At 54.8% G+C, this 136,551-nt stretch overlaps 39 protein-coding genes across 39 annotated transcripts in view; 22 read left to right on the top strand and 17 right to left on the bottom strand.

The window, feature by feature from the left end:
* Positions 1-11,524: 11,524 nt before the first annotated feature.
* On the bottom strand, positions 11,525-12,699 carry DCS_05933 (isopenicillin N synthetase; the record flags this gene model as incomplete). The annotated part of the gene is made up of 3 exons (XM_040803232.1): positions 11,525-11,886; positions 11,963-12,260; positions 12,373-12,699. The coding sequence occupies 3 exons, from the start codon at positions 12,697-12,699 to the stop codon at positions 11,525-11,527; spliced, it is 987 nt and encodes a 328-aa protein (XP_040653336.1).
* A 798-nt stretch (positions 12,700-13,497) lies between these two features.
* DCS_05932 (uncharacterized protein) lies at positions 13,498-13,827 on the top strand (the record flags this gene model as incomplete). The annotated part of the gene is made up of 1 exon (XM_040803231.1): positions 13,498-13,827. The coding sequence occupies one exon, from the start codon at positions 13,498-13,500 to the stop codon at positions 13,825-13,827; it is 330 nt and encodes a 109-aa protein (XP_040653335.1).
* Positions 13,828-14,242: 415 nt separating this feature from the next.
* Positions 14,243-15,562, bottom strand: DCS_05931 (uncharacterized protein; the record flags this gene model as incomplete). Its single annotated transcript, XM_040803230.1, has 1 exon — positions 14,243-15,562. The coding sequence occupies one exon, from the start codon at positions 15,560-15,562 to the stop codon at positions 14,243-14,245; it is 1,320 nt and encodes a 439-aa protein (XP_040653334.1).
* A 3,488-nt stretch (positions 15,563-19,050) lies between these two features.
* Positions 19,051-26,951, bottom strand: DCS_05930 (polyketide synthase; the record flags this gene model as incomplete). The annotated part of the gene is made up of 2 exons (XM_040803229.1): positions 19,051-26,232; positions 26,292-26,951. The coding sequence occupies 2 exons, from the start codon at positions 26,949-26,951 to the stop codon at positions 19,051-19,053; spliced, it is 7,842 nt and encodes a 2,613-aa protein (XP_040653333.1).
* Positions 26,952-27,943: 992 nt separating this feature from the next.
* Positions 27,944-29,482, top strand: DCS_05929 (uncharacterized protein; the record flags this gene model as incomplete). Its single annotated transcript, XM_040803228.1, has 2 exons — positions 27,944-28,496; positions 28,623-29,482. 2 exons carry the CDS (start codon positions 27,944-27,946, stop codon positions 29,480-29,482), a joined length of 1,413 nt encoding a protein of 470 aa, XP_040653332.1.
* Positions 29,483-31,084: 1,602 nt separating this feature from the next.
* Positions 31,085-31,931, bottom strand: DCS_05928 (uncharacterized protein; the record flags this gene model as incomplete). The annotated part of the gene is made up of 4 exons (XM_040803227.1): positions 31,085-31,162; positions 31,224-31,584; positions 31,641-31,698; positions 31,757-31,931. The coding sequence occupies 4 exons, from the start codon at positions 31,929-31,931 to the stop codon at positions 31,085-31,087; spliced, it is 672 nt and encodes a 223-aa protein (XP_040653331.1).
* A 329-nt stretch (positions 31,932-32,260) lies between these two features.
* Positions 32,261-35,363, bottom strand: DCS_05927 (uncharacterized protein; the record flags this gene model as incomplete). Its single annotated transcript, XM_040803226.1, has 6 exons — positions 32,261-32,428; positions 32,494-32,976; positions 33,077-33,584; positions 33,687-34,364; positions 34,404-34,804; positions 34,848-35,363. 6 exons carry the CDS (start codon positions 35,361-35,363, stop codon positions 32,261-32,263), a joined length of 2,754 nt encoding a protein of 917 aa, XP_040653330.1.
* A 1,244-nt stretch (positions 35,364-36,607) lies between these two features.
* DCS_05926 (uncharacterized protein) lies at positions 36,608-37,933 on the top strand (the record flags this gene model as incomplete). Its single annotated transcript, XM_040803225.1, has 3 exons — positions 36,608-37,148; positions 37,274-37,488; positions 37,658-37,933. The coding sequence occupies 3 exons, from the start codon at positions 36,608-36,610 to the stop codon at positions 37,931-37,933; spliced, it is 1,032 nt and encodes a 343-aa protein (XP_040653329.1).
* A 328-nt stretch (positions 37,934-38,261) lies between these two features.
* Positions 38,262-38,816, top strand: DCS_05925 (uncharacterized protein; the record flags this gene model as incomplete). The annotated part of the gene is made up of 1 exon (XM_040803224.1): positions 38,262-38,816. The coding sequence occupies one exon, from the start codon at positions 38,262-38,264 to the stop codon at positions 38,814-38,816; it is 555 nt and encodes a 184-aa protein (XP_040653328.1).
* Positions 38,817-39,200: 384 nt separating this feature from the next.
* Positions 39,201-39,977, top strand: DCS_05924 (uncharacterized protein; the record flags this gene model as incomplete). Its single annotated transcript, XM_040803223.1, has 1 exon — positions 39,201-39,977. The coding sequence occupies one exon, from the start codon at positions 39,201-39,203 to the stop codon at positions 39,975-39,977; it is 777 nt and encodes a 258-aa protein (XP_040653327.1).
* A 1,169-nt stretch (positions 39,978-41,146) lies between these two features.
* DCS_05923 (uncharacterized protein) lies at positions 41,147-42,756 on the bottom strand (the record flags this gene model as incomplete). The annotated part of the gene is made up of 3 exons (XM_040803222.1): positions 41,147-41,226; positions 41,287-41,930; positions 41,999-42,756. The coding sequence occupies 3 exons, from the start codon at positions 42,754-42,756 to the stop codon at positions 41,147-41,149; spliced, it is 1,482 nt and encodes a 493-aa protein (XP_040653326.1).
* Positions 42,757-45,954: 3,198 nt separating this feature from the next.
* Positions 45,955-48,448, top strand: DCS_05922 (uncharacterized protein; the record flags this gene model as incomplete). Its single annotated transcript, XM_040803221.1, has 5 exons — positions 45,955-46,291; positions 46,363-46,668; positions 46,713-47,893; positions 47,966-48,091; positions 48,137-48,448. The coding sequence occupies 5 exons, from the start codon at positions 45,955-45,957 to the stop codon at positions 48,446-48,448; spliced, it is 2,262 nt and encodes a 753-aa protein (XP_040653325.1).
* A 1,483-nt stretch (positions 48,449-49,931) lies between these two features.
* On the top strand, positions 49,932-50,648 carry DCS_05921 (uncharacterized protein; the record flags this gene model as incomplete). The annotated part of the gene is made up of 1 exon (XM_040803220.1): positions 49,932-50,648. The coding sequence occupies one exon, from the start codon at positions 49,932-49,934 to the stop codon at positions 50,646-50,648; it is 717 nt and encodes a 238-aa protein (XP_040653324.1).
* Positions 50,649-51,272: 624 nt separating this feature from the next.
* Positions 51,273-52,575, bottom strand: DCS_05920 (uncharacterized protein; the record flags this gene model as incomplete). Its single annotated transcript, XM_040803219.1, has 2 exons — positions 51,273-51,452; positions 51,514-52,575. The coding sequence occupies 2 exons, from the start codon at positions 52,573-52,575 to the stop codon at positions 51,273-51,275; spliced, it is 1,242 nt and encodes a 413-aa protein (XP_040653323.1).
* A 2,562-nt stretch (positions 52,576-55,137) lies between these two features.
* On the bottom strand, positions 55,138-56,698 carry DCS_05919 (uncharacterized protein; the record flags this gene model as incomplete). Its single annotated transcript, XM_040803218.1, has 3 exons — positions 55,138-55,485; positions 55,584-56,183; positions 56,378-56,698. The coding sequence occupies 3 exons, from the start codon at positions 56,696-56,698 to the stop codon at positions 55,138-55,140; spliced, it is 1,269 nt and encodes a 422-aa protein (XP_040653322.1).
* Positions 56,699-56,741: 43 nt separating this feature from the next.
* DCS_05918 (uncharacterized protein) lies at positions 56,742-57,164 on the bottom strand (the record flags this gene model as incomplete). Its single annotated transcript, XM_040803217.1, has 1 exon — positions 56,742-57,164. One exon carries the CDS (start codon positions 57,162-57,164, stop codon positions 56,742-56,744), a length of 423 nt encoding a protein of 140 aa, XP_040653321.1.
* A 1,614-nt stretch (positions 57,165-58,778) lies between these two features.
* Positions 58,779-59,591, bottom strand: DCS_05917 (uncharacterized protein; the record flags this gene model as incomplete). Its single annotated transcript, XM_040803216.1, has 1 exon — positions 58,779-59,591. The coding sequence occupies one exon, from the start codon at positions 59,589-59,591 to the stop codon at positions 58,779-58,781; it is 813 nt and encodes a 270-aa protein (XP_040653320.1).
* A 1,018-nt stretch (positions 59,592-60,609) lies between these two features.
* On the top strand, positions 60,610-61,860 carry DCS_05916 (Protein DSF2; the record flags this gene model as incomplete). The annotated part of the gene is made up of 1 exon (XM_040803215.1): positions 60,610-61,860. One exon carries the CDS (start codon positions 60,610-60,612, stop codon positions 61,858-61,860), a length of 1,251 nt encoding a protein of 416 aa, XP_040653319.1.
* A 2,795-nt stretch (positions 61,861-64,655) lies between these two features.
* DCS_05915 (uncharacterized protein) lies at positions 64,656-65,672 on the top strand (the record flags this gene model as incomplete). The annotated part of the gene is made up of 1 exon (XM_040803214.1): positions 64,656-65,672. The coding sequence occupies one exon, from the start codon at positions 64,656-64,658 to the stop codon at positions 65,670-65,672; it is 1,017 nt and encodes a 338-aa protein (XP_040653318.1).
* Positions 65,673-69,700: 4,028 nt separating this feature from the next.
* DCS_05914 (uncharacterized protein) lies at positions 69,701-70,882 on the top strand (the record flags this gene model as incomplete). The annotated part of the gene is made up of 1 exon (XM_040803213.1): positions 69,701-70,882. The coding sequence occupies one exon, from the start codon at positions 69,701-69,703 to the stop codon at positions 70,880-70,882; it is 1,182 nt and encodes a 393-aa protein (XP_040653317.1).
* A 2,143-nt stretch (positions 70,883-73,025) lies between these two features.
* Positions 73,026-73,484, bottom strand: DCS_05913 (uncharacterized protein; the record flags this gene model as incomplete). The annotated part of the gene is made up of 1 exon (XM_040803212.1): positions 73,026-73,484. The coding sequence occupies one exon, from the start codon at positions 73,482-73,484 to the stop codon at positions 73,026-73,028; it is 459 nt and encodes a 152-aa protein (XP_040653316.1).
* Positions 73,485-73,770: 286 nt separating this feature from the next.
* DCS_05912 (uncharacterized protein) lies at positions 73,771-75,191 on the top strand (the record flags this gene model as incomplete). Its single annotated transcript, XM_040803211.1, has 2 exons — positions 73,771-74,364; positions 74,418-75,191. 2 exons carry the CDS (start codon positions 73,771-73,773, stop codon positions 75,189-75,191), a joined length of 1,368 nt encoding a protein of 455 aa, XP_040653315.1.
* Positions 75,192-75,348: 157 nt separating this feature from the next.
* On the bottom strand, positions 75,349-77,009 carry DCS_05911 (uncharacterized protein; the record flags this gene model as incomplete). The annotated part of the gene is made up of 4 exons (XM_040803210.1): positions 75,349-75,688; positions 75,771-76,449; positions 76,524-76,659; positions 76,716-77,009. 4 exons carry the CDS (start codon positions 77,007-77,009, stop codon positions 75,349-75,351), a joined length of 1,449 nt encoding a protein of 482 aa, XP_040653314.1.
* A 29-nt stretch (positions 77,010-77,038) lies between these two features.
* On the top strand, positions 77,039-77,542 carry DCS_05910 (uncharacterized protein; the record flags this gene model as incomplete). Its single annotated transcript, XM_040803209.1, has 1 exon — positions 77,039-77,542. The coding sequence occupies one exon, from the start codon at positions 77,039-77,041 to the stop codon at positions 77,540-77,542; it is 504 nt and encodes a 167-aa protein (XP_040653313.1).
* Positions 77,543-79,197: 1,655 nt separating this feature from the next.
* On the top strand, positions 79,198-80,479 carry DCS_05909 (uncharacterized protein; the record flags this gene model as incomplete). Its single annotated transcript, XM_040803208.1, has 3 exons — positions 79,198-79,347; positions 79,423-79,647; positions 79,733-80,479. 3 exons carry the CDS (start codon positions 79,198-79,200, stop codon positions 80,477-80,479), a joined length of 1,122 nt encoding a protein of 373 aa, XP_040653312.1.
* An 817-nt stretch (positions 80,480-81,296) lies between these two features.
* On the top strand, positions 81,297-83,463 carry DCS_05908 (uncharacterized protein; the record flags this gene model as incomplete). The annotated part of the gene is made up of 3 exons (XM_040803207.1): positions 81,297-81,330; positions 81,396-81,819; positions 81,876-83,463. The coding sequence occupies 3 exons, from the start codon at positions 81,297-81,299 to the stop codon at positions 83,461-83,463; spliced, it is 2,046 nt and encodes a 681-aa protein (XP_040653311.1).
* Positions 83,464-83,803: 340 nt separating this feature from the next.
* On the bottom strand, positions 83,804-85,105 carry DCS_05907 (uncharacterized protein; the record flags this gene model as incomplete). The annotated part of the gene is made up of 1 exon (XM_040803206.1): positions 83,804-85,105. The coding sequence occupies one exon, from the start codon at positions 85,103-85,105 to the stop codon at positions 83,804-83,806; it is 1,302 nt and encodes a 433-aa protein (XP_040653310.1).
* A 7,571-nt stretch (positions 85,106-92,676) lies between these two features.
* On the top strand, positions 92,677-103,503 carry DCS_05906 (uncharacterized protein; the record flags this gene model as incomplete). Its single annotated transcript, XM_040803205.1, has 25 exons — positions 92,677-93,895; positions 93,968-94,281; positions 94,329-94,390; positions 94,452-94,472; positions 94,575-95,019; positions 95,067-95,128; positions 95,190-95,251; positions 95,324-95,760; positions 95,808-95,869; positions 95,931-96,118; positions 96,272-96,475; positions 96,518-96,928; positions 96,977-97,048; positions 97,190-97,393; positions 97,436-97,507; positions 97,649-97,846; positions 97,895-98,305; positions 98,354-98,764; positions 98,813-99,229; positions 99,272-99,688; positions 99,731-100,147; positions 100,190-100,606; positions 100,661-102,331; positions 102,381-102,410; positions 102,458-103,503. The coding sequence occupies 25 exons, from the start codon at positions 92,677-92,679 to the stop codon at positions 103,501-103,503; spliced, it is 9,270 nt and encodes a 3,089-aa protein (XP_040653309.1).
* Positions 103,504-103,851: 348 nt separating this feature from the next.
* DCS_05905 (uncharacterized protein) lies at positions 103,852-104,346 on the bottom strand (the record flags this gene model as incomplete). Its single annotated transcript, XM_040803204.1, has 1 exon — positions 103,852-104,346. One exon carries the CDS (start codon positions 104,344-104,346, stop codon positions 103,852-103,854), a length of 495 nt encoding a protein of 164 aa, XP_040653308.1.
* A 1,165-nt stretch (positions 104,347-105,511) lies between these two features.
* On the bottom strand, positions 105,512-106,657 carry DCS_05904 (uncharacterized protein; the record flags this gene model as incomplete). Its single annotated transcript, XM_040803203.1, has 2 exons — positions 105,512-106,457; positions 106,518-106,657. 2 exons carry the CDS (start codon positions 106,655-106,657, stop codon positions 105,512-105,514), a joined length of 1,086 nt encoding a protein of 361 aa, XP_040653307.1.
* Positions 106,658-112,682: 6,025 nt separating this feature from the next.
* DCS_05903 (uncharacterized protein) lies at positions 112,683-113,793 on the top strand (the record flags this gene model as incomplete). Its single annotated transcript, XM_040803202.1, has 2 exons — positions 112,683-113,122; positions 113,190-113,793. 2 exons carry the CDS (start codon positions 112,683-112,685, stop codon positions 113,791-113,793), a joined length of 1,044 nt encoding a protein of 347 aa, XP_040653306.1.
* Positions 113,794-114,122: 329 nt separating this feature from the next.
* Positions 114,123-114,937, bottom strand: DCS_05902 (uncharacterized protein; the record flags this gene model as incomplete). The annotated part of the gene is made up of 2 exons (XM_040803201.1): positions 114,123-114,768; positions 114,852-114,937. The coding sequence occupies 2 exons, from the start codon at positions 114,935-114,937 to the stop codon at positions 114,123-114,125; spliced, it is 732 nt and encodes a 243-aa protein (XP_040653305.1).
* A 4,936-nt stretch (positions 114,938-119,873) lies between these two features.
* DCS_05901 (uncharacterized protein) lies at positions 119,874-121,772 on the bottom strand (the record flags this gene model as incomplete). Its single annotated transcript, XM_040803200.1, has 1 exon — positions 119,874-121,772. One exon carries the CDS (start codon positions 121,770-121,772, stop codon positions 119,874-119,876), a length of 1,899 nt encoding a protein of 632 aa, XP_040653304.1.
* Positions 121,773-127,305: 5,533 nt separating this feature from the next.
* DCS_05900 (uncharacterized protein) lies at positions 127,306-127,887 on the top strand (the record flags this gene model as incomplete). Its single annotated transcript, XM_040803199.1, has 1 exon — positions 127,306-127,887. One exon carries the CDS (start codon positions 127,306-127,308, stop codon positions 127,885-127,887), a length of 582 nt encoding a protein of 193 aa, XP_040653303.1.
* A 1,148-nt stretch (positions 127,888-129,035) lies between these two features.
* DCS_05899 (uncharacterized protein) lies at positions 129,036-131,228 on the top strand (the record flags this gene model as incomplete). Its single annotated transcript, XM_040803198.1, has 3 exons — positions 129,036-129,178; positions 129,223-129,391; positions 129,432-131,228. The coding sequence occupies 3 exons, from the start codon at positions 129,036-129,038 to the stop codon at positions 131,226-131,228; spliced, it is 2,109 nt and encodes a 702-aa protein (XP_040653302.1).
* A 69-nt stretch (positions 131,229-131,297) lies between these two features.
* DCS_05898 (uncharacterized protein) lies at positions 131,298-131,483 on the top strand (the record flags this gene model as incomplete). Its single annotated transcript, XM_040803197.1, has 1 exon — positions 131,298-131,483. One exon carries the CDS (start codon positions 131,298-131,300, stop codon positions 131,481-131,483), a length of 186 nt encoding a protein of 61 aa, XP_040653301.1.
* Positions 131,484-132,682: 1,199 nt separating this feature from the next.
* Positions 132,683-133,807, top strand: DCS_05897 (uncharacterized protein; the record flags this gene model as incomplete). The annotated part of the gene is made up of 1 exon (XM_040803196.1): positions 132,683-133,807. The coding sequence occupies one exon, from the start codon at positions 132,683-132,685 to the stop codon at positions 133,805-133,807; it is 1,125 nt and encodes a 374-aa protein (XP_040653300.1).
* A 314-nt stretch (positions 133,808-134,121) lies between these two features.
* Positions 134,122-135,828, top strand: DCS_05896 (uncharacterized protein; the record flags this gene model as incomplete). The annotated part of the gene is made up of 2 exons (XM_040803195.1): positions 134,122-135,291; positions 135,343-135,828. 2 exons carry the CDS (start codon positions 134,122-134,124, stop codon positions 135,826-135,828), a joined length of 1,656 nt encoding a protein of 551 aa, XP_040653299.1.
* Positions 135,829-136,485: 657 nt separating this feature from the next.
* DCS_05895 (uncharacterized protein) overlaps positions 136,486-136,551 on the top strand; it is a gene marked incomplete at both ends in the record, with an annotated part of 1,005 nt that continues 939 nt past the window's right edge. Inside the window, one exon of the mRNA XM_040803194.1 lies at positions 136,486-136,551. This exon is cut by the window's right edge and continues 939 nt beyond it. Coding sequence (XP_040653298.1) covers positions 136,486-136,551 — 66 coding nt within the window.

The raw sequence follows: 136,551 nt of genomic DNA, 5'->3' as shown, positions 1-136,551 counted from the left end.
CAAGGATGAGTACAGTCAATTGGCGGCGTAATAGTCGACGTACCAGGTACTGTACCAACTGTAGTAGTTGTAATAACTGTATCTGGCGGCTGATTTGGCGTAGTAAAAATGACGATACGTGTTGTACAAGGATGCGTACAGTCAATGGGCGGTATAATAGTCGACGTACCAGGCGCCGTACCAATTGTAGTAGTTGTAATAACCGTATCAAGAGGCTGATTCGGCGTAGTAATAATAATGATACGTGTCGTGCAAGGATGCGTACAGTCAATAGGTGGCGTTATAGTCGACGTACCTGGTATTGTGCCAATTGTAGTAGTCGTAATTACTGTATCTGGCGGCTGATTCGACGTCGTAAAGATAATAACCCTCGTTGTGCAAGGATGAGTACAGTCAATAGGCGGCGTAATAGTTGATGTACTAGGTACTGTGCCAAGTGTAGTAGTTGTAATAACCGTATCTAGCGGCTGGTTTGGCGTAGTAAAGATAATAACCCTCGTTGTGCAAGGATGAGTACAGTCAATAGGCGGTATAATAGTCGACGTACCAGGTGCCGTACCGATTGTAGTAGTTGTAATAATCGTATCGGACGGCTGATTTGGCGTAGTAAAAATAATTACGCTCGTCGTGCAAGGATGCGTACAGTCAATAGGCGGCGTTACAGTCGACATACCAGGTACTGTACCAACTGTAGTAGTTGTAATTACTGTATCTGGCGGCTGATTCGACGTCGTAAAGATAATAATACGTGTCGTACAAGGATGAGTACAGTCAATAGGCGGCGTAATAGTCGACGTTCCAGGTACTGTACCAATTGTAGTAGTGGTAATAACAGTATCTGGCGAGTGGTTCGGCGTAGTAGTAACAACGATACGTGTCGTACAAGGATGCGTACAGTCAATGGGCGGCATAATGGTCGATGTGCCAGGTGCCGTGCCAATTGTAGTAGTTGTAATAATCGCATCGGACGGCTGATTTGGCGTAGTAAAAATAATTACGCTCGTCGTACAAGGATGCGTACAGTCAATAGGAGGAGTAACAGTCGACGTGCCAGGTACTGTGCCAATCGTAGTAATTGTGATTACCATATCTGGCGGCTGGCTCGAGGTTGTAAATACAATAACACTCGTCGTACAAGGATGGGTACAGTTTATAGGAGGCGTAATAGTCGATGTGCCAGGTACTGTGCCAATTGTAGTAGTTGTAATGACCGTATCTAGCGGCTGATTTGGTGTAGTTATTATAATAACACTCGTCGTACAAGGATGCGTACAGTCAATAGGCGGCGTTATAGTCGATGTACCTGGTACCGTTCCAATTGTAGTAGTTGTAATGACCGTATCAGACAACTGATTTGGTGTAGTATAGATAATAACCCTCGTCGTGCAAGGATGCGTACAGTCGACAGGCGGCATAATAGTCGACGTGCTAGTCACTGTACCAATTGTAGTAATTGTAATCACCGTATCTGGCGGCTGGTTCGACGTTGTAAAGATAACGATACGTGTTGTACAAGGATGCGTACAGTCAATAGGCGGATTAATAGTCGAAGTGCCAGGCATCGTGCCAATTGTAGTAGTTGTAATAACTGTATCTTGTTGCTGATTCGGCGTAGTTATTGATGCCGTGCCAATTGAAGTGGTTGTAATATCCGTATCTGTAACCTGGTTCGACGTAGTAAAGATAACGATACGTGTCGTACAAGGATGCGTACAGTCAATAGGCGGAGTAATAGTCAACGTGCCAGGCACCGTGCCAATTGTAGTAGTTGTAATAACCGTATCTGGTGGCTGATTCGGCGTAGTTGTTATAATAATTCTCGTTGTACAAGGGTGCGTACAGTCAATGGGCGGCGTAATAGTCGACGTGCCGGGTACTGCGCCAATCGTAGTAATTGTAATCACCGTATCTGGCGGCTGGTTCCAGGTTGTAAAGATAACGATACTTGTTGTACAAGGGTGCGTACAGTCAATAGGCGGCATAATGGTCGACGTGCCAAATGCCGCGCCGGGCAGCGTTGTTGTTATGATTACATCTGGTGCCGTTGTTACGACTACGTGCGTGAAGCAGTTCGTAATACATCCTGAAGATGGCTGGACTGTCATCGTACCCGGCGTCGGTCCGGATGTATAGTCGGTAATCACTCCACCTGTTACAGTAATAATTACACGGGTAACGCAGTTCGTAATACATCCCGTCGGCGGTAGAACTGTTGTCGTACCGGGAGTCGGCCCGGGTGTATAGTCTGTAGTCACTCCGCCTGTTGTAGTAATAATAACGCGCGTAATGCAGTTCGTAATACATCCCGGCGGTGGCTGGACCGTAGTTGTGCCCGGCATCGGCCCAGGTGTATAGTCGGTGGTCACTCTACCTGTTGTAGTAATAATTACGCGCGTAATGCAGTCCGTAATACATCCCGGCGGTGGCTGGACCGTGGTGGTGCCCGGCGTCGGTCCGGGTGTATAGTCGGTAATCACTCCGGCTGCTGTAGTAACAATGACGCGCGTAATGCAGTTCGTAATACACTCTGGCGACGGTAGAACTGTCGTCGTGCCTGGCGTCGGTCCGGGTGTATAGTCGGTTATCACACCGCCTGTTATAGTAATAATTACGCGGGTAACACAGTTCGTAATACATCCCGTCGGCGGTAGAACTGTTGTCGTACCGGGAGTCGGCCCGGGTGTATAGTCGGTAGTTACTCTGCCTGCTGTAGTAATAATAACGCGCGTAATGCAGTTTGTAAGACATCCCGGCGGTGGCTGGACCGTTGACGTGCCCGGCGTCGGCCCAGGTGTATAGTCGGTAGTCACTCCGCCTGTTGTAGTAATAATAACGCGCGTAATGCAGTTCGTAATACATCCCGGCGGTGGCTGGACCGTGGTGGTGCCCGGCGTCGGCCCAGGTGTATAGTCGGTAGTCACTCCGCCTGTTGTAGTAATAATAACGCGCGTAATGCAGTTCGTAATACATCCCGGCGGTGGCTGGACCGTAGTTGTGCCCGGCGTCGGCCCAGGTGTATAGTCGGTGGTCACTCCACCTGTTGTAGTAATAATTACGTGCGTAATGCAGTCCGTAATACATCCCGGCGGTGGCTGGACCGTGGTGGTGCCCGGCGTCGGTCCGGGTGTATAGTCGGTAATCACTCCGGCTGCTGTAGTAACAATGACGCGCGTAATGCAGTTCGTAATACACTCTGGCGACGGTAGAACTGTCGTCGTGCCTGGCGTCGGTCCGGGTGTATAGTCGGTTATCACACCGCCTGTTATAGTAATAATTACGCGGGTAACACAGTTCGTAATACATCCCGTCGGCGGTAGAACTGTTGTCGTACCGGGCGTCGGTCCGGGTGTATAGTCGGTAGTTACACCACCTGTTGTAGTAATAATTACGCGCGTAAAACAGTTCTCAGTACATCCAGGTGGCGGCTGGACCGTTGTTGTACCCGGCGTTGGTCCCGGTGTATAGTGGGTAGTCACTCCACCTGTTGTAGTAATAATTACACTCGTAATGCAGTTCGTAATACACTCCGTAGGTGGTGGGACTGTTATTGTACCGGGCGTCGGTCCGGGTGTATACTCGGTAATCACTCTGCCGGTTATCGTAATAATTATCCGTGTAAAGCAGTTCGTAATACACCCTGTTGGCGGTGGGATCGTTGTTGTACCCGGCGTCGGTCCGGTTGCATATTCGGTAGTCACTCTGCCTGTTGCAGTAATAATTACGCGTGTAACGCAGTTCGTAATACAGCCTGGCGACGGTAGAACTGTCGTCGTGCCGGGCGTCGGTCCGGTTGTATATTCGGTTGTCACTCTGCCTGTGATAGTAATAATTACACGTGTAACGCAGTTCGCAATACACCCCGTCGGCGGTGGGACCGTTGTTGTTCCCGGCGTTGGTCCGAATGTATAGTCGGTAATCACTCCGCCTGTTGTAGTTATAATTACGCGTGTACCGCAGTTCGTAATACATCCTGGAGGTGTTAGAACTGTTGTCGTGCCGGGCGTCGGTCCGGGTGTATATTCGGTAGTTACTCCGCCTGTTGTGGTAATAATTACGCGCGTAAAGCAGTTTGTACTGCACCCTGGCAGTGGTGAAACGGTCGTTGTGCCGGGCGTCGGCCCAAGTGTATAGTCGGTAGTCACTCTGCCTGTTGTAGTAATGATTATACGCGTAAAGCAGTTTGCAGTACACTCCGTAGGCGGTGGGACCGTTATTGTACCGGGCGTTGGTCCGGGTGTATACTCGGTAATAACTCTGCCGGTTATCGTAATAATTATGCGTGTAAAGCAGTTCGTAATGCACCCTGTTGGCGGTGGAACGGTTGTTGTGCCGGGCGTCGGCCCGAGTGTATAGTCGGTAGTCACTCTGCCTGTTGTAGTAATGATTATACGCGTAAAGCAGTTTGTAGTACACCCTGACGGCGGTAGAACTGTCATCGTGCCGGGCGTCGGTCCGGCTGTATAGTCCGTAGTTACTCCGCCTGTTGTAGTAATAATTACATGCGTAAAGCAGCTTGTAATACACCCTGGCGGCGGTAGAACTGTTATCGTGCCGGGCGTCGGTCCGGCTGTATAGTCCGTAGTTATTCCGCCTGTTGTAGTAATAATTACATGCGTAAAGCAGCTTGTAATACACCCTGGCGGCGGTAGAACTGTCGTCGTGCCGGGCGTTGGTCCAAGTGTATAGTCGGTAGTCACTCCGCCTGTTATAGTAATAATTACATGGGTAACGCAGTTCGTAATACATCTCGTCGGCGGTAGAACTGTTGTCGTGCCGGGCGTCGGTCCGGCTGTATAGTCCGTAGTCACTCCACCTGTTGCAGTAATAATTACTCGCGTAAAGCAGTTTGTAGTACATCCCGGCGGCGGCGGAATTGTCGTAGTGCCGGCCGTTGGTCCCGGGGTAACCATAGTTACTATTCCACCAGTTGGAAGACGCTGGCTAGGGCAGCTAGTATACGATCTAAATTACATTTTATTAGCTATATTTTCGTTGCCCCCTTCATATATCGAGATGTATCATACCGAAGAATTATACCCTTTGAAGTACTGCCGGAACAGGCATATTCCACAGGTTGGTTTTCAACGAAAACTAACCCATCGTTACAGCTAAGACTATTGCCATAGGTAAAAGGAAGCAAGCCGAATAAAACGGCTACGTTACTTATTATAGGTCGCATTATCCGCAATTATTAAAAGAGTTTACTGTTGCATATGTTTAAGGAAGTAAAAGCAGTCGATATATATTAATCACCATAAGTCTTACCGTTCTGCAATTCTGGTAAGATGGTAGTGAATCTTGATTGGTATGAACTGTTCAAAGGCGAAGCTACATATATATGATCATTTTTCATCCCGATAGCTAGCGTTCGTATAGAGGTGCTAAGTAGGAGAAAGGCTCGACCTACTATCGCTGCACATTGCTAGCGGCGGAATCCCTTACTCTATTCGTAATGTGCGGTATAATCATTTTTATTCCGATAGCTAGCCTTCGAATAGAGATGCTAAAGTATGAGAAAAGCTCGACCTACTATCGCTGGACAAGCTAGTCACGGAAACTCTTTCTCTTTTCGTCACGAGTAGCGCCTTGGAGTTGTTAAAGTATATCGTATTGCAATTTTCTGAACTTATCGTGCTAGCTAATAGCTTCTTAACTCTCTGACGCAGCCCGTCCCACCCGGCCCACTCGCCCCCAACGCGGACACATTTTAAACAGAAAGTCATAAAGGCGAGATCGAAACTGGGCCGCCATGCCGCTCGCAAACGGCTAGCACCCCATTTTTCGACGGCTTCTCATCGGGACCTCGGGCAGCTATAGAGGAAGATTGCCGATCCGCGGCGTCTGCTGGTTGCCTCGCCAGAGACGAGGCTACCAGCGAGAGTCCCCAGTACCTGGGGACCAAGTACTCTATGCAATCGTACCTAGTATGCTGTGCCTACTCCGTACATGTAAGTACAGTGCTCCATAACTGTACTTGGTACTCCGTACTAGGTAATACGACGAGGCGTGGTAATGGTATTTCACCGGAGAGAGAGTTCTGGGAACTAACGAACTCACGGGACGATGAGAGCGGAGTACGTACGGAGCAAGTACTTGCAGAGGACGTACTGTGCCTTGTGGTAAATAACCAATGTGGACCAGGTACCGACAAGGGCCATCAGCAGCTCAACTTGGGTATTACTGCTTAACCAAAAAAAAAATACCAGAAACAGGGAGAGCAGCTCTAGGGTAGCAATAAGATACCAAGTCTATGAAGCTCTCAAGAAACACAAATAATTACACCTCAAGCATCTACTGGAACCAGTCCATTATTTTTTATGTCCTTAAATAGCGTATGTGAATTGTAATTATAATTTAAATATAACAGGAAATGAATATTATGGCTGTTGTGTGTGCTTGCTAATAGGGTGCAGTGAATGAAATATTTATTTTGTACTTGTTTAAATCAGACTTGAACAGTACTATGTTGCATTGTGTACTTAGGATACAAAAAAATCAATAATGTGGGATACTAGGAAGGTTCAAGGCTAGTCTCGTCGCACTGAACAGAGTGCTGACCTACTGTACTTACTACTTACCTCTCTCGTGCTCGCCTCCAACTCTATGACGCAGCCCGTCCCGCCCGGCCCAATCGCCTCCTAACGAGACACATTTTAAACAGAAAGTCATAAAGGCGAGTTTGTAACTAGACCGCCATACCGCTCGTAAACGGCTAGCACCCTATTTTCCGACGGCTTCTCATCGGGACCTCGGGCAGCTATGGGGCAAGATTGCCGATCCGCGGCGTCTGCTGGTTGCCTCGCCAGACGGGGCCAGCCAAACTGACGCATCATGCAGATCATTCCCCTCGCCCGAGGCAAGAGTTTAATTACGAAATCACATGGCAAGTTCACGAGCCGTCATGGGTGCGCAGCATTAAGCCCTATTAGCTGGCACGAGTATTGTGTCGCATGCAATAGGACTATTTTTAAAGAGCTGCCTGTGTGTCTACAGTATACATTGGCCAAGTGAAGGTCAATGCATGGGTAAAGTGACTCAGATAAGGAATACGAAATCGCCACCTTGCGGCCAACGAGGGGATAAGTAGGATGCGTGTGCGTAACCTCCCTTTTACTCCCTCCATAACAAATTAAATTATTGAAAGAGATCTCTGGTTACCAGTTTCCCCCAAAACAGAACCAACATAACCTCCTACTGTACGGAGTACTCGTACTACCATATCCCCTTGCCCAAGCATTAAGCAACTGCACACCAACCGGATATTCATTCAAATCCTTGTATTATCTTATTATAAATTTAAGGTGCTAATAACGTAGTAACAAGATCTGTAATTTACTGTTTCTGTTAGTTCGGTTCTGGGGGAAGCTGGTAACAAGAGATCTCTTTCAATGAATCAAATTGGTACGAAGGGAGGAAAAGGAGGTTGCAGTAACGCGACAACTTATCCCCTCTATATCTCGCGGGTTGCGCTTACGTAATCTTAGTCTAGGTCTTGGGATCCAATAGGCGGGCGCACGGGTACCCGTGCATCTAAGTAACATTACTATAACTTAAACAGGCGCTATTTACTACTAGCAATTGAGTTCGCTGGAATACAGTACTATACGCAGTTGGGTATTTTTTAAGCCATTACGGAAGGTTGAAGAGCTGCAGAAGCTATATGCCGATGCACCAACTGGCCTTTGTCAATATATACACACAGTTTCGAAAATAGATCCATGATTTCCTGTTTCTAGAAGGATTACAACATATGAGCGCAAGTGCGCCCGTAATTGTTTTATTCTCGTCTCGATGCGCCAAATTTCACTAAGAGTAATACTCGCAACGCATTCCAAGAAAATACTCAACATTCGCCTCATCTCCTCCTTAATGCAAGCTTAATGCATCTAGCTCGATCTTTACACTTCGTCCTAGTATCCACTTCCTTAGTACGAAGTATACGTACCGTATTCCTGGAATTCCATCCCAGAACCCAGCCTTTCCGGAAACAGTTCATTTTGTTGAGGATCAGCTGTTGCCCAGTATACTTACGTATCATAAATTCATACTAGTTACATTGCATCGGCATACTAAAGTAGTGTGGTGGATACACAGCCAGCCACATCGTAATTTAATTATACGAGGCCGCTTGGGATAATGACACCGTCTGTTGGTTCGGTTCTGGGGGAATCTGGTAACAAGAGATCTCTTGCAATGATTCAATTTGGTACGAAGGGAGGAAAAAGGAGGTTACGCTCACGCATCCTACTTACCCCCCCGTTGGTCGCAAGCTTGCGATTACGTAATCCTAGTATTGGTCTCTTTGCCCATGCGCCTTGACCTGCCTTCGTCACTATATACTCACACGGTCTCTATATGTGGACTAGAATAATAGTACATACAGTCACTTAACAAAAGTGACGATTCACTACAAGCAGCGGTACCACAAAAATATATACGTAAAACTAAAAATATTATTATTGTAATTAGTAGAAGCAAGAGTATTATATAGTATTTTTAATATTTAGTATACCAGCTATTTGCTGCAATAACTGCTTGTAATCTTAAAACCGTCGATAATGCAAGGGTCTCTAGAAGCACCTCTTTAAATTCTTCCCAGATCTCAATAGAGGCTTCGCATAGCCGCTGCTTTGACTGATTATTGCTTGGCATATCTGAAAGTTCGGGATAGCGGTTGCAAATTCGTTCATCAAGTAGTTTCCGTAGATTTTCGATCGGATCAAGGTCAGGCGAATATTGCGGCCAATCGATTAAAGTAGCCCCATTCTCTTGAGCCCAATTGCGCAGCCAATCTTGTACAATATAGGCTGTAGGTGTAGAGGCATTATCTTGAATGAATATAGAATACGGCTCGGCAATTGTTGGGAGGTTATCTTGAAGGCATTCAAGAATACGTCGACTTTCAACACCACCGCGTATAGATTCTGGATCTCCAAGAAGCTGTATCAGAGATGTATGACGCTGAAACGAAAAAGCGCCCCAGAACATGTGTGAGTGTCTTGTTGGGTTTGCCCTGAGGCTGTACATTCTTATGCAAAAGTAGTTCTCCCTATATCTTGTTAGCTACAGTTACAGGAGAGTACAATGCAAAGGGTAATTATAATACTCTTTGGCAGAAAACCCACCTCTGCTTTTAGCCTTGCCCACGAGCAATTGTAGTCTCATCAGAAAAAATTCAATACTTCTATAGGGAAGCTGGGATATTGACGTATTATCTAGCAAAAGTATAGCGCTTTTGGGTATGCCCTGGTGTTAATTTTGGCCGTCGTAAGGCATAGGTATAGTAGATACCTTCTGTCTTAAGGAATCGTGTAAAAGTCCTTACACAACAATTAAGACAGCAGTCTTGAAGAAGCTGATTAGCTGAAATAAAAGGGTCATTAGAAATATATCGAAAATAACTCGTTTATTGCGTTCTGAAAGGCTGCGCGATCGGCCTGTGCGAGGAAGGTCTTTGGCACTTTGTTGGTCGTCGTACCGAAGGAGGGTACTTGATATTGATCCAGGAGAAACCCCATCTTTTCTCGCAATCTTGCGATGGGAAAGACCTGATTGAGCCCATATTGAAATTTTAGGACTATGCTCTAGTCTAGGCGTAGTTGGAGTCATAGTTCTGGTATAAATTGAGTTTGAACTTGGAGGGTTGTGTAAGGAATTAATTTTTGAGGCGCGTAACGTGTACTACTACACGCGACTGAATCGACACTTTTGCCACCCCACTGTAACCTAGCTTACCTCGACCTGAACTCAGGGGGTGGAAGGGAGAAGCAATCAATCAACCAAGATCCAGTCCATGCATTCGCATCTCCAATCCATTCGAAAGTAACAGAAGTAAAGCGACCCAGGGAGGACTGCCTCGGATGCGTCGGTCTCTCCGTCCTCGGCGTAGTCGGCATCGATGGCGCGAAGCTAATATTGATGTTTTATAACCAATAAAAAAACTCCTTTGACACGAGTGACAGGAGCCAGTAGTGCCTTGAGACTAGCGCATTTTAAGTTTCTTGGGGCACCGCAATACTATGAACTATCACTTTCCGCACTCTATTTTGTAGGTTTAGAGCCCGAATCCACTAGCTAGCTTGCTGAAATTCCCTACTCCGTAATACTCCGTACATTCAGAATGTATCCATAGCTGTATGCTCCACGGTCGTACGAGCGTGCCAATTACCGGGGTCGTGCGAGCGTCCGCGTAGTCCCAAGCATTAGATCGGATCGTCTAGAGAATAATGCTAGTCGTAACAGCATAGCAGTCCTCGTCGGTAGGTCTTGTAAGACCACTCTTAGTCATTTAATTTGCTCTCGCCAGTAAACTGTTGCTCGCTCTGTGTAAGCCCTAACAATATCAGTAAGTGCTTATGGAAGATATCTAACTACAGCGTAAAATAAAACCTCTAATTCCGAGATTGTACTTGTTGCTAGCATTACCTCTCTCAGAAGATTGTAGAGGAAACTGAACGTATATGAGAAGCTTTCCATATCCTTGATGTGGCATAAATAAACCGCAAAGCCGCTTGTAAGGATGTAACCCCGTAATAAGTTTAATGCACCTGGATGCAAAAAATAGGCAATGTAATTGTCATCCTTTGTATGTTGGACTTGGCTTTAATTTACAAATTTTGCTCTACTGTCAAAAAGAACACAACTGGCCGGCCATACTGAAATGATTGGTGAACCTCTTGTTGTACTCGTTCCGCCATAACCACTTGCCCAAGCATCAAGCAACTACACACCGACCGGATCTTCATTCAAATCCTTACGTTATTGGTGCTGTTGTGGTGTGACGGCTTTGAGGCCAAGATACCCTCCTCGACCTGCATGCTGCTAGGACAAGGCAGTCTTGCGTTTGCCTCACTGCCTTTGCCCGGAACTCATCCATATCTCACCTCCACCTCTATATGTCAAGGAGATCCTCGTTGGCTATGAGTCGATCTCGAATCCGCTGAATTCCGCGATAGATCTCACTGGAGATTGTCTTACGTCGCTGACAACGCAGCCCGAAGAGGGCGTGATTGTCGTAGTGCCTGCAGTTGGACCGATGGTCGTTTGAGTGACGATGTTTCCGGGATTATCGTACGTCTCGACTCGAAGCTGAACAAAGTTATTGAAGCCTGAGAGGCACTCATAGTTGCGTTGTATATTATAGACAATTGTTCTTATTTTCGGCATCATCGTTAATCACCTGTCGGCAGCAAGAGATTCGTGGTTTCCAGTTCTCAACACAGTAGTCGATGTTACGATATAGTCCAACAACGATTAAACTAGGAGCTGAAGCTATTTCATGACTGGTAGATTTCTGCTTCCATTTACATTCTTTTGTTAGGCTCTTCATAAGACACGTTTACTGTATTGAGGCCTACTTGACCTACTTCTGTGCACCCGACGTTTGCCTATACTGGAGAGCAGACATGACTATTCATATCAAAAACGTTCACAACCGCCAAGGCTATAATTTAAGCTGGAGTTTTCGCAGAGGCAATGTTACCTTCAGACTGGTATAAAGATGCCCCCGCGTTGTCTTGATACTCTACTTCAGCGCCTTGCCGCTCTCACCCATGGTTTCGATCAACCTTTGGCGGATATGCTCCCCGACGACAGTCTCGACGCCCGATCCGTCGAGCGCCTTGACTTTCAGCTTCAGCTGGCCGTTGAGAAAAAAGGGCACGCTGTACCGGCGCTCCTCGGCGCTGTTCACGACCCGGTGTCGTGCGCTGCGGTAATACCCGGCCGAGTACTTTTGTATCATGTCGCCGATGTTGACGACATATGACCCTTCCTTGACCGGAACCGGGATCCAGCTTTCCGTCGGCGGGTACCAGACCTGGAGGCCCTCACGCGCGGGCTCCTGGAGGAGGAGGGCGATGCAGCCAAAGTCGGTATGGTCGCCGACTGCGGCCACGTTAGCTGCCGTCCAACGGCCCATCCGCTCGCCGCAGGTTGAGCTGGAGTGAAAGCAACAACATACCTCCGAATTGCCTCGCATCCATCACCATCTGGGGAGCGTAGTGAAGCAGTCGCATGGGGATCGACGGGTTGACGGCAAGCTCGTCGAAAACGTCAGGGGGGCAGCTCCATTCCTCGGGTAGGCCAAGGGCAAGGATCTTGAGAAGAACCTTGACCAGTTCGACCATCTTGCTCTGGTACTCCATGATGGGCATCTGAAAATCCTCCTTTGGGAGGGACTTGGGCCACAGGTTCGGCCCCGTCGAGAACGTGCCGGCCTCGGGGTCGTCTGCAGCAACTTCGGCGCCAATGATGAAAGCCTTGTACGGTCAGCCGCAGCAAGGGCCGAGGAAACAAACGACGGGACACTAATCCCAGTGAGATGGATATCATGAGAGTGAGAAGAAAGATGCAAATGTCGCGCTCACCCACCTCCTTGGTGTCGGGCAGCAAGCCCTCCTTGTGGGTTTGGATGCCTGGCGGTTCGTATCCGCGGTGCGACTTTCCCATGGAATTCTTGAGCGACACCTCCATCTTCTCCTCCATCGGGAGAGTAAAGAATAATTTGGCACATTCGAGCGCCTTGTTCTGGTCTTCGAGGGACAAGCCGTGGCCGACGAGATAGAAGAAGCCGTATGTCGTGCACGCGTGTCTGACCTCCTCCACCACTTTGCGCAGAGACTCCTGCTCGGCGTTTGCGACGAATGGGCTTATGTCCACTGTTGGAATCACTTCGGGAGTATTTTCGACGCTACCCATCTTGCCCTTTTGGATGATACTGGATGAGAAGTGGTCGTGGCTCGAAGTGTCGCAAGATGGACGGGAACTTGACAGGGCTGGTTGAATAGGAACCTTGCCCGGCAAATTCAACAGATACTATTACCGGGAACTTTAGCAGAAGCTATACTCGGCGGGTTGAACAGAAACTATCATCGGCCGGTTTGCGGGGGACGTTTAGAAAAGAATCAAGCACGAAGCCCACTTGGTGCTGTTATATCAAATTACTGAACCATGAAGACATCACGGGCGCGTAAGCTCGTATGATGACACCCGTGCCCATGCGTCTACTGGAGCGTCCATTTCGTTCTTCGGCCACCATGGGGTTCGTTTGACGTTTGACCGAACGCAGCGTAAGCATTCGGAACCGTGGCCTAGCCGGTTCGAAGGAGCGTAGGTTCGGTAAAGGGGGTTAGCAGTTCCGCAACGACATACTCCGACCCGAGCTGACCACCTCCCATCTCACCCTCGGCCGTGCCGTGTGCGAATTCCCGACCGACGCATACTATGCTTCCCGGAGAAACCAGCTATCCCCCCCCTGGCTCCCGGGGATTCCTGGTTGAACGTACTCTTGACGGAATCGGGGATTTCCACCTATATGGCTCCCACGACGTGATCAAAGCGTTTCATTGCCTTGCGTGTTTGTGTAGTTTCTTGAAGCAAATTCGACCGAATCTCATCGCTCAGCATCGACGAGCTTGCCGGTCGTCGACACCCATCGGCCTGCCAAGACCATTCTCGCAACGCGATAGAGCATCTTCCTTCACCTTCTCTGCCAAGATGCCTGGACAAAACGACTTTTTAGTTCAGATTCCCGACCAGGAAAACGCGCTGCAGAAGAGGATGGCAAACATCGGTGCCCACCTCGCGCACAACAAGCCGCTGCTCGAGCAAGGAACACTCATCCTCTCCGGCCCTACTCTCACCAGGCACCCCGACACGCCGGCCGAAGGACTATCGATCACGGGCAGCGTGCTGATCCTCCGAACCGGCACCGAGGAGGAGGTGCGACGGATGCTCGCCAAAGACCCCCTAGCCAAGGTGGGCGTCTGGAACATGGACAGGGTGACGGTCACGCCGTATCGGTGCGGGCTCTGGAGGCCGTATTAAGGTACAAGAAGGGCAACAGGGTTAGGAGAAGATGACGGGTTGAAATACAAGACAATTGGATCGCACGCTGGTACAGCCGGTGAATGAATCGATACGCTCGTCAAACCGCTTTTACATTTGCATTATCCCGTGCCGCGTCTGACGCCAAGTCTATCCACGCCGAATGCTCATGACCATCCGAAGCCTCGGCCACACGTACCTCGCTTGCTCTCGGCGGAGCGCGTCCCACGCCGTCCAGGTGAAGCCAGCCTCCTCCCTGTCGGCTCGGAAAGGACGCGTGTCACGACGTGGGTGCGGACGGGCGCGGCCAACTCGGCCCGAATCGTGGCACCCCGGCGGCGCGGAAGCTGCTTCGTCCTCCGGAGCCTCGGGCGGACGGACGGACGGACGGACGGAGGGGCGCACGGCTCGGCGGCTATCCCTTGACCATGAGCCCGTAGCCGGATCGCATGACGCGGATGGCCGCGTACATGAAGCCCGAGACCATGGTGAAGGCGCCGGCGTAGACCCAGCAGCCGGTCCAGTTGAGGGGCTCCGTGGTGCCCAGGACGGCGCCGCCGACGGGGCCCCCGATGAGCATGGAGACGGCGATGACGATGCCGAAGCCCATGCCGACGCGCGTGCCGAGCTTGGAGCGGTCGGGCGTCAGGGCGGCGAAGCAGACGGGCGGCATGGCGATGAAGACGCCGCTGAAGAAGCCGACGAGGAGGGTGAGGACGATGTCGTCGGCGAGGGTGCGCACGGCCGTCATGCAGAAGAGGACGACGCCGGAGAGGACGGCGCAGGGGGCGATGATATTAAAAGGGCCGACCTTGTCCGAGACGGCGTTGGGCACGATGCGGCCGAGGGTCGAGGCGGCGTTGAAGACGGCGACCATGTAAAAGGACAGGTTCTTGTCGGCCAAGCCGAGGTTGAAGGGGTAGAAGGAGATGTAGAAGATGGCGACGTTGAGGCCGACGAAGCCGACGAGAGTGGCAACGACGAAGAGCAGGTAGGGCCGGTCGGTGAGGGCCGAGGCGTCGAGGAGCGACCTCACCTTGGGCGCCTTGAAGCGCATGCGCATGACGGCGACGGGCACGGCGAGGGTGCCGAGGGCGACGAAGCCGATGACGCGGACGGCCCAGGCGAAGCCGAGCCGCTCCATGAGGCGGGACAGGACGATGGGGTAGATGACGCCGCCAAAGGAGGAGCCGGCCGAGGCGAGCCCCATGGCGAGGCCGAGGCGGGCGCGGAAGTAGGTCGGCATGATGGAGGCGCAGGGGACGAAGAGGCAGCCGGCGCCGATGCCGACGACGAAGCCCTGGGCGAGCAGCACCTGCCAGTAGGCGGCGCAGAGGCTCAGCATCATGTGGCCAAAGGTGATGGCGAAGGAGCCGAAGATGATGAGGGCCTTGAAGTATCCCCGGTCGTAGATGGGCCCGGCGAAGAGGCCGACCATGAAGACGAGGTAGGCCTGGACGGCGCCGATCCAGGAGATGTCCGACGAGGAGCGGCGGAACATGGCGCCCGACTCGTAGTGCGTCTGGTAGACGCCAAACGTGTTGAGCAGACCCCACGAGTTGAAGAAGAGCATGAAGCCGCCGAGGACGTGAAGCCAGGCGACGAGGCCGCCGTCGGGGGGCGGGCTCTGCGACGACGGCAGCGTCTCCGTCGGCGGCGGCGGCGGCGGCGCGCATTCCCTCGCCTCTCCCGACGCCGCGTCGGAGCCGGTGGCGTAGGGTGATTTCTCGTCCATGGCGACCGTCATTGTCGTCTCTGTCGATGAGCCAAGTCGTCGTCGGGCGTGATGGTAGGCGAGAAGGGGCGAGGTTCGGCGCGAGGCGGTCGAGGAGGACGAGCGACGTCAAATGTACCGGCGGCGAAGGCGACGCGCACGCACCCATGGCCGCCCTCTCGTCTTCGGATTTACACGGCCGGAGACGGACGACTGGACGTCGAGGAGGCGAGGCTGTCCACTGGCGTGCCGCCGTCGCGAGCGAGCTTCGGACGCCCATGTCGGGCTCTCCGCAGGTGGCCCCGGTCCCCGTCCTGCTGTCGGGACGGTTTCTGTGCGGCCGCCGAGCGACGGACACCTCGTCGGACGTACGTGTCGTCCGCGGGAGAGGCCCAGCGCTCGCCTCTGTTGCTCCGTGCAGCTGCCGTGCGTCGTCATGCATGCATCCAACCCAGCAGTCCGACGGGGGGTCGGGCGCGCGCTGCGACGCCACGGGCATCTCGGGTGCGACCATGGCCGCATCCCTGGCGATGGCGGCGTGAGAAACTCCGAGCCGCGGCCGTCAGCCTCTGGGTGCCATGGGCGACCCTCCCACACGAGCCGACCGTGGCCACGCGAAGAGGCGGACGGACACGCAAGCCGGCACCGGCACCCATGTCGCCCGCGGGCCCAGCGACTCGAAGACGAGGCGGACAGAAGATGGGCGTCTGTCAGACGGGCAGGGGAGGCATATGCCGGTCGGTTTGGGCTGGCCTCGGACATGGTCGGCGATAACTCGGGTCGCCAGGATGGGGACGATGCACAGGCCGGGGACGAAGACCGAGCAGGCCAGCCAGTGCCCGGTGCGCCATGGGCACTTGTTTCATGCGTTGTGGCCTGCAGGTAGGGGGGTGATGCATCTGCGAAACCGAAGATGGGAATCGGAAATGGAAACGCCGTCATATCGTCGGACACTGCATCGTCGGCGTCCGTTTGGGCGAGCGAGCACGGCCATTGTCGTGACCCTTTCATTTGCCTTGGGTAGAATTCCAAGCAAGGAAGAGTTTCGGGGTCAAAAACCAACCGCTCGCTCGTCTTGACCGGTTCAAGGGCAGGCAGAGGCGGAGGAGGCCTTTCGAGAGCGCTTCGGTGTCCTGCGGTTTGCCGCACGTGGCCATCCGTACGTCGTGCATCATTCGAACGCGAGCCAGGCGGAGGTGAGAGAAGCGTCTCTGCGGCACATTGTCTTCCTGCGGTCTGCCGTACGTGGCCATCCGTACGACGTGCATCCTTCCGAACGAGAGCCAGGCCGTCGTGATGGAGGCGACACGGCAGCATTTTGTTGTTAGGCGGTTTCCCAAACAAGGCCGGCAAGTCGAATGACGGGCATTATTCCGACAACATGCAGGAAGAGGTGAGAGAAGCGTCTCGGCAGCCCTTTGTCGTCCTTGATTCCCACGGCGTGCATCATTTCGAACGAGAATCAGGCAGAGTTGAGAGATGCCTTTCCGCAGCACCTCGTCGGCTGGCGGTTTGCCACACGTGGCCGGCCATTCGTTTGACGGGCATTATTCCAAACGAGATCCAGGCAGAGGTGAGAGAAGCGTCGCCGCAGCCCTTTGTCGTCCTCTTGTTTCCCACGCCTCGCCGGCCATCGGAGGTGATGGAAGCATCTCGGAAGCCATTTGTTGTCTTTTTGTTTCCCACAACTGGCCGGTCATCCGATGTGTGAGAAGCGTCTGCAGCCCTTTGTCGTCCTCTTGCATCCCACACCTCGCCGGCCATCAGAGGTGATGGAAGCATCTCGGCAGCCATCTGTTGTCTTTGTGTTTCCCACAACTGGCCGGTCATCAGATGTGAGAGAAGCGTCTCTGCAGCCCTTTGTTGTCCTTTCGTTTCTCACGCGTGGCCGGCCATGTGTACGACGTGCATTATTCGAAACAAGAGCCAGCCGGAGAATCGTCACTGTAGAACTTCGTCATCCTCCGCTTCGTCACACCTCGCCGGTCATCCGTACGGCGTGCGTTGTTTCAGACGAGAGCCAGCCAGAGGTGAGAGAAGGCGTCTCGGCAGCCCGTTGTTATCTGGCGGATTCTCACCCGAGGCCGGCCATTCGTACGGCGTGCATTATTCCAAACGAGAGCCAGGCAGAGGTGAGAGAAACGATTCTGCAGAGCCTCGTCGTACTGAAGTTTGCTATACGTGGCCATTCGTACGTGTACGGTGCGTTGTTTCCACGAGAGCGTTCGGAAGCAGTCGCGACTGTCTCTCTAATAGGCCATTTGCGCACAGGGTCTGGATACATGCGCACAAGGTACATCTGCACAGGGTTATCCCTACATCGGGGTATCTCTGCACCGGGGTATTTCTGCATCGGGGTATTTCTACATCGGGGTATTACTATATCGGGGTATTTTTGCACCGGGGTATTTCTACACTGGGGCATTTCAACAATGGGGTATTTCTACACTCGGGCATTTCTGCACCATGGAAGAAACTGTGTGCCTGTTGGTTTCGTTCTGGAGGACACTGGTAACAAGAGATCTCTTTAAATGATTCAATTTGGTGCAAAGGGAGGAGGAGGTTGCGCTGTCGTGTCCTGCTTATGCCTCAGTGAGTCGCAAGGCTGCGATTACGTAACCCAAGTCTAAGTCACTTTGCCCACGCTTGACTTGCCTTGGTCACCATATAACACAGTGTTGGTTCGGTTCTGGGGAAACTGGTAATAACAAGAGATCTCTTTCCATGATTCAATTTGGTACAAAGGGAGGAAAAAGGAGGTTGCGCTGTCGTCGTGTCCTGTGTATGCCCCAGTGAGTCGCGAGGCTGTGATTACGTAACCCAAGTCCAAGTCATGGTCACTTTATATTAAACACTGCCATTCTAACTGTAATGCAAATCAGACCCCATAAACAAGTGTATTTTGCATTGATATAACCTGACTACTCTGGTGGCATATCTGGATCTATTACCTTGGTCAATATATACTCCCCACCCCAAGTAAAGATGAAACCATCTTCAGCGGCCAATGTGTAATATCCAGGTCAACATCGCCAGAGCCCAGCGAGTTATGGAAGAAGCAAAAAAATAGAGTCAAGGGGTATCTTTCGGTTCGACGAAATGAAAAGCGGCAAAACCTACTTTAAGAAGATTAAGACAACATATCTTCAAGAGCATAAAGGCAAAACATCTTCAAGAGGATTGAGAGTCTCTGCACATGTTATCGTTGCAAGAAAAATAACAATCCTCGACCAAGAGCAGCATAGGATACGCAATGCGCAGTGTGAAGATTGTTCAAAATCCTTTCCGACATCTTCTCATACCGGCTACCCAACGTCACGCAGCTCGTATAGCAGGCCGACGTGCAAACTGCTTCATCAGTCATCACCTCGAATATATGAACCTTCTCCATGATTTGACCACGGCAACTGCTTGACCCCATCATGGAGACAACAAAGGAAACCTGTAGATGATGGGTTGATCGTTCCAAACCGGTTCAGAGCAGTGAATGGTCATGTCCCCAGCCAGCTCTATCGCACGAAGCCCATCCTCCTCCAGCTCTCCACGTAGCGTCGAATCACTCCTTCGCCCACGGGGCCGCACTCGGCCAGCGTCTTCGAATGCGCCCGCGCCTTGGTCGTGTCCAGCAGCAGCCCTCCGCACGACATGCGGACAAAGTTGTCCTCGAGAAACTCGACGAGCAAGAGGGCCGGGTTGTCGCCCTCCGGCCCTCCCGCCTGCCGTCCGTGCTTCCTCACCCGCCGCACCCAATCGTCCAACGCAATCACGTTCCCGCCGGGGATCCTCAGCGCCTCGGCGAGCACCGGCAGCGTCTTCTGCCACCGCTGTCGGACCGGGTTGTCGACGTGGTACGAGGCGTGAAGCGTCATCGCCTCCGGCAGCGTCGCGAGGTCGACGATGGTGCCGGCCACCGTGTCGACGGGCGTCCAGGACAGCAGCCCCTCGAGCTTCGGCAGCGCCTGCAGCGTCTGCGACGACTTGAGCAGGAACGCAAGGTGCTCCATCGTGTTCCAGTAGCCGCTCGTGCTCGAGCCCGCCACCTGTCCCGGCCGCACCGCCGTGGCCCGGAACCGATCGGGGTGCCGGTGCAGCGTCTCGTCGAGCATGCGCTCGCAGATGTGTTTGGCGTCGCCGTAGCCCGTCGGCAGCACCGACTCAATCGTCATGCGCTCCTCCGGAACCCTCGCCTGGCCGGTCCGGAGCGGCCAGTGGCCGACGGTGGCGATGGAGGAGACGAACAGAAAGGTCACCCTCTGCCCCGGTGGCCGACGGCCGGACGCCCTGCCCGCCGCCTCCAGCAGGCGGCCCATCATCCGCAGCTGCGGCTCGAACCGCTTGAGGGGCCACTTGGCGTTCATGAGCCACGCGTTGTGGATGATGTGCGTGGCATCGCTCACGACGGCATCGTAGTCGGCACCCGTCAGTCCCAGGTTGGCCTCGGACATGTCCGTCTCCAGCACGCGCAACTTTTCGAGCCCTTGCCGGCCCAGAACGATGCCCTTCTGCGCCAGCGACCGCATCTGCCGCTCCCGGGGGTCCAGCTTCCCGCGCCGGTTGAGGCAGATGATGCGAGCAACGTCGGAGCGGCCGGCGAGATTGGCGACAATGTGCGAGCCCAGGCTCCCCGTCGCCCCCGTCACGACCACGCACATGCCGCCCTTGTCGCGGTCCGGGGAACCCCCCGACGCGCCCCCCATCAGGGCGTCGGCGAACCCGTCGGTGAGCTGTCGAACGTACCTGTCAACGACGGCTTGCCGCGCGGCGAGGTCAGCGGAGAGACGTGGCCGGTCCGAGGGGGTTGGAATGCTCTCCCACCTTGGGCCGGATGCCATGGCAATGATCAACTTCTCGACCCTGTTCTCTGCCCTCTGGCCGTCTGTCCAATCCACCTGTCCGTACCCTACCGACTGCAGGTCCTCACGCCATCTCTCCTGGCCGGCCACGGCATGCGTCCGGCCGTCGTCGAAGAACCACCAGCCTTCGAACAGGCCAAAGATGAGATCGACCCAGTACATCCTGTCCGTCATCTCGAGCATGAGGAGGAAGCCGTCCGGGCGCAGCAGCTTGTGCATGTTGCCCGCCGAACCGCGTAGACTGTGCGTGGCGTGCACGGCGTTGCTGGCGATGACGACGTGCTGCGTTCCCTCGAGATCACGCTCCGGTGCCTTTTCTATGTCGTGCGTCCTGAACTTCATGAACGGGTACGATTTGCCAAACTTCTTCCGCGCCGCGGCCACAAACGACGGCGCGAGGTCCGTGAACGTGTACTCGACTGGCACCTCGAGGCTGGCCAGCAGAGGGACGAGCCAGCGCGTCGTGCCGCCCGTACCGGCTCCCATCTCGAGGATCTTGAGCGGCCCGTCGGCCCCATTGAGCCTCGCGGCGAGACGGCCCAGAAAGTCCTCCATCTGCTTGTAGAACATGCGGTTGAGAGGCCATTCGCCGTACAAGCCCGACACCAGCTCGCGTCCGTGGGCGTTTCCGAACACCAGCTTGATGCCGTCTGTTTTTCCGCGCAGAACCTGTGCCAGGTGAGAGCCGGTGTAGAACGTGAGCTTGTTCGCCGTGTCCTGGTCCGGGAACCGCTCCAGAAGTTCCTCGAGCACCTCCTTGCTGGACTGAGGAGGATAGGACACGGCCGTTCTCGTGATGACATTTTCGTCGACGATGATCAACTGGGCCTCCTCGTCCAACATATGGTAGAGGTACTCGACCAGACGGCCGTGTTCGCTCGCGTGGGAGATGCGTGGGAACTTTTGGCCCGCTTCCGCGTCGCGCAGGGGAACGCCCAGCTCTTCCAGAGCCTCGAGCGTGAGGGCGATGCACATTTTCGTCTGAAGAGGCATGACCGTGTCGACGTAGCCGGTCTGGCCGTACTCGACGATGCGTTCGTCGGTCAGCGCCTTGGTCTCGTTGAACGCCTCCATGACGACGTCCAAGGAGAGTTTCAACTCGCCATATTCCGAATCCGATTCCTGTTGCGGCGTCGAGATTTCGGTATGATTGTCCGACGAAACCACGGAGCTGTGGTCGTCGGACCTGTCGTCGCTGGACTCGGCCTCCTCCGACGATGCCAACGAAACGGTGTCCTCCGAGGAACCAGCGGCCGCACCCAACGCCCGCTTGACACAGCTGATGAGGCTGGGCATGTCCATCACCTCCATCAGCTCCGTCTCGGGCAGCGTGATTTTGAACGCCGCCTCGATCTCGTGCGCCATCTCCATTCCCATGAGCGAGTCGATGCCCAAGTCGGCAAGCCCACTGTCGTCCCTGATTTCGTGCAGTTCCAGGCCCGAAAGATCGGCCAGGATCGCCTTGACCTTTGGACCGACGTCCGGTCTGGCCGTCGACTGTTTGGCCGCACGGGGAGAGGACGCGGGCCGGGCCGACGGTGACGGTTGCGCCGCGCTCTCGACGGCTGCTTGCGAGTCCACCTCGGCGATCGCTGCCAGGGATGAGCATGGGGCGTGTTCGGGCCGGTTGGAAACGACGCCCGGAGTGAGTCGGGCAAGAAGTTTGCGCATCGTGGCCCTGGCGACCTTGACGAAGCTGATGCCGAGAATGGCCTCGACCAAGGACTTGGTCTCCGCATCGTAGATGAAAATGTCGGTCATGAAACCCTTCTCGGACAGCTGATGATGAGTCGCCAGCACGTGCACCGTCATCTCGGGCTTCCCATTGCTCGTCGGGGGGGTCGGCGAGCGGATCCAGCGCTCGATGCCGTTGGCGAGGAACATGTCCTCTGCCGCTTGGCCCGTCATGCAGTTCACCCATATGCCTCCGACCTGACAGATTGCCTCGGTCGAGAAGGCATCGTCCACGCCCGACGGACATCTGTTCCTCGTCACGTATCCTGCCGACTGGTTCCCCTGGCAGACGAGCTTCTGGAGCCCACGGTACTCATCGGAGTACTCGACAGTGTCGGAGAAGATTCCGTACAGGTTCCGGTGCGAGAGAATCTCATCGACGTCGCCGCTGTGCATCATTTCCTCGTAGCGTCGGTGACTCACGAGCCGCTCGAGCCGCGCAATCTCGAGTTTTACCGTGACATCGTCGGCAGCGCAAAAGTTGATCTTGCCCGTCGTGTGCACGACGGCTTGCCCCCCCTGCTTGGATGCCTCGGTGCTCAGCACTCGGAAATCCCACGAGAGGACCGCACCACGAGCCAGCTCTTCGATCTCGACGACGACCTGCCGCGCCGGGTTGACGCAGAGGGGTGCAAGGTTCTCCACCACATGAACCTGCGGCTCCAGTGTCTGGTCACGCAATTCTGGACGAAGGGTTCGAACCGACTCCATGACCAAGTTCAACTGCACAATGGAGGGACATATCGGTGCTGTGCGAGCGACGATGTGGCCGGCCACAAACTTGTCATACTGGCGAATACCGGTGTTGATCCTGAACCTCGCAAGCCGATGATTGTCCCCCTGATGGCCAAGGAAGGTCAGTAGAGTCTCGGGCAACTTCTCCACGTCGCCCTCGTTTGCTGCTGCTGCCGTCGAAACTGTCCCTTTTGCCGGTACTTTTAGATCGAGCCAGTGGCTCGTCTTGTCGAACTGATACGGCGGAAGAAACAGCGGCGTGTACGTGGGCGTTTGGGCGGCCTGATGAGCCCAAAAGTGCACGCTCAACCCAGACTTCCACAGGTTCAACGTGGAATCGGCCAAATTGTTCCAGCCGTTATCGCTCGTGATGTTGATGGGCTGGAAATGGGAGTCGCCGGGGTTTCCGAGCGCCCTGCTGGCCATCGAGGTGATGGTGGAACAGGAGCCGGCTTCGAGGAACACGGCCGACGGCAATCTTCTCGCCAGCCTCTGGACGGCATGGTTGAAAAAGACGGGTTGGCGCAGGTGGTCGGCGACGAACCTGGGCGTAAACTTTCCCTGCCACGGTGACTCGGTGGCACGCTCCATGGGGATGACGGGCTCGCGGAACGTCAGGTCGCGGGCGCAATCCTCGAGACGCTCCATCAGGGGCTCCACGAGGACCGAGTGAAAGGCATTCGTCACGTTGAGCTTCTTGGCCCGGATGGGCGTGGTGTTTGGCATCTTGTTCATGGCGGCCGCCACGCCGTCGATGGCGGAGTCGGGACCGGCAAGGGTGAAGCTCTTGGGACCGTTGTAGCAGGCAATCGTCACGGCCCCTTGGCCGCCTTCCTCTTGGTTGGCGTCGGCGAGGAGCTTTTCCACGTCGGCAATGTCGGCCTCGACGGCCATCATGGCTCCCTTTTCGGATCCCCAAGCATCCTGTATGATGGTCGCGCGGCCGACGACGAGCCTCAGCGAATCTTCCAACGACAGGACCTGAGAGACGCACAGCGCCGTGAGCTCGCCGAAGCTGTGCCCCATGACGGCGCTGGGTCGCAGGCCAGAATCCATCCAGCTCCGAGCGCAGGCGTACTGCATGGCAAAGAGAATCGTCTGAAGCTTGACGATGCTCTGGATGGGCTGCCGTTCGAAAATGCTCGGATATATGCTTCCATGCCCCAGCGAGCGTGTCACGGCGTCAACGGTGTCGAGGTGCCTCCGGAGAACAGCCACAGACTCGTACAGATGGCGGTCCAATCCGACATACGTCGAGATTTGGCCGCCGAAACAGAGGACCACCGGCCTCGCGGCAGGCCTCGCGGCCGAGGCGACCGAGTCGTGGCCGCTGCGGATTTTTTCGAGCTTCTGCATCAGGTCCCCCACGGAGTGCACGTTGAGCATGAGGCTTCGATCCAGCCCCCTGTTGCTCTGGCGAGCGAGGTTGAAGGCAATGTTGGCCAAGCTGCGATCCTCCCCGGGCCCGGCATCTCGCTCCATGAATTTGCCAAGGGCTTTGGCGTACCGCTGAAGGCAGCGTTCATCGAACCCGGCGAGCCAGATGGGATGCTTCGGGGGAGTGGCTGCCGCCGGAAGATGCCCGGCGGTGGGTTTGACGCGGGCGAGCGGTGACTCCGTGAGGATGATGGACGCGTTGGACCCGGACGCGCCGTAGTTGTTGACCAAGGCAGCCCTGAAGCCGGTCTCCCACGCCTTCGTGCTCGTCGGCACGGTCATTCTATCCGCCTCGACGGCGCCAATGGCAGGGTTGATGCTGGTGAAGCTAGCCTGCCGCGGCACGAGCCCCTTGTTGATCATCAGCAGCACCTTGATCATGGAGATGATGCCCGACGTGCATTCAATGTGGCCGACGAGACCCTTGACGGAGCTGACCAGCAGCGGCTTCCGGCGGATGGCCCCCCCAAACACCTGTCGAATGCTGTCGTACTCGGCCGGGTCTCCCACGGCCGTCCCCGTGCCGTGGGCCTCGACGACGGAGATCTGGTCGGGTCGAAGCCTGGCGTCCTTGGCGACGACGCGGAAGAGATCCGAAAGCGACGGGACGTTGGGTACGAATATGGGGGTGCAGTTCTGGTTCTGCTGGACGGCCGTGGCTGCCACGACGCCGAGGATCGGGTCCCCATCGGCCACGGCATCCGAGAGTCTCTTGAGGAAGACGGCTCCGACGCCCTCGCCACGGCAGTACCCGTCGGCCTTGGCATCGAAAGGCTTGCACTGGCCGGTGGTGCTGAGAAAGGAGGCGCCGGCGAGGTTCTGAAACCACAAGGGGCTCGTCATGACGTGGGTGCCGCCGGCGAGAGCGGCGTTGCATTCGCCGCCGATGATGGCGCGGCACGCTTGATGCACGGCGACGGCCGAGGAGGAGCAGGCGGTGTCGATGGTGAGACCGGGACCTGTCCATCCGAAGTGATGGCTGACCTTGCCGGCGACGAAGCCTTGCAGGTTGCCCGTCGCCGAGAAGGCGTTGGGTGGGTGGCAGGCCATGTTGCATTCGTAGTCGGAGGCGCACAAGCCGATGAAGCATCCAACACGCCTGTCCGGATCGGCCGAGTTGAAGTAGCCCGAATGCTCGACGGCCTGGTAGGCTATCTGGAGGAGCAACCGCTGCTGGGGGTCCATGGTGGCGCTCTCACGTGGGCTCTTCTTGAAGAACTTGTGGTCAAACTTGTCGGGCCCATCCACGAGGTTCGCGAACCATTTCCGCTTCGGATCGGTGTCTCGGAAGGGCGTCTCAAACTTGATGCGCTCCTTGGGCACCTCTCTGTGCTGCGATTTGGCGGCGCACAGGAGGTCCCAGAACTCTTCGAGATCATCGGCGCCGGCCACTTTGCATGACATTCCGACGACGGCAATGTCATTCTCCGAGATGGTTCGGTGGTGCTTTGCCATCGATGCCGTTGCGATGTCGGCGTCGGCGAGATGAACAAGCTGCCGGCCGAGGGACGGCAACTGCGAAGGCGGCACGCATCGCTCCGATCCGATGGAGATGAGAAGCATCTCCTCGTCGGCGAGACGTTCCCGGCGCATGCATGAGAAGGACTGGTGCCACCGGGGAGGGTCGGTCAGGATGGACTCGAGCGCGTGGCGATGCAGAGCTCCGTGAGCAAGCAGGTCTCCCTGATTGTTTGAGCGGGTTGGCAAAGGTACGGCCGACGCGTCGGGAAACTGAAACTCGGGGTTATCATCGCAAAACCGAAGCAGCGAGGGCATCAATAGACGGTGGGAGTCGGCGTGGAAACGACCGCGAAGACCAATCTCCGACGAGGTGACTCCAGCGGCTCTCAGTCGACGGTGCAGCTCTGCGAGCGCGGCCGGCTCCCCGGTGATGGTCGCGCGGTTCACGTCATAGTCGACGGATATATATGTCTGCGGTGGATGGGCTCGTCAGAACAGGCAAGGAAATCACGGGCGACTCGCCGACTCACGTGGGGAAACTCTCGCACGGTTTCGACAATGTCTTCTCGACTGTGACAGGAATTCCAAGCAACGCTCAGCGATGCTGCAACCGGTAGCTCCGAGGCGGTGTCTGTGTCCCGCTCATCGACGACCATTCCGACGAGCACGGCGAGCCGGATGGCGACGGCGCCGTAGACCTCAAAGTCATTCTTGTTGCTGGCACTCGAAGCGGCAAAGGCACTCAGAAGCCCCGTGCAGAGTCCGAGGGTTTCCCTGCCGTTTCTCGACGTCGCGAACAGGTCTACTCGGCCGTCCGTCTCGGCCGTCGTGCGGGTCAGGAACTCGGCATACTGGGTCAAATGAGATAGGACGACGAGTGGTATGAGCAGCTTGTTGGGAAGGGGGTAGGGTGTGTGAAGGGGTCGTCCGGTCGAGAAAGCATCGGCGAGATCCTCGAGTTCTCTCCGTCCCGTCTCGGATTGGAGGGTCGGAAGCGCCGATGTGATTTGGGCCCAAAGGAGCGGCAGCTGCGATATCGTCTCGGCCATCCACTCGTTCCCGGGGGTCCTGGCCACCGCCTTGCGGACGTGGGAGAGTTGGGCAGAGTCGAATGACAGGGCGAGGGGGCCGAACAAGAGGACGGCCGGCCCGGCGAGGGGGTGAAGGGGAGAGTCGGACGTCGTGGTCATGGTGGACATGGTTGACATGTCTCGACTTTCTCTGAATCCAGGGGCTGAGAGAAGGGGTGCAACAGACTTGTAGTTGATTGAGTTCCGTTGCTGCCTTGTCCGCGTCAAGCGACCGAGGGTGCGGGTTAAGTACTCTGGCCGAAACGACTCCAAGCGGCGGCGGTTACGAGGCAGTCAAGCCATGGAGGGAGATTGAAGGAGAGCGTCGCTGAGCAAACGGTCAGCACCCAGAAACGAAATGCCGACGTGGAGGCCGGCGAGCCCATGCCGCGCGGTCTGACAGACACCAACCCCCGATCCTGACCTCCAGGCTCCTGTGCAGGTTCGGAACATCTCGACAAGCCGACAGGCCGGCGTGAAAAGTACAGCCACGGATCATGGATGACAGGGAGAGACGGGACTCGCAGCGGCCCTCGGCAGCAAAAGGGTCAGGTCACGTTGGAGCTCATGGAGCCCCCCCCCCCCCCTCCTCCTCTTCCCTTTCCCTTCCCTTCCCCTTCCCTTCCCCTTCCCTTCCCCTCCCCCCCGGGTCGACGATGCGAAGGCGCGGGTGTCGATTTTCCCCGGGCCGGGGCGACCATGGTTGGGCCAGGAGCGGTTAACGGGGCGCGGCGTGGCCGTTCCCTGGTCATCGCTTCGGGACTTTGCAAAACTCCGAGGCTGAAATAGCGGCAAGGCTGCTCGTGGCTCGTTGGGCAACGGTTGGTGCGCTGCCCAAATTGTTCTCCCGGTAGAAGCGATGATGACGGTTCCTCGAGCATCGTCGCCTGATCATGGGTCGGTGCATCCATCGACACAGGGCAGCTAGCGCGAAATCGAACATGCAGAGGCGTGCGGTTGATTGTTTTCTTGTCGTCTCGTCCCTTTCAGCTTCGTGCTCGGGCCGCGCTCCTCTGTATTATATAGCACCCATGATGCCGCCGGCATGTTCACGGCCAACCTCTGCTCCTCGGCAACACGGCTCTCCCCGGCGGCGCAAGAACTAGCTCGAAATGACGATGAACACGTCGCCCATGGACCACCCCAGCGCTCCGGACGAGCAGGTTGAGATCGCCATCGTCGGCGGGGGCATCATCGGACTCGTGCTTACTGTGGGCCTGCTTCGCGTCGGCGCAAAGGTCAAAGTATACGAGCAGGCCCAGGGGTTCCGCGAGATCGGCGCGGGCATCGCCTTCACGGCCAACGCGATCCGCTGCATGCACCTCATCGATGGCGGCATTCCCGTGGCCTTGAGGTCGAGCGGATCCGTCGCCACGTCCAACGGGGGCGAGGAGGACCCCAACGACTACCTGCGCTGGATCGACGGCTTCGACCGGAAGCGCGGCGACGAGCCTCGCGGGCAGCGGCTCCTGTACAAGCTCGACGCAGGCTACCGAGGCTTCGAGGGCTGCCGGCGCGACCAGTTCCTCGAAGCGCTGGTCAAGATTGTGCCTCCGGACGTCGTCGAGCTCAAGAAACGACTGGAGAGCATCACCGACGGGGGGGGTGCAGACGAGAAGCTGCGTCTCGCCTTTGCCGACGGAACGACGGCCGAAGCAGACATTGGTGAGTTTCCGCGCCCGTCCGGGACGACGACGACGACGGCGGCTTCCGTGGGGACTCCCCGCGAGCATGGCCCGGTTCGGATTGGGGGGGGGGGGGGGGCAACGAGGCTGACGACGGGCCACGCAGTCATCGGCTGCGACGGCGTCAAGTCGCGCGTGAGGCGCATCCTCCTCGGCGAGGACCATCCGGCGTCACGGCCCAGCTACACGCACTGCGTGGCGTACCGGACGCTGATCCCCATGGAGCGGGCCGTCAAGGCGCTCGGTCGGTACAAGGCGACGAACCAGCACAACCACGTCGGGCCGGGGGCCAACCTGCTGCACTACCCCGTGGCGGGCAACAGCATGCTCAACGCCGTGGCCTTTGTCCGGGACCGTCGTCGATGGCCCGACGAGAGGCAGACCGTGGCCGAGGGGAGCAAGGCCGACGTCGAGGCCGCCTTTGAGGGCTGGTGCCCGGCCGTGCGCGAGCTCATCGACCTCTTCCCGGACACGCTCACCAAGTGGGGGATATTCGACCTCTGGGAGTATCCGGTGCCTCGCTACCACGGCCGAAGCATCTGCCTCGCCGGGGACGCAGCCCACGCCTCGAGCCCGCACCACGGCGCGGGCGCGTGCGTGGGCGTCGAGGATGCCCTGTGCCTCACGACGCTCGTCGAGGCCGTCGTCGCCGACATGCGAGGGCGACCGGAGACGAAGCGGGCGGCGCTCGACGCCGCGCTGACGACGTACGACGCCGTGAGACGCACGCGGAGCCAGTGGGTGGTGAACAGCAGCCGGCGCGTGTGCGACCTGCATCAGCAGCGGGAGTGGGCCGACGACGACAGGCTCGTCAAGGCCGAGACCTGCTTCGAGGAGATTCGGGATCGGTCGCTGAAGATTTGGCACTTTGAATACGAGGCCATGATGGACGAGGCCCTCGAGGGATACAAGAGGAGGCGAAGGTCGGTGAACAGCAACCGTGGCAAGAAGGCAGACGTATACTAGTCGACGGTCAGGTGATTCCCTCCCATCCAGTATTCCCTTGGCAAGAGCAGGTCAGGGGCAAGTGCCACCGACGACAGCCATCGACGATGGCGTAGCGCAGCCTACCCTGTAGGCCATGATGGGGAAGATGGAGAGTGATTATCGGTACTGCAGGGCTTTGAGGTCCATCAAATTAGGTAGATGCTCGGTCTTGCAGATTGGAATTGATGCCTCGTCGGGTACATGGATTTTCAACGGCTTGTTTCTACTGAATTACGTGAATGATAATAGTTGCACCTACTTTGATGATGGCGGATGCCGGGAGAAACTTGGACGGCTCTCGACAGTGGTGTATTATTGGCTCCCTCCATCCACTAATTTATGGCGTGCGGTGCTCTATACTCTGTAATTCTAGCAGGGTTGCCACACCTGTAGATACGGTACATGCTGTACTGTAGGCAGGTACAGTACTTAGTAAGTACCTAGTAGGTAAGTAGGTACAGTGGGGTGGCAAAAATGTCGATTCAATTTGTAGGGGTTGCACTACCAAACCTGAATCGTCACTTTTGTCCAGTGACTTACACATGTACAAGCGGACGTCGTCGTGCTGTGTTATGATGGTACCTGTCAACTACTAGTACGCAAGTCTACACAGCAAGACGGAGTACCAGTACTTTACGTGTACCGAAATGCTAGGTAGAACAAGCACGAAACGAACGCATGCCCAACAGCATGTCGACAGGCCAAGATATGGCCCAGAGATGGCCCAGTCGGGAGTCGGCACAGAGGCACGTTCTTGGCCCCGATGCACCAAGCATGGACACGTACAGTACAGCAGAGTACGATGCAGGAAGCGTAGAGTACAACAGTACAGTTCGATATAGGTACGGACGGCGCGGTACTGGTACGGTACACTTATATTGTGAGCCAACGTGCATTCAGGTGCCTGTTGATCAGGGGAAGCGTACATGGACGGCCTCAGCCACCACGAATGGAACAACAGACTGCATTGCACTTCCATGCGCCACAGTGTATCTACTCTGTAGGTATCAAGGGAGCGGCGTGCAAAGGCGTCCTCAGGCATCATGAAGGGAGCAGCAGTGCTCTGTAGATATATATTCATCAGGCCAAGGCAGCCTCGGGCATCACGAAGGGATCAGCAGTGCTCTGTAGATATATATTCATCAGGTCAAGGCAGCCTCAGGCATCATGAAGGGAGCAGCAGTACGTACACTTGCATGAGCCACAGCGCATCTACATGCAAGTGCTGTAGATGCACACATTCATCAGGTCAAGGCAGCCTCAGGCATCACAAACTGAGTGGCAGTACATTTGCATGAGCCACAGAGCATCTACATATAAGTTCTGTAGATACATATTCATCAGGCCAAGGCAGCCTCAGGCATCACGAACGGCAGCCTCAGGCATTATGAAGAGAGCAGCAGTACACTTGCATGAGCCACAGTGCATCTGCATGTAGTAATAGATGCCTGTTCATCAGGGAAGCGTCCAACGCAGCCTCAGGCATCACAACCGGAGCAGCAGACCGCTCCCCAAGTCATCCTCTCCCCCGCCGTCATCTCATCAACAACAACATGTCAGGCAGCGGCCGTCGACCGGAATCTACTCGACACCGGCTGCGGCTCGCATGGCATGCCCGGCGAGGGCGTTCCGCTCCCCAAAAGAGGGCCCTCGTGGATGCTGACGATTGACATCAGAGTCAGCAGCCGCCTGTCCCTTCCCGTGGGCACCCCTGACTCACCGCCGAGGCCGGCAAGACGTCCGGAAGAATGCAAAGGACGGGTAGGAAACACGAAGAGGACGCGGCCAACATGGAACAGACCACGCCACGGCTTGGTGGGATTGCAGGCCCGACAGCGTACATCTCGGGGAGTACGCGGCTGCAGGTGAGACGATACCACATGGCATGTGGCAGCCCCCCATCCGAGGTCGCCCTCGGGGCAACCCTCTCGACTCCCTCCTGGGCGCCTAAGCTTCTCGGTACGGCCATGGCGTGAAGTGACCCGAGATGCTCGCCACGGGCGGCGAGGCGAATGACGCGAGAGCACACGAGCCTCCGATCGAGGAGGCCGATCGGCACCACGTGAAGTTCGGCGTCGGGGCTACACGCACAAGCGAGTACGGGTAAGCCCCTCGAGTCTCGGCCAAATAAACGTACCGGCCGACCTGAATGGTGGCGGCGACGAGGCCGTTCTGGAAGGTCATGCCTAGCCTACCTACGCGATGCCGGAACTGCCACGAGCCGCCAACCTCGCGCCATCCACCCGCACGCACAACCTTTGGCCTCGAGACGTCGCATCTGGTCCTTGCGGCCCAAGACGTGAGCCCGCCGTGCGCGTGCTCCGTGTCCGCTCATCCATGGCGCGGCCGATTGGCCCCCGAGGAACAAAGGTCTCGCAGCCACGAGTCGAGAGCCGATCCCGGCATCGGAACCGGGCACCGTCGCCATGGAGGGGACGCGGCGCATCGGGGGGACACGGCACATTGAGGGGACACGGCACATTGAGAGGACACGGCACATTGAGAGGATCCGGCACATTGAGAGGACACGGCACATTGAGAGGACGCGGCACATTGAGAGGACGCGGCACATTGAGAGGACACGGCACATTGAGGGGACACGCACATCGAGGGGACACGGCACACCAACGAGACGCGATTGATTCTGGAATCTGGTCCGATTCTCAAGGCACTCGACTCCTCTAAAGGCTCTCGACGGTTCTCATGACACTCATCGACTCCAAAGGCACTCGACGACATACAAGGCACTCGACGACTCTACCAGGGATAGCTGTACAGCCCCTTTCCCATGTTGTTAAAATTCACCAAGCTGCGCATCAAGTCTGTAACAATGGCCAGCTTCTTGTCCGTAGATTTGTCCAGCCCGTTTTGCGCAGCCAGCAGCTCTGCGCACAAGGACAGCGGGATCGGCGTGAGTGGATGCACCTGGTGGCTCGTTCAGGCCGGGCCTTGGGGGCGGCGGCGGCAGGGCGCTGCGGGGCGTCACGTACCTTGAACCAGTTCAGCTGCGCGAGCTTGGCCGTCAAGCCGACGACATCCTCGGCGGCCGACGAGGACCTCGCTGCGTGATCCGACGCGACGAAGCCGTTTTCCGATGCCGGTGCCATGGCGCGCTCCATGGTCTGGGAAAAGAAGAGAATCGTGGTCCGCCACATCATGCCGACAAACATGAGCATCGGGTCCGCCTCCTGCAGGGCGAGGCCGTACTTGAGGGTGAAGGCCTCCATGCGCTGCGTCAGGACGGCATCGAAGCCTCGGTGGCGGTACCAAAAGTCTTCCGACACCTTGGGGTGCTTGGTCGCGAGGTGCTGGTACGACAAGGCGCGACCCGTCAGCGTGGCCATGACGATGCACTCGGTGAACGGAGACGTCGCGCTCGCGTCGTGGGAGGCGACGGCCTCGCCGAGGTAACCCACGAGGACGGGCTCGTCGTTTTGAAAGGCCGTCTCGGGTGCCGGGAGTCGCACGACGGTCTGGGGGTTCGGCGTTGACGAGCGTCAGCGCGAGACGGCACACGCCGCGAGCGTCCGGGGGGGGAGGGGGCCCGGGGGGACCCGTCAGATCGGACGTTACCTGCTCGTCAAAGGTCAAGGGAGAGCCGCTTCGGAGGCTCACGAGCCTGTCGAGGCAGTAGGCCATCCAGTAGGTCCGGCGCCTCTGCTCCGCCTCGATCCACTGTGCCGGCGCGACGACGGCGTCGAGGCCGTCGACGTCTCGGAACCAGTCGAGCTGGATGAGGCGGAACGCGCGGCCGGCGCTCAACCAGCCGCGGCGAAAATCGACAAAGATGAACTCGTGGATGGCGAGCAGGAGCCAGGCCTGGATGTGCTCGAGCTCCGTCGGCGCCGCGGGCCTCCCCTTGGCCTCCTCCTCGAGCTCCTCCATGAGGCGACGCGCCTCGCGATAGAGGGAGCCGCCGACGTTCTGATAGTGGGCCGACGCCGACGACGCCGAGGTCCACAGCGTGTACTGCAGGCACAGCCGCGCCTTTGCCTTTCGAGGCTGCCGCGCCCAGGCCGAGTACCGTCCCTCGTGGACGATGGGCGTGAAGGCGTGCATGCGGTCAAAGTACAGTTGATCCCTGCGGCGAGCCCGTCAGCGCCGTCCATGCTCCGGCCCGCCGTCCTTTGCGAGCGTCCCGCGGCCTTTGGAATCGTCACCGCGTCGGATCAGACCTACATACAACTCTGCTTGCATCAAGCTGGATATGCAGGGGGTGCCCGGCCCGTTCAAGCCGGGGCCTTCGGCCGTGCCGGGGCTCGAGCTCGACCCCGCCGACGACAGAGGCTCGTCGCCGTGGCCGTCAAAGGCCGGAAGCGGCGAGGCCGAGTGGGCCGTCTCGGCTCCGTCGAGCTGGCTCTCCGTCGACGACTCGAACGGCGGACAGGCGATGCTCGTCATGCGGCCGAGGTCGTGGAGCAGCGTCTCGGCGTCGGCGACGGGAAAGTCCCACGACATGCCGTCGTGGACGGGGAAGAGGCCGTCGGACCAGCTCTCGTCGTAGGGAGACACGACCTTGTCGCCGCCCGCCTGCTGCTGCAGCATGGCGCCCTCGAGAGCGCCCTCGAGAGCGGCTGCGTGGCCGTCGAGCCGGCCGGTTAGCGGGTCGAGGGCCTGCGGCTGCGCGCGGGGGCTTGGGAACTTGCCGATGCGCGCCTGCATGGCCTTGAGATAGCCTCGCTTGGGACCCCTCGGCGCTCGATTCGTCGTGATCTGGCACGTCGCCCCCGCCGCCGAGCACATGCCGCACTGGGGCTGCTGCCGATCACACCGCAGCTTGCGTCTCCGGCATTCCTCGCAGGCGCCGCCGGGCCGCTGCCGCTGGAGCGAGATGGGCTCCGGGTCGGCCTGCCGAGACATGCTATGGCGATGGATGCGATGCGAAGCGATGGTGTTCTACGACCCGACCGAGAGGACAGAGTGGCACGCCCGGGCATGCGTACCGCCGCGGCGCTTTCGGGAGGCGAGGGCAGGTTGGATGCTTGGTCTCCAGGTAGGCTCTGTGCCACTCAGCGCTCCGTTCGTCGTGCCGAGGACATGGCCGGCCTGCTGGTAGGGGATGCCTGGCCGGCCGACGAGACTGCTCACCTTGGCATTCATCACAAAACACCAGCGGCACGCGATACCACCAGCAGTTGCGAACGGTGAGTAAGCCGTTTTCTTGGCCGACGGTACATATATACGACGAGGCAGGGCATTCGTCATCCATCGCACCTCGTCGGCGACGAACCGGGCGTCTCGTAACGGCAACTCGTCGCCATGCTTACGCCTGGCCGGTGCAATCGTCTCGCCGTCGGCCAGCTGAACGTCGATGGTATCGTGCGTCAGACCGGCAATGCCGTACCCTGTACTTTGGTCCTCCCGGGAGCCTCAGGCACGCCGTGCGCCTCGATGCCCTCGTGGCTTCAGCCGCGATGCGACGCTGCCATACGACCTTCCCCATTGGTCCGTCCATGGCTGAGGCGCAACCATATCGAGTGGCACGACGATAAGCCGTGAGGAAGCTGCGACCGCCATGGTTGGTCGTGCCTGCCCTGCTCTGCCCTTGCCCAGCCTGTGCGCCCCGGCCGTCGTTTGAGGGTCGTTCCTGCGCCGCACGGCCTGTCGTGCATCGTGCCTGCACCTTGGACAGACGGACATGTACTTGCACCATGTACGCGTTCACGCCAGAACCTCTTTCTCGTGGCAAGTGCCACCCGGGCAATGATGCCGTGGCAGATGCCGTGGAAGATGCGTGGCGAATAAGACGGAAGGGAGCGACGATGGTTGTTGCCCCTTTGGTCGCGCCGACATCATCGGCAGTTCCATCTTCGAGGCAGGCGCAACCCATGGGCCACCATCGTTGGCCACCTGCCCGCATTCGATCGGCGCCTCAGGCACACCGTGGCCAAGAGGCCAGCAGGAAAGGGTGGCGAATGACGCTGCTCGTTGAAACTGGCAGAACGCATACTATCCTGTCCATGAGGCATGATGTGCAGCACCAACACGGCACCACCACAGAGTCCTCGCGATCCGCTTGGGGCACGAGGTATAAGTTCACTCCGACCCCATGCTTCTCATCCCATGCCAGCGAGGGCCGGCTCCGTGAACCGCCGCTTCATGGTGGGCGACGGTGGCGGTTGTCTCGGCCCAGACCGCCGATCACGTCTCGTTGCCATTTTTGGCTCTCGTCTCGGCAGCGTCTGGCCGCATCGATACATGCGGCATTTTCCGAGTTTCCTCTTCGGTGTCCTCGTCGTCCGTTACTGGCCTTGTTCGTCCCGGACGGTACGTTGCCGCCCGAGAGAGTCCGCGGATGGGCCCTCGTCGTCGGCACATGCGAAGCTCTGACCCAACGTCCAAGACAGCCTTGGTAGCCTCGTGCCCCCTCTCGCATTCGTTCGTTGGCATCTTTCCGTCGGCGGCGGACGACTATCAAAATCTGCATGCGTGGAACTCGGCACACGAAAAGGGCTGCATCTGCTGGAGGCTGCATCTGCTGGAGCCTCGGGTCGTCATCCCCCAGGATCAGCGTGTATCGCGACTCGCGGCTCGCGAGCACGTGTGCGTGCGTCTTGGGTGATGAGGTGAGCAGTTCATCGTTCCACCCAACCATCGATCCTCATCAATCCATCCAACCATCGATCCTCATCAATCCATGATCGAACCAAAGAGTGGTAGGCGTGGTAGGCTGGCTCTCTCACCAGCACCTGCTAATACCATGTCCAACCACTCGGCACATCTGACGAGCCGTGCTCCGGCCACCCCTGGCGTATCTGGATACGTCATGCCATCATGGCCGTTTCGGAGTATGTGCAAGACACCAAGCGCCCGGGCCGGAGAAACATGGGACCTGGGATCTCGGACCTCGCCCATTTCACTTCGATTCGCCGTCCGGAATGCACACGGGCGCCTCCGACGACATGGCCAAGGTGCCGTCGTGGTTGATGCGAGATGGTGCAAGTGGAAGACTCAAAAGCGCACCACCATCGCGCACTTTGTGGCCCAAAAACAGTACGCCGCAACGGAACCAACCACGCTCGTCGACGCCGTTGTTTTCTTCCTCGGCCAAATCTTGGTGTCGTCTGCCCTTGAACGGATTCGAAACTGCCATTTCTCGTGGCCATGTCAGCTCCGACAATGACCAACGCTGCCGCCTTTCTCACGGCCGCCAAATCCAACCCCTTTGAAGTGAGAGCCAGCCCGACTTGGACGGCGGGTGAGGGTGAAGTTCTTGTCAAGAACCATGTCGTGGCCATCAACCCGGTGGATGGAAACTTGCAATATACCGCCTTCTTTCCGCTCAAGTATCCCGCCATCCTGGGCCAAGACGTCGCCGGTGAAGTCGTTGCCGTCGGTCCCCACGTCACTCGCTTCCGGACAGGCGATCGAGTCGTCGGTCACGCCGTCGGCATGGCCACCGGTCGGCACGAGGACGCGGCATTCCAGAATTACACCATCCTGCAGACCAACATGTGCAGTCCTATCCCGGCCAGCATGCCCTATGAGGTGGCCGCCGTGCTTCCGCTGGGTCTGTCCACGGCCGCCTCCGGCTTGTTCCGGCAGGACTTTCTCAACCTCCAGCTGCCTTCGGTGCCGGCAAAAGAGCAGGCGGGAAAGACGATTCTGGTCTGGGGCGGAGCATCCAGCGTGGGCAGCAATGCCAGTGAGTTCTCCTCCCCGATGCCTGGTTCCCGCTCCCCATCGGCGCGCTCGACGATTTCACGTGCGACGCAGGAGGGGAAAGGCATGAAAAGAAAAAGCATTGGCCGCTGACGCCAATTGCCTCAGTCCAACTTTGCGTCGCCGCCGGGTACGAGGTCATCACCACGGCCTCCGCTCGAAACTTTGACTACGTCAGAAAGCTTGGTGCCGCCCAAGTGTTTGACTATGCAAGCCCAACGGTCCACGAGGACTTGCTCAACGCCTTCAAGCACAAGACCTTGGCCGGTGTGTTGGATTCCATCGGACCGCCTGCCTGGGCCATCTGCCTCGATGTCGCACTGGTAAGCAGCCGTGGCTTCGTCGAGTCAAATCGTCGCCCGTCATTCATTTCTCCTTGTCGCCGTCGAGGCACACGCCGAGGAGCCCCGCGGCAGACGCATCGCTTCTGCTTCTTGCCTCGACCTTCTTCCCGACACTCTGCTGCGGAGTGCTGACGTCGCCTTTGCCTAGAAAACGCCTGGAAACAAGTTTGTCGCCACGACGAAGCGAGGGTTCCCCGACCCTCCAGAGGGCGTCCGCATCCAGGCCGTGTTCGGCACCGTCATCAAGGATGACCATGTTTCCCACGCCGTATACGGGGACTTCTTGCCAAGGGCGTTGGACACGGGCTCGTATGTCCCTTCGCCCGAGCCGTTGGTCGCGGGACACGGGCTCGAGAGCCTGCAGGCCGCTGTTGATCTCCATCGACAGGGGGTCTCGGCGAGAAAGATTGTCGTGCGCCTGTAGTCGACGTTGTCGGCCGCAAGAATCGCATCTCGAGCGGTTCCGAACACGGCCCCGGCCATGATTCGTCAGACGCCACATTGTCCCGGGTCGCGGTTGGAAATGAGCCAAGACGAGGCTTGCGCAGCCCGTCGGCGCGGCAAAGGAGGGTCTTCGGCTCGGCGTCTGACGAGCGGACGGCGGCGGGCATGTGTGAGCACTTATTGGCAGCAGGTGGCGACGGCGAGAGAGGTTCAAGCGAGCAATGCAATTCGTTCCCGCGGCCCGATTCTCGGTACCGTCCCGAACGGGGTGCTCGTCGTGAAACCTGCGGCATTCAACGCACCCGCACATGCATGAGAAAGCCGAGACATCTCGCCCCCTCTCCGTGCCGCGAAAGGCCCCGACGGCCGCGAGAGGCCCCGACGGCCAAGACTGCGGCTCCGACGTGACCGTCCGGCACATGGCGACAGATCTATCTCTCGGTCCATTCGCCAGAGGCAGCACAGCACGGCCCGTCTTACGTGTCAGGAGTCCACCTTCCTACCCAAAGTTCGCCGCGCCTCGAGCTGGTTCGGGCGCCTCTCCCGGTCGGCCGTCCGCCGCTGGGGTCCGGACGGCCGAGACGGGCGATACAAAGGTCACCAAGATCTCATCAGACGTCCGAAATCAGCTCTGTCGTTCCGTCTTCGTCCCATCAATCGCCCCCAAGGGCCGACGCCAGCAGGGACGGGACGGCTCCACACGCACCGGCGGGGCGGACGCGGGGAAGAAGCCGCAACGGTTCGGTGCTAGAATGGAAATGGCAGGTCTGCGTGTCGGTGGGATCGAAAGGATCTCGAGTCCACGCAGGCCGAACGCTTCATTGGCCGCTCCATCGGTAGGCGCATCCGAATCTACGACCTAGATTCACTGACGATTCCTAGCGGACGGGTCAGATTGACCCCCCCCCCCCCCTCCCCCCCCTATCCGCCCCCCTGTCCCGGCTCCCATCACGGCGCGGTTGGGATAATACGAGCCGAGGACGAAGGATGTGCGTGCCCGTACGCTGGGGAAAGGCACCGTACCGTACGCTGCGGTCCCCTTACCCGCGCGCATGTGCGGCGCTGCAAGGTATATGTCGTTCTATTCTCGTCCTCGTTCCAGTGCTCGCCTCCCTCCACGACCGACGCTCTGGACCGATGCGAGTACGGGCATGCGGATATATTAATTCTCATCGCGCCCGCGGCGTGCCCTTTCCACCTCGTCCAGTTGTACGATCACTAACCCTCGCGTCTGCCTCATCGTCGCCATGCTCTTGTCCTTTCTTCTGGCCCTCTGCTTCGCCTTGGGCGCGTTCTGCGCCGGAGCCACCAACGCCAAGGCGGTGCAGCGCTTCATCTCTGACACGAAGAAGTCGGTGACGATTGACCGGAAGAACCCCCCTTACTACGACGAAAGGGTCATCACCGAAGCCACCTGTCCGTTCTACTTGCTGTCCTGCACCCACACCAACTTCCGCTTCCGCCATTACCTCGTCAACACCACCGACGTCGACATCGGCTACGTCGCCCACCAGGATGAGCTGTGGGACAACATGGGAACGACGCAGACGACGGTCATCAGCAGCAGGTCCACGGCGCTTCTGAAGTCGAAGACGACGGGCTGGACCATCGGCGGCAAGGTCTCGCTCGCCGTCCCCGACATCGGCGGAGGCATGGAAATGTCGAGCTCCTACCAGGAGACGTTGATGACGTCCTTTACCGAGACTCTGACGACGCAAATCACCGTCCCCTGCGATGCCGGAAACGAGTGCGGCATCGAAACGTGGACCTTTTTCGCCACCGTCAAGGGCCTTTGCATACAGACGCCCATTGTGGAGTGCTCGCAGTCCATGGACATTTGCGCCTCCGACGGCAAGTTTGGCTGCTCGCAGTGGAAGAAGTTTTACAAACGCAACTGCCGCAATCGCTCCCTCAAGCCATGCGAGGTCACCTTTCCGTTGATAGACCACACGGGGAAGCCAATCCGACGTTTTGTTTCCACGGCAAAGAAGCTATCCGACTTTAAGAAGAAGAAGAGGATATAAGGCCCGAGAGCTCAAGGAGACACGCGTCCATGGAATGATGATCAATGCAAGCTTTGTCATGACAAAATGCGACGCTCGCGCATCGGGAGAGCACGTGCACTTTCGCCTGCGTGCATGTAGTGTGAAGGATGACCCTGTCCTGTCGAGACGACACCCCTGGCTGTACCGCAGAGAGCCTTTCATCTTTGTCCCATTTCGCCCATTTTCTTTCGTTCACGCACGGGATGCATGCCCGGGTGGACAAGATGCCCCTAGACAAAGCTCCGATTCGGTCCAGGCTCGTGTTGAGCACCTCTGGCACCTCCGCTTGGTGCAAAAGCAAGGCAGAGACCATCATCTTGGAACAAAGTGCACTCTGGGTATCAATATTTTCCAATACTACTTGTCAGTTTACCAACCTCAGCAGAGCCTAACAAGTATATTCTAATCCTACTTCTCAGTTTGTCAACCTCAACAGAACTTAAGAGTTCTTTTCGCTCCCCCTCTGTGCTGTTAAGCGTCGGAAGGGAGTGTGAGGCAGATGACCATCATCTTGAAACAAGTGCACTCCGGGTATCAATATTTTCCAATACTAATTCTCAGTTTACCAACCTCAACAGAGCCTAACCAGTCCATTTCGCTCCCCCCCTATGTGCTGTTCAGCGTCGGAAGAGAGTGTGAGGCAGATGACCATCATCTTAAGTGCACTCCGGGTATCAATATTTTCCAATCCTACCTCTCAGTTCGCCAAACCTCAAAAGAGCCCAACCAGTCCTTCTCGCTACCCCCCTATGTGCTGTTTGGCGTCGGAAGGAAATGTGAGGCAGGTGACCATCTCCTGGGAACAGAGTACCATCCGGCCATCATTCGTTTCCAACCCTGCTCAACGGCACGCCAACACTCATCAAAGCTGGCCAATACTTTTCGCTCTTCCTTTGCTTTCTGTGGTACGTCTGAAGGGAGCGTGAGTGTCTCGCCTCGTTATTTGATGGCGTAGGTGTGCACGCGGAGAGGTGTCTGGGGTTGATCTTACTCTCTCTCTCCCTCTCTACCCACGCCTCTCCCTCTCATCTCTTCTCGCGTCCCTCTTCTACTGACACCGGCTCCAAGTTTTCTGGTCATGCTTTTGGCATCGCGTTCCTGCTGGCAGAAGAACCAAGCTACTATTTTGATCAGCCGAGACTGCCGACCTATGTGTCGACTTGCTGGCAAGGACGACACTCTGCATCCCCGAGGCCATATTGCCTGTGTCGATCCCAGTCATAAACGCCTTCGATGCTCCGAGTTAGTTATGGAATCTCGCAAGTCATGGGCCGGACGAAGCACGTACCATCATATTCGAATTTCACCATCCGCATGGGGGCATGGATCCAGTAACCTTGCCTGGGACCGCCATTCCCTTGGGCGCTTTCCACATCACCGTCACTTACGTCCGGTGCGCTCTTCGGTGTCTCCATCCAGCACTTGAGGCCCCCGATGTCGGCTTGCTGCGGTTTCGTCCTGTCCCTGCCTTGCTCCTCCACGAGGCGAGCTTCGATGACGTCGTACCAAGGCCAATCGGGGCACGAGAGCGTGACTTCGGCGGTTGGCCGGACCGCTCTCTCGAGCAGCGCGTCCATCTCGGGGAATACTTGGTCGCGAAGTGAACGTGCCAGGCCTGCCTTGTAACCGATGGGAGGAATGAGATGCGTGCAGCAATCTGCTGTGTTGTCTTCATAATCCATAAACGAAACTTGGATGCGAAGATATTGCAGCGATGGAAACAATGGCCGTTCCTCATCATTCCTTTTGGACGTTTCGTTCGAGGCAAAGAAGCTACCGAGCCGAAGAGTCCTGGGGTCCCAGACCAGCTCGAGCGAGGTCAAGTCGGACAACCGCCGAGGTGGCAGGAGGTGTTGCAAGCTCCGCAAGAGGGCCGGCGAGGCGATATGGATCGTGTTCGTTCTGTAGAGCACATGGATGCCCTCGACGTAGCTACACCCAGGGGTTAGTTCCGCGAAGCCGAAAGCACGCAGCCAACGACGGCAGGGGTCGGAACTCACGCGAGCTTGCAGGTGAGCAGCCATCCCATGATGCCGATTCGACATTTCACAGGCCACTCTCCAGGCCACTCGTCACATTTTGCCCATCCGAAAAGGCACTTGTCAGCATCCGGGTCGCATCGGGGCCGCACCGGACGGTTGCTTCGTCTACCCAGAGAGAGCGGTGTTGCGTTTGGCGAGAACCTGTGGCAGACGCAGCCGTACCATATCCAACATTTTTTCTCTCGATTACCGACGAGTGTTTTGAGGTCCGATTTGCAGCCCAACGGTCCCAGGAGCCCGGCATGGGTTTTGACACCCATCTCGGCCGAGCTCCCGTCGAGGGTAGGGGATGAGTAACGAAAGGACAGGTCCATGTGGAGGATCTGCTCCCCAAAAGCCATGTGGACTATTTGCTGCCGAATCTCTGCTGGAATGCGCGCAAACAAATAGTTTGGCTTCGAATCCAACGATGCAGGATGGGCACACGCTGTCGGGCTCTTCCAGCTGTCCGCAATGTCTCGATGCGTCCCCCCCCGAATCATCGATTGGAGCCCCGTCTCCGCCTGCAACTGATTGCGAATGTTCCTGTTGTATCGAGACCAAGGGTTATATTTCATGCAGTGCATGAATAGGGACCACGCAACGTGGCGGACGGCGAGCGCGATGGCCACGACGATCCACGACACGGCACTCGGGAAGCCTCTGCGCCGATATCGATAGCGACACTCTTCGCAGAACTCATGAAACACCTCACACAAATCATCGAACCGTTCCATTATTCGAATCGGACAAAGACAATCCAGAGACGGGAGGCTACGATGGCGTGGAAGAATTTGGCGGCGACTACCCAACCAACAGGACGATCCGTGCTGGGCAATTCTTTTATAGTTTCCTGGCCAAGAAATTCTGGCCTTTTTCATTCGAATTATCTTCGTGTGAACACGAATGACACATTATGTTGCAATGATTGTCAAGTCGGTGCGGCTTTGTCACTCATGGTGTGTGTTTACCAGCACGGGACCGCCACGGAGGCAAGCCGAACAACGATGATGCAATTCACGGCTCAAGAAAAGTTGAAACTTCTGAACTGCGTACGGCTCTGGTTAGTGCCGTTGGTGACTCGATACTTGGTCGCCAGTGATTCTCCATTGCACTCTACACCAGTGACTTTGGAGATGGTCTCGCCTCCCATCGGTCCGGCCAGCTTGAGTTGTAAAGCCCGTGGTGGCTATGCAGCGTGAGCTTTCCACTCGATATAAACAACGAGTGAATGATCATCTACCTTATGGCAGGAGGTCAAGAAAACTCAAGGGTTCGATAATGATGGAGGCAAGCCACCAAGAGATTTCCAAGACTTGTATGACGAATTTTGCTCGGCGTGTAGAGTTGCAGCTTGAAGGCATGATGAAGCTTAGGCTGCCCACGGGCCAGTTCCAGGAGACAACCCAACCTGTTGTATATTACGGCACAACATTGATGCACAGCAACGTATCCACAAGACAGGCAGTTTGTTTCATATCGGCATAGGCGACGGCGGTTCGATTTCCCCCCTCGTGAATTGTGAGAGATTTTCCACTCATCCATAACCGAAGCAACAACCGCCGTGTTCTCCTGTCTATGCGGTCATCAACCGTCGTCGACACCTGTGTTGAGAGTCTGTCCGAGTTGCATGCAGATGATCAGGAAACACAGCCATCCAGCCCCACGGTGCATAGCCATATGGCGGCATGTGCAACACGGCAAGTTTCGAGCCGATGATGAACATATAGAAAAAAAAACTGCCAGATCTTGACACGTGGTAGCGGCAAAACGCCATGAGCGACGTAACTGGATGCCAATGATGCCAATTGTTCAATCCTTGGATCATCGTGGGTAGTTGCATGATCATCCACATTTCCGGAGCATGCTTCCTCCGAGGCTGATCACTCATCATGTGCCTGGCAATTATTTCTCCTGAAGAGTGCCGGACAGGACAGGAGTGGAAACGGCACGTTCCACTCGTCGTGCACCTCAACAACAGCCGCCTATTCCGCCCAACAAATCCGAATCTGGCATCTCACATGATATAATGTCGTAAGGGGTGATGGCCAATGAGTGGAGCTTGTGCATTCAAAGTCATGGCAGCACCAGCTCGGACTATTCTGGAAAACAAAACGCCCATCAGGGAAGGTGAGGTGAGATTCCAAGAGGATCCTGTGACCGATGCCGATGCGGTTAAAGTTTGACAGCAACGACAAGGCATGTTTGCCTTGTTGGGCCGTGCAAGTATAGGCTCGATTTGGTACCTATGCCGTGGCCTTTCGTACTCCGTATTGCCTGCTGCATTGCGACATGCTATAATATTACTCCATTTACTCCATTTTACGGAGTAGTCTATTTCATATTAACCTGATACTGACGCTTCATGGATGGCGGAGAAAGCGGGTCGTTCATGGATCGGGCCGGTCAGATATGGGATGATTCTGAACTTCATTGGCCAAAACGCTCGCATCCTGGGCATAATACACCTGTCATGTGTCAAAATGCACCAATATGAAGCAATTAATATAGGATAAACTTACGTGGCTGGCAAGTATAGTACACCTACTCCATGCAAGTAAAAGTGTCATGGACTCTTGCATTGTAGGTGCTTGCTGTAAATTTGCGGAGTAATTTGGCCCTGCATGTCAACACGGGCCAGGGTCCTATAACTTGGCCCGTCACAGCAAGTTTAGAGTTTGGGCATTTCGACAGCGGCAACGAGTACTGTAGGGAGGTGTCGATGCTATGTGAATAGGAGCGCAACATGTCTGTGTACTTTCGTCGAAATATCAAAAGACTGTTGCATTTTGTACCATAACCTTGGGAGACTGTGGATAAATGTGGTCAGTTGTCAAGCGAAAGGGGAGTGAGTGCACACTTGCGGATACGGCGATCGGCATCCCTCCGTGTTTATCTTGTGATCCACCTTTTGGGACTTGACGAGACGTCTAGCATCGGCTCTTCCGCAATACAGTGTGTCTCTCCATCACTAGAGTGCCCAGCAGGGATCATGATATTTCTGCAAAGTGGACCTCGGCACCCAGCCTTGGGACAGCGACATTGTGTCTACTGTACCGGCTGGAAACAGGTACCACTAGGTGTATTCGAGCGCAAGATGGATCCAGATACACTCCTCGTGTTCAAGATGGGAACGGATGTGGCACTTGAATGCCAGCTGGGAAGAAATTCACTGTATGTACTCGGATTCGAACCAGCTGCAGGATTCACGCGACTTGGAACCAGGCAGTGATTGAACAAGGCTTGAACGGAGAGCACATAGCGGCAAGACGGTATATGCCAGTCGACGCCAGGAAGTTGTGTTTTCCGAGTCTTGAGCCGTATAGGTGCAGTTGCCGGCTGCATGACTGAGAAGACTGGTTGTGCCGCGCCGCACTCTTGGTATTCTCGTCGCAAATCTCCTTTTCCTTGATACGACCGTTTGATGGATAACGGCGATCCATTGAACCATGCCCGATTCAGCGAGTCGCAATCGGTATTCGTGGTCTCGCGTCGAGCGAAACAGAACAATTCTGCATGATTTCGGGGGACGCCATGCAATATGGGATACGATGCCGTCACCCACTTCCAAGAACGGCACCGCAGCATGGAGCAGCCAAGATGCCGTACAGCAGGCGGTAGTTTGGTCCCAAGTGGCCCGGCATTGATGTTCCCGGCTGAGGTGAGGCATTTGACATGTGCCCAGACGCTGCCGAGAGACTCGATTGTTGGTACGCTCGCCACGGCATGCTTGCAATCATGGATGGTACGACATGGCTTCGTCTTGCACTTGCTTCGCAGACACGACGAATGAAGGCGAAGAGCTGGATGCGTGTCAAGTATGCGTGTCAAGTATAAAACTCACAACGCCTGGACGATGGAAGCCAGGACAGACTTGACATCAACGAGTCCAAGACATCACTCTGCCGATTCAGGACCGCGTATCCGAGCGAGAAATGATTATCGACGTCAAGAAATGCTTGCTCCTCGGCCTTGTTGCCCTCTCGGAGGCCTTGCAAGCTCACCATGGGCACATGACGTTCAAGAGAGGACTCCCAGGGCCCGTGGGTGACGATAGGATTCCGGCCACCATCCGGCTCGGGAACAAGGATTGGACTCGCAGCGAGATGAGCAGCGTGATTCGCAAAGCCCTTAAGGATCCCAACGGCTCGAAGCATTTTCAAAACCGCGGTCTCGAAAAGGTCGGAAACAACTGGCAGGAGAAAAAGGGACCGCTGTTTTCGGGACAGGGAACGGAAGGCAAGCTGGTGGAGGTTGACCTGAAGGAAAATCGTACGTGCAGGCCCTTGTCGTCCAATCTGCTCCCCAGAACCGCCATTCCACGGCTTACCAGCAAACCGCAGCCAGAGTCCGGGGGCCGTTCCGGGCCATCGTGACCAAGGCGGGCCATTTTGTCGGCATAACGGAGCATGAGGTGGGCAACAACGTCAAGAGCATCTACGACGTGAATCAGAAGATTGCACGCGGAGACTTTTTGAAGGTGCCCGAACGAATACCGGCCGGCGGCAAGCAAATCAGCCGGGCGCAGATCGCCGAGGCCATGAACGGCAAATCACGGACCCTGCTGAGGGAGGGAACGGACAAGGGCTCTTGGAGAGCTCCCATCAAGATGCCGGCCGTAAAAGGTCGTCTGCCGCTCCCTTCCGTCCGTCTTTCTTCCTCGTGCCCGATGCTAATCGTCGACCGTGGACAGCAGGGAAGCCGGCGGATGAATTCTTCGTCGTGTTCGACGGAAACAAATTTGTCCGCGTAGAAGACAAGAACAAGAACAGCATCTATCCGGTGCCGCAAAAGGCCGGGACGAGCAGATGCAAGAGGGCGGGTGCAGATTGCGACTGGGAGCCGTCGGAGAAGGAAAGTAACGGCGCCGGCGGAAGCGACGCGAGCTCGCAGCGGCCCGAGGGGACGGCCGAAGGGACGAACGAGGGTGCGGGAGAGGAGCTGTCGGTCATCATCGAGAAGGCGTCGCGCCAGGAGTTCAAGGAGCTCGCGGTTCGATACAGGCTCGGTTCCGTCGTCGGCAAGCACTTCCACATGGACCTGGCGACATTCCGCAGCGACAAGCTCCGGTACAGGCCCTTTGGCGCGGCTCGGATAGGGGCCTCGCCGAAGCTCGGCACCAAGGCGCTCAAGTCGGCCGGCACGTCGCTCAAGATGCTCGGCGCAGGGCTGTACCTGCACGGCGTCATCGAGGCCTTTACGCACCAGACGAGCGCCATCGACCGCGTCGCCGCCGTCACGGCCATCGTGCCTCTCGTCGGGTGCGCCACCTCCCTCGCGGCCTCGGGCTCGCACGAGGCGATTGGCAGCTTCGAGGCCGTCGACACCTTTTTCTGCGTCGCGGGCGACGTTCTGCTCTTCACCCCCTACGCCCCCGCAGGCCTCGCCATTCACATCAGCCGCTTCTTCATCGGCCTCGTCAGGTACTTGGCGTCGGGGTCGAGCGCGGAGCGGCTTCGGGCGGCCACGAGGGCGCGCGACGACGCTTGGCGGATGTTCCTCGACGAGGGTCTGTACCGCACGCTCTCGTCCGACGAGTTTGGTCGCAAGCTGGGCAGCGTCCTGGCCGTCGAGTCGCTCGCCTTTCTGTCCGAGGGCGCGCAGACGATTGGCATCTTCGAGGCGAGCCGGCAGCATTCCATGACGCTCACCAACGACACCGTCGAGCAGGGCCAGCTGGAGGACTTTTTCCAAAACGTCACGGCCAACGTGCGGAGCCGGCTGTCCGCCGAGGTGGTCGCCAGGCAGCGCGAGGTTCTGTTCGAGCTCATCGAAAAGGCCCGCGACCAGCACGAGCAAGGCTCGGCACGGGCCTACGCCGAGAGTTTCAACGAGCAGTTCATCAGCGAGAAGCTGGCGGATGACGACGACGAGGTGAAGCAGCACCTACGCGGCGAGAGACTGCCGCTGCCGGACCGCTTCACGCTCGCCTACCTCATCGGACAGGCGACGGGTCAGGCCGGCTCGTCGGCGCCGCCGGCCGCTTTCCGTGACTTGCCGGCCACAGCTTCGCCCGACGAGGCGAGCAAAGCGTTGGAGGCACTGCCGGTGGACGAGAGGGTCCATTGGGAGGTGCATCCGCTGACGTTGAGCTTGCCGGATTACCTCTTGAGAAAGCAAGAGGGACTGTCGAGGCGGGAGGCCGACGTCATCAGCATCCAGCAGACGCACGCCGTCATGCAGCAACTCGACGGCAGGATGGCCAGAGAAGCCATGGTCAAGGCATCGCCGACGCTCGACGCCGCCCACGCGCAAGAGGTCCAGCTCCTCGCGACGATGATGCTCGGAAGCAGACTCCGGCATTGGGGCCGATCCGACGACGGCAAGATTCGCTTCTTTCCCGCCTCGGTCGCGAGCGACCCGGCCAGCACCATCGGCTCGGTGCTTGGTTTAGACGTGGAGGATGTCAAGGCGACTCTTGGCCGCTGACGGACAGGAGATGGACGACGACACGGGAGACGACGTGATTCCTCGGGCATGATTTCTGACGCTTGGATTCCATTCCGCCGGCAGAACAGCTCGTCATGCTCGGGCGGCCTGGAAGTAGAGAATAGAGTTTCGAGATGAAGGCAACCTGTCCCTCACATGGCAGCCGTTTGGCCTGCAGAAAGGCTCGTGATTCCCGCTCGGTAGCCTGTTGGCCTGGAAATGTATGCCGTGGTCGGACGCCGTTGTCGATAATCGTGGTACGACACTGGAAAGATGGCGTCTCGAGATCAAGGCAACTTGCTCCCCGGCAGTGCGTATCGTGTGGCTAGCAAAACGGCTCGTCATTCCAGCTTGGCAAACCTGTTGGCCTGGAAAGGTACGCTGCGATTTGCTGCGATATGACGCCGTCGTCGATGGTCTTGGTACGACATTGGCAAGATGGCATCTCGAGATCAAGGCAACTTGCTCCCAATATTGCGTGCCGTGTTGCCAGCAATACGGCTTGTAATTCCCACATGCCTGTTGGCCTAGAAAAGTACGCTGCGGCCTGACGTTGTCGTATCGATAGTTGCGTTACGATGCTGGCGAGTTGGAGTCTCGAGATCAAAATGGCTCGTGATTCCGACTCGGTAGCCTGTTGGCCTGGAAATGTATGCCACGGTCGGACGCCGTTGTCGATAATCGTGGTACGATACTGGCAAGATGGCGTCTCGAGATCAAGGCACCTTGTTCCCCATATTGCGTGCCGTGTGGCCAACAAAACGGCTCGTCATTCCCGCTTCGTACGCCTGTTGGCCTGGAAAAGTACGCCGCGGCCGAGGTTATCGTGTCGATGGTTTTGGTACGACGCTGGCGAGTTGGCGTCTCGAGATCAAGGCAACAACTTCTTATCTCGCAGTGCGTACTGTGTAGCCGGCAAGATGGCTCGTGATTCCAGCTTCACAAGGCTGTTGGCCTCGAAAGCAGGCCGCCCGAGGTCGTCATCGTCGATGGTTGTGATTGTGCCAGGACGCTGGCGAGAGGGAGTCTCGAGATCAAGGCAACATTGTCGGTGACGTTGCATACCGTTTCGACTGCAAGATGGCTCGTGAATCCCAGCATCGTCGCCTGCCGACACGGAAAAGCACGACACGGAAAAGCACGACACGGAAAAGCAGGCAGCGGCCCGAGGTTTGTCGTCGACGGTGGCACGACGCTCGCTGGCTAGATGGACCGACGAGGCCGACAGCAGGCACGTGGTTGGCGATGGCGACATTGGCCACGTGACCGTTGGACGGCGGACGGCGAAACCATTGTGCCTGACGGTGGCGGCTCACGGTTTGGCAAGTTGGCTCCCAACAGGTCGAGGGTGGCGGGAGAATCAATCTTCATCTTTCATCCATTCTCTCTCCATCGCCAGCGAGCACACACGCAGGCCCTCGCATCGTCACGGAGCACTCACCAAGGATCATTGCAAGGCACGAGAGCGACGACCGGCTCGACGATGCCGGGCACGCAGGCGGACGGCGGCCAGACGAGCGCGGCGGACGAGGTCTCGCTCGCTCGCTCCGACGGCAAGGCCCATCTGCTGCTCGCAGCCTCGGGCTCGGTGGCGACGATCAAGATTGTGCAGATCATCGAGGGCCTCGGGCGGCACGAGAATCTCTCGATCCGACTGGTGCTGACACGCTCGGCCGAGCACTTTCTCGGCGGCCAGTCGCCGGAGCAGCCGACGCTCGCCTCGATCCGCGGCATGGCCAACGTCGACGGCGTGTACACGGACGCCGCCGAGTGGACGCGGCCGTGGACGAGGGGCGCGGCCATCCTGCACATTGAGATGCGGCGGTGGGCCGACGTCATGATGATCTGCCCGCTGAGCGCCAACACCATGGCGAAGATGGTGGCGGGGCTCTGCGACTCGCTGCTGCTGTCGATTGTGCGCGCGTGGGACGTCGACGGGTCGGTCGACGGCAGGAGGAAGAAGATTGTCGTGGCGGCGGCCATGAACACGGCCATGTACAGGAACCCCGTGACGGGCCAGCAGCTGCGGACGCTCGAGGAGGACTGGGGCGGCGAGGGCGGCTGGGTCGAGGTGCTGCGGCCCGTGTCCAAGAGGCTCGCGTGCAACGACGTCGGCGAGGGGGCCATGGTCGGGTGGGAGACGATTGTGGCCGTCGCCGAGGCCAAGCTCGGTCTCGCGGCCAAGGAAGCAGGCGGATGACGAGGCGGCGGCACGGAAGAAGATGTACGACGTTGGCCGGCACGGAAGAAGATGTACGACGTTGGCCGGCAGGGAAGAAGATGTACGACGTTGGCCGGCACGGAAGAAGATGTACGACGTTGGCCGGCACGGAAGAAAATACACGACGTTGGCCGACATGGGCTCGATGCAGGATGAAGCGACTACGAGAGCGACGAGGCGGATCTGCGTGAACGGTACTCTTGATTGCCCATGCCTCTATCGTCACGGCGCCACGCGACGGCGCAGAAAGCCAGGTTGTCGGCAGAAGGCCAGGTTGTCTGCAGAAAGCCAGGTTGTCTGCCGAAAGCCAGGTTGTCTGCAGAAAGCCAGGGTGTCGGCAGAAAGCCAGGGTGTCGGCAGAAAGCCAGGGTGTCGGCAGAAAGCCAGGTTGTTCGCCCAACGCCGGCCATGATGGCGCAAGCAGTCTACGATGGATTGCGAAAAGTCAAAGGGACAGGCCACGGGACAGGCCACGGGACAGGCCTCGGGACAGGCCTCGGGACACGCTTCGGGAGACTGGCCTCGGGAGACAGGCCTCGGGACACGCTTCGGGAGGCTGGCCTCGGGAGACTGGCCTCGGGGGACACGCCTCGGGGGACATGCCTAGGGGGACTCCTTTTCGGGGATGACGACGCCCCACGGGTGCTGCTCGCGGCCGTACATGATGTCGCCGAGGATGCCCTTGATCTTGGAGGTGACGGGGCCGCCCTTGCCCTCGGAGCCCATGGCAATTGTGATGTCCTGGCCGCGGTGGTGGATGCACGAGACGGGACAGACAAAGTACTGCGGGCCGGGGCGTCAGCGAGGGCCGAGGGCAGGGGGATCTGCGGAGGGGGAGACTCACGGCGGTGCCGGCGGCAAAGGCCTCGAGGAGGCGGCCCTCCTTGTCGGCCTCGACGAGCTCGGCGATGGTGTACTTGCGCTCCGTCACGACGACGTCGCCGGCGAGGCGCTCGCGGGCGACCTCGATGCAGGAGCGGCGGGTGACGCCGTCGAGGATGAGCTTGTCGTCGAGTGGCGCCGTGACGAGCTCGGTCCTGCCGTCGGACTTGCGCCTCCAGACGACGAAGAAGTTGCTCGCGCCGGCCTCGGTGCACTCGGCCTGCTCGCCGTAGAGCCAGAGGATCTGGTGGAAGCCGCGGCGACGGGCGTCCTGGGTGGCCATGAGGGAGGGGCCGTAGTTGGCGCCGACCTTGGCGTAGCCGAAGCCGCCGACCCAGGCGCGGACCATGTCCTCGGGGCTCGTGTGGAGGCGCATGCCGTCGGGCGGGGCGTCCATGCGCGGCATGAAGGTGACGATGATGTAGAGCATGGCCTCCCTGGGCGCCTGGACGCCGAGCTGGGACTGGGTGCCGATGAGGGTCGGGCGGACGTAGAGGAACTCGCCGGGCCGGTCGCGGGGCAGCCAGCGGGGGCCGTCGACGGCGAGGAGGGCGACCATGAGCTTCTCGAGCTCGGCCGGCTCGAAGAGGGGCAGGGAGATGCGGCCGGCGGACATGCGCATGCGGGCGGCGTTGCGGTCGGGCCGGAAGACGCGGAGCTTGCCGTCGAAGCCACGGAAGACCTTGAGGCCTTCGAAGCACTCGGTCGCGTAGTGGAGGCACGAGGCCGTCGGCATGAGGCTCAGGGGGCCGTAGGGCTTGAGCTCGGGCGCCGACCAACCCTGGGCCTGCCGCCAGACGGCCGTGACCATGTGGTCGGTGGCGACGGTCTCATCGCCGGCGTTGGCGACGGCCTCGAGGGGCACGGGCCGGGGCTCGGCGGCGAAGGTGTAGGTGAGCTTGGAGGCGTCGAGGGGCTCGGCCTCGTGGGTGCCGTTGGGCGTCGTAGGCACCGTCGCCTCCTTGCGCTGGACGGCGGCGGCCGTGAGGTTGACGTCCTGGGAGGGGACGGCGGAGGGCGTCATGGCGGGGGGCGAGGGATCGGAGGGGGGGGGGGTCGGAGGCGAGGGATCGGAGGCGAGGGATCGGAGGCGAGGGATCGGAGGCGAGGGATCGCGGGCGAGGCTTCGGCGGCGTGCGTCGTGCGTCGTCTCTCTCGGGCGGGACGGTCGGGCGACTCGGGCGGCGGCGGCGTGCGGACGAGGGACGAGGGGACGGAGGCGAGGTTTGGCGTCGAGAAGGGCACGCAGGGAGGGCGCCGGGGGAGCCGAAGGGGGAGACGGCAAGACGTTTTTAGTAGGCGAGCGCCGCGCCGGCGGCATCGGAGGCGGGCGGGCGAGCAGCGCGGCGCAGGCAGGCAGGCCCTGTAATGACAAGGGGCGTCGCGCCCTCTCTGAAAAATGTCGAGTCGGCGGGCGCAAGCAGCCGGTGGTGTCATCGGCGTACAGGTACTTGGCGGCGGTCGGCGGGCGGTACCTGTACCTGCGAGCACGGCGTGCGGAACATGGCCGTGCGCACAAGCTCGCACAAGCTCGCACAAGCTCGCACAAGTGCCCTCAAGTTCCCTCGTCGTGCTGGCGCCGAGGCGCAGTGCGGAACCGGCTTCTCGTACCTCGACCTGGTCGCGTCACGTGCGCCCGTACAGCTACCGGCAGGGTACAGGCGGCCGAGGGCACGACGGCCAGCCGCAGGGGGTTCCGCCGGCGCGTCGCGGTGGGGATTGCTCGAGGGCCATTAGCGGGAGCAGGTGACCTCGGGGGGGGGGGGCGAACGCCAGGCGATGCCACGGGGGATGCCACGGGGGATGCCACGGGGGTGGGAGGGTTCGATTCTCGGTAGCGACGATCGCCAGGACGGGGGCACCGACGCCTGCCGCAGGGCCAAGGACGCAGCGTTAACCTTTTGACGAGGTACGCGAGTCGGCGAGCGCCTGGACCTGGGTGCCGTTAGCGCGACTGCACAGGTACCTGCGCCCCAGCACGGGCGGGCATCTCGACGAGCGCGGCAGGCGTCGGCGTTTGCGCAGGACGTACCTGTACCCGAGGCGCAGCACGCACCGGCACCGGACAAAGTAGAGGCCCGAGGGCGCCAAGAACCAGGCAGCAAGGCACGCAGGGAGGGGGCGCTCGACGGCCTGCGTGCTCCTCCCCCCCCCCGCCCGCACGGCAGCGAGCGGCGACGGGGTTCGGATGATGCCGAGGATGGAATGATTGATGGACGTCGGGTCTCGGACGTTGGCGGGCTGGCCGTGGGCGTCCAAGGTGTCTCGGGTTTGTCGTCGACGATTTTTGCGAGCGTGGCGAGGTGGAAGAAGGAAGGGAAAAATGCTCGACGGTCGGTGCGTGGAGGAGAGCGCTGTAGTGAATCGGGCGTACAGTGCGGAGGGCACCTAGACGTACGGCACAGAGTAGAGTGCTGTAGAGTACAGTAACGATGACACCTACATCAAGTACACGTACGGTACAGAGTACAACTAGATGACGGGCACGGCACAGAGGACACCTAGATTCCATGACGATACACAGTGCTAGGTACGGAGCGGACACAGCACACGTATATTACAGCACACGCACATTACAGCACACGTACATTACAGCACACGTATATTACAGCACACGTAATTATATTACAGCACACGTAATTATATTACAGCACACGCACATTACAGCACACGTACATTACAGCACACGAACATTACAGCACACCTACATTACAGCACACCTACATTACAGCGCACCTACGTTACAGCACACCACACCTACGTTACAGCGTACCTACGTCACAGAGTGCCCCTGCATTGCACGCGCGGTACAGAGTACGATTACCGGCACGCACAAGCACTGCCTACACCTACCTCTGCGACGGCCCGTCAAGGCGTGCGGACACGGCCATGGACCTGGACCTGCGACGCCCTGTGACGTGCTGCGACGCCCTGCAACGCCCCGTGTCGCGCGCTGTGCCGTTGCCGATGTTCCGGTACATGCTGTTTTGGCTTGGACGCCGTCCTCGACGTACAGGCTACGGCCGAGGTACGGTGCAGACGACGGCGCGGTGCCGCCCTGCGCAGGTACTGGCATGTACGTGTCGGAATGGCGGTACATGTACTCTGCGCCCTGTGCTCCGTGACTGACACCGCCGAGCGCAGACTCCGTACTCTGCACACCGACAAGCACTCCGTACAGCACGCCGTGCAGCGATGCAGCTACAGTACTCCTGATTCCTCTGTGCCAGTGCACCATTGCATCTACAAGGACAATGCTGTACGCCCTGCTGTACAAGGACGGTAGACCTACCGATACAAGTACTTGTACGGCACAGCACGCACACTGCACGCTCGTTCGCGCCGAGGCCCGACGGATCCCGCCGGCGCGAGGGGGGGCGGAATTGAATCGTGCCGTCGATAGCCGCCTCCGCCGCAGCGTCACCCGTCGCCTCGCCGGGCCACCCTCTGCCGCCGTCGAGGAGCACGCGTGCGCAGAGTCGCCGCCGTCGAGGTGCCGTCGTCCGTCGCCGCCGTCGATTCGTCCGTCTTCGTATCCGGGCGCGGTGGCGTCGTCGCCGTACCTGCACGAAAAAGAAGGCCCCCCTCACGCCGCCGCCTCCTCGGCCCGCTGCGTCTCCTCGAGCAGCTCGCGTTCCCGAGACGCCGATTCGGCCGCCGCCTTGGCGCCCTTGGCCTGCTGCCGCGCCTCGTAGAGGTCGCGGCTCTTGAGGATGCGCTGCACAATCTGGCCCGCGTTGACGCCCGCGTACGGGTGCGCGCCGATCTCGCGGTAGATGCCCATCGCCCGCGGCGCCGTGTAGGGGTCGTACGTGAGCGGCATAAAGGCCGTCGGCCCGTGGTAGACGGCCGCCGGCGCGCCTCCAAAGGGCAGCGACGCGAGGTAGGCCCCGGTCGGCACAAAGGGCGCGCCGAAGACGACGGCGTCGACAAACTGCCGAGTGCACGTCTTTGTCAGCGCTCGGCGGTGGGGTGGTGGTGGGGAACGGGAGAGGGGGGGGGGGGGGGGGGTCGGCCTGTCGGCCTGCCCACCTTGCACTGCAGCACGCAGAGGCCGCGCTCGAGCATGTTCATGATGGGGTAGTTGACGCCCTTCCACTCGTTGATGACGCCGTCCTCGTGCACTCCGGCGACGACAAAGGCCGGCCCGTAGTCCTTGCCGCCGTTGCCCGCCTTGCGCGCCTCCGTCGCCGCCGCCGCGAACCAGCCGTCGGCCCGGGCGAGCGCCTCCTCGGCGGCGTGGACGCGACGCAGAAACTCAATGTGCCCGCTCGAGAAGAGGTCGTAGCCGCCGTCGACGTAGACGATACGCTGGCCCCGTCGCGGGCCGATGCCGCCGAGCAGCCGGTCAAAGGCGCCGCCGCCGTCGCCGTCCGTCGTCGACGCCGTCCAGAACCAGACGTCGACGCCGGGCGCCTTGGCCGTCTCGTCCGTGGCGTAGAGCCGGATGCGCTCGAGCATCGCCTCGCCCGCCGCCCGCCGCTCCTCGCCCGAGCCGGACCCCTCGTCGCCCGCGAGCACGTCCCGCAGCGAGTGCATGTGGTGCGTCTTGGTGCACAGCAGCATGCGGCCGACGAGGTCCGTCGTCGAGATGCCCGGCGAGCGCTTGACCATCTTGAAGCGGCCGGCGCTCTTCACGAAGCGGTAGCAGTCGTTGCCGTCGCTGTCGGACGTTATGTCGTCGCCGTGCACGACGTACCGGCAGCCGTGGTGCGTGATGTAGTCGAGGTCCGTGACGTAGGGTGCGTGCCCGACCGACCTCGTCACCCAGCGGCAGGCGTCGGTGGCCGCGAGCCTGGCCGTGCCGGTGCCGTCAGCAGCCGCACCATGACGTGACGCGACGAGACGCCGTCGGGATCGATCGATACCTCTCCTCGAGATTCATCACCGTCGGGCCCTTGTTGGCCAGTATGTCCTCGTCCGAGTGCACGCCGACGTAGAGCTCGTCCCCGAGCTGACGCGCCTGCACGATGGCGCCCGCGTGGCCTGCCTCGAAGCTCCGTCAGCGGCCGTCCGGCTCGACCGGGGGAGGCGAGCGCACCGTGATGGAAAAAGTCAAAGCAGCCGTCGACCCAGATGCGGCCGTCGAGCAGCGAGGGCGCCGGCTTGCCACGAGGGGCCTTGAGGTCGCTGCTGGTGGAGCCCATGGCGGCTCGTGTTCGTCGCCGACGCTGCCGGTGGGATCGATGGTCAACAGAGGGAGGCCGCGGGGGGGGGGCGAGGCTGCGTCGTGGACGTTGTGTCGTCGTCGTCGTCGTCGTCGTCGTCGTCGTCGAGGCCGTCGTTGCTCTCGTGACCGTCGAGAGGGGCTCGTCGAGGCACCGCCGCTTTTGTTGGGCCATGATGGAGGGGTAATTCGGCACCAACGAGGCGGCCGTGGCCACGGCGGTGCCTGTGGCTGTGCTCGGTACCTCGATGAGATCCTCGGTACCTGTTCCGCCGGTACCTCGTGCGCGTCTCGCAGGTACCATTACCCCGCCATGGGAGTGGCCGTGGGTGGATGACGCTGCAGAGTCTCGCGCGACTGTACTTGCCCATGTACATTGCGTTCAGGTACTCCCTCCACCTCGGCACAAGCATCCGCACTCTGCTTGTGCCGTAATATGGCTTCATGCTGACGATACTTGCCTGCTGCATCATGGACAAGTCATGCTGTGCCGCGAGGGCCAGCAGCTGAACGGGTATAAGGGCACTTGAGCACGATGCAAGTCCTCGCAAATTCAAGCACAATTAATGCAATACTACTCTGTATTTTAAGTGCATGTAAACCTGCCAACAGGACTTGCACGACGAGGGGGGAATACAGAGTACGGAGTATTACTGTCCTCGACACAATTGCACGTGGCCGCTGTAGAGACTGCCAGCTCCAGCGCAACAGCACTGCAGGCCACTGCCAGTACCAGCGACGATAACAGCATGCAAGTAGCTGCCAGTACCAGCGACGATAACAGCATGCAAGTAGCTGCCAGTAGGAGCGGCGATGACTGCAGGCAAGCTACAGCTGCAAGTACCAGTGGCAATAACTGCAGGTAAACAGCGCCCGTACGAGCAGGCAAGTTACAGCTGCAAGTACTGCCGCCAGTACGACCAGGCCATTTACAGGTGCCAGTGCTGCTGCGAGAGCGACCAGGCCAGTTACTGCCGCAAGTACTGGTACTGCTGCCAGAACGACCAGGCCAGTTATAGCCGCAAGTACTGCCGCCAGTGCGACCAGGCCAGTTACAGCTGCAAGTACAGATACCTGCTGCCAGAACGACCAGGCTACTACTCCGTAGGTACGTAGCAGTTACTGCTGCAAGCACTGCTGCCAGTACGGCCAGGCCAGTTACAGCGGCAAGTATCTGCTGCCAGGCGCCGGGCCAGTGACTGCTGCAACTACCTGCTGCCAGACGCCAGGCCGGTGACTGCTGCAACCACTGCGGCGAGTTCAGACTGCTGCACACGCTGTACATGCACCTGGCAATCCATCATGTACCCCCTGCTGCTACGGCAGCGGTTGTGCCTGTGCTGCATCGCCTCGTCCATGGCTGCATCTGGATGGAATACAAGGAAAAGGCGACGAGACGGCTTTGACGGCCAACCGTCTGGTCCATGGACGAGAGGCCTTCGGCTCCGTACCCATCTAACCGGTCTGCTGAGACCTCCAAGTACCCCTCGGCAGTGCATGCACGTGCATGTACATTGGGTCCGATATAGGTGTACTTGCCGCACTCCGTACGCCGCAGTGTGCCGTGACCCGTGGCTGCTCGTCCTTGCCACTCCGTGCGGACGGCGCCCAACCGCACGGTACCTCTACCGGCGCCCGGGGGCAGCGAGGTGTGCCGTGCGCCGAGTGCCTCGTAGCCTCGCCGTGCACGTACAGTGCATGCACGGTGTCGCGACGCGCGTCAAAACTGACCGTCAAAAGGCAGCGTCCGCTCAGCAACACCAAGGCGGCCATGGGAGCAAGCACGGCGGCGACCACCAACTCTCACCCCCCTCGGGACGTTTCCACGTCGTCTGCAGATGCGTCGACGACCGGCATCCATCCTTCGGCGCCGTCGAGGCATGTCCTCGCCGGCCTGTCTCCTCGACGTCTCCTCCTGCGGGCACCCCGGCCATCTGCCAGCATCGACGGGACCGGATGTCGTCGACGGACGCAAAGAGATTGACGGCCGGCCTTGTTGGCCTGTAGTGCGGTTCCGGATGAGATTCGACGGCCAGGCTCGTGGACGACCGGCATTCCTTCTACGGCGCCGTCAAAGCATGTTCTCGCTGGCCTGTGCCCTTGACGTCTCCTCCAGCGGGCACACTGGGCCGGCACCCTGACCATCCGCCAGCACCGACAGGACCGGATTTCGTCGACGGAAGCAAAGAGATTGACGGCGGGCCTTGTCGGCCTGGAGTGCGGGCCAGGCTCGTGGACGACTGGCGGGCACCCTGACCATCCGCCAGCACCGACGGGACTGGATGTCGTCGACGGCCAGGCTCGTGGACGACCTGCACTCTTCCTGCGGCGCCGTCAAAGCATGTTCTCGCCGGCCTGTGACCTTGACGTCGTCCACGGAAGCAAATAAATCGACGGCCGACCTGGTCGGCCTGGAGTGCGGTTCCGCATAGGATTCGACGGCCAGGCGTGTGGACGAGTGGCATTCTTCCTGCGGCGCCGTCGAAGCCCTCCGCCCTTGACCTCTCTTCCTGCGGGCACCCTGGGCCGGCACCCTGACCATCCGCCAGCACTGACGGCACCGGATTCGACGCCGAGAGGCTCTCCGCCGGCACCGGCCCTGCCCCGAGCACGCCGAGCTGTCCTTGGCCTCGGTGCTGAGAGGCCCTCCCTCCGCTCGTGAGCCGGACCTCCTCCCTCTGCCTCGTGTGCCCCTCCTCGACATGGCACCTCGCCGTCATGCTTGGCCGCGACGGACGACGGCAGCCACACGAGCCGACCTGGGTTGCGAGAACCCACATTGCCCACGGTGCTCGTCGGAGGTCATGTCCCTCCGCTCGTGGGCCGGACCTCTCCCCTTCCACTGGATTCTCGCGAGGCACCTCGTTGTCCATGCTAGGCTACGACGGACGACCCGTCGCCACGCGGGCCAACCTTGGGTGCGAGAGCCCACCTTGGAAGCACCCGCCAACCTTGGCCACTCTTCCTTGCAAGAGTTCTTGACGAGGCACCTCGCTCAAGGCACCTCGTCGTCCAGCTTGGCTGCGGCTGCGACAGACGACCGTCACCATCGAGGCAACCTTGGGTGCGGGAGCCAACCTTGGCCGCACCAGCCAACCTCTGCCACTTCTTCTCGCGGGAGGAAGAGTCTTCTTGAAAGGGCACCTCAACGACCATGCTAGGCTACGACAGACGACCGTGGCCACCAGGCAACCTTGGCTGCGAGAGCCCACCTTGGCCGCACCGCCCAACCTTGGCCACTCCTCCTCGCGAGCAAGAGGTGCTCGTCAGAAGTCTCGTCGCTCCCCTGCCGGTGCCTCCTCGTCAAGGCACCTCGACGTTCATGCTAGGCTGCGGCAGACTACGCGAGGCAACCATGGGTGCGAGGCCACTCATCGCGGGAGGAATAATTTCTTGACAAGGCATCTCAACGTCCATGCTAGGCTACGACAGACGACCGTGGCCACCAGGCAACCTTGTGCGCGAGAGCAAACCTTGGCCGCACCGCCCTACCTGGGCCACCCATCGCGGGAGGAAATGTAAGGCACCTCAACGTCCATGCTAGGCTGCGGCAGACCACGCGAGGCAACCTTGGGTGCGAGGCCACTCATCGGCACCTCAATGTCCATGCCAGGCTACGATAGACCGTGGCCACGAGGCAACCATGTGTGCGAGAGCCCACCTTGGCCGCACCGCCCAACCTTGGTCACCGCTGGCGGCCTTGATTTCGTCTGCCTCGTCAGAGCCGTCGCCGCCGCCGCCGGAGTTCACCCCCGGCGTCTATAAAAGACCTGCCGTGCGCGAGCCCGCCGTCCGCTTCTGTTTCGCTCGAACCAGCAACACTCAGACCTTGACTGCCAAAACACGTCGAGATACACTTCAAACCACCAGCAAGCGCAAACAGCCATCACCATGGGCTTCCGAGACAAGTTGAAGAAAAAGGGAAAGCAGGTCGAGGGTGCGGCCCAGGGCAGCGACGCTTGGGGGCCGGCTCGCGACGACCATCGCGACGACCATTACGACGACCATTACGATGGCCATCACGAAGACCATCACGATGGCCATCACGGCGGCCATGATGACGACCGTCGCGACGACCATCACGACGACTTCGCGTCGCCACGCTCCGACGCGCGCTCCCGGCGGGACGTGCCGGCCTACACCGACGACGACTGCCCTCCCTCGACGCCGCCGCGTGGCCGCGCGCGCACTCCCGACCTTGGCTTTGATTTCTTCCGCACGCTGACGGACGACGAGTTGCCGCGAGAGCCCGAGGTGCTGACGCCGTCGTTGGCCCGTCGCCTCGCCGAGCAGCTGCACCTCGCCCATCGCCCTCCCGTCTCGCAGAGGGTGCCGTCCTATCTCCCCGAGATCGTCACCCCGGACCGCACGCACGAGAGCCAGCGCGCCCTCCACGAGAGCCAGCGCGCCATCCACTCGCAGTGGGAGAGGCGCGCCATCCTGTTGGCCGATAAGAACCGGCGCGCGAGCAAGCAGATGGCGGCCAGGATCGCCCGCCCCGACGAGAAGCTGAGGCGCGCGAGCCGGAACCGTCGCTCCAGCTCCTCGGCCGGCCGCCTGCTGCAGGTCGACGCCGTCATCCAGGACGCCATCGCCTATCACGAGGAGGGCCAGTACCAGGAGGCGACGGCCATCTTCGCCCGCCTTGCCGACCCCGACGGCGCCAACAACCCCCTGAGCCAGGTCCTCTACGGCCTCGCCCTGCGCCACGGCTGGGGCTGCGAGGCGGACCCCGAGGCGGCCCTCTACTACCTGTCGGCCGGCGCCTCCAACGCCGCCGCCGTCGAGGAGACGGCCCTCCGCGCCGGCATCGAGAGCGGCGGCGCCGGCAAGGGCGAGCTGGTCCTGGCCATCTTCGAGCTGGCCAACAGCTTCCGTCACGGCTGGGGCCTGCCCCGCGACGCCTTTGCCGCGAAGCAGTACTACGAGACGGCGGCCAATCTCGGCGACGTCGACGCCATGAACGAGGTCGCCTGGTGCTACCTCGAGGGTTTCGGATGCGACAAGAACCGCTTCGTCGCCGCAAAGTACTACCGCATGGCCGAGTCGGCCGGCAGCCAGACGATGGGTAACTCTTGGATCTGGAAGAAAAAGTACAACCCGGCCGGCGACGACGGCGACAACGCCAAGAAGCAGGAGTGAGCGGGACCGAGACGGCGGCGACGGCCGGAGCATGAGGGGAGGCATTCCGTGGCGGCCCGATGGACGCGATTAATGAGATTTGATTGACTCCGATGGACGCGATTGATGAGATTTGATTGACTCCGATGGATGCGATTAATGAGATTTGATTGACTCTGATGGACGCGATTGATGAGATTTGACTCCGATGGACGCGATTAATGAGATTTGACTTCGATGGACGCGATTAATGAGATTTGACTCCGATGGACGCGATTAATAATATTTTATTGACTCCGATGGACTGCGTGATTCCGTCGCTCGTCGGGCGACTGCCTTGAGAGCTTCCGACGGCGACAAAGCGTGTGTTTGCTTGTAGGTGGCCGGCCGAGGACTCTCCGTCTTCCTTGGGGCTCGCGATGCGCAGAAATGATGGCACATGAGCCGTCGCAAGCACGTACTCGTCGCACGGCAACCCGTTCCATTGTCGAGCCAAGGAGAGTCTCCTGGGCCTTTCATCGGGTGACTTTTCGAAGTGTCAGGGGCTCCCTCACCAAGCATAGACAAGGTGGACAAGGCCGAGGTGAGAAATCGTCACGCCGTTGACCGGCACTCCCCGAGAGGCAACTCCTCTACGGCGTGGAGTACGTGATGCTGCATGACGATGCTAGGGAAGCACTCCGTACAGCACACAAGCAGCGGCATGACGAAGCTCGAACGTTTCGTCGAAGCAGTGCAGCCTACGAGCGATGGCATCGACAACGAGCACAGCACGCTCCCCCCCTTTTCCAGCAGGGCAGTGCACCAAGAGCATCGTCAAGACAGTAGTAGTATTGCCTTGGCGGTGCTGGTGCCGTGTGGTAAGTCTATATTCGTCTCCGCACACAAGTGTGCATCAACTGGCAAGTCGGTCAACCTCTGCCCCCGAACTGCCTTGGCTGCGGCGCGACACGTTCGTGCACATGGCAAACTTGGCGTCTGTTTCTCCGACATGCCATGGCCGGTCGAGGGGTGGAACTGTCTTGTTCTTCGCATCCTGTTCCTCGCCGCAAACGCCCTGTTTCCCCTGGCTCGTGTCCGTTTAGACACGGAGGCAGCACAACCGGACGGCGAGAACAGCCACCGATGCCGAGGTGCTCAGGGTACGATCCGGCTTGCTTCAACGGGACGGGTGCCGACAAGCACAAAGTCGTAGCGTCGTGGACGGCAGGGGTGAATCGTTGCCTCATCCTCCTCAGAGTCCCCGATGCCTCATCCTCCTCAGAGTCCCCGGTTGGGGCGAACATCGCATCGACGCCTCCGACTTGCGGCTTACGCATTCGTCCCAAAGAGGGAGCCCATGTGCGGCGAAATCAGTAGCAGGGTTTCGTCGAGGGTGGTATAGGCCATTCAGTTGCCCTCTCTCGACTCCGTGGTGGACAAACGTCCCCAGGGGGGGCGGTGCTGCGTCGCCAACTATCCGGAAATCCAACGGTTCGGTCGCGTTTCAAGTCGATAAATACATGTGCATGTGGCATGTACTCCCCCTTGTTGGCAGTTTTGCACTGTCAAGGTTGCCCCCTTGGCAAAGCTTACTCTTCCCCGTATCACGAGCATCACGGGGGCACAACCGCGAGAGAATTGGGCGCCGTCGCCGTGCGAAGCGAGCACATACCGGAATGGCTTGGACTACTCGGCCATAGTAATGCCGAGAACATGCTGCATGACAGATAGTCTTCCGTCGGCCGTATCGTCGCGATGCTCGACCCGTCCTGGCCTTGTTGCGAATCCGTCATCTAATCTCACCCGCGAGCGGCGACCGAAATAGAAAGGAACCACTGCTCGGCGTTGGGCTCCCCTCGAGGCCGGCTTCTCGAACGACGGACGGAGGCCATCGCGTCCGAGGGCGAGACGAGAATTCCTTTTGCCAACGCCACGCGAGCATGGCGAGGGACGACGATGCATAAAGTCGTCATTTGAGAAAGGGCTCTAGCGATGCAGCCATCGGTTGGTGTGACGAGGGACGGCAGGCCACGCACGCGTACCCGAGCATCCCTTTCGTTGCACCGGACGGACCCTGCTGGCGGCGACGGCGGGTGGCGGAAAGGGGTGAGATGTTGGCCTTGTTGCGCCCTTGGTTCATCCGATCAACAGGGAGACGACTAGATGTCTCGATGGGCGCCCGACAATCGAAGATCGAAGCTGTACGTGCAGGTGCCGCTTGTCTAGGGTCGATCGCGTCGGCAGCCCTGTCGTGCCGTGGGTTGCGTTTCAGATCGACGGCCTATAGCAGGATTCACTGAGCCGTCTACGCTGAACACTATATGCTGCCACAATGTTGCTATTTCCTACCACCTCACGATGTTCCGTAAGCTGGCACGGAATGCAACTGGCAACCCTTACGCCGCACCCCGTACCCCGTACTCGTGTTGTTCTCCTCTTCTCACCTATATTCCATCATATACTCCGTGCTCCTGTTTACTTTTGCTGGCTCCTCGCGCCTCTTGTTCCGTATCCGTACTTTGTCCCGAGGGAAACTCGTTCTAATTCACCCCTGCCTGGCCTTTTGCACGTTTCATCATCCTAGACGCTCCCATGAATATTTTCTTATTCTCACGCACTTTTACAGAGTACGTCGTGGCTACTCCGTACTGTGGGCAGGAATAGAATCCAAGTCCATCGGTCTCTGCGGTGCCATGAATATGTGTATGCGTATATGGAATGGCATGTATTTATGCATATATATAGAAGAGAGACGGCCGTTTGCTCCCTCCGTTCCCCTCGGCCTTTGCTCTCCATCGCCAATCGTGATCCGTTGCCCCTTTCTGTCCCACGCCATGGCCTCTCTGCCTCTCCTCCTCTCCCTCTGGGCCTTGACGGCGACGGCCGCGCCCGCCATCAAGGACGGCCGCGTCGCCGCGCGATCCCAAATCTCGCCGAGCTGCGGCAACAACGTGTGGGTGAGAAACTCGCTGAAGCAGTGCGCCTCGCTGGCTCGGACGGCGGCGGCGACGGCCATGAACACGTCGAGCACCCTGATGAAGGACTTTTTCAAGTTCGAGGACGAACGATCTCGCAAGTTCGTCTCCGAAGTCTACGCCATGATTGCCGAAGAGTGCGAGTCGGAAGGCCAAGGGCTGGTGACGATCAACTGCGACGAATCGAGACAGCCGCAGGGCTGCACCTGGGCCGCGGGCATCACCCAGGGCCACGAGGTCACCCTCTGCCACGGCTTCTTCATCAACGGAGACAACAGGAGCCCTCGCTGCGGTGGCATCGACGCCGGCAACACGATGCTTCACGAGATGACCCACGCGCTGAACGGTACCAAGGATCTGAGCCAGTTCGCCCCCTCCAACAGCCTCGGCGGCTACGGGCTCAACTTCATCTTCAGCCTCAACGGCGAGAACAACCTCATCCACGCCGACACCTACTCCCAGTTCGCCCAGGCCGCCGACCTGAGCTGCAGCGAGCAGGACCTGAGGGATCGTGCGCAAAAGACTCCGGGCGAAGGGGCCGTCCACGGTGCCGGGACTTCGAGGGACCGGGATGCGGACGAGTCGGAGGCTCCCCCGGCTCGCACGCCCGGCACGGGCCCGGGTCGATCTCTCCAGACACCCGGATCAAACCGTAACGACCCCTTTCAGGGCCAAACGCCCAGCATCCCGGCCCAATCGGGCCAGGCACCTCCGCGGAACACAATGGACCAAAATCTCCAGGGAACGGGCCAATTCTCCCAGGGCCAATTCAACGGCGGCGCCGGTACGGCAACGACGGCACCTGTCCAGCCGCAAGACTTGGGCGGCATGCTGTCCTCGGCTGTCTCCGCCGGCCTCAGGTTTCTGGGCGGTTAACTCGAAGCGTGCCGTGCGGAGAAGCCATAGTTCCTCGACGCCGGCGTTGCAGGTACTAGCCTCGAGGGCCCCTCGTCTTTTCTTCTATTCATGTCGTCGTGTGTTCTCTCCGATACTACAGCCTGCTCGTTGCAGTGCAGCGTCATTTTTTATCGTGTATACGGCGTCGTATTTCATGGCCATGACAGCGCCGTCTTTTATAGCAGTTACGGTCTCCTATTTTATTGAGTTTATACCTCGTACTCTGTACAGCATCAGCGTCAACCGTCGTCTGTTATTTCCTCGTAATTCTAGCGTAGCCTGCATGGTGGGCACGGCGTTATTTTTAGTGCAATTGCAGCGTAGTCTTGTAAAGGGGTTGCGGCGTCATCTTGTCTTGTTCCCTGTCCAGCGTCATCCTTTATGGTCAATGAAGCGTCATGCTTGATGGAAAATACCGCGTACTGCATCTCTGCAGAGTGGTTACAGCGTCATCTTTATTGTGCGTTGTGCAGCGTCGTCTGGACTTTTCTAGCAATTAATACAGCGTCGTCTGTGGTCTGTCATCGTAATTATAGCGTAGTTTTGTATGGTGCATACAGCGTCATTTGTGGACATTTCTAGCAATTAATACAGCATCGTCTGTGGTCTGTCATCGTAATTATAGCGTAGTTTTGTATGGTGTATACAGCGTCACCCCCCAGAGAAGTGGAAGCATTGTCTTGAATGAGGCTGAACAGTGTCGACTTGTATGGTACTTTGTGTCCAGCGTCGTCCTCGATGGTAGATGCAGCCTCATATTTAATGAGGGTACAGGGTAGATTTGCATAGTGGTTACATTGTTAGCCTTTATTGTGTTTTACAACATCATATTTCATGGCATTACATGCACAGGGTCAACTGTTGGATACCCTGCAGTTATTATGGCCCATTACAAGTAGTCTGTTATAGTGGATACAGCGTCAACTGTTATTGTACCTTTTATGGCAATTAACTGCGTAGTCTTTATTGTGGACACGACGTCATCTTGTATTATACTTTGTGCAGCGTCGACTTTTATAGTAGATAGCACAGCGTCATATTGTACGGCAGTTGCAGGTGGTCTTGTACAGTGGTCACAGTGTCACAGCGTCGTCTCTTATAGCAGTAGCAGCGCAGTCTGCACGGTGGTTACAGCGTCACCTTGTAGTGTACTGTTTTGGTTGTGGTGTTGTCTTTAGTAGCAGTTACAGCGTCACGTCTTGTCTCACTAACTACAGCTGCATCTGTTGTCTTGCGCTGCGTCAACTTTTATAGCAAATACAGTCATATTTCATGCCATTCCGGTTTGATCCGGGTGAGAATATCGTCATCCGGCGTCTGTTCTATCTGTCGTCTGTTATGAAATTAGAGCGTAATCTTGTAAGTATAGGTGTGGTGGATACAGCGTTGCCGCTTATTGTAGTTGCAGCGTATTCTTGTATAGTGATTACAGCGTCGTCTCCTATTGTAGTTGCAGCGTAGTCTTGTATTGTAATTACAGCGTCATCTCCTAAAGTAGTTGCAGCTTAGTCTTGCATGGTGATTACAGCGTCTCCTATGGTAGTTGCAGCGTAGTCTTGTATGGTGACTACAGCGTCGTCTCCTATAGTAGTTGCAGCTTAGTCTTGCATGGTGATTACAGCGTCTCCTATGGTAGCTGCAGCGTAGTCTTGTATGGTGACTACAGCGTCGTCTCCTATAGTAGTTGCAGCTTAGTCTTGCATGGTGATTACAGCGTCTCCTATAGTAGTTGCAGCGTAGTCTCATATAGTGGCTCCGGCGTCATCTTGTATTGTACTTTGCGCAGATTGTCTTTTATAGCAGTTACAGCGTCACATCGTATGGCAACGATAATGGTGACGCCTGTTGTCTTTTTTGGTAATGATAGCGTCATATTCCATGGCAATAGTTACAGCGTAATCTGTCGTCCGGTCATATGGCCCCTCGTAGAAACGGCCTGCACTGGAGCATAAATTAGCCCACAATGCGCGAGTCGTGCGCAGGCCTGGGAACCTAGTGGCACACTATCGACAGGGAACGGAACGATTTCCTACTAACTCCCCTATCTCCCCCATCTCCCCCATCACCCCCATCTCCCCCATCACCCCCATCTCCCTCCCTCCCACCTCCCCCCCCTCTCCCTCCTCCCCCCTCCTCTCCCCCTCCTCCCCCTCCTCTCCCGCCTCTGCTGCCAGGTACGTTGCGGCCAAGCACACGTAGTGCGGCGTGTCGGTAGAATCACTCACGGTGACGTACTAGTGCCCTGGCACGCAAAATAAGAATCGCCCGAGGCCCGTTTCATCCCAATGAGCCCGGTGACCTGGAGCGTGGAGAGGCACCCATCCTCTCACGCGCCGATGCCACCCCAAGGCGAGTGGACGACGCAACTTCTGGACTTGGCATCCCGTTCCTCCTGATGGCCCTTTGCTTTCCCTCACTCGCGTCCACGTAGCCGACACGGCAGTTTCGCGGTGATGGAGTCTCGACGCGTGTGGAGGCGACGCGGAAGGGCCGTGACGAGGAGTGCTCGCGGTTGGGCTGGACCGATCCCAGCTTGGCATGCCGGGCAACATCGTGGCCTCGTTTCTCTCCGTTCAAGGAATGTTTCGTCCCAGCGACGACTCGGGATGAATTCTGGTCGCCCAGAGCACCGCCCGCGCTAGGCAGGCTTGGGGTTCCGGCCAAAGTTTGTTTTAGTTAGCTCCTTGTCTGCTGGTGTCGTTGTGGTTGATTAAGCTTTCGACCGTCGATTCTCGCCAAGTCACCACATATACATCAAACAGCTCGGCTGCGTCTCAGTTAAGATGGATGCAGGTACTTGTACTTGCCCTCGCCCCTGGTCTCGGACGGTTACGCGCTTCATGCCCGTACCTGTACATGCGTTTGTTTGCTTCACGAGGGCATCCTCTCAGGACGACACGCTCAACCGCTGACTGTCGTGGCAAGGGAGGGCACGACGATGATGGAACTGAGTGACGGTCGCATCACTCCGTACTCTCGAGGGGCTCGTACGGGGAGGGGGAGAAACAATCTGTTCCCCTCGGCCCCCAATGTCGAGTTGCACTGCCCATCCAGCCGTTCTTTTCATGACGGCACGGCAGCGGCACGGGGCTCAGGGGGCATCACCGTTCATCGGGAACCAAACGTACGCTGGCAAGACTCGGGACGATGCATCGATTGTTTGCCTACGACGGCGACTCGGCTTTGACCTGCGATCGTCCGGTTGGGAACGAGCTCGTTCGTTGCCCCTTCTTCCGTGCATGTCCGCCAACGTTCCCGTTGAGCCGTTCAGAGACTATCCGGTCCACGGGTGAAGGTTGAGCTGTCCAGAGTATAATACGGTGTACGAGGAAGTGTGATGCAGGTCTTCCGTTTCCAAGAGATGGCCTAGATCGTTGATGGAATTTGTTGCACAGTCTACTGTCATGTCTAGATGCTAGTTCAGATGTGCTATTTCCTGCCACCTTCTCTTGCAACCCCCACCCCGTTTCACACCCGTTGACCGTACACAGTTCATCCGTTTCACATCTGTTGACCGTACACGCCATCTCATTACTACGTAGTCGTCCTGTTTGCTCTCGTAATAGCCCTCTTCACACGTTGATACTCGACTGGCCTCGCCCGTTTCGCATCTGTCGACCGTACACGCCATCTCATTACTACGTAGTCGTCCTGTTTGCTCTGGTGACTATCCCTCCTCGCACGTTGATACTTGACAGGCCTTGTCCGTTTCGCATCTGTTGACAGTACACGCCGTTTCATTCCTATGTGGTCATCCTGTTTGCTCTTGAGACTCGCCCTCTTTCTTCGCATGTTGATACCACATAGACCTCCCGTTTCACCTTGACCATGATGAATCTCATTCTGAACACATGCCCACGGCATGCTGCAGTATATATAGGACGGCAGTTTCTCACTTCTCGTTCCCGTTTCCATAGCAAGAATACCAATCTCCATCCGCCTCGCTTCGTTCGCCTACAACAATTTGCATTTTACCTACCCTACCCTTACTAGCCACTTACAGCAGAATGAGTGCCCTCGCCCTCCTCACGGCATACGCCTTGACGGCAGCTGCCGCGCCCTCGTCGGAATTTGGTTTCATCAACCCGCGCTCCATCATCGAGGCCGACTGCAGAGGAAATGCGGTGGTAAAGAACTCTCTGACGCAATGCGCCGGCATGGCGCGGACGGCTGCCAAAGCGGCCTTGGATACGTCGAGCAATCTAATGAAGGACTTCTTCAAGTTCGAGGACCAAAACTCGCGTCAACAAGTCGCCGATGTCTACAACGCGGTTGCGGCCGAGTGCGAGTCCAAAGGACAGGGGCAAGTGAAAGTCACCTGTGATGATACAAAGGATCAAGGCTGCTCGTGGGCCGGGGGCATCACCAAGAATGGCGAGGTCATCCTTTGCCGCGGCTTCTTCGTCAAAGCAGATATTCGGAACTCGCAATGTGGTGGAATCGATGCCGGCAATACCATGCTGCACGAGATGACGCATGCGCTCAGGGGTACGCAGGATCTAAGCAATCTCGCCCCCAAGAACACTCTCGGCGGTTACGGTCTCAACTTCATCTTCAGCCTCAACGGCCAGAACAACCTCATCCACGCCGACACCTACTCCCAGTTCGCCCAGGCCGCCGACCTGAGTTGCACCGACCAAGAGCTGTCGAATCGTGCGCAAAAGACTCCTGGTGAAGGTGCTACAACCGCCAAGGACAAGGCACAGGCTACGAAGCAGGATGCGGGCCAAGGCGGCCAGATACCACCATCCTCGGGGATGGGATCCCAGGGGACAGACTCATCCGGTATAATTGACAATACCCTGGGGACAGATGCGCAGGGGACTTTCTCTTCCGGTCGAAACAGCGCGGCCCAATTCGGTCAAAATACGGCACTCCAATCCAGTCAAAATGAAAATGCCTTGGGAGGTGTATCCGGTGCACCTCAAAGAAGCGAATATGCTCAAGGGACAGGGCAGTACCAATATGCCCAGAACGGCCAATACTACCAGAACGGCCAATATTACCAGAACGGTCAATATGCCCAGAACGGTCAATATGCCCAGAACGGTCAATATGCCCAGAACGGTCAATATGCTCAGGGTCAGTATGCTCAGGGTCAATATGCCCAGAATGGTCAATATGCCCAGAACGGTCAATATGCTCAGGGTCAATATGCCCAGGGCGGCGCATATCAGTACTACCAATAGTGCCGACAACAAGCTTCGGCGCCGTGCTCGACTTTGCTTTCGTGTTGAGTGTGACGCTGGCGTCGCAGGTGTTGGCTACTAATACGCACCGCGAGTGCGCCCTTTTGCTCGTTTTCTTTCATCACCTCACCCTGTCGTCTTACCTACATGTACTGTCCCGTGTGCTTTTTTCTGCACAAATGTTACAGCGCCATAGTCTATAGTGTAATATGAATCTTTTAATATGAATCATTCCCCGTCAAGGAAAACCCCAAGTTGAAAGGGTGGTTGTTGGCATTATGCGATGGAACCGTCGGGGTCATGGCCACGGTCAAGGCGAGTCTGTAGAACGAATCCATCATCATCACGATCCGTCCGGGATCAAGCCCGGCACAACGTCAACACGCTCCGTCCATGCGGTGACAAAGGGCAACAAAGGGCGTACAATACCATGGTGCGAACATAGAGGCCTGATATTTGCCAGTAGGACGTAGATAGAGCCGTACACGTACATGCCGCTGCTGCGCCCAGTATGTCCTTGCACGGTACGGATATCGACTGTACGATACTTGCAGCGACAGGAGGAGGTAAAGGCTTCATTCTGTCATGAGAGTGCATCAGTAGAGTCCTGATATTGATGGTCGTCCGTCCTAACCTTTCCACAGTGCGGCTATCAACGGCTCGGTTGCTTGCGGCGACCAAAGGGGATATGGGTTTGATTCCATGATGCAAGTGTGTACTTGCTCATAGAGACCTCGTCGTACAGCCAGGTACTTGACAAGGTGCAGAGAATATGCTGGAACGGTATGGATAAGACTTGTACCTGCGGAGACGAGGGGATGAAGCAAGTCCTTGTCCCTACAATGTACTTACTACATGGCTATTACGTACGGGTGTAGGATAGAGCATACTGTACGTTTACAGCACTGATATCAGCGGACATGAACGGATATAACAGACATTACAGACATTTACGGACATTAAAGACATGACCGAATACCACAGACATCCACGGACATTAGCAGACATGAACAGATATTACAGACATCTACAGACATTGGCAGAAATGAGCAGATATTACAGACATCAACGGAAATTAAAGACGTAAACGGATATTACAGACATATACGGACATTAACAACTGTGTGTTGTATGTATATAGTGGGCAATAGTAGACTAGGATCACGTGATCGTGTGGGGCACGATCACAGAGAGGATAAAAGTTGCCGCTCAGGGGCAGCCTCTTTTCCCTCCTTTCGTACCAATTTGAATCCATTGAAAGAGATCTCTTGTTACCAGTTTCCCCCAGAACCGAACCAACAACAACAGAACGGATACCAGACATCTACGGACATTAGCAGAAATGAACAAATATTACAGACATCAACGGATATTAAAGACATAAACGGATATCACAGACATCTACGGACATTAAAGACATGAACGGATATCACAGACATCTACGGACATTAAAGACATGAACGGATATCACAGGCATCTACGAACATCAACAGACATGAACAGGTATTACAGACATGAACGGATATCAACAGGCATCGACATATCAACAGACGTCAACATATCAACGGACATATCAACAGACATCAACATATCAACAGAAATCAACATATCAACAGAAATCAACATATCAACAGACATCAACATATCAACTGTACGCGGCGACAAAAGGGAGTCACCAGTTTATTCAGTTTTGCGGGCGTAGAGGCCGTATGGTGCTAGTCTACCTGCGTGCTAGCCATCGATGCTGTGGCGATGACACGGGAGAATCGGTGTATTCCGTCCTGCGAGCGTAGAGACCTCATACTGAAGGTACCCCTGATGCCGGTTATCAACCCTGATGCCGGTCATCAATGTCGCGGGCAACAGCACGCCATCATCGGTGTCTTCCGTCCTGCGAGCGTAGAGACCTTATGCTGAAGGTACCCCTGCGTACTAGCCATCGATGCCGTGGTGACGACACGAGAGAATCGGTGTATTCCGTCCTGCGAGCGTAGAGACCTCATACTGAAGGTACCTGATGCCGGTCATCAACGTCGCGGGCAACAGCACGCCATCATCGGTGTCTTCCGTCTGCGAGCGAAGAGACCTCATACTGAAGATACACCGGATGCCGGTCATCAACGTCGCGGGCAACAGCACGCCATCATCGGTTTGTTCCGTCCTGCGAGTGTAGAGACCGCTCCATATCCTCGATACATGCAGCGGAAAAGGGGGCAACGACGACACGAGCAGGCACTGCGTAGAACCGGCCGCCGACGCCCGCATCCCCGTGCCGCTGCTGCACGGCAAACAAAAGTGGCCGCGCAATTCGGTTGGGGGAGAACAAAAGTAACTTTGTCCAACAGCCGATTCTCTCGCGAGACAAAAGACAAGGAGGGGGGAGGGCGCGGGAACAGGGTTCACACCCGCAGCGCATGCCAAGTGCCACGTACTTTGAGCCGAGACGCTCCCGGCTCGCCGTCCTCGCACCGCCGATTCGGAAAGCGTTCGGCGTCGTGGTCGCTCGCCAGTAACCTTCGTGCTGTGGCTCCGCCAAAGGGTGAGCCCTTGGGCGCATCACCGCCGATGCACCTCCGTTTCGCCGTGATTCCCTCGTGGGCATTGCCACCGTAGCGTTTCGGTCATGCTTCTCGGCGTGGGCTTGCGGCGAACGCATCGAGGCAGAACCGCCGATGCCGTCTGGACACATCTCCGCTCCCGCCAGCGTCGTGAGAGGGATCCGGCGAGCTGTCCGTCACGACTCGTGGCCGCCGGGCCTTTGTTGCTCGGGGCGAACCGTCGCCGCCACGGACGAGCGCTTTTTGAACGGACAAGCCATCGCCGAAGCAGGGGGAAACCTTGGACGGCGGCGTGGAGGTCGCGCGACGAGCTCGTCGGCCGCTTGAAGCATGTGCCAACGGGCCGACGACGAGGCCGGCGACGCAGAAAAGGCGACGCATGCCTCGCCGGCGACGACGACGCGCCTCGCCACGCAAGGATGCCACGGTCCTCGGCGTAGTAGCGCAGCGGACAACGCACGCCTCGCCGGCTTCCGGAGCGACGCGAAAAGGAAAATGTCTCTCGCCTGGGTCCGGCGCCTGCTCGTCGTCGCCTCGCCCCTCGTCGGCTTCGTCCTCGTCGTCGGCGTCTGCCTCCTCGCGAGCTATCGGGGCGAAGGCGCCGGCGGCTGGAGGAACCGCGGGATGCTGCTGCGCGAGAGGCAGTGGGACGGCGGCGCGCGGGCCGTAAGGGCGGCCGGCAACAGCACGCTCGGCTTCGGCAGCATCCGCTACATCAACCTGCGCAGCCGGTACGATCGGCTCGACGCCGCGTCGATACAGGCCTTCCTCACGGGCCTGCGGCTGACCGAGTCGCGGGCCGTCGAGCCCGACATGATACGCGACGTCGGCATGCCGCCCATGCACAACCCGGGCTATCTCAAGCCCGGCCAGAAGGGCTGCTGGCGGGCGCACGCCAACGTGAGCGCCGTCCTCGCCGTCCCCGTCCCCGTCGTCCTCGTCCCCGTCGCGACTCCGGCTGACCCGAGGGGCCGCAGATCTGGGCGTCGATGCTGCGGGGGAACGCGGCGCCCGTCCTCGTCATCGAGTCCGACACGACGTGGGACCTGCACGTGCGGAGCATCATGTCCGAGGTGAACCGGCACTTCACCAAGCTGCTGAGGGACATTGAGTCGACGGCGCTGCCGCAGCCAGCCTGGGGGGCGCCGTCGGAGCGCTCGCCCTGCAGGCCGACGCGGGAGGACCCGTGGTGCAGCGGCCACTGGGACATCCTGTCCATCGGGCAGTGCATGGAGGGCGGCAAGGACAGGGACGTCAGCGTCTTCTACCACGACCCGCACGTTCCGCCGGGCAAGGACTATTGGGGCCGGACCCTCGGGCGCGAGAGGGTCGTTCGACGGTCGGGCGGCTTCGCCTGCACCACGGCCTACGCCATCAGCCAGACGGGCGCGGCCAAGATGCTGCTCCGGAGCGCCGTCGACCTCAACGCGCCCGTCGACCTGCTCATGCGCGAGCTCGTCACGTCGGGCGACCTCGTCGCCTACAGCGTGATGCCACCCGTCGTGGCCCAGTGGCGCTACGCGGACAACATCGGCATGGGCCTGCGGGGCGCCAACAGCGACATCAACCAGGACAAGAAGGAGGAGGAAGACGAGGGCAGCGGCTGGGCGGCGGTGAAGGAGAGCGGCAGCGTCTGGGGCACGTGGCCGCAGGACGTCGACGTCGCCTTTGAGGAGATGGCGCTCGAGCGGGCGTGGGACCTCATCTTTCCCGGCAACGATTCCCTGAGCGTGCTGTACGACGGCAAGTGAGTGGCGCGAGGGACGCGCTGGCGGGCGCGGGCGGGCGCGGGCGACGTGGACGGCGTGGACGGCATGGACGGGATTCGACGAGCAGCGCGACGTAGACGTAATGGGACGAGAATCATGCCTTTGCCGTTCCGACGCGGCCGGCGTCGTCGGTGTGACGTCAAGCCTCGCTCCGCGTCGTGCTCCGGCGCACGGATTGCGTTACGGCCGCTTCGTAGTGGGAGTCGAGACCGGCGGCCCCCGCCTCCTCGGGTCGCGTCTTGCTCCTCTCCTGGCACGCGAGGCTCTGCTGGTACGACGTCGTCGACCGCGAGGCGCCAAAGACGGTCGGGAAGAGGCGGACGAGGATGAGGCGAAAGGTCGGGAGGCAGGTGCAGATCATGCCGACGTTGATCTCGATGACGGACCAGTAGGCCGTCGTCCACTGGTCCCAGGTCGGGTTGCTCGACTTGGCAAAGTATATCAGCGAGTGCAGGCGAAAGATGGAGACGACGGTGACGCTGGGGGGGCGGGCGCGCGGGCCGGCGGTCAGCAGTGTTTCTCCCTCGGACTGGACTTTGGCCTCCCCCTCGGTCGACTCACAAGGTGCCCAGCAGGAACATGACGGCGACGCCGACCTTTTTCTTCCAGTGCATGTGGAGGCGGAAAACCTGGCAGAGGGGGACGCCGATCATCCAGAGGTCGATGAGGACGCCGATGGCGGCGTTGAGCCAGCCGAAGACGTTGATGTTGATGCAGCTACCGTCGGCGCCCGGCAGGTACTGGTCCCAGAAGTAGCTCACGGGCGAGCACTGGAAGATGGCGGTGATGGTAAAGACGACGCCGTAGAGGACGTTGAAGACGACGGTAGCCCAGAGTAGGACGCGGATGCTCGGGCCGAGGAAGATTTGGAGGTAAAAGAGGGAGAGGCTAAGCTTGATGAGGGAGATGCCGACGACGTAGAGGACCTCCATGACGAAGAAGTAGAGGGCAAAGGTGGATATCTCGGACACGGTCATGGTCCAGACGTCGCGGCCGAGGCCGTTGGCGGCGAGGCCCTCGACGCCGACGACGAGGCCGGCGACGCAGATGACGAGCGTCGCGGCCATGGCCCAGTCGTCGGGGCGAAGGGCGCGGGCGGCGCTGAAGAACTGCATGAAGACGAGGCGCGTCGCCGTCATGACGATGGCGACGACGCCGAGGGGGATGACCGTCTCGACGTATTGAGCCGACCGGTCCCGCACGGGCGCGTCGCAGGCCGTCTTGGTCGTGTTGGTGGCGGCTGGAGGAGGAGGCGGTCAACGGGGCACGGCAGGGCACGCACGACACGACTCGTCGACGGGCCACGGCACGTACAGAGAGCCTCGGAGAGGGTGCAGCTGGACTCGAGGCAGCGGCCGACACGTTCCTGCAGAGCGTCATCGGCGCAGAGACAGGCGAGGTCGGTGACAGTGCATTTCGAGCTCTCGACGGCGGCGGTTAGGCAGGTCAACTGGGCGAGCGAGCGGTTCAGCGATGACGCGAGCCTCGGCGAGGGGAACAACGCACAGCGCAGGGCGGCAGGCTGGCGGCGACGGTGGCCGTGTCGGCGGCCCTCGCGGCGACGACGACGACGGCGGCGAGCGACAGGAGAAGAGATGACCTCATGATGACGACGACATCGGTTGCTCCGTCCGTTCCATCGGACGAGGCGAGTCGGTGATGGCTCGTCGAGGGTGGGAAGTCGACGCTGCTGGCCGGTCGCGGGTCGCCATGTGCCAAGGAAGACTCGCGATGGCATCCAGAAGGATGACGGCAATCCGGGCGTTTGTCCGGAATGAAGGCACGCAGGCACACACGCATGCACCAACTCCTCGACAGCTCCGACGGGAATGGGCAAGCTGAGGGGGGGGGGGGGGGGTGTGTGTCCAAGCCACGAGTCCGTTCCGGGTCGCCGACGCCACGCAAAGGCAGAGAGTGCGGACGAGGGGCTGCCAAAGTTCGCCGTCGATGTCAAGGCGATCATGTCGCGTCACGGACAGGTCGACCAGCAGCCAGACAGGACCGACACGGCCATGCAGGGCGGTGACGACGATGGACGGGAGGAGCCCCAGATGGCCAGGTGCAGGGCGTCGACGTCGCATGTCGGCCTGCGCACACGAGTGCACGGCACGTACTGTGCCATGTGGACGGCCACAATCTCCATCGGTAGGGTCCGTCGGTACGATGGGAAGCGACGGAGAATCATTCTTGACTGTACCGCGAGGTTGGTCGTCCGTCACAGCACCGTCGACGAGGAACAGGCTCCGGTTCGACCTGGCATGCATGGACGGCCGGTTGGCTCGGAGCGTCGTTCGAGAACCGTGGGTACATTTTCGACCAGGCCGTTTGCTTGAAAGCAGCGAGCGCCATATAAGGTTTGGGTTGGTGCATTCTTCAGCAGCAGCCTTTGGCGGTGGCACTGCGCGCCGCTGAGACATGAGCGGCCGTTTGCCGGGCGCATGGAACATGGTCCGTGGACGAAGGCGTCGGCCGGCTCGAGTCGGATTATACTAGGTAAAAATAGGTAAAAATAGGTGTACGTGTACATGAACTGTACTTGTCCGTACGGTGCTTGTTTTTGCTTGCTTGTTTGCTTTGCTGGCTGGATGGATGTGTCTGGCTGGATGGATGTGTCTGGCTGGATGGATGAGTCTGGCTGGATGGATGAGTCTGGCTGGATGGATGTGTCTGGCTGGATAGATGTGTCTGGCTGGATGAATTGTGTCTGGCTGGATGGATGTGTCTGGCTGGCTGGATGGATGGATGAGTCTGGCTGTCTGGCTGTACTTGTGGCTGTATAGCTGTTCGGCTAGAGTCGTGCTATACTAGGTAAAATCGGCGTACGTGTACGGAGTATTAAACGAACTGCACTCTGTCGTACTGTGCTCATTCATGATTGCTCGGACTTGCTTGCTGGTTGGCTTTCCTGGCTGGCTGGCTGGCTGTACCGCTGTCTGTTTTGCTGGATGGCTGGCTGGCTGTCCCGCTATCTGTCTTGCTGGCTGGCTGTGTCTGGATGGCTGGGCATCTGGCTATCTCGCCGTCTCACCGTCTCGCCGTCTCGTTGTCTCACTGCCTTGCCGTGTCTGGCAAATTTCCCGGTTGGTGTTCGCTCTCTTACCCCGGGCTAGGGATGATTCGGCGTGCTAGAACCCCGAACATGCTCGCACTTGGCCCATATTTTATGGTGGGTGTTTGCCCTCTTACCCAGGCTGGGGATGATTCGGCGTGCTGGCATCCCGAACATGTGATGATGCGAGAGCATCCATATCATCCAGAGCATAAGAGGGGACGGGACCCTGTCGATTCCAAGGGGCAACCAGCATTCGTTGTTCCTCATCGCTTGCTTGCACATGCCCGCACGGGACAGGTGCCCAAACGGCACCGACGGAAAATGGGCGGCAGACGTCGCTCGCTGCCGTCGAATTCGAAGGCGGACGGAAACGTTTGGCTTCGCTGCGTGCTCTTCCGAGTCTGCTGGCAGAGGCGCCTGACGAGGGAGGGAAGAGAGGACAGGACGGAGACAAAGCATGATGTGGCGAACCCGCGATGGAGGACACGATGCGTGACGAGGCACGTGAACGCAGTTCGTACGGCAAGAGCAGTTGACGCGATCCGATATGCCCGCCTTCACCGCTCGACGTGGTTGTACAGGCACCACTCGTGCGGCAATATAACGCATAGTGTGCAACGACGACAGCACGACGCCTTCACCATACTCGCGCACCCTTCACGACGCACGACGCACCACTCGGCACCCGTCTTGCTTCGTCTCGCGCCGGCTCGACGTCCCTCGCTCCGCCGCCTCGCCGCCTGGGCGTAACGCATCCGTCGGGGCCGATGCCGATGCCGTAAGCCGGCCAAGGTGTGTTGACCTTTCCCCGCGGACGGATCGTCTCCTCACCGCCGATCGTCGTCGGCCTCTAGCTCGTCCTCGGCATCAACGGCCAGACCCCGCCATCGGCATTACGAATCTCCTTCCGCCGTCGCTCTCCCGTTGCCGGTGACGATGACGCCGACGTCGATGCTTGCCCTGCTCACCCTCCTGTCCCACTCTCTCGCCTGGCCCGAGGCAGAGGGCAGGGAGCTTCACTACGCCACGGTGCCGGGCTATTTCCTGCAAGACGACGCCTCGACGGACCCCGACGGCTTCGACTATGTACGTTTCCCGGCACCCCCCGCCCCCCCGGCGCCCGCCGAGTGAGAGGCCCCGATGGTAACGCCGCATCCCCAGGCGGCGTGGAACTTTGGTCTCGTGAACCGCACCTATCCCACCGACGACTGGTTCGACCCGGCGAGGAGCAAGACGCAGTGGCAGCGCTTCGCCTACTGGCTCGACCACCTCAACAACGGTTGTCGGCGGCAGGAGCGCGTGCGCTACAAGCTGCTCGTCTTTGGACGCCACGGCCAGGGCTGGCACAACACGGCCGAGTCCTTTTACGGCACACCCGCGTGGAACGTACGTCTCGGCTCCGCACCCTCGCCCGCCCTCGCCCTCGCCCCCTCGCCCTCTCAAGGTTCCGCTGACTCGGCCGGGGACCTAGTGCTACTGGGCCGAGCTCGACGGCAACGGCACCTCGGTCTGGGCCGACGCCCTCCTCACCGGCCAGGGGCTCGCCGAGGCGGCCAGGGCCAACGGCTACTTTGCCTCGCGCTTCTCCCACCAGGGCATGCCCTACTTTGACTCGTACTACGTCTCGCCCCTCTCGCGCTGCGTCCAGACGGCCAACGCGACCTTTGCCTCGGTCGACCTGCCAGCCGACCGTCCCTTCCGGCCCGTCATCAAGGAGCTCCTGCGCGAGGGCATCAGCGTCCACACGTGCGACCGGCGCTCGACGCGGAGCCGGATCCGCCGCTTCGCCCCGGCCAGCTTTGCCTTTGAGCCCGCCTTTGCCGAGGCTGACGAGCTCTGGCAGGGCGGCGGCCCCGACGGCCGGGGCGAGACGGAGGCGCACGCGCTCACACGCGCCAAGGCCCTCCTCGACGACGTCTTCGCCCACGACGACGGCATGACCATCAGCCTGACGAGCCACTCGGGCCAGATTGCCTCGCTGCTCACCGCCCTCCGGCACCGGCCCTTTAGCCTCGGCACCGGCCAGATCATCCCCGTCCTCGTCCGCGCCTCGGCCGCCGTCGAGGAGAGGGAGGAGCCTCGGGCCTCGGGCACGGCGCCGGGCTTCACCCGCGAGGTGACCTGCACGGCGCCGCCGGTGACGAGCATCGCCGGGACCGGGTGCGTCTGCTCGACCGGCACGCTCGCGACGGCGACCATGTCGATGATGCAGATCTGACGAGGGACGACGACGACACGACGACGGAAGATGCGAGGGGACGAGGACAGGGGAGATGAATATGACTCGTCGCCATTCATCTGCATGCTGCCCTTGGCGTGCTGGAGGTACGAATCGCTCACGTATACAGGTACATGAACCCGTGCAAAGTGCACTTGGTCGTGCTTGTACACCAAGTACTGGTACGTCGTCGTGATGGTGCTGACGGGCAGCATTAGTATTGCCTCGATCTTCCTGCTCGGGCGCAAGCTCAAGTAAATGTATGACATGCGCATACTGGTCGTCGGGCACAAGCATACGCATACCGTAGATACTGACCTTGCCATATTCCACACCTCTTGAGGCACGCAAGTGCTGTACGTGCTGCGCGAAGACGGCGGTAATCCAAGGTGTGCGAGCACTAATGGCATATTTACAGCATGTCTGTAAGAATACTGACCTAGCACCTAGGTTGTACGTTTAGCACTGTTCAAGCACTGTAATTACAGTGAGCATTACCTGTAGGGTGCCGTACGGAGCAATCGCATGCACTGTAATATCAGCCAGTCCTTGCCGTCCATGGACATGGAAAAGTACCGAGGAATTACTCCGTACATGTATTTGTACCGTGCGCAAGGAAGCTCAGCACAGTACAGACAAAGTAGTGGTACGTACTGTCAAGTTCCTAGTACCAAGATTTTGACAATGCAATTGCGTGCAGAAGGCTGTACCGTGGTACATGCTTGAGAGACCATCATTGGTACTTGTACGGAGTGCTGGTGACTGTACAGTGAATAGACACGGTTGTCGCACAGTACAGGCACTTGCGTCGACGGCCATGTCGGGTCGCCCCGTCTCCGTCCCCGCCATTGGTCAATAAACACAGGCAATTAAGGCAGGCAATTAAAACAGGCAATTAATAATTACTCGCTCGCAGCCTCGCCGCGTCACCAGCAGTCTGATCGTCCCTCCATTCACCGCTCCGACCTCGTCCTCGTCCTCTCCCCATCCGCCTCCATCGCCCCCATCCGTCCTCGCCTCCCGTCCGACCGATTCAGGACGGTCAGACCTCCGGCCTACTGCCAATCAACTCGTCCAGGCGACATCTCGACGCCCGGCGGCCAACGTCTGGCCCGAGCCCTCGAGGCCGCCTCCGCCCGCCTCCTCGTCCGCTCCCCATCCGCCTCGCCATCCGTCCTCGTCACCCGTCCGGCCGATTCAGGACGCTCAGACCTCGGGCCTATCAGCTCGTCCAGGCAACATCTCGACGCCCGGCTGCCAACGTCTGGCCCGAGCCCTGAGGCCGCCTCCGCCCGCCTCCGCCCGCCTCCTCGTCCGCTCCCCATCCGCCTCCATCGCCCGTCCGACCGATTCAGGACGGTCAGACCTCGGGCCTACGGCCAATCAACTCGTCCAGGCGACATCTCGACGCCCGGCGGCCAACGTCTGGCCCGAGCCCTCGAGGCCGCCTCCGCCCGCCTCCGCCCGCCTCCGCGTCACCCTCCCGCCAGTCGCCAGGTGCCCGGGGGCCCTGTGCGGACGCGAGGGCCAAGATGCAGCAGTCCACGCCCGTCCTCGACTCGACCATCTTCTCCTCCTTCACGCCGACGTCCACGTCCCGGCCGGCAACGCGCGAGGGTAGCATCAGCGTCGATCCGCTGCACCGTCCGCCGCTGCCCCATCCGCCGCCCCTCTCGCCGCCGCCGCCGGTGCCTCCGTTTCATCACCAGCCGCCGCATTCCCCTCAGCCGCCGGGAACGCAGCCGTCGGCCTCGAGGGCCTCGGGAGCCGGAGCCGCCGTCAGGGACGCGCGCAAGCCCTCGCTGTCGTCCCGCAAGGCGAGCAGCACCTCGCTCCCATCCCCGTCGGCACGCCGCCGCGGCTCCTCGGCGGCGTCCCTCGGCAGCACCTCGCCCTACGGCGTCGTCACCGACGCGACGGCGCCTCCGGCCCTGCCCGAGTATGCTCTCCCAGCTGCGGCCAAGATCCAGACGCGCGCCGACAGCGTCACCGACCTGAGAGGCCTGCGCAGTCCCGTCAGCCCCGACGCCTATGCCCACACGCCCGTCCTCACGCCCACCCTCTCGCGCACGACGACGGCGAACGCGATGCTCCTGAACGGCGTCTCGGGCCTCGGCCACCACGGCGAATCGAGCGCGGTCCACCAGCACGTCGCCGACGTGGCCCACAAGCGCATCTCGACGCTCGACTACCTACGCAAAGCGTTTGTCCTCCCCCTCCCCATTCCTCCCCCTTTCGCTGATGATCGGCCCAGGCACGAAGGCCGCGTCTACTGGCTCAACACCTACCTCTTCGAGCGGCCCGACCTCGGCCGCATGTCCTGCTTCGACCCCCGCAAGCTCGCCCGCAAGGCGACGAACCACCTGCTGCTGGGGCTGTCGATCCCGACCATCAACGACCTCTACTCGTCGTCGCCCCTCGAGTTCCTGCGCTGCCTCAACGCCCTGCTCGCCGAGTTCGACTCGTTCCAGCAGCTGCACGGCGACCACTCCTCGTCGGCGGCCGCGAGCCTCTCGCGCGCCCGCCTCCCCAACATGTTCCGCCGGCCCGGCGGCGGCAGCAGGTCGCGCCGATCGACGTCGGCCGCCGACGTGACGGCCGACGAAGGCCAGCAGCTCCCGCCGGCCGGCGCCTCGGGCGGTGCGCCGAGCGTCATGAACTTTGCCGCCGCCGAGTCGGAGCTCTTCCCCGGCGAGGAGTACACGTACCTGCTGACGCCGTCGCTGCCCTTTGAGCCCGACTTTTTCGAGACGTTTGCGACGCTGTGCGACGTGCTCATCGACTGCTACACGCGATTCCTCTCCCTCGTCCCGACGCCCCGCGAGTGCACGACGCCCGTGGCTGAGCTGTTCGCCAAGGCCGACGGCAAGCTGCGCAAGATCATCGTCAACGGCGTCGTCAAGGAGTTTGAGGAGCACAGCCGGAGCCACGTCAAGACGGAGGTGGCGAGCATCGGCAAGGTCGTCCTGGGCGGCCTGATGTGAGGGTGCGCCTGCACATTGCGCCCGTCATTTCTTGGCTTGCATCTTCGGCGTGCTTTCGTGCTCGCAAGCGGAGGAGTTGCATGGACATTTTTACTTTTTCACGCGTCGGCGTCGGACGGGCAGAGGACGGTCACGCACACGAGGCTACGCGGCTGGCACAGGACGGCCTGCGGTGGCACGAATCAAGATGAGAATATACAGCCGGCTCAACGCCGTCGCTTAGCCGTCACTTCTGCCTCGCCTCCTCCTCGGCGACAATGGCCTCCAGGTTCCGGCCGACCATCCACTCCCCGGCGGCGTCCATGACGCGGTCCAGCGTCTCGCCGCCGTCGCTTAGCCGTCACTTCTGCCTCGCCTCCTCCTCGGCGACAATGGCCTCCAGGTCCCGGCCGACCATCCACTCGCCGGCGGCGTCCATGACGCGGTCCAGTATCTCGCCGCCGTCGAGCACGTCGGGCAGGTTGTGGACGTCGAGGCCGGCGCGGTGGTCGGTGCAGCGGTCCTGGTTGTAGTTGTACGTCCTTATCTTGTCGCCGCGCGTCATCTGCGCCTTGCTCAGGACGCTGCTCCGCAGCCGGGCCGCCTCCTGCTGGCGCTGCTCGGCGCGCTGGCCGGCGACGCGCGAGCGCAGCACCTTCCAGGCGGCTTCCCGGTTGCGCTGCTGCGACCGGTGGTCCTGCATGGACACGACGGTGCCCGTCGGCGCGTGCGTCATGCGGATGGCGCTCTCCGTCTTGTTCACGTGCTGGCCGCCGGCGCCGCGAGCGCGCATCGTCTCGACGCGGACGTCGTCGGGTCGCAGGTAAAAGTCGCTCTCCGGGTCGTCGACGTCGTCGGAGCCGGTGGCGCCCGTCTCGGGGAACGAGGGCAGCACCCAGACGGCGACGGCCGAGGTGTGGACGCGACCCTTGCTCTCGGTCGAGGGGATGCGCTGGACGCGATGCATGCCGGCCTCGGTGCGGAAGACGTCGTAGGCGCCGGCGTCGAGCACCTCGAGCACCGCCTCCTGCAGGGGCTGCTCGCCGGCCGGCGAGGACTGGTCGCCGGCGGCCTCGGCGAGCTCGTACTTGAGCACGTTGGCGCGGTAGCCGCGGCGCGCGCAGAGGGCCCTGTACATCTTGAAGAGGCTGTCGGTGAAGTAGCGCCCCTCGAGGCCGCCGGGGCCCGGTCGGAACTCGACGAGGCAGGGCAGGTCGGCGAAGGCGTGACGCGGCCGCAGGCTGGCGGCGAGGTTCCGCTCGAGCGCCTCGAGCCGGCTCGACTCGGAGACGAGCTCGTCACGGGCGATGGCCGCGAGCTCGGCATCCTGCTCGCCGTCGGTGGCCAGGGCCGAGAGCTCGGCGACGGCGGCGCGTCCGTCGGTCCACGCCCGCAGGGCCGAGACGACGCGCCGCAGCTCGCCGACGCGCTTTGCCTTGGCGCCGTCGAAGGAGGATTCGAGGGTCGACTCGAGGCTGTCATGCTCGGCCGCGAGGCATCTTGCCCGTCGCAGGAGGCTCGGGGCGAGCGTCGACGTCGAGGCCGGTGCCTCGGTCACCACGCCGCGCCGCGCACCACGCTGTGAGCCGAGCCGAAGCTGGCACCCAGCCGTGCGACGCAGGGCCTCGACGCAGCCGCGGCACGTCCACGGTGCCGCTCGCATGAGGACGACGGGGGGGTCGACGTTGCGTTGCGTCGTTTGCCGGCTTGCTTCGAGGGTGAAGATGAAGATTGTCGTGCCTCAGACCCGAGGCAGCAAGGCATCAAGGCATCAAGGCGGAAGTCACGTGCCGTGGCGAGGACGAACCGAAGTGAGCGAAAGATGAGTCAGCTCCCTCGCGCTACTCGACGATTTCCGGCACGGCGATTTCCGGCACAGCAAGGCAATAAATATAACCGCTAGCCTTGACCGGCCATATCATGCCATTCTTTAACGCCTTGCCGTCTACGCAGGATGCGGGGTTGATTCCCTGTTGTTATAAGCATACGCCGTATTAAAGCAGAGTGTTCCCAGTTACTTGTACGGCCGTTTTCTCTTCTTACACAAATTTCATCCAACGCTCTACAACGCCCCGCCATAAAGCCCAAGTGCCTATGCAATAAAAAGATACACATGAGTAATCATCTTTAGTGTTGGTTCTTTTATACAGAAAGGCGGTTGATATCATTACCTTTATTCTAATCAATTTATACTATTATTTCTTCCCTAGTCCAATGTCTAGTACTAGTTTACATTTTACATTGTCTTCCCATTTGCTTCCAGTTAAGGCACCAGTCATGCTTCGCTTTAGTATACAGTCATGGTAGGTTTTTAGCCTTTTGGTTTTCCTGGTCAGTCCTATTGCTTACATACTATTGCATTTGGTATTTAGTTAGTGTTTCTATTTGTAAAGGCGGTAGTCCTAACGTGCCTTCGGCAAGGACACAATTGCATAGGTACTTTTCTTGATCCTCAGAGAGCCGCTACAATATTTCTTTTGTATCTTTAATTGGAAGGCTGTGTAATCGGCATTGGAGCGTTTGACGCAGAACTCTATACTAACAGGCCGCCTGTAGATGCAGTAATACGTTTTAAATAGTATAAAAAGCTATCTGGACTGCTTCTTTGGTATCAGTAAGTAGCTTAGGCATAGGGGATACTGTAGATATTTTCATCGATTATAGTTAAACTGTACGAAATAAACGCAGTTGCGATGCATTAGGTTGATAGGTGTAAAGGAGCTAAATGGGGCGCCCGTCTTGGGGAGTGCCCGTCTTGGGAGGTGCCCGTCTTGGGAGGTGCCCTTCTTAGGGGGTGCACGACTTGGGGGGTGCACGTCTTGGGTAGGGGGGGGTTGACTTATAGGGTTAGCTGATTAGGAAAGTATTAAAAATCTTAAATGATCGTACGGATAGAATAAGATTGGATAGCCTACATTCTAGCAACTAGTTAGAAGTATATATAGGGGATACGAAGGATTTAAAATCTCATATAATCGTACGAGTAGAATAAGGTTGGATAGCATACATTCTAGTAATTAGTTAGAAGTATAAAGAGGATGCAAAGGGTTTAAAAATCTCATATGATCGTACGAGTAGAATAAGGTTGGATAGCATACATTCTAGTAATTAGTTAGAAGTATAAAGAGGATGCAAAGGGTTTAAAAATCTCATATGATCGTATGAGTAGAATAAGGTTCGATAGCCCACATTCCAGCAATTAGAAGTATGTACAGGGGATACGAAGGATTTAAAATCTTATATGATCGTACGGATAGAATAAGGTTGAATAGCCTACACTCTAGCAATTAGTTAGAAGTATGTACAGGGGATACGAAGGATTTAAAATCTTATATGATCGTACGGATAGAATAAGGTTCGATAGCCCACATTCCAGCAAATAGAAGTATGTACAGGGGATGCAAAGGATTTAAAATCTTATATGATCGTACGGATAGAATAAGGTTAGATAGTCTACACTCTAGCAATTAGTTAGAAGTATGTACAGGGAATACGAAGGATTTAAAATCTTATATAATCGTACGGATAGAATAAGGTTGGATAGCCTACATTCCAGCAATTAGTTAGAAGTATGTATAGGGGCTACGAAGGATTTAAAAATATTATATGATCGTACGAGTAGAATGAGATTGGATAGCCTACATTCTAGTAATTAGTTAGAAGTATATACAGGGTATACGAAGAATTTAAAAATCTTATGTAGTTGTATGAATAGAATAAGGTTGGATAGCCTACGTTCTAGCAATTAGTTAAAAGCATATACAGGAGATACGAAGAATTTAAAAATCTTATGTAGTTGTATGAAGAGAATAAGGTTGGATAGCCTACGATCTAGCAATTAGTTAAAAGTATACAGGGGATACGAAGGATTTAAAATCTTATATGATCGTACGAGTAGAATAAGGTTGGATAGCCTATTTTCCAGCAATTGGTTAGAAGTATTTACAGGGGATACGAAGGATTTAAAAAACCTTATATGATTGTATGGATATATTAAGGTTAGATAGCCTACACTCCAGCAATTAGTTAGAAGTATATACAGTGGATACGATCCGACCAATTTTAATTAGACAAGGATTCATACTAGTCTTACGCATGCTCTAGAAAGGGAAATCTTGTTGTTAGCTGCTGTACCAGTTTAACTGAACGACATTAATAACCTTATTGTTGGATTATTGATCTAGCCTAGTAACGGTCTTTCTGTTGTTAGCCAGCTGTTGTAGCTTGCGTTGGCCTCTTTAGCTAGTAGGTGGATCGATGTGACTAGTAATGTATCTATCATACTACTTACAGTGTAAAACTACTACAGTTTAACTGAGTATACTCATACTTATAAACTGTTTAGCAGCCAATCTCCTAACAAATTGTACGTATCTGTTAAGGAGTCACTAAGCAGCTGATCTAGTAATCCCAATAAAGTTTATTAAAAGTCTGGAAGGAAGAAAGACTGCTTGTTGGTTAGGGCTTCTTTTTCTGTGCGCACTCTTTTGGTGGATCTGTCATTCCCCCTTGTCTTATGTTATACGTTCGGGCTTACCCTGACACTGTAACTGTATCAATACAAAACAACAATTATTGTAATTACAACTCCTGGCCAGCCGATCGATATAGCAGTAGCAACTGCACTGAAGAAAGATACATTTCCAGGAACCTCTACTCGTATTCCCCCTCCCCCTACTTTTCTGGCTCTCAGATAACCTCGCACTACCAACTTAAAAAAATGGGGAGATAGTACAAGTACTATTCTTCCTGTGGATTGTATACATCCATATAAAATAAGTGTAATAAGTAGTACAACACCTCGTCGGCTACCCGACGTCGCGATAATAACTACAATCGCAGGGATAGGTTACAGAATGTCAACCACTACACTACTAGTTGCTTGTATGCATCCAGGTACGACAGGTGGAATTTTAACCAACCACAACTCAAGGCCAACTTCCGGATACTACTAATACATTAATAGTACTGGGTAGAACAGCAGAAAACCTATTTGTTCATTGATAACTAGTCTTGTATTATAGTTTTCTAGTTTCGAATCTTATTACGGAATAGGATAATTACCAAGAGAACTTTAATTCAACTAGTAAAATGCATTAAGGGCTACTGAAGTAAACTCTCCCGCCCCAACCACTAAATATACAAACACGGAGTACGTAATATTTAGAGGCCAACTTCAGGAGGGTACTATTACATTAACGGTACTGGGTAGAAAAACGGAAACCCTATTTGTTCATTGCTAACTAGTCCTACATTATGGTTGGATAGTTTCGAATCTTATTACGGAATAGGATATTTACCAAGGGAACTTGAATTCAACTGGTAAAATGCATTAAGGGCCATCGAAATAAACTCTCCTATCTCTACTACTAAATATAAGAATACAGAATACATAGTATTTCAAGACCAGCTTCAAGAAACTACTAGTATATTAGTAGTACTAGGCAGAACAATAGTAAACCTTTTGCTCCTTACTAACTAGTTGTATATGCTCAGAAATATAGTTTAAAATATACCTCGAAAGAGACTATTTAGTAGGAGAACTTTAATTAAACTAGTAAAACACACTAAGGGCTATTAGAGAAAACTCTACAGCCCCTGCTACTAAACATACGAATACAGGGTACATAGTATTTCAAGGCCAACTTTACAAAACTACTATTACATCAACAGTACTGGGTAGAAGAACAGTAAACCTTTTGCTATTTGCTGACTGGTCATTTATACTTAGTTATATAGTTTTGAAGCTACTTCAAAATAGGATTTTAAGTATTGGAACTAAAATCCTATAACTAAGTCCAAATGACTAGTCACAAAGCAGCAAAAGGTTTTCTATTGTTCTACATAGTAGTGTTAATATAATAATACAATCCGAAAGTTGCCTTGCGTTATAGTTACAATTATACTGCACTGTTATTATAGTATCGGGCTTAGCCCGATATAGGAGAACGGAGGGAACCAAGGGACCCACTAGGAAGAACGCACACAACTAGAAGCCCTAGTTGCCAAGTAGTTTTCCCTCCTTCAAGTCTTTTAATAAATATCATTAAGAGTCCTAGAGCAGTCGCCTAGTGACTCCGTAACAACTGTACAAGTGAGGCTCCTTGTACTACTACCTCTACTTCCAAATTCCGTACCCAGTGGAGATGTTCGTTGACGTACCCATGTTTCTAGTCGTTCTATAATTGGCTTTTAGCCTTTATCAAATCGAACACGTCATCCTCCTAGCTGTTGCAGATAGCATGTTTTGAAACCTTAAAGATGCTAAATAGCAATAGATTAACAATTTAAACCAAACAGTGTACCCGTATACCCCACAAGTCAAGGCAGTTTAAAGTACAAGCAATATGTTATTAAAACTGTCGTGTCCAATGCATATACCACATATATATATTCCGGGTCGCGCAACAAGTAGAGTATTAACGGCTTGGCCTGTATATTAGCAATATAGTACACCTCCTTTAACGATCTCATTGATTCCCCATACGATCAAGTAAACACAGAAATATACTGGGGAGTTCTGAAGATTATCCCAGTAAATGACAGAATCATTCTAATACGTTTAAGGACACTTTACCAACAGTATTAACAGAAAAAACAATTCCTATAGAGATATTGAAGATATTAAGTTGCATTCTTATACTTCAAAATGATCCACATTTTACAATTACTAGCATTATCTTCCTGTTTTTATACTATTAGCTCCGGTATTAGCCTTGCTAATAATACTTGTAATGTTGTTGTTGAAATCTTACCGATTCAGTATATCTGTGCCGGAAGTTCTTTACAGAGTGCAAGCACTCGGTAAGATATAACTAGTTTAAATTCCTTACAGCAAAAGTACAGATAATAACCAGACCTATCAGAACGTATATAAGTTGCATTACACAGCCTCCTGAAGATTACCTTACAACGATGATTGCCTGGACTGGAACGGATGCCAGTATAGAAACCACTACAGGACCGACACCGGGAACTAGTACTATTTTACCTTCTGTTGGATGTATTGGAAACTGCCCTACGAGACTTATTGTTACATTGGCTCCTACTGGTGGTACAACGACCGAATCAACTTATGGACCAACAGCTGGGACTAGTACAATACTGCCATCTGCAGGATGCGTTGGCTATTGTCCCACCAGGGTAATAGTTACCGTTGGTACAACAGATGTTAGCATAGAAACCAGGACAGGACCGACACCGGGAACTAGTACTATTTTACCTTCTGTTGGATGTATTGGAAACTGCCCTACGAGACTTATTGTTACATTAGCTCCTACTGGTGGTACAACGACCGAATCAACTTATGGACCAACGGGTGGGACTAGTACAATACTGCCATCTGCAGGATGCGTTGGCTATTGTCCCACCAGGGTAATAGTTACCGTTGGTACAACAGATGTTAGCATAGAAACCAGGACAGGACCGACACCGGGAACTAGTACTATTTTACCTTCTGTTGGATGTATTGGAAACTGCCCTACGAGACTTATTGTTACCTTGGCTCCTACTGGTGGTACAACGACCGAATCAACATATGGACCAACAGCTGGGACTAGTACAATACTGCCATCTGCAGGATGCGTTGGCTATTGTCCCACCAGGGTAATAGTTACCGTTGGTACAACAGATGTTAGTATAGAAACCAGGACGGGACCGACACCGGGAACTAGTACTATTTTACCTTCTGTTGGATGTATTGGAAACTGCCCTACGAGACTTATTGTTACATTGGCTCCTACTGGTGGTACAACGACCGAATCAACTTATGGACCAACAGCTGGGACTAGTACAATACTGCCATCTGCAGGATGCGTTGGCTATTGTCCCACCAGGGTAATAGTTACCGTTGGTACAACAGATGTTAGCATAGAAACCAGGACAGGACCGACACCGGGAACTAGTACTATTTTACCTTCTGTTGGATGTATTGGAAACTGCCCTACGAGACTTATTGTTACATTAGCTCCTACTGGTGGTACAACGACCGAATCAACTTATGGACCAACGGGTGGGACTAGTACAATACTGCCATCTGCAGGATGCGTTGGCTATTGTCCCACCAGGGTAATAGTTACCGTTGGTACAACAGATGTTAGCATAGAAACCAGGACAGGACCGACACCGGGAACTAGTACTATTTTACCTTCTGTTGGATGTATTGGAAACTGCCCTACGAGACTTATTGTTACCTTGGCTCCTACTGGTGGTACAACGACCGAATCAACTTATGGACCAACAGCTGGGACTAGTACAATACTGCCATCTGCAGGATGCGTTGGCTATTGTCCCACTAGGGTAATAGTTACCGTTGGTACAACAGATGTTAGTATAGAAACCAGGACGGGACCGACACCGGGAACTAGTACTATTTTACCTTCTGTTGGATGTATTGGAAACTGCCCTACGAGACTTATTGTTACCTTGGCTCCTACTGGTGGTACAACGACCGAATCAACTTATGGACCAACGGCTGGGACTAGTACAATACTGCCATCTGCAGGATGCGTTGGTTATTGTCCCACCAGGATAATAGTTACCGTCGGTACAACAGATGTCAGCATAGAGACCAGGACGGGACCGACACCGGGAACTAGTACTATTCTACCTTCTGCTGGATGTATTGGAAACTGCCCTACGAGACTTATTGTTACCTTGGCTCCTACTGGTGGTACAACTACTGAAGCAACTTATGGACCAACGGCTGGCACCAGTACAATTCCACCTTCTGCAGGATGTATTGGCAACTGTCCTACCAGGGTAATAGTTACCGTCGGTACTACAGATGCGATTACAGAATTCACATATGGACCTTCGGCCGGTACTAGTGCGATTCCACCATCTTCCGGGTGTATCGGCAACTGCCCTACAAGAATTATTGTAACTGTCGGTACCACTGGTCTCATTCTTGAAACCCTTTACGGACCAACAGCTGGTACAAGTACAGTACCGCCTTTACCTGGATGTACAGGTAACTGTCCCACAAGGCTTCTTATAACCATTGGCACAACAGGTATCATTACAGAATCTACTACGGGACCAACATCGGGAATTAGTACTATTTTACCATCCGCTGGATGTATTGGTAACTGCCCTACAAGAATTATTGTTACCGTTGGTCCTACATCCACATTTACTGGACCATATACTACAATGACCAGTACTGGGACAGGCACACAGACGTCAATCATAACCCTGCCACCGGGTGGCACTGATTTTACTGGTACTGTCATTATGGTTATTCCATCATCCACATTTACTGGACCATATACTACGATTATCAGTACCGGTACAGGTTTCGAGACGTCAATTACAACCATGCCACCAAGTGGCACTGACCCTACTGGTACTGTCATTATGGTTATTCCATCATCCACATTTACTGGACCATTTACTACAATCACCAGTACCGGGACAGGTACACGGACGTCAACTACGACCCTGCCACCGAGCGGCACTGACCCTACTGGTACTGTCATTATGGTGATTCCATCTCCAAAATTTACTGGACCATTCACTACAATCACCAGTACCGGGACAGGTATACGGACGTCAATTACGACCCTGCCACCGAGTGGCACTGACTCTACTGGTACTGTCATTATGGTTATTCCATCATCCACATTTACTGGACCATACACTACGATCATCAGTACCGGTACAGGTTTCGAGACGTTAATTACAACCCTGCCACCAAGTGGCACTGACCCTACTGGTACTGTCATTATGGTTATTCCATCATCCACATTTACTGGACCATTCACTACAATCACCAGTACCGGGACAGGTATACGGACGTCAATTACGACACTGCTACCGAGCGGTACTGACCCTACTGGTACTGTCATTAAGGTGATTCCATCCCCCACTTTTACTGGACCATATACTACAATTACCAGTATCAATACGTTTATTCCACCAACAATCATGACCCTGCCACCGATTGACCCTGGCCATACTGGTACTGTCATTATAGTTAATCCATCATCCACATTTGCTGGACCATACACTACGATCATCAGTACCGGTACAGGTTTCGAGACGTTAGTTACAACCCTGCCGCCAAGTGGCACTGACCCTACTGGTACTGTCATTATGGTTATTCCATCATCCACATTTACTGGACCATTTACTACCATAACTAGTGCTGGCACAGATACACGAACGTTAATTGTGACCCTGCTACCGACTGGTACTGACCTTACTGGTACTGTCATTATAGTTAATCCATCATCCACATTTACTGGACCATATACTACAATAACCAGCACCGGCACAGATACACGAACGTCAATTATGACCCTTCCACCGACTGGTACTGGCCTTACTGGTACTGTCATTATAGTTAATCCATCATCCACATTTACTGGACCATTTACCACAATAACTAGTGCTGGCACAGATTCACGAACGTCAATCATGACCTTACCACCGACTGGTACTGGCCTTACTGGTACTGTAATTATAGTTAATCCATCATCCACGTTTACTGGACCATATACTACAATAATCAGTATTGTTACAGACCCGTTTGACACGACAATTATGACCCTGCCACCGATCGGTACTGACCTTACTGGTACTGTCATTATGGTTATTACATCATCCACATTTACAGGACCATATACTACGATCATCAGTACCGGTACAGGTTCCGAGACGTTAATTACAACTCTGCCACCAACTGGCACTGACCCTACTGGTACTGTCATTATGGTTATTCCATCATCCATATTTACTGGACCATTTACTACAATCACCAATACCTGGGCAGGTACACGGACGTCAATTACGACCCTGCTACCGAGCGGCACTGACCCTACTGGTACTGTCATTATGGTGATTCCATCCCCCACATTTACAGGACCATATACTACAATTACCAGTATCAATACATTTATTCCACCAACAATCATGACCTTGCCGCCGACTGGTACTGGCCTTACTGGTACTGTCATTATAGTTAATCCATCATCCACTTTTACTGGACCATATACTACAATAACCAGCACCGGCACAGATACACGAACGTCAATTATGACCCTTCCACCAACTGGTAATGGCCTTACTGGTACTGTCATTATAGTTAATCCATCATCCACATTTACTGGACCATTTACCACAATAAATAGTGCAGGCACAGATTCACGAACGTCAACCATGACCCTACCACCGACTGGTACTGACCTTACTGGTACTGTCATTATAGTTAATCCATCATCCACTTTTACTGGACCATATACTACAATTACCAGTATCAATACGTTTATTCCACCAACAATCATGACCCTGCCACCGATTGACCCTGGCCATACTGGTACTGTCATTATAGTTAATCCATCATCCACATTTATTGGACCATATACTACGATCATCAGTACCGGTACAGGTCTCGAGACGTTAATTACAACCCTGCCGCCAAGTGGCACTGACCCTACTGGTACTGTCATTATGGTTATTCCATCATCCACATTTACTGGACCATTTACTACCATAACTAGTGCTGGCACAGATACACGAACGTCAATTGTGACCCTGCCACCGACTGGTACTGACCTTACTGGCACTGTCATTATAGTTAATCCATCATCCACATTTACTGGACCATTTACTACAATAACTAGTACTGGCACAGATTCACGATCGTCAATCATGACCCTGCGACCGACTGGTACTGGACTTACTGGTACTGTCATTATAGTTAATCCATCATCCACATTTACTGGACCATATACTACAATAACCAGCATCGGCACAGATACACGAACGTCAATTATGACCCTTCCACCGACTGGTACTGGCCTTACTGGTACTGTCATTATAGTTAATCCATCATCCACGTTTACTGGACCATATACTACAATAATCAGTATTGTTACAGACCCGTTTGACACGACAATTATGACCTTGCCACCGATTGGTACTGACCTTACTGGTACTGTCATTATGGTTATTAAATCATCCACGTTTACAGGACCATATACTACGATCATCAGTACCGGTACAGGTTCCGAGACATTAATTACAACCCTGCCACCAACTGGCACTGACCCTACTGGTACTGTCATTATGGTTATTCCATCATCCACATTTACTGGACCATTTACTACCATAACTAGTGCTGGCACAGATACACGAACGTCAATTGTGACCCTGCCACCGACTGGTACTGACCTTACTGGTACTGTCATTATAGTTAATCCATCATCCACTTTTACTGGACCATATACCACAATAACCAGCACCGGCACAGATACACGAACGTCAATTATGACCCTTCCACCGACTGGTACTGGCCTTACTGGTACTGTCATTATAGTTAATCCATCGTCCACATTTACTGGACCATTTACTACAATAACTAGTACTGGCACAGATTCACGATCGTCAATCATGACCCTTCCACCGACTGGTACTGGCCTTACTGGTACTGTAATTATAGTTAATCCATCATCCACATTCACTGGACCATATACTACAATAATCAGTATTGTTACAGACCCGTTTGACACGACAATTATGACCCTGCCACCGATTGGAACTGACCTTACTGGTACTGTCATTATGGTTATTACATCATCTACATTTACTGGACCATATATTACAATAACTAGTACTGGCACAGATACCAGAACGTCAATCACGACCCTGCCACCGACTGGCACTGACCCTACAGGTACTGTCATTATGGTTATTCCATCAACATTTACTGGACCATATACTGCAAGTGGCGGTATAACTACCGAATCAACCTATGGACCGATATCTGGGATTAGTACAATACTTCCTTCTCTAGGATGTGTTGGGTTCTGTCACACTCGGGTTTTAGTTACCGTCGGTACTACAGATGCATTTACAGAATCCACATATGGACCAACGCCCGGTAGCAGTACAATTCCACCATCTTCTGGATGTATCGGCAACTGCCCTACAAGAATTATTGTAACCGTCGGTACTAGTGGTCTTATTCTTGAAACCACATATGGACCAACAGCTGGTACAAGTACGGTACCGCCTTCAGCTGGATGTACAGGTAACTGTCCTACACGGCTGATTATAACTATCGCCACAACAGGTGTTATTACAGAATCAACTATTGGACCGACATCGGGAATCAGTACTATTTTGCCATCCGCTGGATGTATTGGTAATTGCCCTACGAAGATTATCGTTACTGTTGGTCCTTCTGGCGGTATAACTACCGAATTAACCTATGGACCGACGGCTGGGATTAGTACAATACTGCCTTCTCTAGGATGCATTGGTTATTGCCCTACTAGGGTACTAGTTACCGTCGGTACTACAGATGCGATTACAGAGTCTACGTATGGACCAACGCCTGGTAGTAGTACAATTCCACCATCTTCTGGATGTATCGGCAACTGCCCTACGAGAATTATTGTAACCGTCGGTACTAGTGGTCTTATTCTTGAAACCACCTACGGACCAACAGCTGGCACAAGTACGGTACCGCCTACAACTGGATGTACAGGTAACTGTCCTACACGGCTTATTATAACTATCGCCACAACAGGTGTTATCACAGAATCTACTACGGGACCAACATCGGGAATTAGTACTATTTTACCATCCGCTGGATGTATTGGTAATTGCCCTACGAGGATAATCGTTACTGTTGGTCCTTCTGGCGGTATAACTACCGAATCAACCTATGGACCGACGGCTGGGATTAGTACAATACTTCCTTCTCTAGGATGCATTGGCTTTTGTCCTACTAGGATACTAGTTACCGTCGGTACTACAGATGCAATTACAGAATCTACGTATGGACCAACGCCTGGTAGCAGTACAATTCCACCATCTTCTGGATGTATCGGCAACTGCCCTACAAGAATTATTGTAACCGTCGGTACTAGTGGTCTTATTCTTGAAACCACATACGGGCCAACAGCTGGTACAAGTACGGTACCGCCTTCAGCTAGATGTACAGGTAACTGTCCTACACGGCTGATTATAACTATCGCCACAACAGGCGTTATTACAGAATCTACTTCTGGACCGACATCGGGAATTAGTACTATTTTACCATCCGCTAGCTGTATTGGTAATTGCCCTACGAGAATTATCGTTACTGTTGGTCCTTCTGGCGGTATTACTACCGAATCAACCCATGGACCGACGGCTGGGATTAGTACAATACTGCCTTCTCTAGGATGTATTGGTTTTTGCCCTACTAGGGTACTAGTTACCATCGGTACTACAGATGCGATTACAGAATCCACGTATGGACCAACGCCTGGTAGGAGTACAATTCCACCATCTTCTGGATGTATCGGCAACTGCCCTACAAGAATTATTGTAACCGTCGGTACTAGTGGTCTTATTCTTGAAACCACATACGGACCAACAGCTGGTACAAGTACGGTACCGCCTATAGCTGGATGTACAGGTAACTGTCCTACACGGCTGATTATAACTATCGCCACAACAGGTGCTATTACAGAATCTACTACGGGACCAACATCGGGAATTAGTACTATTTTACCATCCGCTGGATGTATTGGTAATTGCCCTACGAAGATTATTGTTACTGTTGGTCCTTCTGGCGGTATAGCTACCGAATCAACCTATGGACCGACGGCTGGGATTAGTACAATACTCCCTTCTCTAGGATGCATTGGGTTCTGTCCCACTCGGGTTTTAGTTACCGTCGGTACTACAGATGCGATTACTGAATCTACGTATGGACCAACGCCCGGTAGCAGTACAATTCCACCATCTTCTGGATGTATCGGTAACTGCCCTACAAGAATTATTGTAACTGTCGGTACTAGTGGTCTTATTCTTGAAACCACATACGGACCAATAGCTGGTACAAGTACGGTACCGCCTACAGCTAGATGTACAGGTAACTGTCCTACACGGCTGATTATAACTATCGCCACAACAGGTGCTATTACAGAATCTACTACGGGACCGACATCGGGAATCAGTACTATTTTACCATCCGCTGGATGTATTGGTAACTGCCCTACGAGAATTATCGTTACTGTTGGTCCTTCTGGCGGTATAACTACCGAATCAACCTATGGACCAACATCTGGGATTAGTACAATACTTCCTTCTCTAGGATGCATTGGGTTCTGTCCCACTCGGGTTTTAGTTACCGTCGGTACTACAGATGCAATTACAGAATCCACATATGGACCAACGCCCGGTAGCAGTACAATTCCACCATCTTCTGGATGTATCGGTAACTGCCCTACAAGAATTATTGTAACCGTCGGTACTAGTGGTCTTATTCTTGAAACCACCTATGGGCCAACAGCTGGTACAAGTACGGTACCGCCTTTAGCTGGATGTACAGGTAACTGTCCTACACGGCTGATTATAACTATCGCCACAACAGGTGTCATTACAGAATCAACTATTGGACCGACATCGGGAATCAGTACTATTTTACCATCCGCTGGATGTATTGGTAACTGCCCTACAAGGATTATCGTTACTGTTGGTCCTTCTGGCGGTATTACTACCGAATCAACCTATGGACCGACGGCTGGGATTAGTACAATACTCCCTACTCTTGGATGCATTGGCTTTTGCCCTACCAGAGTACTAGTTACCGTCGGTACTACAGATGCAATTACAGAATCTACGTATGGACCAACGCCTGGTAGCAGTACAATTCCACCATCTTCTGGATGTATCGGTAACTGCCCTACAAGAATTATTGTAACCGTCGGTACTAGTGGTCTTATTCTTGAAACCACCTATGGGCCAACAGCCGGTACAAGTACGGTACCGCCTTCAGCTGGATGTACAGGTAACTGTCCTACACGGCTTATTATAACTATCGCTACAACAGGTGTCATTACAGAATCAACTATTGGACCGACATCGGGAATCAGTACTATTTTACCATCCGCTGGATGTATTGGTAACTGCCCTACAAGGATTATCGTTACTGTTGGTCCTTCTGGCGGTATAACTACCGAATCAACCTATGGACCGACGGCTGGGATTAGTACAATACTGCCTACTCTTGGATGCATTGGTTTTTGCCCTACTAGGGTACTAGTTACCGTCGGTACTACAGATGCGATTACAGAATCTACGTATGGACCAACGCCTGGTAGCAGTACAATTCCACCATCTTCTGGATGTATCGGCAACTGCCCTACAAAAATTATTGTAACCGTCGGTACTAGTGGTCTTATTCTTGAAACCACCTACGGACCAACAGCTGGCACAAGTACGGTACCGCCTTCAGCTGGATGTACAGGTAACTGTCCTACACGGCTGATTATAACTATCGCCACAACAGGTGTTATTACAGAATCTACTACGGGACCGACATCGGGAATTAGTACTATTTTACCATCCGCTGGCTGTATTGGTAATTGCCCTACGAGGATTATCGTTACTGTTGGTCCTTCTGGCGGTATAACTACCGAATCAACCTATGGACCGACGGCTGGGATTAGTACAATACTCCCTTCTCTAGGATGCATTGGGTTCTGTCCTACCAGGGTACTAGTTACCGTCGGTACTACAGATGCAATTACTGAATCTACGTATGGACCAACGCCTGGTAGCAGTACAATTCCACCATCTTCTGGATGTATCGGTAACTGCCCTACAAGAATTATTGTAACTGTCGGTACTAGTGGTCTTATTCTTGAAACCACATACGGGCCAACAGCTGGTACAAGTACGGTACCGCCTTCAGCTGGATGTACAGGTAACTGTCCTACACGGCTAATTATAACTATCGCCACAACAGGTGTCATTACAGAATCAACTATTGGACCGACGTCAGGAATTAGTACTATTTTACCATCCGCTGGATGTATTGGTAACTGCCCTATAAGGATTATCATTACTGTTGGTCCTTCTGGCGGTATAACTACCGAATCAACCTATGGACCGACGGCTGGGATTAGTACATTACTGCCTTCTCTTGGATGCATTGGCTTTTGTCCTACCAGGGTACTAGTTACTGTTGGTACTACAGATGCGATTACAGAATCTACTTATGGACCAACGGCCGGGAGTAGTACAATTCCACCATCTTCTGGATGTATCGGCAACTGCCCTACAAGAATTATTGTAACTGTTGGTACTAGTGGTCTTATTCTTGAAACTACCTACGGACCAACAGCTGGCACAAGTACGGTACCACCTTCAGCCGGATGTATAGGTAACTGTCCGACAAGGCTTATTGTAACCATTAGCACAACAGGTATTATTACAGAATCTACTACGGGACCGACATCGGGAATTAGCACTATTTTACCATCCGCTGGATGTATTGGTAACTGCCCTACAAGAATTATTGTTACCGTTCGCCCTACATCCATATTTACTGGACCATATATTACAATGACCAGTACCGGTACAGGAACCCAGACGTCAATCACGACGCTGTCACCGAGCGGTACTGGCTCTATTGGTACTGTCATTATCGTTGTTCCAACATTTACTGGACCATACACTACAACGACCAGTACCGGAACAGGTACCCAAACGTCAATCACCACCCTACCACCGAGCGGTACTGGCTCTATTGGTACTGTCATCATCGTTGTTCCATCATCCACATTTACTGGACCATATACTACCACTACAAGTACCGGCACAGGAACCCAGACGTCAATCACGACGCTGTCACCGAGCGGTACTGGCTCTATTGGTACTGTCATCATCGTTGTTCCATCATCCACATTTACTGGACCGTATACTACCACCACAAGTACCGGCACAGGAACCCAGACGTCAATCACGACGCTGTCACCGAGTGGTACTGACTCTATTGGTACTGTCATCATCGTTGTTCCATCATCCACATTTACTGGACCGTATACTACCACCACAAGTACCGGCACAGGAACCCAGACGTCAATCACGACGCTGTCACCGAGTGGTACTGACTCTATTGGTACTGTCATCATCGTTGTTCCAACATTTACTGGACCATACACTACAACGACCAGTACCGGAACAGGTACCCAAACGTCAATCACCACCCTACCACCGAGCGGTACTGGCTCTATTGGTACTGTCATCATCGTTGTTCCATCATCCACATTTACTGGACCGTATACTACCACCACAAGTACCGGCACAGGAACCCAGACGTCAATCACGACGCTGTCACCGAGTGGTACTGACTCTATTGGTACTGTCATCATCGTTGTTCCAACATTTACTGGACCATACACTACAACGACCAGTACCGGAACAGGTACCCAAACGTCAATCACCACCCTACCACCGAGCGGTACTGGCTCTATTGGTACTGTCATCATCGTTGTTCCATCATCCACATTTACTGGACCATATACTACCACTACAAGTACCGGCACAGGAGCCCAGACGTCAATCACGACGCTGTCACCGAGCGGTACTGGCTCTATTGGTACTGTCATCATCGTTGTTCCATCATCCACATTTACTGGACCGTATACTACCACCACAAGTACCGGCACAGGAACCCAGACGTCAATCACGACGCTGTCACCGAGCGGTACTGGCTCTATTGGTACTGTCATCATCGTTGTTCCAACCTTTACTGGACCATACACTACAACGACCAGTACCGGAGCAGGTACCCAAACGTCAATCACCACCCTACCACCGAGCGGTACTGGGTCTACCGGTACTGTTATTGTTATTATGCCATCGTCCACATTGCCTTCATCCACATTATCGGCTGCTACAGGATGCCCTAGTGCTCAATGTCGAGTGGGTGTGAAATATGGGTATAATCAATTTGCTCGATCAACCGTTGATAGATACTCATCAGCTGGGCGAATACCCATATTTTGTGGCGATTTTACTACTCCTGGTTGTCTCGGTCGAAGTTGGGCACAGTCTTATGTCCAGGCGAATGAAATTTTAAGGGATTCAGTACCTGATTTTACTGGTTCGTCGACAATACTAGGCCACACCGACGTAAACTGTGTTGCTCATAGATTTTTCGGAAATCCAACTGGCAGGCAAGAGTATGTTGTCGGGCAACTGATTGGCTATTTTCACCCTAAAATGTCAGGCATCTACACATTTAGTATGGGACCAGTTCTGGGTGCTGCATATATCTGGCTTGGGTCCAATGCTATATCCAATTATGATAATGGCAATGTGAGAGCGTATGCTTGGCTTAGTGAGGGAGATGCATTTGCATATAATGCAACCGCTTGCGAATATGTTCCCTTTAGAGTAGTATGGGTCAACGCTAACAATCAAGACAGGGCCGGTTACTGTGGAGGATTTGCCGTCAACGTCCGTGCCCCTGACAACAACTTAATCTCATACCCTGAGTCAATACCCGCCGATGATGGTCATTTTGTTTATGATTGCACTGGCGTACCTGAAGCGCCACCATTTGGATTTAATGAAACTAGAGTATGCCCTATCGTACAATGCGATGCTGGAAATTGCGCCTTGGGAGCCAAGTTTGCGTACAACCAATTTGCTCAATCATCAAGCAACACCCAGTCTTTTACGGGTAGAATACCGCAATATTGTAGTGACTATACGAGTCCATCATGTCTCGGACAATCTTGGATTACGAGCTATACTCAGCCTTCTACGATCTTATCTGGAACAGTGCCTGACTTCACCGGTAATACAACATATTTGGGTCATGGCGATAACAGTTGTGTCGCTCGTACCTTTTTCGGACGAGCAACGGGCCGGCAAAACTATGTTGTCGGGCAGATCATTGGGTACTTTCATCCTAGCGTCACAGGCACATACGAATTTTCAGCTGGTCCAGCCATTAGTGGCATGTATTTTTGGATTGGGCCCGAAGCTGTATCCGGTTTTAGTAATTCCAACATCGACGTTTACTCTTGGATCAATGCGGGTGCATTGAGGTTTTATCAGGCGACGGCCTGTGAATATGTCCCTTTTAGAATAATATGGGTCAACCCTAACAATATCGAAACGTCCGGGTACTGCGGGGGCTTTGGTCTTAATATTTTTGACCCATGCGGCAGACTAGTTGCATGGAGTGATGGGACGCCTATTCAAGGAGGCCAGGTTGTTCACAGCTGCACTAACGCTACCATGGCTCCTGATTTTGGTTTCTCCTAGCCTAGCATTACAGTACTAAAAGCGCATTCTTCCGCCACTATATTAAAAAGTTATAGTGCATTGAAGTAAAAGGATTTTTCAATCCGAGCGATATAGCGCGACGCGTTAAGTGGGACCTTTTGTAAACTTTTGGGATGTGATTTTACGATAGGTATAAGGTGGACAAGAGAATTCCGATCGGAGTTTCATTCCGTTGAAGAAGATGCGCACTACGAAAATGCGCGCTACTGTACCCGCCGCCGCTACAAGTTTGAACCCTGTTTCCGAGTTCGGGCAGATTTTCAGGGATAGGACACAGATATATTCGAACGTACTCACCTGAAGGTTAGGAAGATGCTTCACGAGACCCTACCCTACCATAAGGAATAGACTGCTAGGGCCGTTGTAACTAGCCGAGCCGCTGCTGTAACTGCTGGGACCGTTGTGACTGGCCGGGCCGCTGCTGTAACTGCCGGGGCCGTTGTAACTGCCCGGACTGCTATGACTAGCCGAGCCGCTGCTGTAACTGCTGGGACCGTTGTGACTGGCCGGGCCGCTGTTGTAACTGCCGGGACCGCTGTAACTGCCGGTGCCGTTGTGACTAGCCGAGCCGCTGCTGTGACTGCCGGGACCGCTGTAACTGCCGGTGCCGTTGTGACTAGCCGAGCCGTTGCTGTGACTGCCGGGCCCGTTGTGACTGGCCGGGCCGCTGCTGTGGCTGCCGGGACCGCTGTAACTGCCGGGGCCGTTGTGACTAGCCGTGCCGCTGCTGTAACTGCCGGGACCGCTGTGACTGCCGGGCCCGTTGTGAATAGCCGGACCGCCGCTATAATAGCTCAAGTTAACAATAGAGTGAATATCCATTTTGAACTGCTGTATTTCTGTAACTCCTAGATTGCTGTTATAACTAATTGACTACTGTAACAGTTTGGGCAAGGAGAAGTAGGAAGTATCCTTATTTATAGATACCAATCTATTACTATTGCATTTACTGCAATTTTAGAAATATCTATGCTGTTATGGAGTCACTAGTACTACCAGTATCTAGTGGTCGGAAATAGTTAAGAAATCTACAGAACTCTAACTCGAAGTACTAGGCATTGGAGTACTTATACTCCAATGCCTGCTTAGTCATAGGGTACAAGTCACGTGTGGTAGCACGTGACTTTATCCTAGGACATAGCTCTATTAGGCAAAGCCTAATATTATAACATATGCATTGTTAATAGTATCGACCCTACAAGATAGCTTCTTATGCTATGCGCTCTTATGCTATGCGTTCTTATGCTATGCGTTCTTATATTATACGGAACGCATAGCATAAGAAGCTATCTACTGTAATGCGTAGAATTACTCGTATGTATCTTTTTGTACTGCGTAGGCACTAAATTTTTATAGCGGGGCGTTGTAGGGCGCTAGGCGAAAAATCGTATTAATAGAGGAAACAGTTCGTATAATTATGAGTACGGAGTACTCTGTTACGGAGTCACTAGGCGACTGCTCTAGGACTCTCAATGATATTTATTCAAAGACTTGAAGGAGGGAAAACTACTTGGCAACTAGGGCTTCTAGTTGTGTGCGTTCTTCCTAGTGGGTCCCTTGGTTCCCTCCGTTCTCCTATATCGGGCTTAGCCCGATACCATAACATACTCATTGAATATTCGGGAGTTTTCAGGCATCTTCGCCCTCCTAGCGCACCCAATTCCACTGATGGATCCCATGTCGGCGGACACCAACGCGGAGACTCCGATACTGGCTGTCGTCGCTACCAGTGACGTTGCTTACAGGCGGTTGAATCGACAACGTCTGCACGCCATGATATGGCATTGGTGGCATTCATAGATGTAATTCGGCAGGTTGTTATGACACTCCTCGCATTGGTGAACACCACCATGACTGGTCCATTGAGTGTGAAGGCACTCGTGGTTCTGCCGCAAGTCTGCTGCGGCGCGGCGGACCAATTCAGCCCGCCCCTGCCTTCCAAGCTGTGTGTTGCTGTGGTCCCTATTGACGATATTCTCAGCTCGATTCAAGAGATGTTGCTCCTCCCACTGCGGACAGCGGCAGGTCTTCCACCTTTCACCGCAGACGTAGCAGAACTGTGCTCGGCACAAACAGGCTTGATGGGCAGGTCAGGATCATCCAGGCACGGCATAAGGGAGAGAGACGTACTCATGTGATAGCAGCCACTGCTTAGCTCTACGAGCCGGTTGCAAGACTTGCACTTCTGCCAGCCATTCTCCTTGGCGACGCGAAGAACATCCTGTAGAGTACTATCCTTGGGACAATTGTTTGTCTCGTGCTGTGCGCTTTTGCAAGTGACACATGTCTTAGCATTGCACCTAACGCATAAGGCGAAATCGCCCTTGATGAACTGCGGCGGCACAAACGTAGAGCACTCCGGGCGATGGCAGTAGGTCCGATCCGCGGTGCCGAACTCGATTTGCTTAGCCCTGAATACCCCCACGGTTTCTGTCGAGAGAAGCTCAAGATTGTCAAGGACAGGGATGAGCATTGAGCAGCACCGCGGCGGGAATAGCGACTCGTCCACGCTGGCGCTCTTGAACAGCGAATTGATACACTCGCTGCAGTAATTGTGAGAGCACGGGGCCTTGGACAGGTTCGAGGGCAAATGCTTGTCGCCGCAGCAAATGCAAGTTTCGGTTTCGATCTTCTCGCCGTCGGCCCTGCGAGCTGGATCCCGAGTCACAGTCCAATTGGAAGACTCGCCGTGTGTATCTGCTTCTGCTCCGTCCGAAAACAGATTCAGGCGTCCGAGCTTCCGAAAGAGGTCGTCATTAATAGAATTGGTCCGGCCTTTGCTGCCAGAGCCAGCACTGGAGGGGAGGCGATTCGAAACTGTACCACTGTTGTGAGTGAAGGACATGGCCATAGCGCGGTCCTGCGTGGCCCATTCTTCTTCGATTGAGCATACTTGGATTACCGGGGCATCGGAGAAGACAGCTCTAGCGATGCTAATGCACATCCTTCAATCGTGATGCTGGGTTACAGACGCCTCAAGGCTGTTCATGTACATGTCCATAGCAAGATCGAAGTCGGACATCTCGCCTTCTTTCTGCTTTCCTTTCTGACTTCTTTGGAGATTCTCGAGATCTTCTACATGAAGCTGGAGAATGAGCCGACGACTCCCGTCGTCAATGTTGCGATCAGTCATGTCGTTGAAGTTTTCCGAGCGGTATGCGAGCGCAGCGGTTGGGATGAATGTAAAAGTTCGAAAATATCGAAAGCAAAAATGGCGAAGGGGAGTTGTGTTTGTCCGCGTCTAATGGTGCCACCGAACTGTGAAGGGTTTTCACATTCCGAGAACACGGAAGGCGGGCCTACGACGTACCATTACTACCCGCCGTGGACGTGTATATTATAGAGCTCTCGCTGACGTTACTGCCTAGCACTGCTTCACATACTGTGGACATCCTTGATCCACGGAGTGTTCCGGAATATGGCGAAATTATGACCAGAGACTTTTTGAAGTGGGCGGATGAGTAGCGTCACTAGTTTGCCTAATGAGTGGATGGGCGCTTAGTGGTACTGCACATTTATTCGAATTAGTGTTGGAGGCGTCTTCATAGCCCGCGAATCGCTTATATACCATTTGCACTCAACATATAAAGCCATAACACACCGAACATGAGCTGGATTACAGCTAATTTGGATGCCCCAGGGAAATACTGCCATTAAAATATGGCAAAGACCAAGTTTGCTATCAGTCGCTCAACTTGTAATATTTCCAATCGGAACGCGGGCTCCCGCAACTTTTGCAGAAAAATATTCCCTTCAATAGGTCTTCGTGATTGACGTGATTGCACGAATGGCACTTAAGTCATCCATACTGAAACCCGAAAGGATTGCTGTAATGAATTTTTCTGCTGCATAAATTTTCAGTGATGGAATTATATATTATTCGGCGATACTGTAAACTTGTGCGATAAAGATCATTGTGGAAGAACCGTTGATGTTGGTGTTCTCGAAGTGATACATGAATCGTAGTATTGCTTCAACGACACTCTCATCAACTTCCTTGAGCACAACCACGGATTGTTCCTTCGTAGCTATCATAAATATATCAAATCTGATCTGAATATGCGCACTTACCTTCCAGGTACCATTGAACATAGTTGCGAAGAACTCGGAGTGAGCAGATAGGACGAGCTTGTGAACATTGAACTCGTGTCCAATGCACTGGATCATCGCATCAGAATATGTCTGCGAGTTAAAATAACTTCGAGGTTTAGTAACCACATGTTGTCTGACAATGGAATTGGTATACCTTTTAAGTGAAGAGTGAAAACTCTCGAATGATTGGTGCGTCATCGTAGTCCGTTGGAAGGAAGCATTCGAGGGCTAGCACAATATCTATCTGTGGTTCCCGCCCGCACTGCTTATTTATGTTTGTCAAGAAGAGCATAAAGGAGACATATGACGTAAAGCGCGGTGGCGAATGCTGCATATTATTGGTGACTTCATTCTGCTGGTTCAATCAGATCCCTGTGCGCCTGGTTGTCTGTTATGGGTGAACCAGCAGCCCACTGCTGCCGGAATAGTACTGCGTAGGTACAAGGCCAATGGTGTCGCTTTACCCCCAGTGGAAGTCCACCAATAATAACACATAACTGTGCTTGGAATCGCTCTGAGAGTCAACTACGTCGCGTCCGCATGGGTGTATGGCCGCAAGTCAACAGGTCAGCGAGCCGTTCGTTACCAATTGGGGCGCCAAGTCTAGATATTGGACCCGCAAATTTGTTGCGTTCTGAAATCTGACATCATTGCTTGGGTATTACGGACTTGCAAATGCCAGCAAATTCTGTTTCAGGGAAGCCATAGGTCTCCAATGTGACCGGACCTGGGAGTCTGCACGACGATGGAAAAATGCAGTGGATTGTCACAGGGAAGCACCCTAAAGCTTGTTACCCAGTTTCCATTATTAACCTAGTTCTAGTAACGTCGAGCTCGCCAGCCACGGACCAAGCAAAGGCTTGACTTCCCTGTCCCCAGGGGTTGGTGGCTGGCCGTGGAGGTGTTTCTCCCTAAAGGTAAGCTGCTTGACGGCCTCTGATTCATTCGACGGGGTTTTCCCTGCCGCTGCGCCTGCGCCATTTTCATCGCTCGGGCACTGGATGATGGACTGCTGCAGCAGCTTCAGCAAAGGATGCGAGAGATTTCTGACTGGTGAAAACCAAGGGTTGACCATTGTGACTATCGCCACGAGGTTGGAGTACCAGCTGACGGGTGAAGAGCCTTGAACACATGCGCCTTAGTTAGAGCCTCTGCCATGCTAGATAGTTTCTGTGGGTCGGATGGGCTGTTGGATATTGGACGCACTGCTTGTGTAACACCTAGCAATGAACGGGCACTATAAGGGAGCTGCCCTCCTCAAAGGCCCCCTCTTGGTGATCCTGGTCCAACTATCGGCTCCTTTTATCCAGAGAATCAGGTTTAGTCACAATCGCCGAGGAGGGAGTGGGTAACTTGTCGACAGCAGCCTCTGCCGTGTAATTGTTGGGCATCCTTGCATCCTGAGGTGTGCATCAGGCACCTAGAGGTCAGGGGACGAACTGCGCGCGCAAGAACTACATTTTCCGGGGGTCCTGGAAGTGGAAACTGCAGAGGTAGTTGTCGCGTTCCTCCACCAATAGCTAGTTGACATTTCCTTGAATAGGTAGTCGCCTAGGACCCTTCGTAGGCGTTCGATCGAGTTAGCCCTTGCCTGGTATGCGGCTCTCCCAATCGAGGGACACAACTATATTTCCAGCTTAAAGTCTTCACCACTTTGATGTACTAAATGCAAACGAACTGCATCTGTAAACGTCATCATCCCCCTTTCTACTTCTCCTTTTCGCAGACGGCCTGCGTTCATAAAGGCAGTCACTACGGATGCGATCCAGTTTTACCACAGTAGCCGTTCTCGCCGTATTCAAATCGCTTGCGTTATTATAACTGACACTCTGTACTGGTGGCAGTATGGTGAAGCTGGTCACCCCGATATCAGATTCAACATTCCATTCCTCATGATGAATTAAGTGCTGTCGGTCTTTCTATTTCTCAGCATTGTCAGCAATCTATTCCAGAGATGTTTTAAGAGGATGATGTTCTCACCTAGCTCATCTACCCTGTGGTTCTTTCCCGAAGCAGCAGAGCTTGGAGTACTATCGGTTGAGATCATTTCCTTATTTACGGAGAGCATATTAGTTAAAGAAAAGCCACAGAAACAGTCTATGTGTCTATCAGTTGGGGTTAATGTTCAGCAACCGAAAGAGAGCAAACCGTCGCTAAATGAGAGAAACTTGGCGTTGGAAGCGAGTGGCTCTTCAAACTTCAAGGCATACAGTAGGGCCGTCACTTGCTCTGGCCAAACTGGAATGGGTAGTTTTCGTAACTCTTGGACCAGATAGTCAAATATGCCCTTTAACATATCACCAGCGGCCCAAACTGATAGTGGGAGATTGATCGACCACAGGGCTACATAACCGGAGCTTAAAGAACCCAGGTAATTGCATCGGTTCCCCAACGCCGTCCTGCTCAATCTAGCCTGCTTGGAATCCAGCGCAGAGATTTGAGGACCTAGAAAAATGAGGGTTAAGTTCCTCCTGAGAATGGTTTTGTTGATTGGATTCGGGTTGCTCGCAAATGATCTTAATCGATCAGCAAGAGCTCTGGCAGCCGCACTCGGCGCTTTGATTGTAGTCTGGTCGTACAGGATCCGTAATAGGATGGCCGCTGTATCGTCTAGTCGAGCCGCCAACGTCGGGAATGCTAGCCTTTCTGGTTCCGTACAGCGTATATTTGTGCTTTGGAGCTTGTCGCATAAATATTGCATTTGGCGAATCTTTTTTTTTATTTGTAAGTAGCTCATCTTGGCCAAACCACCGATATATACCGATAGCTCTATTATCCTTGGCAGAAGCAGGTGTTACACCAGGTGAGAAGCAAACGAGGAAATTAACATGTGCTGAAATACCTGAGTCGTGCCCAGTGCCTACGCCCCGGGCTTCGTATAGGCTGGCCGCGATACGAACTCGTAGCCATATAAACTCAAGTTCGAATGCACCTGCATCATGCAGGGAACTTAATCCTATGATGCCAACCAACTACTCTACCAGGAAAAGAATCCCGCCACAATAAATGATTCAAAGAGCGGGGAGCATACAATACGGGCGTTTCAGCTTGCGAGGCGGGTTGCGTCCGCGTAAGCAGTGTTGCCTGTTCGGCAACGTATACAGGAGCCTACTCATGTTCTGGAACAGAGCTACAGAGTCACTGTGCCAGTATGATGGAGCGTTCTTTTGGCAACAACGGAGTGGTGAACACAAATACTCCTCCGATTCCACAGTGAAACAGTCGTGCGCCGGACTAAGGAAGCAGCATCCTTACCAAGCCTGCCTGTCCACCAACATATAGCAATACAGTCGGCTGCAGGCCGTTTAGTACTACGGCACTCCGCGTTGAAATAGGAGTTCGATACTTTAAGAATAACACAGCCATGCGCCGGACTAAGGAAGCATCCTTATCAAGCCTGTCGGTCCACCAACAACCAAATATTACGGTCGGGTTAGAAAGGTTAATTACCTGCAAGCCGTTTAGTACTACGGAGTACGGCGCTACATGTTGAAGTATGAGTTTGATACCTGAAGAATGCTACAACCATGCGCCGGATTAAGGAGGCACTTTGGCTTTGCTATCAACAACCAATAATACCTTAATCCTAAGATAATCGGCGCGCTGTCCGTATGTAGTCAATTCACCCGCGGCCTGCTAATCCTAACCAGTCATAGTTACAAACCCACGATCAACAGGGATTCTACTGTCCGCGACCCGGATTCCAACGTTCCCGGTAAGCGCCAGACTTCGTATCAGTTGGCCGCTACAGCCATGCCTTGAGGAACTAAAGGTCTTCTAACGCACCGCCTGTACGAGGTTAGCTTCCCCTCAAAGATCTTTGTTGTTTTGGCTGCCCCCGATTGGCCTACATGCTGCCCTCGGAGCCAACCCGAGAGTTGTGGCTGGCGTTTGCCGCTCCCAGGCTGCCTTGGCTATGTTCCCAGAGTTGCCCCCCCGTCTCCTGCTTTGTAGGCGCAAATGCACCCTCTTCTACCACTACACATTCTCTTTATATTTATGGCTCCATTCGCCGACTTCGTTCCTCAAGGCTCCTTGCGCAACCCGCGCCCGGGTTACCTCCATCAGCCTCGTACGGTAAGATTGATTGGAGAGCGTTGTAACGAACGGATCTACAGTAAGCTTCGGCGTTGTACAACCAATAGGAGGTAATACAGCGGGCCTGCAAAAGCGTCGAGCCAAAACGTGTCGGCGCTATTACTTCCCACTGGCTTGTAACTTTTCGATACTCACTGTAGCACAACTAAGGATCAAGGATGAAGGCACCTGCAGTATGCAGATGCCATCCAACAGCAACTTGCGATGCCTCCAACGCAATTTATGCCAATTAACGAACTAATGATGCTCTTAATACCAAAAAGCCAGGTCACGATACCATACAGCCAGGCTAGTCAATTCTATATACAACAGCCGGTTCAGCCAGCCTCAAATCAAACTATCAGCCTTCCAGCTTTCGATCACCCACAGCCGGGTCGCGGCGATCCCCTCAAGTTGGGAGTGCTATGAGCTACGGGCATCTTTGTTAGGCGGCTCAATTCGAGGTCATCGTAAAAGGCCTCGTATCTTCCTACAGTAAATACAAGCTCTATTGGCACAGCCCAATTACAGCCCAATCTGGAGGTTTCTCACGCCGTTTTTAGCGGCATCAGCAGTAAGTCACCTCCCTGCTGTAGCTAGAGGCCAGGTACAAAGTACACTACCTCCAGTGGTTCGTAACCCTACTTCCTATTCTCTACTTTTTGCTTCTCCATACCAATTCAATTAAGGCAAGCATTCCTACGGATTCAACAACTCTTATTACTATAACAGCTGATCTACCGCATTAATAGCTAGCTGCCTTCTGTATCTGCTTTTACACCCATTGTCGCAATACAGGAACCACGCGCATAGGCACATGATCGAATCTTCTCACGTGCGGCAGTGGATAGTGCGAGCGGGGCAGCAGTCTCAGCAAAGAGCACGACTCCCTCCACCTCCTTCTCGAGCCATCTCTCCGTATTCTATCACTTAAGGCTATCGTCCCCGGTCTCCCCAAGGCTCTAGCACAATCAGTCAATAGCGCCATAATGACGACAACGTACTCAGAGTACTCTGTCGATGCAGAGATTGAGGCCTTCTTCAAGAAAACATCCGCAACCCGTACCGCATGCGACGCCAAAGCGAGAGAGCTTGCCGGCGACACTATCGTACCCGTCGATGTCCAGGGCGTATGCAGCTACTCCGTCTATGCCGGCCCTGAACTAGAATACGTCGTACAGTTCCGCCTCGAGTCCCTGGCACTCAAGACTGAAGTCACTTCCCAATTGAACGAGGTCTACGGATCCCTTGCGCCGCAGGTGTCCTTCGAGGGCAAGGTAGGGGAAGGCGAAGGGGAGCCGCTCTGTGTCTACCTGATGAGCCGTGTCCGCGGAGTAACGCATCTGGATTTAATTTTGGCACATGGCTTCCCGGAAAACTCTCCCGAAAATCTTGCCCGCCGCAAAAACCTTATCGGGGACGTAGCGCAGTATGTTTTTAGTCTTTACACATTCCTTCCTCCCACCCTTAGGGCCAGATACTCAAACTGTTCGCAGCTTTATGGCTTTATCTTGGAAAGCCCCTCGGCGAGTCAGCTTAGAGTACCGCAGCAATTTGAGACGGACCTACGTGAGGGACCTACAAGCCTTGTACTCGGCGCTTCCCAGCCGATTCCAGCCTATCATCCAAGCCTGTATCGACTCGATGGACAACATCCTGTCTCTACCCATGGTTCTCCTCCACCGAGATTTCGGCTCTTGCAACATTATGGTGCATGAAGTGACTTGCCATCTCGTTGGTGTTATCGATTGGGCGGAAGCTGAAGTGTGTCCATTCGGGCTTAACTTGCATTCCCTCCAATCCCTGACCGGGAAACTTCATCTCCACAATGGCTGGACGCGATTCGAAGACTACAACATTCTTCAGGATGTCTTCTGGCATAGGTTTAAGCAGGAAGTTGGAGGCATGTCTGATGATAAGCTCCGAACGGTCAAGCTGGCAAGGGCGTTGGGTGTGTTGCTGTCGAGTGGTTTTACCAGCCGTCTTGCGAACGAACCAGAGCCAGTGCCTATTAGCGACGACGAGCGCGGACGCTACAATATGATGTCGTTAGATGGATTCCTCATCCATCCGCAGACCAAGTTCGATGGCTTGGATTAACCGCGACGGTGGCTCCGGGTATAGGTATATTGGACTTCAATACCGTCCAGTAAGGAGCAGAGGATTAAAAAAAATAGAGAAGCCAGCAGTCATCGCCTTGCGAGACCTCCAATATATTTCGTTACTTACTAGTGTGTTAGATATCACAACACGTCTAACTCTCTCGAGTTCGTCTTGAAATGTTCTAGCAACTGCAACCCAGAATGATTCGGTCAATTTAGTATCTTGGCTAATCTTCCTTCTTTCCAAAATAAAGCTGCCATCATATAGCTGATTTCCAAAGCCCTAGCTAGGGTAATTATTACTCTCGATCGAATCAAAACATAAAATCAAATCACTCCGGCAACGGCCAGGGCTGCCTTGAGATCATCAACGTTCTTGAGCTTCGGAAGCGGCTTGCCGGCGTTAAAGACTTTATGGTTGCCCGAAGTCATCGTAGAGTGCGTTTCATTGGATTGGCAGGCGCGAGGACCACTGGGACCGGCCTCAAACTTCCACCCAGTCACTCTGGTAGGCTCGCAGTTCTTGACGGCATCTTCCTGAAGCATAACAGTACCTTCGTTGAGTATGAGCTCGTACATGGACTGGTTGCCGCCGCAATCGCTGAGGACTTGGAGGCCGATGAGTTCGGTGAGGTGGTTGGCGACAAGGTAGTTGACGAACTCACGCAGAAAGCCTCTACCGACAACAGAGACATCGGGCAGTGGGCCTTCCTGGTACTCGTAGGCGCAGAGACCGTCGTCGCTAAGAACGAAAATGTGACCGTGGACGCTGGCTGGGTCAACGTACTCAATCCCCGTTACCTTGGCCCAGCGGCCCTTTGGACCCTCAAAGTTGGTTCCCAGAAGGACCGTGTTCTCGGGTATGCTGAAGTGACCGTGGATCAGGTGGATGCCGAGTGCGTTCTGGGCGTTATGACGGACGAAGATGGTGGCGAGGTTCTGGATGTGCTCGCCATCAACCGGTGGCTGCTCACTGTCGTTACGCAGAGTGTTATATCTGAGCCGGAGATAATTAGTCGGCTTGTAAAACATCTCCTGGTGGTGAAAACCACGTACAGTCCGCGGCTCTTCTCGAAGCATTGAACCCCCAGAGCCTTGTTAAGGGCCGGAAGGGCGGGAGTTGGGGCAAGGAGCGTTGCCATATTGGGTTTGGTGGAGATGATGTTCTGGAGAATAGATAGCCGCAGTCAGTTCAACGGGCCGAGTTTGTGGATGTAAAAGCCTAGTAGTATAGTTCGCAATAAAGGAAAGAGTAGGGTAACTTAGTAAGGAGGTATTATTTATTCTTCCCCTCCTTACTTTGCTAGTATTTCATAAGTTGTCGCCTTCTAACAAAACTCATTTATTATAAGGTCCCGCTCTCGTAATTTTAGCAATCTGACGAGCTGCATCACCGCATTTTGTTGGGTTGGCCTCTGCACTCGCTATTGGGTTGGCCTCTGCTGCCTGCCAATATATATGGAGCTACACATGTTTCAGGTAAGCCCCTGCATCTTGGTGGCGCCCAGCTATTACTGGGTGCGCCGACCCAAAGTGATAGAACTTTGTTGCACCTAAGGCGGTCTTCCACCCAGACTATTCATGCATTGGCTGCAACAAATTGAACCGGCGGCTATGCGCCTCAGGAGCAAGGCGAGACACTTGTAGTACTCCCTTATAGATTCCAGATAGTAAGTTACAAAAGTCTACTCCGTACCCTTGTAAGTGATCGATACCCCCCTGACTATATACGTCGTACAATACTGCAAGGATTTGAGTCCGTCGAACCAGGAGCTGAACACCATCCGAGTTCACACTTGCTGCATGAGGGGGTAACGGCTGCTGGCCAAGGTAACCAAACGGGGGCCCGCGGTCACATACCTACCACTAGCGTTGTTAGTATCGACCAAAAACAGACAGTAGATACCAGTACAACGCGTTACAAGAGTGCACTTTCGCCTGGCCTGAGTACTAACACTACAGCATCGACGCCTGCTGGTACTTCCGTTCAGTAGGATACCGGAACCGAGACGCGGCGGATTTAGGCGTACTTTGAAGATATGAGTCTCTGCTCGCCTACTTATAGGATCCTCATAGTTGTGTCTGCTAGGAAGAGGGATTACATATATGTTATTAGTACTACGGCGCTCCGCGTTGAAGTAGGAGTTCGATACTTCGAGAATGTCATTGTAATAGGCGGGCCAGTTCGAAGACAGTTAGGTAAGCAAGTGAGCCATCTTTTAGAAATCGAGTAGTATTTAAGACAAAAGCTTGACCCCTTTCAAGCTTCCGTACTTATACTCCTTTTGTAGCCGGGGCGTGCCCTACTCCTAGGGCTACCCTACTTTCTGTTAAAAATACTGGTATTTATACTAGTAAGACTACCCAAATAGGATACTATCCTATTATTGCTGCTACTAGTAGCAACTACTAGGAGTACTACTACTAGCAAATATACTATACTATTCTGCGAGTATAAGTAAGTATAAAGAGTTGACCAATAGTATACAACATACTATTTCTCCGAACTACGACTCGGAGCGACTGGCGGCAGTACTACTGCCGGCCAACTTACTACTACAATACAACTTGTACATGTAGTAGCCAGTCGACCACTGGAGCCAATTGATCGGAATAACAATTACCGCTCTCCCAATCGCTACTAGCTATTGCCAGCCTACAGTACTACTGCGGGCAATCAAACTATTGTAGAACCGAAACTGCGATCAAACCATTGTGCGACTATAACGGGCGATCAAAACATTGTGCAACCAAACGGTAAATCAAACTATAGTACGACTGTACAGCCACAATCTGGACCTACAAGGTACTACTCTGTAGGATAAATAGCCGTACTTCCCTTGCACTTTGGTTAGAAGAATAATCGCATTCGTTTGTATAATTTGGTACTACCAAGTATGCACTCCTACCCAGTTACTAACTGGCACCCATTTTGCTGTTACTAACAGCGTGATTGATTCCCTGGTCCGTGCGATATACTTCCACTACCCCCTCCTCTTGCGCATACAAATTGCAAGACTTCCCTGTCTACCCGGGTTTTACACGTACACCTAGCCTTACAATTATTCCCCCTCCTATAGGGACCGTCTCGGTACTATCTCGGAGATTCCCCAGCTAGCGTTATTTAATCTAGTTCGGGTAGACTTACCTTACCTATTGTATTATTGCTACTGTTAGTTATATTATTGCAGGGGCCGCCATTTGCTTTCGGCTCGCTAATCTGGTTACTGTTTGTAACGGATGCTTAAAGCGTCCTAAGAGTTCTGTCACTTAGGTAGTGAGTCAGGCTTGGCGTAAACAGTATGTCTACTAAGAGTTCCGTTAAGAAGCTTTGAAGACTTCTCAATCAATAATGAACTGATTGCTTAGATTGATCAATGAAGAACTGAACTAGCTAGTTGGTAATGCCTGTTCTATATATACTTGTTCATTCCTTTATTTGGATCGCCTTGCTCGCCTTGCTTAGCTTGCTTAGTGGTGATCATAGTGATTCTTGCAATTTTGGTGCGCAAGAGGAGGGGTAGTGGAAGTATATCGTACGGACCAGGGAATCAATCAGGCTGTTAGTAACAGCACAAGGGGAACCAGTTAGTAACTGGATAAGAGTGTATACTTAGTAGTACCAATTTATACAAACGATTGCGATTGTTTCAAAAGAGAAACTATTCTAAGGGAATGGCTACTGCCTTATATAGGTGTAGAAATATAGTAAAGACCATTCCAGCTTATTCCATAAGGTTCCAGCTTATTCCATAAGTAGGGTAAGCAACATTCCGGCTTATTCCAAGGAGTTCCAGTACATTCCATGAGTGGGGTATGGAATATTCTAGAATATTCTAGAATGTTCTAGAGCATTCTGTACTATACCTAATTAGGCAAGTATCTTTGACAATAGTTTAGAGAAATAGTATGTTATATACTATTAGTCAGCTCTGTATACTTACTTATACTCTCAGTATAGTATAGTATATCTGCCAGCAGTAGTACTTCTGACAGTTGCTACTGGTAGTAGCAATAATAGGATAGTATCCTATTTGGGTAGTCTTACTAGTATAAATCCTAGTATTTTAACAGTGATCACACAGAGCGTAGTGATCCAGTAGTCCTTGCTCGCCTTGCTTACCTTGCTTAGCTTGCTTAGTGGTAATCATAGTGATTACACAGAGCGTAATGATCCAGTAGTCCTTGCATAGATAAGCGCAAGGAGGACACGTAATAGGTTCCACCTATATGCAAGTTACCCCGCGTCTTACGGGCCTGTTAAGTAGGCTGGTTCCTCTAGCTGTAGTTGGTTCGTAACACTATAGAAGTTATCGGCAGAAAGTACACTTTCGTTACTACGGAAGAATCTTCGTTAGCGCAAAGTAGTTTACCTACTACAAAGGAACGAGCTATACCGGTATAAAACTTTACCCTCAGTAAAGGAGATAAGGCTGCTATCGTAACCGGATATATTATAAACTCGGGTACGGATCGTCTCTCTAACGTAATAGGATATATAGATATTATAAATTACCGCACTATAGATATACCGAATGCAATCGAATATTTATCTTTACCGGCAAGAGAGAGCATAAGTATAGTACTAACCACGCTTCTTACGCAGTAGTAGGTTTGCTTAATAGGGAGCAGCTAGCTATTAGTACAGAATTATCGACGTAATGGATAGGCGGGCTTACAATACAGCTAGAGAGCATTAGCATTACTAGAATGCGCACTAAGTATAGTTCCCTCGTTTAAGATCTACTTCTAGAATTTCGGAACTCAAAACATTCTCGACCCGGCAATGCAAGGTAGGATAATAGCCTAGCGCTCCTACACTAGATCTTCCCTTCTAATCGCATTATACTAGTCGCAAGAATCGGACTAATATTAACAGTAGCCGACGATATAGACGTTTAGTATACTACAGAAGATAGTATAGAGAACCTTATAGACTAAGGCTTTATCTTGCAAAAACCTACGGTAGTAAGATTACGCTAACTAAGACAACGAGGCTAGGGACTAGAATAGTTCTTAGAGACTCTAGGCGATCATTTTGGAGGAGGCACCGTAGACATACAAGACCCTAGGACTACGAATAAAAGCCCCGTCTCCTTACCTATCTACAAAGTTATCGACCGAATTGTTACGGAGTCACTAGGCAACTGCTCTAGGGCTCTCAATGATGTTTATTAAAAGACTTGAAGGAGGGAAAACTACTTGGCAACTAGGGCTTCTAGTTGTGTGCGTTCTTCCTAGTGGGTCCCTTGGTTCCCTCCGTTCTCCTATATCGGGCTAAGCCCGATACCATAATACGAATTAGAGAAGGGACGGACACTCAGGCAGGACAACTTCCAATAAACCTGCTCAACTTGAACTGTTTTAGATAAGCCCCCCCTGCTCCTACATTCCTCAATCTGCACCGGTTTGATATCCTTCCGGCAATCAGTTCACACCCCTAGGCGAAGTTCACTGGACGAGCGATCGCCGGGAAACGGGACCACGCTACGATAGTCGAGGCCAGAGAAGTCGACCTGGACCGCTCCTTAACCTTTTCATTGTTTGCCTAGCGAGGATCTTTCACCGGATTCCACGTCGATAGCCTAGATGGAACATAGGTATGTAACGAGTAGGGTTTAAAGCTTTGGGTGTTCGCTACGGACACGGACGAATCCGATATAGTCAAGATCGCGAACAGGGCGAACCCTAAGCTATCTGCACGAGCGTACAGCAATTTCCTTTCGAATACTCATCCTCTCCTTCTTTCCGGCCATCATTGCTTGATATTGTATGTTAAGCTACTATGCTGAAGATTAAAACTGAAATTAATTAATGGCAAGGAAAGATTCTCTGCTACCCATATGTACTCATATGCCTTCAAGTATATATCTCAAGCTAAAGGGATCGCCTGCTCGTATACGATTTCCGCCGCCAGTCCCTGAACTGTTCCTCATAACACTGCTTTGTAAACTCGGGCAGCTTGGCTTTCCAACCGTCTTGTGCATTCGCGCTTCCCCTCCTTTTCTCCTCGCCCACTCTAGCCTGGGTGCATTCCGCAGCCAGGTCTTTGTCCAGCGCATTTCCGAAAAAGAAGCCCTATTGTTCGCGGATATGCTTGGGTAGCGGGCTTGAAGTGGAAGAACTTGCCATTTCTGGCGACAGCTTCTCGCTAGGCTGGAGTGTCTTATCGTCTTGTCCGTTGCTAAAGATAAGACCCTCGACCTGCTTCTCGCCTGGAATATAGTTTTGCAAGACCAGATGAAGTGCATCGGTAACAACCTTAGCAGGAGCTGCGATTTCCGCTTGTACAATATCCCAAAAGCTTTCTGACTTATCCTCGATCTTTCGATGTATCTTTTCTGCTTCGATTGTTATGCTATCTTCGGCTTCCTGATAGCCGGGGACCCAATCTCGGATTACGTCGTTAAGGGTATCGAAGGCCCCATTTGTGATATACTCTGCAATTCGTTTGCCCTTTGCGAATGGGTTCTCTTCTCCTTTAAACTTCTTATATTCCGCATATTCCTTTTGGTAGTTTTTTATCAACTCGGGAACGCCCGGTATGTAGTTTTCAAATATTGTTAGCTCTAATTGGGCGTCGTATTCGAGAATTGCCGTCAGGACTGATCGCGCTTTATCGAGAGCTGAATCGCTATTTTGGATCGATGCCAGCTTCCGACTTAGCTCTGCTGTATGATCTTCGACCTCTACTAAGCCGGGAACTGTATCGTTAAGTATACCAGATAGTACCATTCCAGCCTTCTTGAGTTCTGATGATAACGTTTCGTGACTGTCGTCTAATGGGGCTGCCTGTATACGATTGGTAGCGGAATCTACTATATTGGTTAAGATCCTCGCGACTTGAAGCCAACTGAGGCCCTTAACCAGCTTAGGTACTAACATTTCTACTGGCGTTTTCGGAATCTCCTCTGGGACGTTAACGCGCCTCGTACTTGGACTAACGGGTTCCTCGGGCTCGACGAGCTTATCCTTTGGTTGGCACTCCCCGCTTCTCTTCCGGCTTCCTAATGAGCACGGGTTGAAAGTTCCCAGAGAATCTTCCAGGATGCGACTGTCACTCGACTGTGGCTCCCTATCGATATTGGGGCGTTTGCGGCCTGGGGCACCGTTATTGCTATCGCCGTTTTGAAGTAGCTCGGGCATCTTGCGCAACTTAGCCAGGAGTCGGTTATTTCTAACGTCGTTTGGCAGCGGAAATTTGCCCTTCCATCCAACATCCTTACCGCTGCCGACCTTCTGCATGAATAATTCTGCTTGCTTCCGATTTTCAAAGTCTACCGTTTCCGTTAAGGATGAAAGTTCACTTGTCGCATATAGATCCCCAAGGTAGTCCGGATTTTTGGTCATTCGAGGCATCTCTTTCATAAATTGTTCGCGAAGTGCTGGCGTAAGCTGACTCTTGCCGGAAAACGAGAGTCCCTCCAAGTCAGGCGATCGCAAATTCTGCCATGCTTTGTACTCGTCGTACCCTACCCACCCGACAACTTGTGACCACGAAATGCCCCCTAGTGCTAAACATTCCTCGTTATAGATGAGATCTCCGATTTTCGAAGTTGTCGAGTCAATTATGTTCGGCGTAGGGTGAATGAGATAAAGAAACCCACTGGATTCGTCAATACCTCTAGCGTACGCAATCGCTGTATCTGGGTTATGTGATGTCGATACAAACGCAGTCTTCTGGAGTTTTTTGTTGCGCATATGAAGTGCTATTCTGAATGGCTTGTTGGAAGTGGGGTATATTGGATCCTGGGGGAAAAACCCGCCTTCGGGCTTGACGTGGTAGAATGGTCTCATGTCTCCTCGGAAAACAAGATTTATCGGAGGTTCGTCTCGGGTGATCAAAGTTCTTCGAACGTTCGTAATCCAACCTGCGGCCAGCGTATCTCTTGAACGACGAGCGCTGCTAAGGTTCGGCAAGAAAAACCACAACAATGCAGCCCAGCAGGCAAATCCGATCGAAGGAGTTAAAATCATTATATAGATTGTTGTCTGAATATAGTTGGGAAAATTTGTCAAGTATTTTCTAGATTAATAGGATTAAGGTAGCCTTTAATAGCGGAGAGAGAATGGGGCAGTGTTCGAAATCCTCCCTGCCTCCGTCGAGCAAACCAAATTGCTGTAATGCATACAGATAAGCATTGCAATCTAATTTTAAATAGGGTTCAAAACGACTCCACGAAAATCCACATATGGATTTACATATGGGTCCACATTAATAAGGTGGGCCCATGTGGGCCATAATACTACTCGTCGCTGCGGAGGCCCCTCCCTTTGGGTAGGGTGGTTTTCCATATATGGAAAAGTGTACAATCCATACTGGGGTATTGACCTACATTTATTGCAAGTTTTGCAATACACCGGGCACAGGAGATCGTGCCCGCGGACAGCCAGGCTCGGTTCCTCATTGTAGATAGTTCTTCATATTTCTTTACTCTGGGGTAGGTGTGGCTCTTAATTGCTATTATGGCCTCCGCCCGACGAGGGGGCGGGCCCGTCGCTATTGACGCGTCCGACGCTAGGGATAACGCCTAGCGCACGAGTGCCCGGATACGTTTCGATCGCTAGAAAATGCGACCGCAAGAGCTCCCAACCATGTCTCGACCCGAACGACGCAAGTCATATCGATAGGTAACGAAAGCGAAAGGGGCGACGAGGTAAAGTCACGCAGCAATGCGGAGACCGCCAAATGTATAATGCAGAGGGTGTTAAAATTACTGGTATTTATACTAGTAAGACTACCCAAATAGGATACTATCCTATGTGTTGCCATTTGCAACACCGGGCAGCAGTACTACTGCTTGCCCATATACTACCACTGTACTGCACGTACAGGTAGTATATCGAGTTGACAAATTGCACTTGCTATGCAAATTCTCCTCGCTCCGACTTGGTACAATTGATGGCAGTACTACTAACCAGCCAATTTACTACTGTCGCACGTTACGTGCAAGTGGTACTTGGTCGACCAAGCAAGATTATTGATCGGGCCGTCAATTGACGCGCTCCCAACTACTACTAGTAGTTGCCCGCCAACAGTACTACTGTTGCGCGGTAGGACCCACCCAACTGCAACTAGCAGTTGCTTGCCAGTAGTACTACTACTGGCCCGCTCGACTACTGCAGTACTGCTGCTGTACTGTCGCGACCGAACCCTAATACTGATCAACCCTGCTAGTTGCAACCAACTGGCAGTATGACTTAACCAGAGTATTTGGAGCTGCATTAAATGCAAGCAGATTGTTCGGAGATGCATTGTATGGAATCAGACAGAATTCCAACACGTACATATTGCACTGATTGAGGTACTACCTCTCCGGTATAAAATGGTCCTCCCTTTCCTATACTCTTAGATAGTTAGGAGAACATACAAGAAGCACACGCTGAATACATACGCACGCGCGCAAGTAAGCACAAGAAACACAACAGTCTTTCTTTTCTGAATTGTCCCTTGGCACTACTATTTAACTTATTCAAATCTATATTCCCTGCCCAGTTACTAACTGGTGCACTTCCTGCTGTTACTAACAGTATCGATTGATATCCATTTTGGATAGTCCGTGCAACTGAACTTCCACTGCGCACCCTTCCTATTTTACCCCTTTATTCCAAGAGGTATTTCCCCTTTTTATTTTAAAAGGTTATAAGCCCGGAAGGACTATACCAAAATCCTCCGGAACAATCGACCCAGCTGCCAATATAATAAGTACTACTTATTGTACTTCCTAACGCACTTCTACGGTAAGTACTACTTACTGCAATTCCAGGAAATCGATTCAACTGCAGCATCCAGCTACTAATACAACAAGTACTACTTGTTGCAACTACTAGTACTACTAGTAGAAAGGTAAACCGAAAATCTAGTTACTAACTAGATTGTGTCTGTGTTTTCAAAATGGATTCCACTAAGGAAGGTCAGGCTACTAAAACACCCATTATGTCGGAACTTAAGGCAATTATTTAAAGGCAACAACTGCAGTATGATGATCTTTCCAATCGGTTCAACCAACTTACGGAATAATTAAACAATACTATTATACCAATTCAAAAACGCCTCGACAAAATAGAGCCCGAACACATACCTATCCAAGGAATCCCAACACACAGTAGTGGTACTACTACTACTAAAGTAACTGATTTAAGCTCTAATATTAAGCTATCCAAGAAGGTATTCTTATTCCCAGAGTATGCTAAACTCAAAGATACCAAGAACTTTAACTTATAGGAACAATCACTTTCCATTTAACTTGGTTCCCTTTGTAAGGCGCGCTATAGGCGTGTAGGCCTTATAAGCGAATGTGAGGTGCAGTACCCGCACTAAGTGCGGATACTGGCGGATCTTTTGACAGTTTGGCCATTTGGTCGAACGGTTAACTGGTCTATTGTCCATATGGGCACACCTCCCCATATGTGTTACACCCTTTACCTGGAGGAATTTCTAAAAAACCCATCAATTGCTATTGGTTACTTACATTACAATTAATACTCCCTACTTATACTACTTCGGGATAGCTGTTCTGAGGGCCCGCGAGCATCAATTGTATGGATTTATAATCCAACAGATGCCTATCTATCGCTAAAATAACAGTACTCAAAGGGCCAGGCAGCCTAACAATACAACCTCTACGATTCCTACTACAACCTTATACTCAAAGGGTACAAAGGAACACTTAAGGCGTTTAATTCAGAATTCAATAGCTGCCTCACTCGACTTCAACTCACTGAAGTAAGTATCGACCCACTGGATCAGGCAAATCGATACCTTACAACTGTTGGTCTTGTTTTCTTACAATGGGCTGCAATACAACGCAATAATCTCCAAACCAATACTGTCTTGGGGATTAATACAGCATCCCTTAACCTGCAATACCTTTAGACTAACTTACTGGAAGAATATCAAAATCCTAATAGTCCTAGTTTCCAAGCATTCAGTCACAGGATAACTCAACTACCCAAAACACCAGACAATAGGTCTACTAGACCTAGTCAACCCAACCGACCCAATCGACCTAATCGACCCAAATCACCTAACAACCGACCTAACCAACCCAATTAACCCAATTCACCCAATCGACCCAACCGACCCAAACAATACAATCGAACCAAAAACTACACACCAGACAAGGGTACTACTAGTTTTCTGACTGGTAACTACAGCTTATCCACTGGCTGTATGGGGTTACCTGATTTCTGTTAGGAATCAGAAACCGACTCTAATTCCGAACAAGAATTGGTACTATTACCCGATTTGGGGAATATTGGTATGACATATCGTATTGATAACAACGATACGTACTAAATGGGCCTACTTTACGATACTAGCTCAACCTGTCATTTGGTTAACAACCGGCTTAAGTTTATAACTTTCCGACCCATTGCAAAATCCCAAGCAAAACCAATTACAACAGGAGGTAGTCCAATTTATCCCAAAGGTATTGGCTGTACTGAATTTACTGTACTAATTCGCACCAATCCATCTGTCTACGGTACTCTTGTTTTACAAGAAGCACTGTATATTCCGAAATTGGAGGTCAGTATTGTTAGTAGAATTCGCCACTATACGTCTAGAGGAATACTCATTAAGGAACATCTGTACAACTCAAATCGACAGTTATGCGGACTCCTTAACTTCCAGAAACACGGCTTCTTCCTATAACAGCAAGGTCAACAAACGCCCTATCTGACGAAATTAGATACTTCCCACTCTAGCTACTACAGTAGCTACGGAATTACAGTCGAAATTCCCTCCCAACCCCCCCCCTGGGCTACCGAAGCAGAGGATTGGTCGGCACCTTCAACGGTGCCTCGGTCGGCACCTTTAACGGTGCCTCGGTCGGTATCTTCACCGGTGCCTCGGTCGGTACCTTCCCCGGTGCCTCGGTCGGCACCTTCCATAGTGCCTCGGTCGGTACCCAGATCGGTACCTAGCCCAACTGTCAGTTCGGTTACACCAAGGGACCTTACTAAGGCCACCCTGTTCCAAGACCCTATAGAAGACCCAATTCCTATAGAGGCAACAGACCAACTAGTAGTCCCAACTACTAGTCTTGGGGAATAAGTTCTTCTAACTACTTGTTCGGAATCCAACAACCAGTCTTACTAAAGACTATTGCAACACGCAGGCATTTGGCACATTCGACTGGGACACATTAGTCTCCTACTCTTGAAAAAGACCAGTAGTATTACTACTGGGCTGCCTGACTTTTTGACTATTCAGGCTGCCGATTTCCAATACCTTACCTATATTCAGGCCAAATCCACTAACTCCTATGCCGGGGGTATTTTTCGACGAAACGTGAAAAATTTCGGTGCGGCGCCCTGCAGGTACCCCGGTACCTTTTGTTCGACGAAACATAAGAATCTAACCGCATCGGGCAACCGGCCCGGGAGGACGCGGGCGGCGGGGGAAAAATACGCACGCGACGAGGCGTGCGCGCGCGATACGGGAAACGCAAACGGAAATGGATTTGGTCGTCGCGCCGAGCGGGAAATAAATAGTCGAGGTAAATGCATTGCACCGCGTCGGATTGAACTGACGGGCAGCCGGCCGAACAGGCGGATCGTAGGGTGGGGTAGGTGGGGTAGGGTGTTTGCGAATTAAATTACGTCTGTCTGACCGGCCCGGGAGGGCGTAAGGGCGTAGGAAAGGAAAGGAAAAAAAAATAATACGCACGGGACGAAGCGTACGTACATACGCAATACGGGAAATACCAAGAGAAATGGATTTGGTCGTTGCGTCGAGCGGGAAATAAATACAATAAGGTAACCGTTCCGTTTAGTATACACTACGCGCCATACACACCATACGATATACACACTACACTATACGTACAACAACAACAGACGGCCGGTATACGATATGATAGCAATCCAGTACAATGCACAGCATAAAGTTGCAGTCTGCACCAAGTGCAGGTCATGCCTCGTACCAAAGGAGGCGGGTTGGATCCGACACCTTCGACGTGAACCTCACCGCCTAAGCGGGCAGGCGCTAAAGGTCAATATTCAACTCATTCGACGGTTTACCCTTCGGTCGGTCGACGAACTAAGAGCCCATACGCCCGTACCAAGCGCACCCTGCGCACCAATCGACGGACTGGCGACCTTCCAGGGCTTCCACTGTCTGCAGGATTGCGGGTTCTGCACTACCTGGCTACCTTCCATGCGCGCACACGTAGCGTCGCACAGCAGGGTGGCCAAGGAACACAAGGTGCACCGGCTATGGGAGGAATGCTAACTGCAGACGTACTTTACGGGCAAGGGTATAATAGACTACTTTATCGTATGCCCGACGAAAGTACGGCCGGACGACGACTCGGGCGATACCTTGGGTCCGGATGCGGGAATGCTAGACACACTACGCTCCGATATCCAAGAGGCAGCAAACGACCTATACAAGCAGGCGGGATTGGTAGTTGACCTAAGCAAGGCAAGGAGCGCAAGCATACCATAGCTCCGATTTACAGGCTTCCCTCCCCACCTGGACGGCCTAAGGGACGAGGAGATTAGTATGGCGGTATCGCTACCTCCCCAGAAGAAGATAAAGAACAACATCGGCAACGGTAACGGCAACGGCAACGGTAACGGCAACGGCAACAGCAACGGCAACAGCAACGGCAACAGCAACAGCAACAGCAACAGCAACAGCAACAGCAACAGCAACAGCAACAGTAACAGCAACAGCAACAGTAACAGCAACGGCAACAGCAACAGCAACGGTAACGGCAACAGTAACGGTAACGGCAACGGCAATAGCGACAGCGATAGCAACAGCGACAGCGACAGCAATAGCGACAGCGACAGCGACAACGACAACAACAGCAACAGCAACAACAACAGCAACAGCGACAGCAACAGCGACAGCAACAGCAATAGCAACAGCAACAGGAACAGCAACAGTAACAGGAATAGTAACAGCAACAGCAACAGCAACAGTAACAATGGTAACGACGGTAACGACGGTAACGACGGTGCAACGTTACGTTATATTGTAGAGGCTACCGATACCGTCCTCCAGAATGCATATATACGATGCAGCAATGCCTCGCCGGAGCGGAGGATAACGCCCATTAGGGCTGCTATCCTCAGCTAGTTTTACGACGGCGCGCCGGGACTAGGAGGGCTAAAACCGTTCCGCACATACAAGAACGAAAACACAATTGACAAGTACTTTAGCAAGATAAAACAGCTTATAGCGTACTATTACAGGGTAGTACGTACGCCCGGGGGGCATTTTACGCGGCGGACGAACAAGTCGAGCGTACCGTCGGATGCAATCCAGGAGTCGGTAGAGCAGAGGAAGAACATGGACGAGGTTATACGCGTGCTAGAGACGGAAGGGCCAGCAACGGACGCGCTAACAAGTGCGGTACGCAAGCTGCTACTGTTAATAATATACCACAAGATCGGCGGGAAGCCGTTTAGTTCGGTGGTGCTTAGCTTCTGCGCTATGCTTAGCCGGAAGGCAAGCTCCCCCAGGGGGGGCGGCAAGCAGCAAAACGGACCAGGCAGAGTGGAAGGGACGTAGGCGGAGCCAGGCACGTTTAATAGCTACCTATCGGCGCTGGTCTGGACGGCGCAGATGATAATATTCGACGACTCCTGCGATGCGCCTACCGACGAGCAACAGCTAACGAAGCTGAAGCGGACGTGTAAGGAATTTATATACCAGTCGGGCGAGACACCGTTCGGCTTTATCCTAGCGTGGCGCCTATACCTGTTTAAGGTTTCCGGCGAGATGGTTACGCCCAACCAGTCGCAATGGTCCGTTGACGGTAAAAGCATTGTGTATAAGGGCGTATCGCTTCGGATGAAGGACGTAACGGAGATTGTCCGATCCGAGTTTGACCAGGCACAGGCTATCCTCCGCAACGAGCTGCTATTCGGGTGCGGAGCGATAACGACAATAAGGTCGTACGCAATAGATAACGACCTGGACCTCGATAGCTTCGGGGCGTCGTAGCTGGACGATAAACGCAACGAGCCCCTTGTCCGCGGATGCAGTACTGCCCTGGTGGACTGCATACAGCAGAGCGCTCGGCTAAAACGGCTGTTCCTTATTGGGGAGGAGGAGGAGGAGGAGGAGGAAGAGGAGGAGGAGGAGGAGGAAGAAGGGGGGGTACCGAGGAGGGATACGGCAGAAGGGTCGTACGCAAGGATGCAATATGCGCGTACGAGGCGCACGTATAGGAATTTCTTAGTCGCCTACTGGTACTGTGCTATATTGCACCCGGCCCACCAATGCGCGCACCCGAGCTCCTGTCGGTAACGTTCCGCAATACCGCTAGGCGAAGGCACGTATTCGTCTGGGAGAAGCTAGTACTGCTATACGTACAGTACCACAAGGGTCAGGAGCAGTCGGGGGGGTATAAGGAGAACGTACGGTTCGTACCGGGTGCTATCGGGGACCTACTCCTAACGTACCTAGCGTACGTCGTCCCCTTCCGCCAGATGCTCCTCCGCCAGCGGAAGCCCGGGGCGGTACTGTCGCCTTACCTATGGGCCCGGCTGGACGGGAAGGTATGGGACGACGGCAGCCTGTCGTGCGCGCTCGTACGGGCGTGCAAGCGAGCCGAGGTCCCGGCGTTCAAGGCGGCGTAGTGGCGACAGGTGGCGGCGTCTATTACTAACGAGAAGTTCGGCGCCAATAGGGCCAACTTTGACGGGGCCGACGCGGCCAACGACATAGAGGACGAGGCGGATATAGTCGACCTCGCCAAGATGAGCAACCACTCGTACTGGGTATTCCAGAGGTTATACGCAAGCAACAATACGCTAACGCCGGCGATACTGCTGACCCGCGGCTTCCGCGCCTCGAGGAGCTGGAGGGGGCTGTTTAAGTTCGACGAGGCACTGTCCGGTAAGCGCCCGCCGCCCGCCGACGGCCCGGCCGGTATTGCCGCTGCGTGCAAGAGGGCCAGGGTCCGACAGCGGCCGCACGCGGGCGAGGACGATATACTCGCCGCCGCCCGATATATGTACCGCGACCCCAAGCTTGAGTTCCGCACGCCCGGCCAGCGCGCCGCAGCTATAGTTATGCTGGCGCCCGACTCGCCGGACCAGCTCATCGTCGTGCTCGGCACCGGCTCCGGCAAGAGCCTGCTGTTTATGGTCGGCTCGTTGGTGCAGGACGCCGGGGTAACGATTGTAGTCATTCCCCAGGTGGCCCTGCGCGGTAACGTACAGTCGCGCCTGCAGGAGGCCGGGATCCAATACCATACCTGGTACGCCCAGTCGAGGCAGACGGCGCCGGTAGTGCTGGTATCCGCCGAGCTTGCGTACTCGTCGGCGTTCCTCGACTACGCGCACAACCTCGTAACGAGGCAGAGGCTCGACCGTATCGTTATCGACGAGTGCTACCTAACGCTAACGGCCGTCGATTACCGTAAGTGCATGGGCGAGCTGGGTTGGTACGTGAGCCAGCTGAGGACCCAGTCCGTATGGCTAACGGCTACCCTACCGCCGTCGATGGAGGCCGCCTTCGGCGAGCGGAATATGCTTGTGCGCCCCCGCGTGGTGAGGGAGTCGACAAACCGATACAAGATCCGATACCGCATCCGCCGCGCCAAGGGGGGCAGGCCGATTGAGCTCGAGGCCCTAAAGTGGATCGGCAAGTACGTCGCGACCCCCGCCATATTCTACAACAACCAGCAGAAGATGGTAGTGTACTGTAAGACGAAGGCTGCCGTCGAAAGTATCGCCGGGCAGCTGCAGTGCCCGACCTACGTTGGCGGTAACGATGTAGCCGAGGAGGACAAGAAGGCCGCCATCGCCCGCTGGCTGGACTCGCCCGACCAACGCGTTATCGTAGCGACCAAGGCGCTCGGCATCGGCTTCGACTACCCCTACATCCGCGTCGTCCTCCACGTAGGCGCGCCCGAGAGCATGGTGGAGTTCTGCCAGGAATCGGGTCGGTCCGGCCGCGATGGACACCAAAGCGAATCCGTCGTCGTCCTCGAGAGCACGTGGAAGCCCGGGGGACGCAGCGGCACCCACGACGACGATATGGACCTCTACCTTACCATACGCCACTGCGCGCGGGCGGTCATCAGCCAGACCATGGACAGGCCCGAGGACTGGACCTGGTGCATGACGGGGGACGCGACGTGCCAGGCCTGCCCCGACGCGCACACGACCCCCCGCCCGCCGGGGCCCGCGCTCGGGCTGCAGGACGCCGACGCCGCGTTTCCCGGCGCCAAGGAGGCGAGGAGGCAGGACAGGATCGACAGCGACACCGTGGAACGCTACAAGCGGGACCTAGAGGGCGTAAAGATGATATGCCTGTACTGCAGGGTCGTCGGCAGGCCGTTCGACCACGCCGGCGGGGCGTGCCCCTACCGGTGGGATTGGATTAAGGCCAAGAGCGCCGCGATAAAGGCGTCCGGGCGGAATCCCTGGATGCCGAGCCTGACGGTGTGCTACCGGTGCTTCTAGCCGCAGACGATATGCCGCGTGGCCGACCCCGAGGCGGAACAGGATACGTACTAGTACCCGGACACGGTAATGCCGCTATGCTACGGCGCCTTTAAGAGGCCCGGGCGGGAAGCGTGGTTCCGGCGCTACTTCGGACGCGTACCCGCCTCCGAGCAGGAGTTTATGCTCTGGATCGGAGAGCGGGCCATGCTTGGTCGCACGCTGGCCACCCAGGCCGTAAGGGTAGCTGCCCTAATTGTAGCCGAGCTGGCGTAGACGGTTAGGGGACGTTAGGGGACCAGGGGAACAGGGGACTAAGGCGCATTGGGGGGGATGCAGTTCCTGCTGCAGCTGTATTTCCTCGTTCCTCGAGGCTCTACGGCATACGCAGCCTATACAGCCCATATAAGTCGGTGCATGGCATAGGGGAGGAGAGGGAGGGGGGGGCAGCAGTAACTATATACTAGTAACTATATGAACGTTTTAAAAATAAAAGGGGAAATAAAATACCTCTTGGAATAAAAGGGGGAAAATAGGAAGGGTGTACAGTAGAAGTAAAGTTTAGTTACACGGACCATCCAAAATGGGTATTAATTAAGGCTGTTAGTAACAGCAGGAAGTATACTAGTTAGTAATAGTAACTGGGCGAGAAATGTAGATTTGAACGAGTCAAATAGTAGGCAGTGCGAAGGGACGATTTAAAAAGAAAGACTATTGTGTTTCTTATGCTTGCGCAATATATATATATTTACAATACGCGTGTCTTCTTGTATGTCTGTATACCTAAGTATCTAAGAGTATAGGAAAGGTAGCAACCCTTAAGTGTAAGTGTAAGTATAAGTGTAAGTGTAAGTGTAAGTGCGGGTGTAAATGTAAATGTAAGTGTAAGTGTAAGTGTAAGTGTGAGTATAAGTGTGGGTGTAAATGTAAATGTGAGTGTAAGTGTAAGTGTAAGTGTATATATAAGTGTAAGTGTAAGTATAGGTGTAAGTATAAGTGTAAGTTTAAGGGTAAGTGTGAGTATAAGAGTGGGTGTAAGTGTAGGTGTAAGAGTGGGTGTAAGTGTAAGTGTAAGGGTAAGTGTAAGTGTAAGTGTGAGTATGAGAGTAAGTGTAAGTATAAGTGTGTGTGTGAGTATAAGTGTAAGTGTGGGTGTAAGTGTAGGTGTAAGTGTAGGTATAAGTGTAGGTGTAAGTGTAAGTGTAAGTATAAGTGTAAGTGTGTTATGATATTAGGCTTTGCCTAATAGAGCTATGTCCTAGGATAGAGCCACGCGCTACCGCACGTGACTTGTATCCTATGACTAAGCAGGCATTGGAGTATAAGTACTCCAATGCCTCGTACCTTAAGTTAGTGTTCCGTAGGTTTCTTAACAACTATTTCCGACCACTAGATACTGGTAGTACTAGTGACTCCATAACATTTAAGAAACCTCCCTTCGTCACGGCAAGCAGTAGGCCGCAGACTATTGAACAATGGATCAACAGGACAACAACGCACTACCTAGCGAACAAAATGCTACCGCTAGCCAACCACCACCCGACTGGTTTACAGAAATCCAGCAGTTACGCCAGCAAATCGCTACGGTAATGCAGTACCAAGCGTCCCGGGAGGCGCAGCCCGGTACTACGTCGGGATCGGTACGGACCCCCTCAACTGTCAATGGCCCAGCAATACTTCCCCAAGTCCGACGTAAACCAATACCAACAGGGGCACCATACGATGGAGATAAGACTACGTTTACAGCCTGGAAGATACTTATGGCCCACAAGCTAGTTACCGACCGCAAGTTCATCGGTACCGACAAGGACCAGTGGATGTTCGTCTGGCAGTGCTTAGCGCCCAAGATTCAGTCCCGCGTTACAGCCTTCTTCGAAGCAGGGCCGTCGTACCAGTACAACCCGTTACAATTCTTGGCTTACCTCGAATCCGTTTTCGCCGACCCTCATCGGATGGAGATAGCGCAGACCGAGCTCGAACAACTAGAGCAAGCAAGCAATGAGGCATTTACCTCATTCTACGTGCGCTTCGAACAAAAGCTGGCGTTGGCTGGGGGAATGAATTGGCCCGACGAAATTAAACTCGTCAAGCTGCGTCGCGCGCTTAATAAGACCATGCGGGATAGCAGTATTGGGCGCAATATCCCACGAGACAGTTACGAGGCGGCCGTTAACATTTACCGTAGCATTGCGGTAGACATTGAATCGTACCGCTTGGAGGAGAAATACCGGAACCGCTACGGCCGCGCAACAGCCCCGACAAAACCCATAACGGACGAGGACGGTGACGCACGGATGACGGGCATCAACGCAGCAACTGTAGGGCGCCGTCGCCCAGCAACCCAAGGAACAAGGACCAGCCCAGGGCAGTCGTCAAGCCAGCGTGCAACTTGGGTCCCCCGCAGTACAATTGACGCGCGCAAGGAGGAGGGCGCTTGTTTACGCTGCGGATCCAAGCAGCACTTTATTAAAGACTGCGAAATGCGGCCTGCGGCGCGACCGGTACAAAATCTATCCATTCATCGGGTAAATACAGAGAGGGAGAACGCACAGGAGGAATCCTTAGACCAGTTCTCGGAAAACGAAGCGCCCCCGAGCTAAGTCTCGCGCGGGGGCAAGACGGTACAGACAAGGACCAAAGCGGGAGGACCAAGCGTTGGAGGAAGCAATTTCAGGACATCAAGGCGCGGTTGGATAGGCCGCCGTTCCTTATCCCAACGCTTGTAAATTCTACCCGTTTCTTAGACGTTCAAATCGATTGCGGTTGCGATTGTTATAGCGCAATCAGCGAACGTACGGCCCAAAGTCTGCGCCTTGAGCTTATTCCACTACCGGTACGGCGCCGGTTAAAGACAGCCGTAGCAGTAACACGCCGCCGGGGCGGCCCAACGGAGGTACATCCATATATCTCGCACATGGTACGAGTTGCGCTCGATATAGACGGCTGGGAGTCTCCAGCGGTACTATACGTAGTGCCAGGCCTTAGCCGAGATGCAATACTAGGCCTACCGTGGATAGAACACCGCGGTGTCGACCTGCACGCAGCCGAACGCCGCCTTACAATTGGAGCGGCAGGGGGCCAGGTGGTACAAGCAGCAGATACGCGGCCGCAGCGCGGTAGCTACAACCTCGAGATCGCAACTGTTTCGTCTGTTATGGCCGAACCGGAGAGCCAAGCGGTAGTTACCAACTTAATGGAGATCTCGGCAGCACTCCGCCAAGTAGCACCGAGCCCCGAGCCCAGCGGGACGGAGGGACACCTGCCCGCCTACCTAAAGGAGTTTGCCGACTTATTCGATAAGGCGCAGGCCTCCGGCCTTCCTCCGCACCGGGGACTGAGGGACCACCACATCAAGCTGCAAACCGGGCCCAACGGGGAACCCCCAGAGCTGCCGTGGGGACCATTGTACAATATGCCACGGGACCAGTTGTTGGAGGTACGACAGCAGATTACCGAATTGTTGGACAAAGGGTGGATACGTACCAGCTCCTCAGCGGCAGCGGCACCGATCCTCCTAACCAAGAAACCGGGGGGGGGTTGGCGCCTTTGCGTAGATTACCGCGCACTGAACAAGATTACGATACAGGATAGGTATCCCCTACCGCTAATAAAGGAAACGTTGCGCTCCCTGTCAGGATCCCGCTGGTTTACGAAACTCGACGTACGGGCGGCCTTCCATAAGATCCGTATTGCGCCCGGCAGCGAGCACCTTACGGCATTCCGCACCCGCTTCGGCTTATTTGAATGGCTGGTCTGCCCGTTCGGACTTGCAGGCGCTCCCGCAATATTCCAGCGTTACATCAACGGGGTACTCGGAACTAATTTAGGTAACTTCGTAACGGCCTTTCTGGACGATATCTTAGTGTACACAAGCGGCTCCAAGGCGGACCATATTCGGAAGGTAAAAGGGGTACTTCAACGCCTACGTGAAGTAGGTCTATACTTGGACCTAGACAAGTGCGCCTTTGCAGTTAAGGAAGTCAAGTACCTGGGCTATATTGTTCAGGCGGGAGTGGAAATCCGGACCGACCCAGCAAAGATAGCCGCTATCCGCAACTGGGAGGCACCAAGGACCGTCCGAGGGGTACGCAGTTTCTTGGGGTTTGCTAACTTCTACCGGGAATTTATCCCCTAGTTCGCGGAATTAACAGCGCCCCTATCCCAGCTTACTTGCAAGGGGCAGCCGTTCCGCTGGACTACCGACGAGGACAATGCGTTCGAAGAACTAAAGCGACTATTTATATCGCACCCGATCCTGGCACAATGGGATGCAGAGAGACCAACGTTCGTAGAGGCAGATTGTTCCGGTACGGCTTTGGGAGGATGCCTATTACAGGTGGACGAGAAAGGCATCCTGCGCCCGGTCGCATACCATTCGGCAAAATTAACGGCCGCAGAGCGCAATTATACAATCCACGACAAGGAGCTCTTGGCTGTAGTGCGCTGCCTCGAGGCATGGCAGGCAGACCTGCGAGGGGTGTCCGCACCGTTTACGGTTCTAACCGACCACAAGAACCTGGAATACTTTACCCGACCGCGGGAAATCTCGGAGCGCCAGGCACGGTGGGCTGAGAAGCTCTCGCAGTTTAACTTTCATTTACAGTACAGGCCGGGATCTTAAGCGCAACGGCCAGATGCACTATCACGCAGGCAGCAGGACGTAGAGCACCAACCCCGAACTATGCAAGTATTACAACCTGTATCAATCAGCAATTTCGGAAGTTCGCCGAGCACCCGCAGCGCGCCCGCAGAGCAACCGCCTAGCAACCTACCACCAGGATCACGGCTATTCCACGACACCAGCTTGCAGGAGCTATAGGACCAGGCAGTTATTAAGGACCAGACGTATGCAGTACGCCTAGATACTATACGTCGCGGAGACCGCAAGTTCCCGGACGAAGCAGATACGCGGGAACAGGTAGCCGACTGTACCATTGACGCGCACGGTGCGCTACAGTTCCGAGGGCGCCTGTGGCTACCATCGTAGGAACCGCTAACTATACGCGTTATCCACCAAGTCCATGACTCCCCTATCTCGGGGCACCCAGGACGAAATGCTACATTCGCAGCGCTAAAGAGGAATTACCACTGGGATCACATGTCGGCAGCGGTAGGGCGATTTATACGGAACTGCCACTGCTACCGCAGCCACAAGAGTAGGCAGCGCCGCCAGGGCCTACTGCGGCAAATTGAGCCGCCGGACAGATATTGGAAACAGATCTCCATGGACTTTATAACGGAGCTACCCGCATAAGACGAACAAGCGCCACAGTACATGATGGTACTTACAGACAGGCTGTCCAAGTACGTACAGCTGGAAGCTATGACGTCTATGACGGCAGAA

Source organism: Drechmeria coniospora, chromosome 03 (assembly GCF_001625195.1).
Source record: "Drechmeria coniospora strain ARSEF 6962 chromosome 03, whole genome shotgun sequence".
Classification (NCBI taxonomy): Eukaryota; Fungi; Ascomycota; class Sordariomycetes; order Hypocreales; family Ophiocordycipitaceae; genus Drechmeria; species Drechmeria coniospora.
This window is presented reverse-complemented; position numbering and strand designations above follow the sequence as displayed.